The sequence below is a fragment of the Anopheles ziemanni genome, chromosome X (genome assembly GCF_943734765.1).
Source record: "Anopheles ziemanni chromosome X, idAnoZiCoDA_A2_x.2, whole genome shotgun sequence".
Taxonomy (NCBI): Eukaryota; Metazoa; Arthropoda; class Insecta; order Diptera; family Culicidae; genus Anopheles; species Anopheles ziemanni.
Window position 1 is genome coordinate 3,341,062 of NC_080707.1, and position 140,129 is coordinate 3,481,190.

A 140,129-nucleotide genomic window follows, 5' to 3' on the forward strand; every position below is an offset into this window, starting at 1 on the left:
CTTTTTTTACGGTTAATATTTACTGTCCCTGAGACAAATCAGCAATAAATCACAGCGTGAAACCAATATTTGAAAATTATAATACACCGGACCCGGGGGCCCTTTTTCGGGATCGTTTTCTCAATCTGCTTGTGCGTGCGTGTGTGTGTGTGTGTTCTTCTTCTTGTTCTTCTCATTGCTTTCGCTCCTCGACAGCCGGCAAATATTGACATTAAAGGAAAACACCTTTGTCGAGCTCGGTTTCGGCGTGCATTTTTTTGTTTCTCTCCACCTTTCTTCTTTCGCTTTTGCTGCGGCGCGTCTTGTCTTCGGCTGCTGTTATTGTTGCTCCTTGCTACTTGCCCTCCTTTTCTTACTTTGTTCTCGTACCGTTTGATTTGTTTTAGCCCGCCTTATCTTATCCCTCGTTCTGCCCAGCACCGCCCGCCAGGACCTCCATCGGCCGGTGTGTCACAATTTCGGGTACCCTTTTGTTTCGCCCTTTGCCATCCCGCTGTGAGGTTCGCAAAGGTGTGCGTCTATGTGTGACTGTGTGTGTTCGGAGTGGTCCTTTGGCGATTGATTGATCGCTTCATTCGCTTCAGTGACCAGTTGGAAAGAGAGGGCGAGGGACAGAGAGCGGGGTTCTAGTAGTCCAAGATGGCCCCTATGGTAACAGTTTCACGCCTGCTACCAGACATCTTAGCCCGCGTGGACGATGATGACCAGCAGCTTCCAGCTGGAGCGGTCGCTTCACGCCAAGGAAAAGCCGCCCGAACGAACGGGGTTTTCCTCAGTAGAAACAACACTGTATCTCGGAGGAGAGCTTGCTGAAACCCACTCACAACTGTTTCCGGACGCTTAAGGCGTACTCTTTTCTAGGATACACAAGCTGAGCCAACTGCTGAACTTCGCCTCATGCGATATTAACACTTTCATGTTGCTTATAAACAAACAAACAAATTTTGTGGATTGACTTTTGAAAACGCGATTCCAGGATATGTCTGCCAAATGAATGACAAAGGAAGACTGTCCCGTTCATATAAGACCAGAAGTGAGGTCTCCGGTAGACTCTATAAGTTTCTGAAGCTCCAGAGTCGCTTGTACTAACCTGTACAAGTTTTGTTCCAATGCAGACTGTTTTAGATACCTTAAGATATCGAAGTTTTCAATCCGGGAACGATGCTCAAACAGTACCTGGAGTGGGTTTAGCTGCGTACTGCCTCTAGCCGTAAGATTCATCTCAGAGGTTACGAAACATGGTGGACTTTGAAACCATTGGCTGATTTATCCTTCAGTACTCAGTACTCGGGTCATTAAAGAGCTGCAACTCCTAAATCTCCGGAAAGCACTGCAACGGTGTCGAAATGGTAGGAGAACATAGGAATATTGATACAGGAAACAGCAGACTATTATTGTGATGCCAGCTTGTTGACGGTTGTCACTCCAAACTACCAACGCAGTTAAACGGGTTAAAGCTCGTCAAAGGATATGGCGGCGGCTTAGCTCAAGCTGATCTTAAATCCCTTCCAATTCTCTTGACGCCCGCTCATCCGTCCCCGGGGCAACTTGCTTCTGGTTGCTTGCTCTGGGTTCCCTGAGCCGAGTGGTGCTAAGCCGCCTTTATGGGCAGGGCTTTTCGCAGCTTCACGGGAGCTTAAACTGGCTTAAGAGCCTGTTGCCATAGTTGCCACTGCAGAATATGAGCTGCGCAAAGCGGGTCCCGGTCCCGCTGCGGTTCTCGTATGCGAATCGGGCCTCCTTCATCCATCGGCCTAAGTGCTTGTTATCTGCTGAACTAGGGGCTTTTTCTATTGCCTCTCGTTCGGGGTTTTGTGGTTAAGGTTCCGGTCACACTGAACACACTGGAACTACAACGCAAGCACAGATGCCCGAAACGTACGTACGCCCCAACCTTGGGATGTGTCGACGGGAACACGGATCTCGCCAAACATCGACTCGGGCCCTTAGTTCATTTTCGGGGTTTTGACGTGCGATTCCGGCTAAAGAGCCACACCGTCCTAGGGATTGGACCGGGAAGCCCACCACAGCGCTCCAGTAGCAGCAGCTGGGACACCCCGTTTTTCGCGCGGGGACTTTCACAGCACACAGGGCCGACACGGAAGCGGACGTCATGCCCGCTCTACCGCACGTCAAATTTGCTGATCCCGCGTCAAACATTGGTGCGATCTCCTCCGAAGGTACCTCCGAACGCAGCCACGGAGGCGCGGTTAGCGGACCGTGTTGATACAGCTGTATGGCCGCAAATCAACAAATCTTGGACCTAACCAACTCCAGTGTGTCTATCTGGCGGGGATCGAGTTGAAAATCCCTGGAGCGATAGCTGGAGGCCTCCAAACATAGGCCCAATGTTTGCCAAGCGCGCGCTCGTCCCGCGCCCGTGAATCCCAATAAGCTTTGCCGGCTACAATGTAGCGAATTGAGACATGTTCCCATTTGGGGACGTCAACTTTTGGCATAAAAAGAATGAAGAAGATGAGGAAGAAGAAGAAACAGCGAAGAAGGTCATCCTTGAACTTTTGACAAGACGTTCGATTGAATGAACGCCTTCAGTTCCCCCCACCCCCCCTACCAGTCGAGCACGGTTCAAAGACCGTTAGCCGCTATGGGAGTATGCATATATATATTACATAAATACGCTCGCCCCCCCAACGCCAACACCGCCCCCCACCCACCCCACCGTTCGCTCATTACGCTCATTCATTCCCGAGCGTGCGCGTTCGCACACACGCCTCGACATTCATTCATTCATCTAAACAGCGTTACTACGATTCCCGCACGAGACGTCACCCGGAGGGAGAGGGAGAGAGAGAGAGAATGGATGGTGAAGTCGCCGGTGGAAGGCGGGGGGTCACGGAATCCCCACGTCAAGCGCGCGCTTCATCTCTGTTGTGGTGTGTGGGATATCAACTCTCGCCGCGTCCGCGTCCGTGACTCTCGCGAGAAACCTACCCCCGTTTCTACCCCGCATTGCCCCTCGCTCACACCCCCCTCCCACCCCCCGCACCATCGCGAGCGGTCGAACAACGGCAAAACGAGAACCGTGACGCTGCGGCAGCCGGATGGAACAGTTCCTGGAACGACACCGACCGCGAGCGTTATGTCACCCGTCCAACCCGCCCCGCGGAGGAGGGACGTACGGCAGCAGCTCTGTAGTCACGAGGCTTTTCGCCGAACTGATGTCGGGCAACGGAGGAGGAGGAGGAGGATGTGGAGGAGGAATTGGTTTCCCGTTGCGTAACCCGCTCGATGGGAAGCTTACGTTGATATGTTTTTGTTGGTTTGTTTGTTTACTTGTTTGTTTATCATCGCCATTCGTCACATCCCTTCCGCCCTCAGCGATCTCAGCGATGATTTTCGAGGAAAGCGCACTTTCCGCGCAGCCGACACTTATCAATCCATCACCTTTCGCCGAATGCGCAAAGGGGCCGGACAGTATGACGTCACATCGTACTGGGGGAATTGCGGCACACTCGCTACAGTACGTCACGCGTGTGACGTACCAGCGGTTCCGGGTGACGTATCGCTCGAGTGTTCCGTTGTGTGTGGAGGTCACCTGCCGGAGCCGATCGCGCTGGAATCCCCCACACGACGCCGGCTCGCTTACTCTCACGCAGCCCCTAATCAGATCCCAGACTCGACAGACTCGCGATCCGGACTCTCAACCTTCTCCACTCCTGCATCCGCCATTGGACCCATCGTCTGCGGCGCGGGGCTTTACATGAACCGGCCGGAATTAAGTAACCCACCGTCCGGGTAGAGCGGGAAGCTAAAGTTAGAAGCAAAAATCATCCCCCCCTCCGCCGAGCTCACGCCCTTCCCACATTCGCGCTTGTGTACATACAAGGGGTTGTGCGGTCTGCACGTCAGGCACCCGGCTTGTTTGCATATTTGCTCGCGCTCCGGTTCGCTTGTGCAGTTCGCTTCCCATTTTTTTTTTTTTTTTGTATGATATCTCACCTCACCTTTGACGCACTGAGAGGTTTGCCCCTTCGGTTAATGTTAGCAACCTACGGTGAAGAAGAAGAAGAAGAAATAAACCGTATCAAACAAACTGGGCTATTCGCGCATAACCGTGAGGCTATTTTTTAGCTGTTCGATTACGTCGATCGATTACAGAAATAATTCCCGCTTTTCGCCAGCCGCACCCGTGCGGCGTTCGATAATCGATAAACCCGGGGTTCTATTTTCGTACAATTTGCACACCCTCGGGATTCCCGACAGACGTCAGTGCGAGTGCGTACTTGTAGAAACTGTTTGACAATTGGCACCCCCGGGCGGGTTAAAGGAAATGGTCGTAAAGTGCCCTTTGACGTGCGGCAGCTCAATAACGGATCATGACTCACGGTGGTATTTCGGATCCAGTTTAGCCCTATTTCCGGCAGTCGTAATGAAAAGTCCCACCTACCGAAATAGTTCAATCGAACGATAAAAAAAAATAAAAACGCCAGCAATTTGCGGTAGAAAAGCCCCTTTTGAAGCGCACGTTAGCACATTCCAAGTATTTCACGCGTCAAAGCGACCGCAAGCCATTCGGAACTGCTGACTCACACACGGGACCAGGAGTGGGTTCCCGTTTCGTTTAGTGTCATTTGTTTACACGCGATCAATTTGACAGTTTGCGTTCGCGTATTGTTTTTAGGAAATAAAAATCGCTACCAGTGCCACAAACCGGTTACGCACTGTCGATCGTATCTTCGATTGTATCGCAATTTGCACTCGCCAACGCACGCACCCACACGCTGACAAATCTCTACGTGACCTATATTTTTTCGTTTGGAATTCTGATCGCACCGGGGTCGTTGCATAATCACAACTGCTCGCTTCGCGCAAGCCCACCTCTACGGCTGATAAGAAACTGAGCCAGCAGTTTGTTTTGTTTTTGTTTTTTTACGAGGGGGAAACTCTCGAGTGGCAGGGGTGCAAGATTTATCGCTCGTGGGAGTGCTCCTCCGTAGAAGAGATGCAGTTAATCGCTGTGTAGCTGCGCTTTCGCGGAATCGCGCAAAGAACGAACGCCGGGTTTTACCGGGCTTTCCAGTATTCCACCTTTCCGGGCATGAGTCCGAGCCCGAGGATCGCACGGGCTTCCGGGCTCCACTCCGGGTTCCGGGCTGGAGCGCATTGAGTAATGCCAATTCACCTACGCCTACGCCTTTCTAACCGCGCTGGTGTTTATTTTGGGCGCCGCTGGATTTCGCTCCAAAAGCTCCCTAGCCCGGCTCGTCGCCATCACCGGGCACCGATCACCGATTTAAAAATAGTCGTGCCCGCAACCACTGTCGCTCGCACACAGCTCGCTTTCATTCGGCGCAGACGTCATCGTTGACAAAACCCCAAACGTCACCATCGATCGCTGCCGCTTTTGTTTGATCTGGATACCGATTGAAAAAAAGAAGAAGCTAAAAGTGCGGCCCGAATGCCGGTACACGTTTGGTATTTCATCATCTTCGACCGCTCGCATCGGCATCTTCGTCCCGCGCAGTGGAGAACAGCTTTTCGATAATTGATGAATCAACCGGTCATGAATCAACAAGACGATACTTTCGCCATTCGCACGGCAAGTGGTGGTCGGCGCGGGGGAGGGCAGCAGCGGGCAATGCTGTTGCTAATTGACCACATTCGATGCTCGTAAGCATGGCGTGAATAGGTTAATAGGTTATTAATTGGTATTTCCGGTGCCGCCTGACGAGCGGATGTGCGTGCGTGCGTGCGAGCTTCACTCCTCGCGAATTCGCAAATGATTCAACGACGAACCGCAAAGCTAGAGGTATTGAAATGGAAAGGAAACTAACACCGTGCGGCACCGCGGAACCCTTCGGGGTATCGATCCATCGATCATTCGGCCGATCCAATGATCGGTGTGAAGAAGTGTTGAGGTTATGAAGGCCGACGAGTTTACGACACCATCAAGTCGTTCCGTCCGATCGATTGCGCTTGCAAGGGAAGCTGGAGGAAGCAGCAGGAAGCGGAGGGAAAAATCGTGAATTTCCGTGGGGCTTCTTCGGTCCAAAGGTGTGTGTGTGTGTGTACCTGATTCTGCATGGGAGAGTAAGATTTGGCAGGCGACCAGAAGCGGCTCCAAACAAAGCGTGGAAGGAAAATCAGTTTTCGCCCGGGCGTGCAAATCATTTTCGTGACGACAGCTTCCCAATTCCCCTCTCCCTTCCTTGCTACACGTCAGCTTCGTTAGACACACCATGCACACATACGAAAGGCACGCGCGTGTGTTATTATCCTGCGGCAGGATGCGAAGAGCGAACCCTTCGATGCGCAAAAGCTTTTTGAACCAATTAGCAAACCGATGAACGTACACATATATCCCCGTTTCCCGGGGATGTTTCCCCACCGCACGATGCCACCTACTTACCCCGCGTCCCCCATCGAATGTAAAGGTTAAGCGGCGCAACTACTCAATAATACAGTAAAGAAAAAAAACAGGCCCATCTAAACCTCGACACCAGTAAGTTTTCGCCCTCGAAAAGCTTGCGAAGAGAATGAAGAATCGTATCGCCCGCAGCTAAATTCCCACCAGACACCAAACACACACACGCACACACATAGGTTGTGCATCAACTTTGGCAAAACGCCGAAAAGGGTAAAGGGTTTGAGCTGGTGTGCGCACTTGGCTTTTCTACTGAGGATGACTCCGACGCACGGAGGGCAAGCGTCCCGGGCCAGGGTTTGGCAAACCCTGCTGCGAAGCAACAGAAGACGCTCGCTGACAGCTCCCGGAGGCTGGTGCAGACATTTTCGATCGCGTATGGCTTAGAGGATCAAAGGGACCATCCCAAAATGACACCCAAATGACACTAGATCGTTTTGTGCTTTTTTTGACGTGAACCAGTGTAAAACTTGTCTGTCAAAAACGTATCAAATTGTTGCACATTACACCAAAGATGTGTAGTGTATCCAGGACGCTCTGAACGTTCCATATGGTTGATATCTGTTGCCATTTCCTAGCCTAAGGAACGACTTATAAAAACACGACTTAAGAACAACGGATTTAGGTATAATTCTTAAATTATAAGCTGTCGTTTTGTCGGTTTCCATAGCGAACCAATTGACAAAGGCAAACAGGATGTTAGGTTTATTACGTTCTCATTCTCTCTGTCTCTCTCTCTCTCTCCTTGCGTGGTCTGCGAGCGATCCTTTAAACAACGAAGGCCGGCAGCCCGGGCTGAGTTTGAGGCTAACGCTAATTCGAGGTTGATGCTGCGTACTAGCCGGAGTGGTTAGAATTTAATGCGTTTACTAGACAGTTACGTTCAGCTGACTTTCTAAAGATTAGATTCGTTCGCCCGTATAGCTGCCATGAAGGGAGCACTCAGCAAAGCTCATCCGGCATTTGTTATTTTATTATATCTACCGACACGCGTAAAGGCCTTGCAGATCTGCATTTTAACGCAAGACTGATTCTCGTATCTTTATGATCTTAAGCTGGTACTTAAAACACCTAGTTGCCCGTTGAGTGGAGCCGTTTTATAAATGAATAAATAAGGAAACAAAATAGCCTTCGCTATGAGCCTGTGCAAAAATCAATTGTAGGTTATAGACCAACTGACCAACTATGATGACCAACTGCACGATGGAACGTTGTAATGGCCTTAAATTGCTGCAATTGTTACGCTGCCTTACATGATGTTTCAGACACATCAGAGCCGCATCAGGGAAACTAACAATAGCACACGACACAAGCGCTTGACAAACGGAAGCTTGCTGAACTTCGCCAGTGAACGACCAATGATAGTGTTTCAGTTTCATCCCGGTGAGTGTAGAAATCATCCGACCTACCTACTGCCAGAGAGCACAGAACGGTCATCGCTACCGCTTACAAATAAATCCCCACGAAAGAACCATTGGAACCGGGCCGTTTTTGCTAGCTATAGACAAAAATGCTTGCCGACTCCTGATTCCGAACCCGAACGGCAGCCAGGATCACATGTTTTGATTCGCTCGTGTTTTGCATCGTGCTAGTGTGGTGGCCTCGGTCGCAGTCCGTGCCGCCGCATTGATCGATCGGCCTGAGAAACAAAACCAAAGCGAGCGGAGGGAAGACAACAAAAAAAAACCGATGGGGGACCATAATTTTCACATCAGCTCGTAAATCAGACGCAAATCAGGCGGTATGAGTGGCAGCAAAGAGTGATGCAAATGTTTCGCATTCCGCGCAACCTGCGGTATGCGGCGGGAGGAGAGTGTGATGGACGTCCCGGCTTCCATACTCCTACCCCATTCCTCCACCGCGCCTTCTGTAGTAGGCTCGATCGGGAAGACGGAAGAGATAACTCTGGTTGTCTTTCTACAGATTTGTGGGTGCCATTCGCCGAGCATTTGATGGTCGGGTTTTTGGGTTCGCAACTTTCCCAGTTCCTCGGCCGGCACCCGGAACGCGTGAAATGGTGGAAAATAACCTCCCCTCCATTTTCCGGTGCTTGCTGTTGTGCTTGGGCGGTCGCGTGAATTTCGTCACCGTCACGTCGCTCTCCCGCGGGCCGTAGCATCCGGCCGAATCATTGGGTTTACCTAGCATCACTCCCTCCACTGCCATCCCCCGCCTAGGCCGCCCGCGCTTCCGCGGGCCTTTCGGTGATTCATGTGCAGCGTACTGCCGGTTCCAGCAAAACGGTGGCCGAACAATTGTATGCGTATCATCGACATCACCACAACAATCAGCGGCGGAGGTGCAGATAGTTTTCGCCGACTCGAATGCAGGCCTGTTGTAAAAACATCCGCCCTCACTATAACTCACCCCGTTCCCCTCTCCCCTCCGCCCCCACTCGCTGCTTCCCTCTGCTCGTCTGAATCACTGAATTTGAGCGACCGGCCAGTACCGGCGAAATGAGTAATCGGTTTAAAGGGCGACCCCGGCCGGCAGCAACACGCGGGTGTTTCCGGTAACCGAAACCCAAGGCCACACACGGGCCATGCTGAGGGGAAGGGTGGCTGAAGGGGGCTTTGGAGAAAGCCGGTAGATCTCAGGCTTGAAAGTCACTCGGAAAGCAAAGGTCGCTCGATGGCGGATTGCGCTAGTCATCCGAATAGTTTTGCCGAGCCGGCGAATGACGTTGATTCATCTCTCTCTCTCCCTCTCTCTCTCTTTTGGCGGATTGGCGGCTTGCGAACTCTGTCCGTATAAGGGCTTCTGCAGCTCGGTCGAATCCACCGACAGCAAGGTCGTTCCACCCGCGACTAGAAAAAAAACTAGAGCACGATATCTCCCGCGCGATTCTGTGCGATTCTGTGCTCGGCGGAGTATGTGTGTGTTGTGGGAATTTTCCGCACCGGTCGTCGACTCGAGGGAATATGGACCGTAGGTCGGCATACCGGTATGATAGTCTAAACACGGCACGGTGTTCGGTAGCGAGCTCAGATTGCTGGCGACGACTCATCCCCAAATGCACGCCCAGTTGACACAGTTTGTCCACTGGCTGTCGAGCCGTGCGGAGTGCTGAAGGCTCAAACTGTTTTGGAACATCTCTGCACAGCGTCATCTCCTGTCATCTAGTCGCCATTCCTGCTTTCTTTCATTGTCCCGTCTCTCCCTTCTTCGCACTTTCGCTCCCACGCCATCGCACGTCAGCGGGTCTTCACACACACGCACCACAGAGATGGGCTTTCGTACATGATGCCCCGTTTTTGCCTGCTCTAACTACCTTCTCGTTTGTCTCGTCTTCCGCTTTTGCCGGCTTTTCGCTCGACGCCTTTGCTTTACTCGGTTTTCGATCGATCTTCTCCGTGCCGTCCATTCCGGGACCGCCGGGCCCTACCATCGTGCATTTTTGTGCCCTTTTTTTATTCGCATCCCCCACCAGCGCTGCCTGGTGCTGGACAGTTGCCGGCATCCTGGCTAGTTTGGCACGTAAAATGGAATCGCTCCGCTTCAGCGTGAGGAACGAACGTAAAGAGAGATAGCGAGCGGGAGAGGAACATCGGGTGGGTGTGCAAAAGAGAGAGAGAGAGAGAGCGTCAGGAAATGGTGATGAAAATGGCGTTCCTGATGAGCTGCCAATGCTGGGGGGGGGGAGGTTGGAGATTGCGAATTTTCCAACTAATGACATTGCGCAACGGGTTGCGGAAGGAGGGAAAGCGAGAGAGTGAGGGAGTATAAAGGACCTGTTGCGCGTAAAATCCAAATGCCGCTGGGGTCAAAGTTCACGGCATATGCACGTGCGACGTCGGTGTCAATCGGCGAAGCCGAGCCAATTAATTGGCGCTGTCATTACGCATAATCCTGTCCGTCGCCACTCGCCAGGTTCGTCCCAGGCGACAATTAGCTTCCTCATTCGCCGATTGGCGAGAAATGGATGATTAAGCCCGAAGAATCCACAGCCAAACAGGGAAGTGCGCGCCGCTTCTACATCGTCGATATATGAATAATACACCGCGTCGTTACGCGAAGCTAGCGGTGCTTCCGGTGAAAAAACCGATCATGGATAAAACCACCACCCGACACCGGTTCCGCGAGTACGTGCACAGCAACTTGTCCTGGTGCTCGGATGCTGTTTCTATCTGCAGCATAGGCCTAAGTTCGGAAGACCACCCCTGGGGAGCACGAGAGGGAGAGAGAGAGAGAGTGGGATGCGATGACACTTCGAATCGCCAAAACCAAAGAACAAACGGAAACGGCACATAGGGCGGCTGACGGACGTAATGATGTCCTGGCCCGTGTGGGACTATCCACGACGGGTTCACATTCCAGCAGGGATACGAGCGAAAGTCCGAGTCCGGAGTCCAAAGTCCGAGTGGAGTCCAAAGTCCGAACCTAACCTCAAATGCTAACGCTTTGACCCCACGCGCAATGGCGGCCAGGAGTGAGACTTGGATGCGTTGGAACCCACACTGCAGTGTTAAAGGCCAACCGAAAAGCCTCTCTTGGGTGATGGGGGGAGGAGGGGGAGGGGGGGGGGTGTCTAAAGGGCTCAGCAGAAGGGACAATCACGTAAATCTCTTCGGAACCGGACAGGACAGTCGCCGTCGACGGAAGGCGACGATAATGGCGCGATGATGGGATGAAAGGGTCGCCTTTGGTTGGAGGAGGAAGGGGCGTGAGCGAGAGAGAAAGTGCGAGCCCTACGTCCCAGGGCACAACTGTTGCATCGGGGGTTGGTGCCTGCCCTGCACGATGACGAAGCGCCGAAGGAAACGTCGTCGACGCATCGTCTAAAGTCTAAAACGACGAGCGAAAGTGAGCGAGACGGGGCGATAACAACTGACCGGTGGAGAAGGCAAACACAAGGCAACGGCGACGGCACGCCGACTGAGAGGGCGCGATGTTTGCGTGCGAGCGGGACGAGCGAACATCGCGGCTAGCGCGGCTCACACGGGCGCGAGCGAGATGGCCGGGCGTTCGCACACACCGGCAGACGAGCGTACGCGAACGAGGACGAGCGGTTCCCGAGCCGTTCTGTTTTCAAAATATAAACTTTTCGAGTCAGTCGAATTCTGATCACTGTCCGGAGACGATCGCGCCGAGACCGACGTAGCCTGTGCGCAGCTCGCATAGCCTGCAATATATCCTCCTGGAACCACACCGGTGGAAACTCAGTCAGTACGAAGCCCACGGGGCGAACGGGTGTGTGATTTGTCCGCGTTCAGCAGTTGTGTCATAGGAAGCTTTCCGCATACCTTTGCTCGCTGACGCAAGAACTGCTCCTAATCATTCAGCTGTCGATCGTCGCCCGAGCCACACACGCGCGTTTGGTTGGCGTTGGAAGGACCGTACGCTGCACAGGTCCTGCACCTTAAGCCAATCGCTCGAGTAGTCAAAGTTCTGTGCACCATCCTGCCTTTTGCTGTGAATTGATATCGAAAGTTTGCGAACGAGAAGTGAACCAAGTGGTGCTAACAGTAGTGCGTCCCGCAACCGGTGTGACGGTGTTGTATCCCTGTTCAAAAGGCAGTGCCCGCGGGAGTGTTCCCTCAGTGGAGGTAGTGCGTGCGTGCGTGTGCGTGTATGTGTTTGTGCTCCCACAAGTGATTCGCAAGCAGAATAACCGATCCCCCCCCGAAGAACGAACCAAACGCAATCAGCATCAGCATCCTTCCAACATCAAAAGAAATGAAACTCACAGACTCGCCACTCAACCGGCGCTCGTGCGCCACGATGATCCTGCTGGGCGCCGGGCTGGTCCTGGTCGTCGCCGCCGGCCTCGCCCGCAGCGCCCCGACCGTCAGCAACGACACCGACGTCATATTCGAGCACCTCAAGAAGGTGCACAGCTGCTGGAAGGATCCGTGCAGCGCCAACGCCGTGGCCAGCAAGGCCGAGAACCAAACGACCGGCAAGCCCAATCTCAGGCGGCAAGCCAGGCAGACGGTAAGTTTGCGGAACGATCTCGCGGCCTCTCGGGTATCTGGAGTGGCAGAGTGTCACCTCTGGAGGCTCACCCGGCTCAGCGTGGCGTCGTCACTAATGGAACTTTTGTCTCTCCTGATGCATTTCAGCTCAAGGGTCAGATCAACCAGACGCTGCTCGAGCTCGACATGTGGCGGAATACGACGAACGCGTATACAACGAACTGGAACACCGAGGACCAAATGGAGAAGTTCAGCTTCCTCAAGCCGTTCAAGGTAAGCGAAACGGAGGGCTAAGGACAGCCGCAGCAAAAAAAACAATAAACCGTCCAGCACCGACCCCGGTCGGGTTGGAGCCGGTCCGGGGAGTTGGGTTAGGTTCTTAGTCATCTCTGCCAGCGGCGCCGCCGACCAGCTCATGTGTGAACATGAACAGGTCAGCGCACCGCACATACGCGCGGATGTGTGCAGATGATGCCCCGAAATATAGCGGCGGTGTCGACGTGCAGAGTCACACCACACGATCGTTCGCAGAGCGGGGTCGCTGCTCGGGAGGAGTGGCAGGGACGACTCACGAGTGATTCACGTCGATCATTACCAGCGGCAGTCCCGCGCTATATAAAGATGGGAAGAAAATTTCCAACCACCCTTTCAAAAACCGTGAGAATCGGGCGCGCGAACGTGTGTGTGTGTGTGTCGCTACTCGTTGCGCTCCACCAAATCCCGTCTTTCCCTCGCTGTTCCCCCCCCCCCCCCCCCCCCCCCCTCCTACCATCGGGCGTGAGTGTAGTTTTCTTTTCGCGACGATGCTACCGATGCTTCCAGCCTCCGAAAAGCTACCGCATCGTGTTGTGCGTGTGTGTGTGTGTGTGTGTGTGGTGATCGCCGAAATTCGACCTTCCGCCGTCGTGGCGAAGTGGGTTTGCAAACCCCCTCCTCACCCCCGGCCGCACGGAAGCTTTTCCCGCCTCCCGGGGTGAGTTCCCCAGTTGCACACTTCCATCCTCCTCGGACGGATTTGAACCAGCCATGGGCCAGGGCCCGATGGGAAGGGTGGTCCTAAGACCACACACCCCATCCCGCCACATCCTACCCCGCCGCACGAGTGTGTGGCGCACTCCACGCCCGAGACGCGGATTCGATCGGTTTCGGCTTTCCGGATTATTGCTTGATCAGCGCCGGAAGATGGCACACGGGATCATCACCACCGTTCGCGTACGCATCCGATTTCTCTCCCCCTCCCCCCCCTCCCACACACACCACCGAAGCACACGGGTGTCGCGTCCGAAGTCGCGCACAGTGACGAAATACGAGCAGATATTTTGCAAACCACCGCGGGGTAGCTAGAGGCCGATCGGTTTTTATTTGTTCCTTCCCATGGGTCCAACATAGTCCCTCCCCCCCACCCCCATCAGAGGGGGGACGTGAGGGAGATCAATTTTGTTTGCTGCGCTTTTCGCAGCCACTCAACGGTGAGTTTCCTTTTTCCCGGGCGGGAAACCCGCGCGAATCGTGATCGTTTCAAGTGGACGTGGAGGGATGCGGGGAGGGGGGGGGGGGGGAGGGGAGAGATTGCGAGTCTTAGGTTTGATTCATGACGAACCCCGCACTCCTCCGAAACGCGCGGGAACTGGGGGGAGGAGAGAGCGATTATGATTTACTATTATAACATTTTATGCTGTTCGCGGCCGATCGGTCGTCAGTGTCCAGTACAACTGCCTGTTGCTGTGGTGCCACCCACCATCATCAGCAAATCCTCCCCCTCCCCCCTTTCCGTGCAACAGTGCAATAGTGCATTGCACCCTTGTGAGTGTGTGATATAAACAGAAGGCTCCGCCGTCCGGAGCTCGAGAATGTGTTATTAGAATTAGAGAAATTGCAACGCAGCAGTTACGGTTTTCGGTGCGATGTTTCCACTGGCTGGATGCGAGTTGGGGTCGGTAGTTCGCCCCGCTTTGACGACGGCTTGTTGTATGTGTGGTGAAAAATGCTGCCGATGGTAAACGTTGTCCGGCGGCACCGTGCCCTCCACCGACATCTGGCCTTGCGAGGAGTTTCTAATCAAACGCTTCATTGTTTTGCCGATAATGAAGTGATGCTGTGTGGTTTGGGAGTACTGCTTCCCAAATTCTCCAAATTTGTTTGATGAGATATTGAATATGCTCGATATGCACAGACATCTCGGTAGATGCAGCGTCAACTTCTTAAGGACTCTGATAACAAGCCTGAGGAAATCATGTGGATGTGATGCTGTGTGCTTTGGGAGTACTGCTTCCTAAATCCGCCAAATTTTTTGATAAGATATTGGATTCGAACCATGTGGATGCGATACTGTGTGCTTTGGGAGTACTGCTTCCTAAATCCCCCAGAATATGTTGTGGATGTGGATGTGATGCTGTGTAGTTTTGAGTATTGAGTCCTGAACTGTTGGAATGTTATTGAATTCCCCAAAATTGTTGGATGAGATACTGAACATGCTCGATATGCATAGTAGCTGCAGTGTGAACCACTGCGGGTCTCTGATGACGGCCAGTTTATTCTTTCCCAATCACACACATACACACACACGCAAGGGATGCAGACAGCTCACGATTGTCGGCACACATAAATCAATCTGGTGCGGATGTCGGAGGCGCGCTCGGACTTCCTTTCACGCAGCGGATTTCGCCGGACTGTAGGACTCTCCAGAACCTCCTGGATTCCTTCGGCCCCGCGCAGGAATTGGGACGCGCTGCTCCATAGCGCCAGCTCCGTCGTCAGCTCTTGTGCGTCCCAAAATCCCGAGAGAACGCCCGCAAATAAGCGGGTTCGTGTGTGCAGTGTGTGTGTGTGCAAATTGGTTGCCGCTTTGGATTTAGGTGGATGCGCCTCTTCCCCCTCCCTTCCCTGGTGTCCCCCTCCCCGTACCTTTGCTTTCCGGATTCGCATCTCCACCACAAAGTTTGCAAATTCTTGCACCGCAACAATTTTTTTTCCTCCTCTCGCAAAAGTTCAGGAAGAGAAACACACGGCAAAGCGCCCCGAACAAAAAAAAAATGCCAATAAAAACCGGGCACCGGAATTGGATGCGCCCCGGTTTCCCCCCCGGAGCCAGCCAGCCAACGAGGGGAGCCCCCACCTCCCCTTCCCTCCTAGCGGAACCATTAAAACCGAAAAACTCCTTGGGTAGCGCAAAAACAAAAAACACGCCTGCCAAACGGTTGGTCCGCAAAAAAAAAAGACCAAACCAAACCAAAACAAAAAATTATTCCCCCCAACCCCTTTCCCCCCTTCGAAAAGGGATCAATCACTGGCGGAAATTAGCACTAATCCAAAATTTACGCAGATATAATCATAATACTGGACTTGCGTGTGTGTGTGTGCGTGTGTGTGTGTGTGTGTGGACGAGAGGAGAGAGATTTTATTTTGCTTGATGAGTTATGATTTTAATTACAGATCCAACCGTGCCGCCAGAAACCGTTTGAGCAAACTGTCCGTTTTTCGGCTTTCGGTTTTGGCTTTGTTTCAACTCGTTTGCAGCGTGTGTGCATGTGTGTGCGTGCGGAAGGAAAAAGGATGGGGATGGTTTACTGTTCGCTAAATGTAGTCCTCGAGCACATATCCTCGGGAAGCCCCGTAAATTGGCTTCTAACTTCTGGGTCGAGATTTTGAGTCTCTTGGTTTGTGTGCGCGTTTTTATGAGTTCCCAGTGAAATTTGGCATAATGATAGCGCATTCCTGAAAAAGTGCATTCCTTTAGGAAATGGGACGAGTGGGTTTTCGTTATGCCTCGAAGGCCTTTCGGGAGGGGGTTCTGTTTTTTTTTATTTTGCTATGGAGGCGCCGCCGCCGATCCCCTGGTTCGCTGTTACTAATGGGCACCTCCCGGTTTTGTTCTTTTATTTCGTTTCCCCCCCGCAGCGGGACAAGCGGAAGGCGTACAACAAGCTGTCGGTGTACTGGGCGTCGCTGGAGCTGATCTCGGACTTGGCGAAAAAGAGCAACGTCATTAACAGTACGGAGCTTTCTGCGATCGACGAGGTGAAGAGGAACATGCATCAGCTCCTCTGCCAGCTGGCCGTGTACAACAGCGTGATGCACCCGAAGCTCAAGTCGGTCGAGAAGAACAAGCTCAAGCCGAAGTACATGGCCAAGGAGCTGGCGTCGTTCAACCTCCAGGACCCGAGCGAGCTGCGGATCCACATCTGGTACGTGATGTGCCGGCTCGACTGCTTCCTCACCAGCATGCAGAAGCACGAGTCGAAGGCGGGCGGCCGCACCCGCAAGCCGGCCAAGGGCAAGGGCGGCCGGAAGCCGCCGTGCGGCAAGTGTCCGCACAAGGCGGGCGGACCCAAGTCCACGCAGCACCCGAAGAAGCCACGACAGAAATCGACGACGCCCGCGCGCCAGCACACCGGCCAGCCCTAGGCGAGGGTGTCGCTCGACGTCCCTCCACGCACTTCGACCATGTTGGTCGCGAGTAGACCGCACCGCACCGTTAAGAGGAACCAACAAGCTCTCTACACCTTCCATCCTTCCTGCCTTCCTTCCTTCCTGCCGACGCAACCCGCGCCGTCGCCATCAGCCTACGTATCCAGTGCATCCTGTCCCAGTACCCCATCCGGAAGGACCTGCAGGGCGTCTCCACCATCCGGACGAGGCGCAAGCTCACAACCAACAAACACCGACACACAAAGTTCAAAAAACAGCCCCCGAGAACACCGCGTGCCAAAACAGAGAGAGTGAGAGATAGAGAGAGAGAGAGGAGAGAGGGGGGCATCGCTTGCCAGTATATGTGTTAATCGACAATCGCTGTACTTATTTGGTAGATAATTTATATACCTTTATTTATTGAACGCAGGACACATCGTTCGTCGGGCGGATCGATGCGTTTGCATATTTATTACAACTTCCTAGATAGCACGCGCCAGTGTTAGTGCTGAAGTAGTACTCTTAGTGATAGCAGTAGCTAGTAGTAGCAGTAGTGGCAGGCCGGTTCCCGAACCGGTCCGATATAGATATAGGTTTTAATCTCCATGCCGAACATTGATCATGACACAGGCGGAATTCAGACTGACGCTTCCGCCGGAGCAAAGTTTAGAGGTTAGGGTTCGGCATATCAGCAGCAGCAGTGAACACGTGAAAGCATTCCACCGTGTTGAGCCGGTGCGAAAAACAAGATGGCGGTGGCGGTTTCGCCAGGGAAACCCTTTTATCTCGCTTTTGACGTTTCGTCTCAACTTTTCCTAATTATTTGACAGACAGCTAGGCAGCTATATAACGTCAACGTTTCTTGTTTCATCCTGGCCGGCAAAACGGTTACTTCCTACACCGCACTCCCTTTTCCACCTGCACCCTGCGTTCTTTCTCCAGCTAGCCTCTTCTAGCGGTTCTTTCTCCTTAACGGCAGAACGTTTTCTTTTCTCCTGTGTGTTTTCCTGCTAGTTTGTGTGTCTGTGTGTGTGTGTGTAGGTGTGCATACAGAAGCCCAGTGACAAATGGCCCCCACGCCCCCCCCACACACACATACACAAGCACACACACACATGCACACACCAAGAAGTGCAACATTTATCGGCAGCGATAAAGAAAGGTGGTAGGACTTTCTAAGCGAAGATCGCGACATCTAGACACAGGCAAAAGCAAACATAGCGTACATAGCAACCTGCAACACACACGACTTGCGCAGGGGAAGCAAAAGAAGTGACGAAGAAGAGAGGAGGAAAAAAATCGAGGAAGAAATGAGCAGAGCTGTGATAGAAACCAATTAGAAATCGTTCGGAAAACGTGCGCGCGAATGTTACGCATGGAACGCGACGCTCGCGCACGCACACACACACATACAGACACTCTCACACACGCACACGCAAAAAGGAAAGGGTGAACCGGGCTATTTGGGGGGGTTGCACGGTATCTGTAGGGTAGGCTAGCTAACATGAAGTCCGTGGGAGACTCGATAGCGACAAGTCAAAAACACGATAAGGAGTGCCTCAAGACAAAAAAAAAGGAAACAAAACAAAAAAAAACTAGGAAGAAGGAACGAACAACCGGAGAGGTTGTCGCGAGGAGGAGAAACCATGGCGTTTGATTAGACTGGTAGTAGAAGACAGACACTTGTATGATTAAGACAATTCAACATCGTGTTTTTGGCCGAACCAAATAGGAACGAGAGGGGTTGGAGAGCTGAGATCAGGAATCGGAAGCGCGCCTGGAAGTCTCTGAGGAATGTCGCGGTGTGTACTAGTGTTGTGATTCGTAGTGCCTTTTAACAGACTAAAGCGTGTACAGCTGCGGTGGTGAGTGATTGGTGATCGCGAATCGAATCTGGATCAACTGCTCCATGCGTGGACTTGACGGAATTCATGGCTTCATCCAAGGACACACCCCTTGGGAGTAGCATGAATCTCCGACATTCGGAAAGTTTGGGGAATCAGGTATCAGTCAGGGATTAGTGGATTCGGATTCGGTTTCCAAAAGCAGGTGTGTGTGTGTATGTGTATGTGTGTGTGTGCCGCTTTCCCTCCCCCCGTCAGGGAAAACACACAGCAAGCGACGGAATGTGCGAGGTTAGGTTGTTGAAGGAGACGGAACAGGAAACCAAAATACGCACAGTATTATGCGCGCGCGATTAATTAGTAAGACGAAGCGTACGAATTTGGTAGGATTTAGCGTAGGAAAGCTCTCAGTCCGTGGCAGCCAACAGCGTGGACCTCGGTTTGGTTCCGCTTATCGTATAGTATGTATATGTAACACTCCTGCAGGCGTACGGCGTACTCTATCTCGGATACCTAGGCGTAGTGGCGATGCGTACCGTAACCGCGGTACCGTTTATCTCTATTTATTGTAATTACATCTACCGAACTGCATCTGTACTATCGTAGTAAGTTATTGTGTCGTTCCTATGTACAAATTACTTCATCCCGGCGCTGCTTAGACATTGAACAAATTGTTGAGGACAGACTAGAATATAGCAAATAAATCGAAATAATGAAACATACCTCCGATGTGTTTTTTTTTTCTTTTCTTCCGTTGATGGTTCTCATGGTCGTGGTCGTGGAAAAGCGTCTGCCAGGCAACTCTCCACCAACAGCTCCAACACAGTTATTCGGTCCCCCGTCCCAGACTCCGGAATTTCTCTCGGTGACACTTCCGGTGGTGGAATGGTGCCAGAGAAAGGCTCCCAAGGATGAGGGAGAGGGAGAGAGAATGTGGACAGAGGTGGACAGGAACCGAAGGGTTTTCAATCGGCCGGTTTTGACCTGCACTTGGGCCGAAGGGATAAGAGCTTCGGACAATATTTGCCTTCGCACCAAATTATTGTTTGCCACAGTTTAAACACCAACGCCATAAACGAACTGTACACGAAATCACACACGATGGGTGTTTTGGTTTCGGTTTTGTTTTGTTTTTCACTAATCACTGGTGCGCTGGAAAATATCGAAACCTTCGTCGTACCCCGCACTCCCGTTCAAACCGGCCCCGTTTGCCCGCGTGTGTGTGTTTGTGGACGGTTTTAAGATGTATGAAGTTATTAATTTTCTTCCTCGGTTCTTCTGATGCGCCAACAACTGCGGGCCCGGGGTTTACTTTTCGCTCGACCCATGCCCACCCTGCATAACACATGAAACAAAAGCACCTCACCACCCGGGAGTTCCAGCTCCAGACCATCCCGCCGGTCCAGGGGTGGTCCGTGGTTGAAACCGATCTATATACATGTATAAATACCGCAAGCTTGTGATTTTTATCTAAGTTGATTTATTTAGGAAACTGGAAATCGACACATTCGGCGTTCCGCGTCGTCGTCGTCGTCGTCGTTTTGGACCTTCACAGTTTGTTCTCGGTGGATTACGTTGTAATCGATGATTTGTCGCTTTCTGCTTCCCTTCCTCTCTCTTTCTACTTTTTCTCACCCCCTTCTTGATCTCATTCTCTTTCCTCGGGTTTTTGTCTTGACGTTGTATTCCTGCCGTAACGCTCAGAGTTTGTGGACCTCTGAAAAATTCCGCCTCCGAAACTGCATGGGTAGCTGAAACGGAGACGGCCCCAACTGCGGAGGGTTCTTGTGGAGGGAAGCGACGGAGCTGTTTAACCGGAGCCCCTGGCGCTTTGTGTAAACACGAATCTGACGCTTCAAACAACGCCCCGAACGCCGTCCGATTAAGGCGTATGATCGCCACACACTTTGTCCCACGCGTTGGTGGTCAACGCGGGTTTGCCGAATTTTCGATGCTTCATTATCGATACTCTTGGTTTTGCTGCGATTGCTTCCGACAGCTCCAATTGCACCCAGGCCGATCCGATGACAATGTCGCTATTTGTTTACCGGTCCAAGTGCTGGCACAAGGTTGGAATGACTGAATCATAGCTGTTGCCTGTTGCGCATATCCACTCGCCTCTTTTCCCCGCTTCTGGGTTACGGTCCGATGAATCCGAGCTGTCGTTAGAAATCAATACCCTGATAGGGGAAGTTAGGGCAATACGCACCGCTTGATCGATATAAAACCCTTCGCAGTCCAAAATAAGTTTATGTCAAAAATGCAACACTTTCTCAGTTCTAATCTTTTTCAAATGTTTCCTTAGGAAACTTTTGGAACTAAATTAACACAAGCAAGTTTTGCCAGCATAGTGAATAGTTGTCATTGGACATTATTTTATAAATTAGTTCGTGGAAAGACGGTTCACTTTGCGACGGCATAATTCGGTTAAAAATATGTTTATTAACATTTCGCCCCTCCGATGCATATTGCCACACGTCACCCTACAACAAATGCAGCTAACGAACACCTGCCGATGTAGTTCGAGACGGTCCTGGCGTATTGATGATTTATGGTGGTCACTTGCGTCGTTCAAAACATCACTTTCACACACACACTCGCGTTACCCGGAATCAAACGCACTGCCGAAGTGTCACTCGAAACGTCCTTCGGCGCCCGGAACGCAATTGTCGAACGTTAATATGTTTGTTTTTTCCCAATTGCTACCGTAGATTTAGCCATATGGAGCGATGCTTTGTGACGATCTCTTTCTTGATGATGACGACATCAACAACATACATAATAACGCAGGTGCCACTGTTGGAATGCGCTTCAAATCTTTTTGCGCATCGATAGTTCCCGCACGAGTGTTCCACGAACGCAATGGTCATAAGACAATGTGATTTTCCACTTGAAGTGACGAGACGAAATTCCAAGTAGATCTGCCACTGCATAGCACTGAGATAATTTTATATTTTGCTCTAAATAGATAGTTGCTTCACCTGCGCATGTTTGTTCACGTTACCTTAACCAGGGAGTGGTATAAAACCTGGGCTGGGAACCACTGCAGGAAAGTGATGCTAATGATCTAGAGCACTCAGCACAATATGTGTCTCGCTTGGCTCCTCCGTCCTTCGGGTTGGAGCAGCGATCAGGCATCCAGTTTAGAAAGCACCGGCTGCGGTGTGGTGTCCAGTAGTGTCCGGTGAGGTGCTGTGAGATGATGGTCGAAACGCACGAGCTCACGGTGGTGTGTGGTGTGCGGAGGAAAGGTAGTTGGTTAAGCCGATGGAAGAATGGATGTGCACCCGTGGCGGCCGTGGTGCTACTGGGTGCCCTGTTGCTCAACGATCCGGTCACGGCGATCACCGTGCGAGGTAAGTGCACGCACGGGCTGAACGATGGAATGGCAAAGTGTTGACGGCGCTCGTGCTCCCTTTCCGCCATAGATGACGCGGTGTCGACGACGACGACGCCCGGGGTGAACGCCCGGAGCGCTCCAGCGGACGAGCCGGTGACGGGCGGTGGCGGGTTGGCGTGTCAGCTCGAGCGGCCATTCTTGTTCGAACGATCAGCGCGAAGCTCGGAGCTGTTCCTGCTCGATGCTGCCGGTCTGCACCGTATCGACACCGACGGGCTCGGAACGAAACGGATGCCCGTTTGCACGCTGCCGAAGCGCTACGAGGAGGCTCGAATGCTGCAGGTAAGCCATAGGGATGGGTGCTATTGTGAGGTTAGGTGCAACGATCGCACTCGTTGGCATTGTTTTTCTTTTCGGCCGGTCACCAGCGTTACTACAATCTCTGGAGTTAATTCGAAATTGTTTTTATCGAAATTGGTTTGGCTCGCCATCCAGGTGCTCGAGGTGCAGCTCGGTGAGAAGGAGTACGTGCTGTTCGTCGTTACCACCGACCAGTGGCACAACGTATACCTGGCGAACGGTGGCGGATCGTCGTCGTCGTCGTCGTCGGAGGTGCCCTCCAAAATGGTTCACTCCGCGCAACCCGTACAGCGTATCAAATACTCGGGCACGGTATCGAAGGCTCGGCTGCTCGAGTGCAACGGAAACATTTACCTGGTGACGATCGTGACGTACGGCAATTTGGGTAAAATTCGGTAGGTTTTTTGGTGATGGTTTTGCCATGTGTCCGTGCGGCTCGCTTTAACGGTTCCGGGGTTTTGGTGTTCTCGCCAGCGTTTACCGGTGGATGCAGTCATACTTTTCGCTCGAGAGCACCAAGGAGATCGTATCGATCGATGACGTGCAGTGTCATTGCCCGAGCACGCTGCTGCTGCTGGTGGTGGACTATGCGCCGCTGCCGGAGCGCTCGCTGGTCCACGTGCTGCTGCTCGATGCGGCCGAGCGCCCCGTCAAGGTGCAGGAGATGTTCTTCCTGTCCAGCCCGCTGCATTCGTTCGCGCTCGGTGCCGAGCTGTACCTCATTCGTCACGTCAGCAATGGTCGGTTCACGCAACCTGTGCTCGTTATCCACTCCTAGCTTACACTTTTCCAACTTTGTTTCCCTCCGCGCGTAGACAAATCGTACCTGTACCAGTGGGACGCGGAGGGTAAGTTCGTGCGGCTACGCAAGGTGCCGTACCGGCCGGGTCAGATAACGGCCGTCGCATACTGGGACAGTACGCTGGCGGTCGCCCTCGATGGTACGGTGCGCCTGTTTCAGAGTGGCAAGCAGCAGCTGTTGCGCGTGGAGTCGCCCTTTACCGTGCGCAGTAGCGCTCGTCAATCGGAGGCCACCACGCAGCTCGTGCCGGCACAGGACGCGGGTGGCCCGCTGACACGGCTGTACGGTATGCGCACCGACACCGAGAACGAGGTGGCGCTGGCGACGGAATTTTCCTGCTCCGTAGCGAACGGGACGGCACTCAAGATTTACCACCTGACCGTGAAGAGTGTGGCCCGGGCGGCAGAAGGTATGCAACCGGTGTGCTGCTGAAGAGCGCTTTCTTATTCCCCCTCCCCGTTCCCGTTTCTACCTCCCTCACACACAGCTCAGGAGCAAGGCTTCCGGGCACTCGCCAGCTGCCTGGACCGGCTGAAGCACGACACGAACGAACGGAAAAAGTGGATCGACCTGATACGCGCCCAGCTGTCCCGCAAGAACCTGGTGTTCGATAAGCTCGCCCAAACCGGTGCCGGGTTGTCCGCGCGCCTCCACCCAACCGCCCTGCTGGGCAGCGTGGCCGTGACGCACGACAAGCCCGCCCTGCTGCTTCCACCGACGCGCACCGTCCTCAACGGGCACACGCTGCTACTGCGCCACTTCCGGATGGCCGCCGACCTGAACCAGGTGCTGCTGCTGAACCGCGAGCGCACCGAAATCCAGGGCGATCTGCACGTGGCCGGCGACGTGCGTACGCGCAGCTCCAAGATTCGGGCCGTCAACTCGCTCGACGAAAGCGCCCGGAGGCACGGGCTGGGGCGGGTTGCCAAGCGCGCCACGGCTTCCTCCGCTCCGCGCGTGCTGAGGGCCAGGGAAATCATCTCCGACTCGACGCTGAGTCAGCGTAAGTGCACACTCACCCCAACAGCTCAAACGAACTGGCATTATCAACGTAAAGTCCGTTAAACTGTCGACTTTTGAAAACGAATTGGAGGAAAGATTTTTTTGTGACCTTGTCTTAATTTTAGAAACTTACAACTATTCGCTTGATTGATTTTTCTCTTATTTCTTACAATCATTTCCTTCTTCCCATTTGTATTCGGTTGTACTACATCTACACATTCGTATTTTTTTAGAATACTATCTTATTGCCAACGTTGTACATTCATTTGTTGACTTTTATTTATCTTTTTGCGATGAATTTCAACATCAAGGGATCTCTTTATTTTATCACAGAGATTTTATGTTCCTTTACGAAAGTTTTTAACACGTAATCTTTTTTAGTAAAGGCTATAAAAGATGTGTATGTTTTCAATTGGTTCGTTCAATCAAATCGTTCAAAAATGATTTTTTTTAAATACATAGCATTTGAACACAGCAGTGAAACATGTTACGAGCTAAACAGGTTCGTTTAACAAAAACTTTTCGCCGAGTTAAATTGTATTGTTTTTAATTTTCTTTATAATTTATCATTAACCGATGTAATTATTAACCCCCTGATGAGTTTTCTATTCTGTCTACATTTTAAAAGAGAGTTTAAGAAAAGGATGGAAGAAGTGCTTTAAAGTACAAATATCTTTGTAGGGTTTGTGCGGCGGTCCAAAATGAACGTTCTGCCGGGGAGTGTGCAGCTGAACACGCTCAGTGCGGGCTCAGTTCGGGTGGAGCTAGGTCAGATCAATCATATGCCGCTGCCGAACCGGCAGGCGCTGCTGGACGGGGTAACCCACGGCTACCACGGGCATAAGGTGTTCCGCAGCGTTAAATCCTACCGGCTGAACGCGCACCGCTTCAACGGCGAACCGCTGGCGGCGGAAATCATCGAGTCTGGGCTGCGGTCCGCGAGCGACGGCATCGCCATCAAGACCGACGTGTGCCGCAGCCGGAACGTGCTCGTCCGGCACACGCTGAACGGGTTCCCCCTGCAACGGCTCGTGTCGGCATACCAACCGATTCAGCATGTGCGAGGTAGGGGATTGTTCCGGTTTCCGTTCCCTTATCGAGAGGGCGACCATTCTAACTTCTCTCGGTGTTGCAGGAAATTTGCTACTGACCGGACCGGTGTGCGTGAAAAACCTACAGTACGCAGGGACGCTCAACGAGGTCCCGAGGGCGGAGCTGCTGGACCGTGTCACCAATCAAACGATTACCGGGCCGATGTTCGTGAGCAAAGGATTCACCCACAGCCTGCAGGTGCAGCAGGTGAACGGGGAACCGCTGGCGAACTACGCGTCAACGACCTCACACCAGACGGCAAGCTTGCTTACCAAGGGTAAGACCCATTTCTTCTTTTCATCAAAGACATCTGACCAGTGGTGTTGTGTCAGAGTGACTTCTTAAATGGAGCACACCATAAGTGATACAGAGTGAAATACTCCTGTATTGTACCAACAAACCAAAACGTTAGTTAAAGACAATGCTATATGTACCGCATCCACCCCCTGCAGCTCCCGTTCGGGCCGAGAAAATGGTCATCCTCGGCGATCTGATCGCGAACCACGCGGAACAACAGTTTGCGCCCCACATCGGCACCCGACCCGGTGACTTCCGCCAGCTCTACCGCGGCAAGGTGCTGCTCAACGGATCCCTCCGGCTGCATACGGCCACGATTAATGCGCCGAACGTAACCATCCTGGAGCGCACGGTTTCGAGCAAACCGTACCAGCAGTTCCTCCTGCGCACCGAGCGGCAGGTTGGTTGGTTTGTGACTTGACCACGACTTTGCTGAAAACTGGCCTCTCTCCCCGTAGGTTCTCGAGCAGGCCCCGGTGGCGCCGTACCGTACCGCGCTGTTTCAGTACCTGTTCGCCAACACGCTGAACGGAGCGGCCCTGTGGCAGTTCAGCCTGACCCATCGCAGCTGGCAGAACGCGCTGTACCTGCAGGACGCCACCGTCCAGGGCCACGTTCGCCCGGCGCGCATCTCCAAGCGGCTGCACTCGATTAAGCGTAGTCGCGTCGATCTGAACGCACGGTAAGGCACCCGAACCTTTGCAGAACATACATGTTTCACACCTCCGTAAATAGCATCCATATCTACATCCGAACATCGGAGCCCTGGCATACCTATCACGAGCACTAAATACTTTGACGAAAAGCCACGCAACATTCCGGAGTGTTTCGTGGCAAGCTGTACCTATCGAAGTACAATTTCAAGTCACAATCTTCACCAAGGATGTTTATGGTATTGACGTCTGTGTGATAGCCATCTTTAAAGTCTCTTTTCGCGATGAGGAAAGTTTAATTCCGCACATAAACCCAACGTTGCTCCGGAGCAATGAATCCACGAACTCTCCGAACCACGATAGGTTCTGTCGGACTTCTTGTAGACGGGAAAAACCATGTTGTTTTTGTTTCCAGAGCACAGGATCTATTGAAGATGACAGTTAGGGACGTTTGGAATAAGTACACCAAGAAATAGGGCATTGAATACGGGAACATCCGCAGATTGTTGTGTACTGTTTGTTGAGGTTACGCGTGATTGTTAATGGTTTTCCCTCGCTCTTTTCCTCGGACCCTCCAGCGTGAAGGTGTGCAACGTACGAAACTTTGTCGGGACGCTCCGAGTCGGGCACCTGCACACCCGCTTCGTTGGCGAGGCATTCAATCCGGATGTGCTGTTGCGCAAGCAGCATCGCTCCGGTGCGTCGATGCCACTTCCGCCGGCCGCTCCGAAGGCCCTGCTAGGCCGGACGGTGCTGCTCGACACGGCCGTTCACGTGCGAGGCCCGCTGCGAGTGAGTCGAATCAACGGACGCACCGCCTACGAGCTGTCCGAGCTGGCCAAACCCGCTGTCCTGAGCCGGCGGCACTTCCGCGCGCTGCAGCTGGACTCGCTGGAGGTGGCCAATGCGCACGTCCTCCGGCAGGCGACCGCCGGCGAGCATCCTCTGGGCGATTTCATACACCGCTTTGCCTCGGCCGAGGGCGCTCCGACGAGTAGCTCCGGAGCGATGGCTCGCTCGGCCCGCATCGTGGTGCCCGGTCAGGTGCAGCACATCGCGGCCGCACACGTCGGCAGCATCAACCTGTGTCCGGTGGAGCGACTGCTGCGCGAAACGGTGCCCAAGCGCGAGGGAGCCCGCTCCATTGGGGGCGTGAAGCGCCTGGAGCGTTCGCTCACCGTGAGCGGAGCGCTGCGAGTCGCCGGAACGATCGGTGGGCGCGAGGCAGCTCTGCTCGGGCGACTCGTGACTCGCGGATCCGTCGCCCCGCAGAGCATCGACGCTCGCTGGACCTTCGGCTCGGTCGGCGCCGGCTACCTCACGGCGAAGGTGCTCAACCGGGTCGCCCTCGCCCGCCTGGCGTTGCACTCCGACGCGGCGCTCCTGCTCCAGAGCGAGCTGTTCGTCGAGCGGCTGCTGGTGTCGGATCTGGTGTGGCCGGAGCGTGCCGGATGGGCCTTCGAGGCGTACGTGAATAGCGCGCACCACCGAGGCCAGTCCGCGATCGCACTCCTGCGCTGCCACGGAACTGTGTACGGGCGCGTCCGGGACGCCGGCCACATCCTGCACGAGCTCCTGCTCGCTCCCGGCCCCAACACGGAGCGCCTCATCACGGGCCTGCTCGTCTTCGACACGCCGCACGTCCACTTCGCCAACAGCTCCACCCCGCTCGGACCGGCGCGGATCGAACGGATCGCCAAACGGTGCCTCCGCCGTCGCACCGGAAGCTCGCCGGAAACGCCGCCCGTTGTGTTCGAGCACGCTCAGGTTCTGCTGGCGCCGGATACGACCGTCGTACGTGGCGATCTGCACTTCCCGCAGCACTCCCCACTCACCGCCCGCACCGTCGCCGGTGTGAACCTGGCCGACCGGCTCGGCCCAAGCGCCAACCTGTTCCGGAAGTCCCGGCCGCGTCCGATCGCGGCCGAAAAACGCTTCCCACCGGCCGGAATCGCCGCCCACAACGTTACGCTCGACGGTGGCGGTGGGTGGCGTGCGCTCGCCTTCTGCTCCCACCCGGCGGCCTGCCCCGACCTGGCCCTACACTTCACCGTCGCGCCCCTCACCATCGAGCGGCTGCTGACGGCGGTGCACCTCAACCGCGTGCCGCTGGACGGCTTTTTCCACGCGTTTGCCCGGCGCCACTCGGCCCCCGCCACGCCGCACCCCATCCAGGACCTGCTGGGCACGCTTACGGTGTCCGACCTGCAGCTGGCCGGCCGCGGTACGATCTTGCACCACATCAACGGGCTGGCGCTCGGGGAGCTCGTGCTGCGTGCCACCGCCAACGCCACCCACCAGACGGTGACCGGCCCGAAGCACTTCCGCGCGCTCCACCTCGGCGGGCCACTCTCGCTGCAGCACCTCAACGGAGCCAAGCTGGCGTTGTTGAAGCGCACGCTGCTGGGACCACTCCCAGCTGCCGACCCGTCGGCCGACGAACCGCTCGAGGCGACGGTCTTCAACGCCCCCGTGCACCTACCCGGTGGCCTGCACACCCGCACGCTCTACCACAGCCGCACGGGCTCGTCCAACATTCACCACCTCCAGCACCAACACCGCCAAAGAACGCACACTCCGCTGGCGGCGATGGAGCTGCTGACACCGCCCCTCTCCTATCTGCCCGCTGCGGCCTGGAACCGGCAAACCCGTCCACGGGTGGCCAGCGGAAGCGGTGCCACCGTGCCTGGGGAAGTACTACTTCCTGGCGAACGCAATCCGCTGCTGCTTCGGGTGACCTGCTCCGATGACGAGCACGCGCTGGTGGTCGCCCTCACCTCCCCCACATCGAATCGGACCGCCGTCGAACAGCGCTTGCACGCTCTGGAGGGAAGCACTAGCTGCGTGGAGGTGGTCGGCGCCGCGCCCCTCAACCAGACGGTCGTACTTATCGTCATCCAAGTGCGGGACCACCAACATGCGGCCTGGCGGTAAGTCCTTTAGTTTCTTTCACTTTCGCTTTTGACCTGATCCTATGTGTAACTCCACCCTCTTCCTCAGGTACGACGTTCCGCGGGGACTCCTGCTTCCGCTTGCGCTCCCTTCGACAATGGCCGGTGGTTCCGGCTGCCACCACGTGCGACTTCTCCAGCCCGCTGGGCTCGGAAGCGCCGAACTGATGCTCGCCAGTTCCACCTGTACCAACGTCCCCACTTCTACCTCTCCGGATGCGACCGTCACCGTCGGGCGGGTGGTGCGCATCTTCCGGCTCGACGTGGAAACCCCTAGCGACGGCTTCCACCACTTCCAGACCATCAGCACTGGCGCACCGGTGACCGCCATGGACGTCGCAGCCGACGGAACAACGCTGCTGCTGAAGAGCGCCGGCACCAACCGAGTACACCGCTACGCGTACAACTCCGTCGAGGTGAGCATTCCTTTCCACTTTCATCGGCCGGGTAAAATCAATCCTTAACCACTTGCCCGCTTCTGTTTTAGGGTTGGACGCGGAAGGATATCCTGCCTTAGCACACGGGTGACATTTTTAACCGAAGGCGTTGCCCCACCCAGCCGGATGCTTCAAACTGTTGTTTGTTACGTTTGCTACCCAGCTGCCGATACTACTTTCTCGTCGTACGGCACGGAAGCGTTGCGTGTTTGTTTGTTAGATATGTTTGTTGGTTTGATGGATCAATCAAATCCATAATTTATTATGCCTGTAAATTTGAATGGCATGAAATATTGTGATTATGAATAAACCGGCCCTATACAAAATATCTTTATAGGTAATGTGCAGTGCACAGGTATATTAAAATAAATATTTAAAACTATGCTTCACAAAAAAACATATAAATGTCTTCTATTTGAACTCTGCTGAGCTGTCCAGTTTGGAATTCGTTGCTGTAAATATACTTTTAACTTTATGCCATTATTTTAGGTTGTTATCTTGTGCATTCCCATATTTACAAGTAGAGTTTACCACCTACTGGGCGCCTCCATTAAAAAGCATACATTGGAGACGAGTACGCGAGCAGTGTAAATCGACTTCGAGATCAGAGAAAGCGAAGTTTGTGGAAGCATCTTGCCTTCTCAAGCTTTATTTGTGATAGGAACTATCAAGCTGTCAAATTACTATATTAGATAATAATTATATTTCAACTAGCATTATTATTTCCAACGAAAGCGTATAAAGCAATTCGTTGGGTTTTGATTTTGATTCAAAACGATTGAGTTATTGGTAAATCGCAACTTTTAATGGCCTGAAATAATGTGATTATAATTAACATCGTCGATGCTGTTTAATCCCGGCAATTGGCCCGATCTCATCCACTGTGCAGCGCGTCACAGCAACCATGTCGGGCCGGTTGCCTACCTGCAGGCGCAAGCGAACAAAAAACGACGAGGGAAGAAGGAAAATTCGGAAGGGAAACGGCAGGAAGGATAGTTGTCGAAATCGTTGTTACCTATATATTTTTACTAGATTCCACTTAACATACATACCTGCGAACAAATCGTACTGACCGCGTATCGGGTGCGATACCGCGTGAAAGTAGCGTGGAACATGATTGATTGACATTGGTATATTGGTATAGCGGTAAGGGTTAACGCAACGGTGCCTGCACACGGGGGCGAGTTGGGAGGATCGGGTGTTGGTGGTGGTGTTTGTGGGTAAGATGACGGTAAGATGCCGGTGCTGTTGGGTGCCCGGTGCACTTGGTACTCTACAGATGCGTCACAACGATGTCCTCCTCCAGCTCGTCCTTCTCGTCGTCGTCTTCGATGGCCTTGCGGTCGGCTTCCGTCTGTTGCTGCTTGGGGATCTCCTCGAGCTCCTTCAATCGTTTCTCCTGGTGAAGCAGACGAGTGCAAATGGCGCGGTTATATAGCTGAAAGACCGGCACCACCCGAACATTGCCTTACCTTCTTCAGCTGGCGGATCTCGACGATGGTGTAGCCGATCATGCCGCACACTAGAACGCCGAACAGCAGGTACAGCTTCATGCGTGCGCAGAGCTGCGTCGAGTAGGCGTAGGCGATGACGAAACCAACCGACTCCCACAGCCTGTAGTTCGAGAAGGCAGCTTCCTTGTTCCGGCGGAAGAGTGCTCCGTACAAACCTGAGGGAGGACGTAGGTTTTGTAGACCGTAGCTGAGGTCTATGTTTACTATGTGCTTACCATTAATCTGCGTCTGCCAGACGGCATCCCCGATCCCCCACAGGCCGGAGAGGATAAAGAAGACGATCTGATGATCTGGATGCGGTCGCCAGTAGAGCAGGTAGATGATACAGCCTCCATGTACGATCGCACCTGCAACGACAACACAACAGCGATTGACAGTTCAGTTCAGGAGCTCGCACAAACTTGTGAGAGTAGAGCGAAAACTGACCTAAGATGATGATGACCACCCGGCCGATGTACTTCATCGCTGAGCCGAAAATGATGGAGCAGATCGCGTTCACCACGCCGAAGCAGATCATCACGTAGCCAATCTGGTGGATGCCGAGCGCACACGACACGTACGCCTGCGTGAAGTCGGCACCGATGAACGCCTGCTCCATACCGATGAACACGGTGATGAGGATCAGCAGCTGCTGGTTCACCTTCTTGAGCTGCTTGAAGGTGGCCGACAGGAGCTGCATGCCGGAGATTTCGGTAGCCGAGATCGAACCGCGTCGACGCTCACCATATCTGAAACGTTTGGAGTTGAGTGCAAGGGGTCTGAGAAGGCTCCACACACACCGACACGTACCTTGATAGGGGATCCAGGAACACCGCAATGATAACAACAGCGGCGACGATGCAGGACAGGTAGATGGCGGAGATTTCGAAGATCTCCGAATCGGGAGGCCGCTGCAGGTTGGCATTGTCCGACGTTTCGACGACGCAGAAGTTGGCACCGCACGCCGACAGGCTGTCGATGTCCTCGTGCGGTTCGGACCCGTTGGACGAGACGGAAGATACGGCTCCGTGCGCACCACTCGAGAGCACTGAAAGAGCAAGAGATGGAGGTTAGTGGAGGGGGAGACCATCGCCAACCAGCAACACCTTACCGAGGCTGGAGATCAGGTTGCCCCACAGTTCCGCCGTCTGCCAGGCGAGGAAGAAGAACCCGAAGAAGCGCACAATGATCGCCTCTACCGACTGGTCGGTGAGCTTGGCGTAGACCTGGCCTAGCTGGGTTAGGTAGGTCGCCTTACTGGCCCACATCGGGGCGGCACCAAGGCCGAGCAGGATGCCGGCCGGCACCAGCGTGTAGAACCGCGGGTAGAACTGCGACGCTATATACGGGGCGTAGCACAGCATGCTCACGCAGAGCGTCCACTTGACCGTCAGCTTGCGAATCACCAGCGTCGGCAGGAAGATGCAGGACACGACCAGCGCCGCGTAGATGGCACTGAGCGACACCGTGCCGAGCCCATCCTTGGCGTTGATCGACGACTGCAGATTGGCGGTACCCTGAAACAATCGAACAAGCAGCACGTCGTTATGTCTGGTGGCTCTACCTCAACATCTCTCGAGCATATCTCGAGTGCGACAACTACCTGAAACGCTGTAAACTGCACCATGAAGGCGAACGACACGGTGATGATGTTCTTGAGGATGCGCCACTTTTCGCCGCGCCGCAGCTTCACCTTCTCACGCAGGGACGCCGAGTCTGCCCCATTGTGCTGTTCGGAGGAGTGCAACGAGGGAGGAGCAACATGAGATTTGTATTTGGACGGGTCTTTTGCGTGCGCCCTTGCCTACCTTGTCGGTGTCGACTCCGCCACCGTGCATTGTGGTATGCTCTTATTTGCACCAGATTTCCAGCGGCCTAAGGAAAGGGGGAAAAAAACATTCAGTACTCTGACCAAATGGAATACTTTTGCTTATTGCATGCGCTCGCTTGATTCATCCTGACTTTATCCATCCTGTGGCAGCGCCTCTACTGGTAGGTTATGTCAATTTTTGATCAAAATATATGTTCATACAACAACCTTCTCTTTTGGGATAGTTGCAATTGTTCAAGTCCCAACTGAAAACCGATACTCCGGCCTGAGTTGTAAGAAGCAGCGTATAGCATTCCAAACGTCATATTCCGCCTTAGGTTCTAAAGAAGTTGAAAACCCAAACATTGTTCGCAAAACTTGGATTGCCAGGCTGTTTAGGTCGATAAAGTCAAGCGTGAGAACTCAATCATAGCCAAAAACTAGCTAACACCAAGCTATAACCAAACGTTGTGGTTATCAAACGCGATGAAGTCTTGCTTCAAGCTCGTAGAGGTTCAAGTAAGGTCTGAAGGTAATGAAATCAGCGAACTTAACCTGTTTTCAATGTGTTTGACCATTATTTGGATTACAGATATTCCAAAAACGTGGTGGCTATGGCTCAGAACAATGTATTTGTAGACAGAAAACCCCGCTCAGGGTCACCACCTGCAGTAGTTGATAGATTTAATACTGAGTGTGTATAGGAATACCTTTAATTGGATTGTCTAACATGTTGCGGCTCTCGCCAAAGTAATTCGTGATAGGTCCGGATTCTAAGCGGACTGGTTCTATTACAGATGAAAGACTAATCGCAGATAATTGGAGTAATAACGCAACCACCCATTGAGCAAACATATCATAAAATGGCGCATGCCAGGAATGAGTGACTTTGACAGGCACCTGCCCGCCTTCCGAGGCAGTCCACTTCCGGGCCGCGGTAGGAACTTCCAAAGAACCTCTCGGGAGGACACACATCGAAGGTATCGGGAGCTGACACGGCGTCAGAGGAGAACTCTGTTCAGTGTCTGGTGGTTCTGAGGGATGCTGCCGGAAACCGAGGTGTGTTCGGCCATTTGTTTTTTGCTTTGCTTTTCAATGACTCCAATGACAACCCCAGCCGCTCGGTATGCATTAGTGTGAGTGTGTCGGTTTGTGGACTAATGTAATTTTCTTTCACTTCCCTGAGCTGACAGAGCGCGAAACAAAAGCCGATGGGACCCTGGGAACCATTAGAATCGGAACGAGTGTACGATAGCGGGGGTGTGGCGGGGGCGGAGAGATGGTCGATGGTCACCGGTGCTGGCCCTGGGGAATGGAATCGGACTCGCAGCAGCAGCATCAGCATTGACAATGCAACCGAGTTGACAAAAGACATTATAATTTTCCTACAATTTGCGGGCGGTCGGAGCGGCGTATTATTGGCGTGTCGCGAGCGCTCACTTCGCAACAGGGGTAGGAGGAGGGGGGAAGGGGAAATAGGCAGGGGAGGGAGCGATATGGGTCGCTACTGGGAAGATGATGCCGCGTTGTCAGCTGGGGTAAGATTAATCAGACATCTGATTCATTCTACGACCAAGGCAGGAAGGGAAGAGGTGAGGGGGGAGGGAGGGACAGGTGTGTGCGCCTGGTGTATGTGTAATTAGTGTTTCCGGGAGCCCAAACCCGCCGACACGAGACGGCGTCACACACACACACACACAAAAACCGACCCGAAGTCAAGGGAACCTCGTAAACGGCGCGTTGTGAGAAATTAATGTCAAGTGATAAAACGTTGATTCCAAACAGCACCCGCGACAGTAGTCGTCTTAACCTCACCAACCAGCCAACACCAGAACACACAGGCATGAAATGGCATAATTTTCCCCCCAGAGCGTCGCAGATAAGCCAGCAAGAAGTAGCTATATGCAGATAAGATACAGCATCGAGAACGCAAGCGTTGATGGCGTGTACTGGGGTTTTCTGGGCCGGATCTGAGTAGATCACATCGATCGTTTCGGTCACATTTCGTTCCCTTTGGTGACTCTTTGAACTCGAATGATCCCCAAGATCGGATCGATGGCGAGAAAGTAGGGTAACATGGGGCATTATTAACAAAAAGAGGATGGGAACGAAATGCTGGAAAGTTGTATTTTGTGTTTATGAGTGGTAAAAGACTCATAAGAGCTAGGCTTGGATAAGTAAACACAAGCACAAAGCAAAGAACGAAAGAACGGACTAATTTTGCAAAGTTCTTCGCTCGTTTTCCGCTCCGAAACATCGATAAAGCCGATCGGTGCACTGTTAATCAGCTTTATCAGCGATTCATCCGGATGAATTTCTGCACACGAGAACCTCGAGATCGATGATTAATCTAACGTCAACAAACGAACGGACGGAAAAGAAATACCACCATTCGAATAGACTTAAAGCGTAAGCTAGTCTAAAAGTTGACTTTGTCGGACGAAACTGTGTACATTGCTAAGGTTTGTATCGAATATTAGTAATCTTTTGCTTCATTCCAATGGTTTCGTTAATCTATTCCTTCTCTTCTGTTTTTGTTTGGAAGTTTCAAGAATTTTGAAACAAGAAGCTCTTTACTAAAACCAGATTAAGACATGCTGAACGGGAATGTTGTAGCATTTGGAACCACATCTGATTCAATGCTTCATGTCCGCGGTCAGGAATGCTGTAATGTCCCATGCTCCCCTACACACAAACGATCAGATTCTAGCCTTCCTTTCGCAAAACGCTTCGTGTGATAAAGATTGCTTTTCCCACAGGGGTACGGTGGGCTTCCCGGGTTCCAGCTGGACTGCTACACACTTGTCGTGGAAAGGTGGTGGTCTGCGCAACACCCCGTTAGCGGTCGGCGACGCGATCGTGAAGGAGATCTGTCGCGGAACGGCCAACGTGCAGAATTGGGTGAAGGTTGCCGGCTCGTGCGAGCGACCGCGATGGGGAAGGTGCCGGCGCTGTTTGCGGAAGGTCAGTGATGGGTACGGGATGGTGGTTGAGCTCGCAGCATAAGGCAAATAAAATAAATACACCATATTAACATGCACGGCAGGCGTGAGCAGGCGGCAACTGCCATGACTTATTATTCTTTCGCGCGTCGCGCGTTTTGATTCGTCTTTTGAGGTTCAATTTTTTCGCTCACACTGAGACAGTTTGCTTTCGCACACCCTTGCAGACCTCCTCCTCCTTCTCCTCCTACTCCTCGTTGGTCCACACGCTCGCTTGACGTTGCGTCCATGCCAAATAAATTGATATTCTAGCCAACGTTCGGCGACATGCGCGAGACATGTGAGGTCTCTTCAGCACCGGTAAGAGTGTGTGTATGTGTGTGTGGGTGGCTTAAGGTGGACCTAGTTGGCCCCGACCTGGTCAATGGCACGCTGCCATGGTTGAACAGCGTTACCGATCCTTCGCTCCCTAATCGTCTACTCGTGAACTCCCGATTCCGCAGAACATCTGGAATGAGTTCCTACTCCGGATATTTGGAGACAGTCCAAATAGTCGCCCAAAGTCTGTAAAGTACGTCTATAGGCCAAGGATTTGGTGGTTGATAAACGGAGCTGATTTGATTGTGTGTCTTCAGGACGCGCCGCTCAGAAGGACCTCTTATGCAGCGTCGGTCACTCACCACCCGGGGATTTGGGAAGCGGTGCTTACGGTACCGGTTGAAGATGGTTGGTGTTATTCTCCACCAGCTTTCGAAAGGATCCTCTGAGGGTCACACACGCGTACACTCTCACACACACGCACACAGGTACACGTGCACAAAGTCTCTCAAATGTAGCAAGCGTTAACGCGCAACGCGGACATCATCGGCACTCAGTGCTACTTACACCGTACAAGGCGGGGCGAGCGTAATTGGAGGTTTGGTTCGGAGTAGCGACAACACCACCGATCATTCACAACCACCTGGGGGAAAAAAACGACCGGAAAAGCGGGCACCGGACACGGAAGGGGTTGGAAAAGCGGGACGTGACGGCGTCCGGAGCTGGTTGAGCGTTCGGCTCCTGGCAAGACTAACTGCGACGACTTCACGCGAGCGACTAAACCGTAATCGCCACCCGTCTATCGCAGCTCATGAAGATGATAGGCCGCGAGGTACTGAACCCTCCAGCGCTGGGCCTCATCAGTGTGATCATTTTTTGTTCCCCACCTCCCGCGCGCGTGTAGGTGTAGAGCGCGGCGTAACGTGCCACTCCCGACGCCACTACCTTCAGCAGCTCCGCCGCGGAGACGACTCCGTCCGGTAGCAAGAGAGATGTCCGGAGACGTCCGGGTTTGAGTTGTTTATTGGTGGGGCTACCGTTTTTCTGTTGTTCGGAGCCCATCCGGCCGGGCTCGGGTGTGCTCTCCTACGCGAGCTGGCGTGCCATAAATATTGGCCCATTTAGGATCAGCGACTCTGGCCCCGTCTTGGCTAAGCCATCGGCAAACACGACGGCCATGTGATTTGCTGCTGATGATGCGATGGCTTTCGTCACACGGACCTGCTGATCTGTTTTGCGAGTGTGCAGCGCCTTCCCGGTCACAAGTCCTCGCCTACTCCAAGGACGTTAACGCTGGGAGATGGAGGAGACGAGGTCATAGAACACTTCTGCACACTTCCCTTACTGACATATTTCAGTCCATGGGCAAGGCTAGGATTTGTATCACAAGCTTATTACGTCATACAGTAGTTCGGCCGAACTCTTACAAGGTCGGAGCTACCTCAGGTTCTTGGGCCAGAACTTTCCAATCATCTTCTACAGACTAATTGCGTCTGATTAATGCAAAACAGATACTCTCCGAGGTAAATAGTTAAAAAACGGAAATGGTATTACGTCTAAGGTTACGGTTCTATAGTGGCCGCATACTGAAGATACTGGCTACTATCCAAAGCTAAAAGTCCGTATTACCGCAGCCAAACACAAACTTTAACCCGCTGAATCATCATGAAACAAAAGATTCGTCAACATCAGTGGAGTGTAAAGGTTTTCTCTGGTGTGGACGACCTTAAACCGCAACACATCAGAACCCATAGTACCTTTAGAGTTATACACTAAAACTGCATCCAGAAGTTTTGCTACACAGCACTTGACACGGACTTGCGATAAACACTGTAACGAGCTGAGTAAGAGCTTCTCAGGGACATCTGCACGAGAATCTGCTGTATCGCGATGGCTTAAAGCTGTTTATGTTAGTTCGTAATACCACAGATTGCATCGATGTACCCCGCCGAGACAGCGGTACCACTCCAGAAGCGGGGAGCTACAAGTTCTAAATTAGGACTCAACAAAGCCAACCTTTCAGGTGGGCTTTACAGCTCATATTGCGATCTGCTAGAACCTGGTTTGTTTTGATGTGCAACGGAATAGGGATTTGCTGTGTTTTCGAATAGTAGTCCCTTGTGGATGTAAACAAGTGTGTCCCGTGCACGATATACTGCTTCCGGACATTGGAAGAAGCCCTTATGACAGCAGAACGCTCCGGTTCCTTCAAGCGATCAATGTAGATATCATCGAGATCTTCATTACGGTGTAATAGAAATTTCTGATGCAAACAAAATGTAATCCGTAAATAGCTCATGACATTTGTAGGACAAGGAAGCAAATAAATAAATTTATCCTCTTTAAAGATGGAGATTCAATGCATGATATCCAAAGTAAGCGAAGTAGAACCAACGAAGTACCATAGAGGTTAAGAACGGTGGTAGCTATCTCCGCTAGGTACTAGCTTTTGATGGACAACCTTATCTCCCCGGCTATACGGAGGTGTCGGCAGGGCAAGGTTAGCCCGACGGGTAAATCCTCGTTCCAGCTAGCCTGTCCTGGCCCCCGTTACACTGTGGAAGCTTAGCATTTGCGTCGGTGCTGAAGTCACATGCCACACCCGCAAGCGCCAGCTGGGAGCCTGTCGTGACGCAGAAGCCTTGGAACGTGACAGCTGCCAAGTGCGGTGGGCTGCCTGGCTGTTTGTATATTTCGGTGAAGGTTGGCCTACACACCTTTACCTCCCCCCCCTCCCCCATCCCTTCTCGTCCTGCCAGCTCGCTTGCGTAACGGAGCAACACCGGCCGTCAAACCGGTCCGGTGTTGTTTCTACAAACCGGGAGCGGATTTCGCCGGTGCATTCGAGATTCCCCTCACGGACGATCGGACGGAGGCTCCACCCTCCCCCAAGGCGGGGATTTCGGTAGCGATGAGGGTGATCGCCTCTTATCTCTCCGCCGGGCAAATCCTCTCAAGCGCTAGATAACGCCCTCGAGAGGTCGAAAGCTGTGGCATCCCACCAGAGCACGCGAATTTCCGGAGTGGCGAGGTGCGGATGAGTACGCCCAACATTCTGCGACTGCTTCAGGACGCTCGCTATCAGAGAGCCGCACCGTAAGGAGCTGGTAGAAGTTCTAGAGGAGCGATGTCAAACTATTCTGACCTCATAGACCTCATTTCTTCTTAACATAGGTTAGCTGGTTGATTTTTAACAACATAGTTGTATAAGCCAGAGCATTTGTATCATCTGGTTCTTTCAAGGAAACGTTTGCCGACCCCTGGTATAAGCAATTGGCTCTTTTAAAAGGTATCAAAAACCTAAATCATTTGGTAGAAGTTGTTTATAAAATGCACTTAAGCCAGCTAATGGAATCGAAATTCGTTTTTCAATTTCTTACGAAAGTATAACAAGTTTGTTTTTATTTGTCTGCAATGCAACACTGTTGTGCTTTCTACTGTTTGTATGATATATACTCATGATTATCGCGTCTTACTGATTGCTCCATAATTGTAGTTTCAATTTAGAACATCTTTTCAAGTAGCACAATTGTGTGAGCACTTTACAACGACCTGGTAATAAAATGTGAGGCACTTCAAAAAGCTACCAAAAAATGTAACGTCATTTTGAAGTTCGTGAAGGGAATTTGGTTTGTTTTTCATTGACACTTTTAAACGAATTAAGGAATAAAACATTTTGCATGTAAATGGGGGTGGCAGACGGCATCCAGCATCCCCCCACGTGGACCGCATGTTGGCCATCTCATGCTCTCTAGAGAGGGTTACAACAGTGGAACAACAAACACGCACGGGGCAGGTTCGGGTCGACTTCTCCACATGGAACTTTCTCTCCGTGTGTGCCTGCACACGTGCCCGGCCGTGCGTAATTTACCGCCGTGTGGCACATTTCAAACATACTACCCCATACATCACCCCTTCCCCTTCCCTCCCCCACCTTTCCTCACCCTTCCGAAAGCACCTTCTACACACCATCATTCAATTGCGACGAATTCGCGGATCGCAGACGAATGTGGAGGGGAGAGGCGTATGCAAATCTCGAACCTCTTCTTCCCCTCCCCCTCTCTTCGTCCACGTTCCGAAGGTTGAACTTGATTTCCCGCCATTGTCGTTTTTCCCGGCATCGGCTAAATGACAATTACATGTCGTATTATCTAACATTAGCGCAATGCATCCATCGACGCGCCGTTGGAAAGGAAGCTGTGTGTGGAGGGGAGATGGTTCTGGTACGTTGAAGAAGTAGAGGTAGGAGGATGGGAAACGAGGGAGAGGGGGGAGTCAAAAGAAGTTACGAGATGAGCCAAAATTGCACGTCACGGAGAAAAGCGATCTTCTGCATTGGCGGAAGCTCGCCCGGAAAGCTTCGTGCTTTTCCACGTACGTCCGGTGCACCAGTGGCGCCATCTGGCGGGCGTGTGGTTTCCATCGCGGAAAATTTCGGGGTACTTCTGTTTTTTTTTACTCTCTGTCTCCACTGATAATTAAATGATGTTTGTTCAGGCAGGAAACAGTTTCTCAACAGTTCGTCAAACATTGACCTTTTTTAGTGTTTTTTTTTTCGAAAAGCCAACAAGTCGACAGATAGTTATCATAAACAAATGTATCGCCTTTTAATTTTGAATATTGTAAGCATTCCCATTCTTGTTTACGAAAAAATATACAATGTTAAGGAAAAATATAATGTTTTTGTAGTACAAGTAGAGGAGAATTACAATTTTCAAAACAACCTAATTTGATTTAACACAGCTCATCTAGCAAATGGAACCTTAACACTATGTTAGAAAAGGTTGTGAAAAATGTAACAAACATTATTTCTTTGATGGAAAAAACGTTTTAAGTGTACAAAAGCATGAGAAGTAAGAAAACCTATTCAAATTTCTACCAGAATAAATCCCACCTCGTTCGGTACATCACCCACAACATCCAGCTAATGAAGTGGGTTGCGGTTTGCGTTTCTCCTCGGATTCGGTAATTTTTGGGAAGGTCATCAAAAACGCATGCCTTTATCCAAACATGTCGTCGGGAGGTTGAGTTGGGAAAAAACAACAGCAAAAGCGCCCCAAGCAGACGGCAACAGATGATCCAGAGGGCGGGGAGGGAAGGGGCAAAACAAACCGGAGGGGTCACACGGCAGGTGATTGATGGTGCAGTCAGTCGCGAGTTGAGCGAAAGCTGGAATGATTTCGGTGGAAATTATTGCTTTCAAAGATTGTCTTCCCTTTGCCAGAGGGGAGGGGGGGGGGATGTAGGGGAGCGAAATTGTCAACAGAACAGCAAATTGATGCCCACCCCCCATGCCCCATCCGTTTCCGTTCGTTCCCTGTTTTGGGGCAAAAGTTTAAACATAACGGAGCAGTTGTAACGGATCGCACGACCTGTTGCATAAGCACAGGCGCACGCTCGGGGCGGGGGTGGGTTCCGTTACGTTACCAACGTGGAAGGGAAAAAAAACGAACGGCAGACGTGAGCATAGAAACAGGGAAAATAAATTGCCCCTCGTTGTGCGTGATTGAGATCGCAGCAGCAGCACTTCACTGCGGAACGTCCATTCGTCGTTGACATTCCTCGGCTGCGAGTGCTGGACTTGGATTTCCTTCCTCATTACGACCCAGCTGGACATTTGACTTTTTTCCTCCCCCTCCCTCTCTCCCACCCACTCCGGTTCACCTGCCCGCCAAACGAATGCTCCCGGAGTGCGCAAACCTCTTGTGGAAGAAAGAGACAAATTACGCACCGGAACCTTAACACGACGCTTTAAGATTAATCTAACCTTATCAAACCCCACTTGTTGCCGGCGGAATCTTTAAGGAAACATTCGAACACACTCCCGGCAACCGACGACGCAGCTCACCGTCGTACAATACGTCACTCATTGCGCAAAGCGTACATTATTGTAACGAGCTGTCGGGCAAAAACAAACGAAACGTTTCTAACCTCACTCTGAGCCAATCAAATGGAGTCGTAACGAGACCATTATCTATACGGCGAAGCGAAATGAATAAAGTATGAGTGTGAAGCCAGCAATAGAACGCACATTTGGTAGTCCAGTAGCCATTTCTTTTTTGTTTTTAACTTGAAACCAATTTTGCATGGTGCGCCTCCATCTGTTCTACAAACCACCATGCGCCTCCATCGCACCACGTGCCCTGGTACGACTGGTAGGGAGAGAGTACTTAGAGTGCACAAACTGTACAAACAAACTGTTTGCGTCGGCGTTAAATGCGATGATACCGGCAACTTCTTCTTAAACAAGCGGTTTTGTGTGTTTTCGACATTCCCAAGCTTTTTTCCCCAACAGTTTTTTCCGAGCTGGAAGGTATATCACGTTTTCCCGGGATAAAATTTTCCTCTCCTCAAACAAAAAGCCAAAAAAAAAAAAAAACAAAAATGGTACAAAGTGTATCAAAAACATTCAAAATACTAAAATACCAATTTTACTTGCGGTAAAATACAAACGTCGTCAAATTATACCACGGTTTCAAAAGAAAAACTATTTATAATGGATGTCAATTATTACTACTGATTAGAAAATTTGAAAAATTTGCCACATCGGAAAGTTTTGTAAAATTATAATATTTTCACTTGGTTGTTGCCGTAATTGTGCAAGAATTTACTTCTTACATTATAATTAAATAATGTTTTATTTAATGGGTCTATGATTCCTCAATCTGTAGCGCACAAGTTACCTTTTTCATTTTGTTTATTCGACTTTATTCATATTCTGCAATTTCAAACGGAGGCCAAACAGTTGAAGCAGCTTTGACAAGTTAGTGTAAAGTGTTAGAAAATATGGATGTTAGACTTGTTTAGCATTAAACCCAAAGAAAGAAAGTAACAATCGAGCAGAAAATTAATTTAAAATTAGCCATATGTTATGCAGGACCACAACAACAATCGAGATGGCAACATTTGATAGTTCTTTTTCGTGGAAGATGGCTTCTAGAAACGGTTCAGAAAGTCTTCAAAAGTGAACGTTTTGCTTACTTTCGAGTGTCAAAGATGAAACGGATAAACCTGGAGCTTTGAGCAAAATCAACGCAACATCCTCTGCTTGGAAAGGAAAGACACTTGGGGCGGGTGTTAGGGTAGTTGTGATAAAATGTGCAACTTTTCCCACCCACCCCCGGTGTTTTCCTTTTTAAACTTCCAGCGTACACGGAGCACGTTGTTCGCGACACGTTTCGGGCATCTCGGTGCTGATTGATTTGTTAAATTGCGTTTTTGAGTACGAATGGCGGCGGAGAGTTAATGATATACCACTGCCGCCTTCCGCCACGCGCCGTGTGTCCCGATTTAATCGTCCCAGCGTTGGCGATGGTCTCGGGAGGGGGGGGAAAAAGAAGAACGAAGGCAACGGTCACCATTAGCGCAGCGAGCGAACGAACGCTGTCCTGCTGCCCGAGGACTTTCGTGCGCAGGCACGCTCCAGCACTTATCTCCACAGGCACAGGAGGAAAGGGAAGGGAGCGGGTACTGGCGGGAGTGCGAGCCCTATGCGAGCGAGTATATAAATGCCGGGCTCAACACCGGACGGACGCCATACAGTTCTGCAGAGCGTGGGCAGTGCTTCGAGGCAGAGTGCACTGAGTGAGTTGTAGTGGATCGAGCTTTCGAACGAGGAATCTCCGGATCAACGAGTGACGGCAAGTAGGTGGCAAGTGTTGGTGCATTCCCTGTTGTGTGCCTTCGAGTTTACAGCCGTTTGGTGTAAGATCAATCGCCATACCGGCTCATCCTCAACCAATCTCGATCGATTCCCGTCTCAAACGGCTTCTCCAAATTCAAACGGCTCAAACCTGTCGACGTACGGAGAACCTAACGCCTCAAGAGATAGATGAACCCAGCACTGGGAATATAGGCTTGGCAGATCGAGAAACCAACGAACGGGACGAGCTTTTCTTGTGTCCACCGATTAAAACCAGCAAGCACATCCGGTTTCTCTCCCTCCCCCCTATTTCTGCCAGTTCACCTTAGGGCAACTTAGTTCCCCCAAAAAGTGTGAAATGAAACTACCGGATGGGATTACGGAGGGAGATTTGAGCATAATTGACGGTAATCGCTTTCCTACGTCCCTCCCGGTAGGGAAATCCTACGTTTCGAAGCGTGGAGCATGGTGCGTGTGTGCGCGTGTGAGTGTGCCTTCCTATGTGCATGGGATAATGAGGGAAGATTTATGATGTGCCTCATTCGAAGGACCCTTTTTTCCGGCACATTCCGATTTCTGTCCGTCACCGTGCATATTTTTAAACCCCATATCTGGGAACGTTTCGAAACGGACCACGACGAGCAACAGGGACGAGTCCCTCCTCCTCCTACCTCCAGGAGGATCTCATAAATTAAGATTACACGCTAATTCTTGACCATTACGGATTGAAGGTACAGGCTGGAATTAAGTTAGGAGTTTTGCAAAACAAAAAATGTAAAAGAAGTTGGCGCTAGTCCTGGTAAGCGAAGCTTTGGAACAAGCAAACGGTTATTTCAAGGAATTCCACACACCAAACGTTACCATATCGCCTTCAAAAGCCTCCGGGTGATGCTAAATTCTATGCAGAGCAGCTCGTCGACGTTTCACAGAAAACGTGATGCCTACGACACGGTTAATGAAGTACGTCCAACCACACGAGCGCCTGCGGCAATGACATGCCGCTATAAGGCTCGATATTGCCAATTTCGAACGCCCATCATTGCGTGTGTCAGCAAACAAATCCTACAAAGCGTACGACCCACTGCATTACGCCGACGGCGTCGTTCACCGAACGATGTTTACTCGGCACTAAAACGCATCGTCTCCGTAACTGGGGCTGCAATTTCGTCCGCAAAAGCGTGTACGGTGCGTTGTTAGACAGAGTCGTTTGCTGGTACTCGAACGTCTTGCACAAACAACCAGAGATGAATCAAACCCAGGCGTAGGATTACACAAAATAAGGTGTTCGGAAGACTATCATAAACGTAAGGGCACTTATTCGCTTCCGATCTCCAACTCTGTGAGGAATTCTGAGCTAGTACCGGGTTGTTCTGAGAATGAGCTACCAAATTTGGATATATTAACCGTAGTTCCAAGTCGTTCTCGACGATTGGAAAGATACGCAAAATAATCCTCGAAGACCAAAGGCGCTCTCTTTAGTTGTTCAGGTTAAAACGTGGAGTAGGAATTCCTTTAATTGCATGGCCAGTTTGTCCAACCGTGCCATTTGATTTTAAGCGGTGTGTTAGTTTCCCTTGATATTTTCATTCTGAGCTGTGGTTTTCATAAAGGTGTGGAAAAAGATGGCACGTGGAAGAAGGTTTCCCTTTCAACGACGCCATCTTCAAGAGCATATGCTGCTTGTGGTGACTGCTGTCACCGACACCACCTTAAGGATGTGCGCTTCTTGCCGACGGCAAACACTCAGGTGTGAAGCCGCACGTGTGTGACATTGCAAGTGGATGCCCGTTGCGGGAAACATTTTTGAAAAGGAGTTTTGAGTACCGCGACGTTTTCCAACAGCGTTGGTGTGTGTAATTAACACCGCAGCCTGCTAGAGTCGGCGAACTATTACCATTAGGGATAAGATACGGGCGGCTAGGGGCCGGAAATTCGAAAAAGGAAAGCAATCGGGCTCCCATTAGTGCAAGCATCTAGCGTCGAATCGGCGTGCATCGTGCACATTAAAATTAACCCTCTTTCTAAACTTCTCCCCGCACTTGACAGGAAACAAATTCTCAAGACGTTGCTCTACAAGAGCTAAAGGCATGGTCAAGGTTACCTGCAAACGTCTAAGACTGTGCTAAATACGATTGTTAAAGAACAAAATGACATGACGCTAATTGCTACCCAGCACGCCGTGCTTGATTCGCGAACCCTTGAGTATCTAAACTCTGTTTAGTTGCTGTTTTATAGTTACTAACCGCTACTGTTGCGTCAGCTCTTTAACAATGTTCTAACAAATGACCATTAAATATTACATTGTTCCGCAGTTAACTAGCAGCGCAGTACTCAAATTACTACTAGAACTAATACTATATTTCGAACAATCCTCCGGTGCATTGCAAGCGATCCTTAAATGCTTTTCTGTTTCGCAATCCTCGATAGGTAATGAAGGCACTTCGTTGCATACTCTCAGGGCTGGTGATTATGCTGATGTCCGTTTTGCACTGCAGCGGCCAAAGCTCGGAAGAGCACGCGCTGGCCAACGGCGAGATGGGCTACGCGGAACTGGACCGGGGCAAACCGCCGCTAGGAGACCTGAACGGACTGCTCGAATCACTGGCGCGGTCCGGCAATGGCGAAAGTATGGACGCACTTGCCGACACTGACGATCCGCACGGATCCCTGGCGGTCCCGGTCGACTACGACACGGCCGACGGTATCGCGGCCCGGCTCGGCTACGCTCGTCACACCGGCGATAACAAACGCAGCTGGAACAAGATGAATGCGGCCTGGCGAAAGCGTGTCACCAACGGCGCCCGGAATGCCGGCTGGACCAGGTTTGGTGGTTAGTTATCCCTTTCTTCCATCAAGCGATCTCTAGAAATGTAACCTCGAGAAAGACTACTACGGCTAAAGCCCACCTTTATTTGCAGGTGCCTGGGGGAAGCGAGAACCGGGCTGGAACAACCTGAAGGGCCTCTGGGGCAAGCGTGCAGGCAACAAATGGGACAAGCTTTCGTCCGCCTGGGGCAAGCGGCAGCAGCCGAGTGGAGGCTACCAGTAGGTCGCCAGTAGCGTATATTGCAACTACACATCCATTTATCCGTAAATAGTTGATGGCTAGCCGTAGATCCAAAGCTAGCACAACGGCAACAGTTGCACCATGATGTTGCAATAAGCACACCCAGCTAGAGGAAGCGGTGATCATGCGAATACCGACAAGACATACACCAGTTCTGAGGGCAAAAGGAAGAAAGGGAGGACTGTGAGCAGTGCGGAGCTAAGCGTTCAATTTTTGATCTCGTTACCGTTTTTATTACTATCCTGTGTTTCTGCAGGTGCCACAACATTATAAGATAGAGCGACCCACAGTACAGCGGAAAGGGCTGAAAAGGATGAAGTTGAAAGTATAACAATAATTGAAAAATAAAATAATCCCTAAAGCTCAGTACGATTGAAAGTCAGTGTAAACGGTGTCCCGCGTGTTTGTAAATGTATACATTTGAAGCTAAGATACGACATCAATAAACAAAAGAGATAAAACAAAGCAATATGTACTCTCTATCGCTTGGAAATCCAGTACTCAAACACGGACAGGAACGTGAGGTGTGTGCTGTTTTTATCGAATTAATTTAGTACTTTTTCTTTATTTTTAAATTAAGTTTACAAAGCCTATCTACTAATGTATATCCCACAGAAGAAACAAAAAAACAGAACGCAGACATACATGTGGCAAATAGTTGTTGCACATTATTTCACGCAATAGTTGGTATTAGGTAGTCCAAGTCTTATAATCAGACGTTCGGGCACATCCCGTTGTTGCTTTCAGACGTACGTGAAGGAAAAACGAAGATAACCCCAAATGGGCAGGCTCGACCGAAGACGGTTGCTGCCCAAGGAAAAAAAAAACAAAACCTATCTTTATGCACTCTACACCATCTGATACCCGGAAAACAAAAGTGTGTGTTTGGTTTGTTCAATTGTTTCGCCTCCAGTTGAAACCACCCGGCTGGTCTTCTGGTAGTGCCACGTAGTTGGGATCATCGGTTGCTTCGTCGAACAAAAGCTTCCTGCAATGGAGGAACATTCCGTTAGGGTGATGCGCCGCATGATATGGAAGCGAATAGTCGTGGTACATACAAAATTCTCGGCGTTTTGAGTAGCTTCATGCCTCCCGGCTGATTTGGTAGCACATCCTCGAGGAAATAGTACATATGACCCACCACGATCCCGATAAGATCGACCCATATTGTGTTTCCTATTAGCACCGAGAATCCAAGCAGTACCCAAGGTAAGTATGGCGCCTGAAAAAAAATATAGTAGAATACAATTGGAAAATGCATTTTAATTCCTTTTGTAATGAAGTAAAAAAGATTTTTCGGGCTAACGCAAGTAAAATGTTATAAGCAATGCAACACAGGCTTACACCAAATACATACACTAAACGTATGTGAAGAGACAAACATACTGAATGCGAGAAATTTCTCTTCCCCAGTACAACACAAGTCATATTCGAACCACCCTAACGTTAATTAATGGTAATCATGCTGTGAGTCGCATGTGGACCGCTACTACGGTTCGTACTTTCTGGTAGGACAGATATATCCATTCCACATGGGCTCCATTCTTGATTTGATTGAATATTACCATCACTTTTCTTGATTTCCCCGCGCCACGGTATGCAAGGTTGAGTGACGAATATCTACCTGAAAGTTTAATACGCCGAAGAAATTCATCCGTACAAACGGATTGCGTCTGGACCACACATAGACCAACATTATGGTGAAGGCCTGTCCTAGAAAGAGTAAATTAACGAATAAAGCAAGAATCTGTTCAGTGTGAGTTAAGGAAAAGAATTGTTATATCAGCAATGCTGCCTGTAGGAAAAAAACATATTCATAGATTATATTTCAAAAAGGATACCACCAGCACCGTCCCTCCAAACATGAACATGGTAACAAAATCGGAGCTTCTTCCACGAAAAGAGTTTTCCTCTAGCATACGACAATACCTAGCAGAACGAGAGTATAAAATTAGATGCCTTGAGCATTGGATGCGCGAAACATCTCCATGAGCGACTTACCTAAACGTAAATATCATGTTGAATAAAAAGTTGAAGCCGAAGGTACCGAAGAAAAGAAACGTCGTACAGATACGCCATAGCTGATAGTGCTCAAAAATGAGCTTTGGATTGAAGTACAGCTGGAAGGGTGTTACTATGTCGAGATGCTGTGACGGGAAAATGTTCGATTAGCTGGCATCCGTAGACGACGGGCCGTACCCGGCACTTACCACGGAGAGTGTTGTGATGATGCAAGCTGTTGAGTACACACGGGTCACTATGGGTATTTGCAGATACTCTTGACGAATCGTTTGGTATGCCATTGTACATCCTGAAAGCGAGTAAAACGAATTAATTCACCGAACATGCGAGTAAACAAGTGGGACCGAGTAGCGGACATCGCCTCCGACATTTCCTCATCACTGATACCGAAATCTAATGGCAAACAAAATGGATCAATGAACCGGAGCTATGGGTCAACGTTACCTCAGTGCACTGCTGCTATTTGGATTGAGAACGGTTGAGAAAAGCACAAACCAGGAGTTAAATGCATATATTTGTTTTAAAAACGATACTTTGGGTTTATTAGAAACATTTCTGTCGTGTACCAATCAGAACAATCCGTAGGTATGTCGAGAGCGATGACGTTTTGATTTTGGGCACCGACTACACAGAGCTGTCAACGCAAGCTATCTGTCAAGCTATACATAATAGCCAAGGTGCTTAGAGCATGATAATACAAACGATAATTACTTTTGTTTCAATTCGGGTCTTTGGTAGGAGTAAAAACCAAACTAAGTTAAAATTCATGTTATTTGTGATACAACACACGAGATACAAACTTGAGAAAACATCAAAAACGGGCCTATCTATTTTTCTTTCAGTACCCATAATTAACGTTACACCCAGCCCTGCTGTTCGATTGTCAAACAGAGGAAAATGTCAAACAAACGTATCGGAGCTCCCAGCTGTTTTGGAAGTTCCTTAGGAAGTTAAATTATTTCTATTTATGTGATACTTGTTTAAATGCGATCTGTGCTCAAAACTGCACAGATAATGTAGTTGTTCTGTTCCAGCGCCGGATAGTTCGAGTTCTTTAACCAAACTGACTAGTAGAGTAGAACAAAAATGGTTTTGCTGGACTGCCTACTTCAATTACGATCTCTACGCTCGTTACTTGCGTCCAATGGCAACAGTTTGCGGGAGGCAGTGAATACCATTTTTTGGCTTAGCTGTATTTTAGGAGTGCTGTTTTTACAATTCAAGCGACTGCTCAGGGTAGATATATTACGTCTAGTAAGATACGTTGTCTTATTTATATAAACATTTCTACTTTCCATGTAAACTTCTTTTAGGTGTTGTTGCGGCTGGGCCGGCTGCAGGGACGAAAGTTTGCACAGATAGCTCACCATTTGTGGAACATATGCTTTTACACCGCATCGACTATATTTCTGCTTCTGTACCAGATGCTGCTGATTCGGCCAGAAGTGGTCAGAGAGAGTGGAAAATATTTTCCCCAGTACAACAATGCCATTTTCGCTACCGCATGCGATCCGGCGAAGCTTGAAATCATCACCCTCGTGCTGGTATCGTTTAAGGTCTTTGGGACGGTTGCGAAACTATCCAATGGGGATTACTCGGAGGCATTTTCAAACGTGCTGTACGGTACCCTGCTGATGTGTTGCCTCCTGATGCGCTTGGAAAATTACTGCATTCTACTGAATCTCTACACCGCGGTCTACTCGGCGTTCGAGGAATTCTTTCTTCTTTTCGCCTGCCACGTGAGTAAAAAACGCAGCATCGAGCTTACGTGTTTCGTGATACTGAAATTTTGCACCTGGTAAGTGTAACATGCTATCCACACTGCCAAATTTTTTAAACGATTAATGACATGCTGCTTATGGTTTGCATTCCAGGTCATATCTGTTTCTAAATGTACTGCCGTTTGAATTTCTGATACCGACTCTCTACGCAAGAAGTGATCTTTTTACGCTTAAGTTATGTTTCTGGCTATGGTACTGCTCATGTATCTGGAACTCGCCGCTACTGAAACTATTGTACCATCAGATATATCATACGCATCCGAAGGATTGTGCCGGCGGCGACTCAGCCATTCAGTGCATCCTTTCGAGTGATTGGCGAAGCTATCGCCACTTTCGTAATCTCGAGCATGCGTACTACGAGCTTAAGTTGCACCAAAGGTTAGTGAAGTAGAATCAAATTCGAATTGGACGGTGATAACGCAGTCGTTCGTCTCCCTCTTTTCAGCCGTGAGAAAATGCACAGCACCCGCTCTGGGGAAAACGTTTCGATGACGGCATTTCAAACGATAAAATGTAAGTCATTTATACATTATACTACAGCTGTCGCGGTAGTTTAATGTTGTTTTCCGTACTCTTCTAGGTGTGGTGTCTTTGAAGAGAAAATTGAAGCGGCTCAGGGAAAATCGCGATCAAATGGCAAAGCACCAGTAGACAACCAAAGCAAATCAAGACAACCTTCGTTCAATGCTGCATATAATTGATCTCGGTGAAAGGAAACCACTTCAACCCCTTTACTATAGTACGGCATTCATTCCTGTAGCGCAAGCCATCGGATGGGGTAAGAAATGATTTAGTAATAGAGCACCAAGCAGTTAAAATCAACGCGAAACCTAATTTATTGATTGCAAATAAATGGCGAATTCGCTGGAGAATGCCTCTTCTCCGGCCAACTGTATGATAGAATGCTGAAAACGTTGTTGTTGTTGTTCGTGTGATAGGGTTTCAACGTAATTGTCTCTTACGGATTATTCGTTCATGATGGTGTCTGATATTTTATTTCGAATACTTTTTAAATATATTATGCTAGCTTTGTTTTCGGGTTTTGTTTGTGTTTTTGTTCGCAAGTTAACTTTGGGTTTCTTCCTTTTTGAATCTTAATTCTCCTGAAACAAAATCACACACCGTTCCCATTTGTTCCGCGTCGGCTTCTCCATTCCGTGCCTCCACCGTGGTGAGGTACCAATTCGCTTCCCGGTTGCCAGCTCGATTAGTAAACGTCACGAACCCGAAATTCGCCCTCCTTCCCATAGTATACGGCTGTTAGTTAGTGTGATCTTTCCTGAAAAGGCCATAACCGATCCGCGAAGGGGCCATAAGAGATACACGAACAACTTCGCGTTTCCCGTCATTCACGTTGCCTGTTCACTACGTTGAGCATCTTGTTATTTTACTTCGATTACCTACTTCATTGGACTACTTATAGAATTGTTTTGAGATTAGAGTTTGCTGGTTTTGTCTGCTAAATTTGTCATTATTATAAAAATTAATCTTCCGCAGGTTCGTGCAACTATATTTCCTCTCTCTGTATATCTTTCTCTGTTTCTCGCTCTCATGCACCATTGCTCCCGTTCGCACTCTCGCGTCGTACTTGTTCGCGTCTTAACGCTGTTACTTATATCTATATTTTTCGTTGAAAGTTAATATTTCCGTTAGTGTTTTTTTTTATTTTGTTTTGTTTTTTTTTGTGTGTTTGATTGCTCAAAGCGAGCAGCAAATCTATGAAAATGAGAAAGAGTAGATCTCTAGAGGATACTGATTGTGAGATATTTTTGTGGTGTATGGTATGCAGGGTTTCTTCTCGTGCAGCCGGGAAGATATCTCCTAGCGGACCTCGTAGGACTACAAGCCACGCAATCTTTTACCTTGCCCGTGCTACGCTGAATAGTCAAACCATTACGCTCGATATGAGGGATTACGCTGCAAAGAACACGTTCGCCCAAGACCCTCACCTTCGTCGTTCTCGCAAGAACGGGTTGTATTACCTATAGTTGACGCACAGAGATAAGTCGAGATTGTGGGAATTTAAAAAACGTTAACATGTGTGCAGAGTTTAGGGAAACGATAAAACTTGAAACGGTGAACGCTGATAGCACCTCGCGGCGCCTGACCGAAACACAGGCGCTTCCAGTAACAGAATACGTACAGTATCTCCATGGCTTCCCACGCAATTACGGTACGGTCGCTAAGCCGGTCGTTGTATTTTATTTTTGTCTTTTTGTCTTTTCTGCCATCTGCCTTTAAAATACTGCTTGCTTATTTTTGTTTCTTTTTTAAATTGAAAACATATTTGTTTTGCACTTTGTTTTGCTTATCTGTTACTATGTGGCCCAGTCCCGGGTTAGCCCGTCTGTTCGACGCTTGCTAATCGAACGGTGATTTGAATTCATCTAACGAATTATGTATCCCGCCCCAACAAGGACAAAGCCACTAAGATGCTATACAACCTAGTTGAATTAGAAAAAACGTTTATTACCCTACCGTTCGTTAATACGCAGTTGAGGGTTACTATCGTCCTCGCTATTTCAAAATGTCACATTTATGTACGCCTTTTAATTTCAGATTGAGCATCCCTAAGTGTGATCCACTGACTTCCGTACGCATAACAAAACCGCTAGTCAAAGATCCCCTCCTTCTGTCCGTATAGTAATATTCTGTTTGTTTTTTGTCATATCGGTAATGATCGGAGAAAGAAACTACGGTTTATAGTTTGTTAACACAACGCGGTGCCCGTCACATGCGCGCTTACGGCAGACCGAATGTTCCCCCCCCCCCCCGGGTACGGTTGGATTGGATTTTTTACCGATTGCTAATAAAACATTTTCCTACATTGTTAACGAGCGAGTACGGCCAACCAGGTTGGCTGCTGCAAGCAGATGCATTGAAACATGGCAACGAAATGCAATATGCTTGACCAAACGTGTTTTTGAAACGTGTAAAATGTGTGTTAAAATATGTAGCTAACAGTCGAAACGGAGCAATGGCGGGTGGCGTGTATTACATTTACGTGAACAAAATATTCCCGACCGATCGATTCGCTGCCTTCCGTTTGTCTTGTGGTAAACGTAATAATTCGTAATAGGTTATATCTTTCTATGGTAATGATTTTTTTTAATGTGCGTGAGTTATCGAAAAGGAAGTTCCTTTCAGTATTTTCATTCACCCGAAATAAAAAAAAAACACACTCACTCCCTCTCACACACTCGCATGCACACACACACATAGCCACACATACACGAGGTGACGAATCCTCCGTCGTGGGCAGGAAAGGAAAATGCTTTCTGCCCTTTAATTCCACTACGCAGCATATTATAGTACCGGTTTTGCGATATAAGGCTTCGCCGTCGTGGTAGCAATTTCCGACATTTTGATATCGATCGGTACGCGCGTATCGTACAGCGTTGGTGCCTGCAGGATGATGCCGGCCGTCCCGAACACGACCGCGATGGTGAAAATCCAAAGGAACAGCCGGTCTAGCACCATGGCGACATACTTCCAATCTTCCTTGACCTGCGGAAAGCGGGCAGAAGGGAGAGTGACGTTCCGAGGTTCCGAGGAAGAGAGCCGTACAGCTGTACTTACCCTTGAGCTTTCCTCTTCCTTGCGCGTGTGGTCGGCAATGTAGGTGACGCCGTCCATCGCCTTGGTAAGCTCGGGGCACTCGAGCCAGCGGTTGCGGTTGTTCGAGCCCGACTTGTCCCCGGGCTTCCCGCCAGCCGCACCCGTCGCACCCGTCAACCCGCCGTCGCCGGGCCCGGTGGTGTTGATAATCATCCCGCTGGTCAGCACGCTGGTCGGCAGATTGTTGTTGAGCGGCACGGCGACGCCATTGTCGCCGAGGAGCAGATCGTTCGTGGTGGTGCCGGTGGCGACGGCGGCCGCCGCAGCCGCCTGCCGCAGATCGTTCAGGAACAGACTGTTGCAGCAGCTCAGGTTGGCCGCGGCGGACGCGTTGGTGCCGCTGTTCAGCAGCAGATTGACGCCGTCCTTGGTGCCGCCGTCGGTGGCGCTCGCCGCCAGGCTCTTGTGGAAGGTGCTGTTCGGATCGAGCAGTCCGGCGCCGGTGACGGTGCCGGTGTTGCCGAGCTGCTGCGGATTCGGCACGGCCGTGCTGGCCGCGTTCAGCAGGTTGAAGTTGATCGGCGACATCGGCGAGTTGTGGTGGTTGTGGTCGTGGTAAGGCAGCGGCATGTCGTCCATCAGATCCATACTTCGCACCAGCGCGTTGTGGTGATGGTGATGGTGATGCCGGCCCGCCCCGGACCGGTGGTTGTGCAGGTGCGTCGGGCTACCGTGCAACCGGCAGGTGTTGAGACTGTGGCGAGGGGTTTTCGAAAACAGCATCCATTAGTAGCCCGCAGCCCACTTAGCGGCGCACCGGCCGAGATCCAACGAATCGGGTTCACAACGATGCCAACTATGGCCAACGGGCACCCTTTGAACCGCAACACGCCGAATAACGATGCAGCTAGCATTTACGTCACCAACAACATAAATCACAAACCAATGGGCATAACAAACCAACAACACAAACACACAAGGAAAAGCCGAACAGCAGAAACACCGCTCCCCAAATGCCAGCGTGCCATTTGCCCATTCTCTGGATGCATCTGGATTTCTGAAAAGTAAGCAGCACGCTCTCTACCCCTAGCGTCGCGAAAGACCGCCATACTTGTTTTCTCTACGGGAAACCAACGCAGCCCAAAAAAGCATAGCATACGAACGAAAAACAAAACAAACGTTCCCTCCCGCTGGAAGAAGGGCATCGGGGAAACTAAAGGGTTTTGGAGGTTCCCCTTTCCCCCGGGCGCATATCCGTGCATGGAAACAATACCCACGGTGCACAACGAAACGGCCTGTTTTGCAATGTTTTTTTTTTTTTTATTTTAATGAGGAGCTGAAACAATCATTAGATGCTTAGGAACGGGTTGTATCGAAATAACTGAAATGCCAGAACGTGAGCTACATGTTTCGCAACGAGTGTCGAATGCAATAAGGCAACGATAAACGGGATGTTACCACGGTTTCTTAAATTGAACAAAAGAATGTACAACACACGACACAAAACACGTAAAACAGATAAACAGATTGCGCATCAAAATCATAATCATTTTGCGTCACACATCATGCAAACAAACCCGCCAACTCTAGGTGGACCACGTGGCACCGTTCGGCGGCCATCTTTTTTTTTTAAATGGCGCAAACCTACACGGATTTAAGGATCGGGACGAACGAATAACGACAGTAATGGGGGGGGGAAGAGTGCTGGTGAGTGCGAGGGGGACCGGTAGAAGGACGGGTTCATCGGTAACCGGAAACCGGAAACGCATCCAACCATATGATACATACATGAGAAGGCTATGGAATGTTTTTTCTTTACTATTTTACAAATGATTTATCGTGATCGGAATGACACTTTTTGGCTTTGGTTTTGTGTATTGCGCTTCGAAACACGGACGACGGAGGGGGGTGGTGGTGGTACATGCCGGGCTCGCGCAGACGATTGATGGCAGCCATAGTAACAAACACACACACACGCACACATATAAATATATACAAAAGGACACATCAAAATGGAAGAACGCACGGGCATAAGCTCAGTCGCGCAGTCCCAAACGAAGAACGATAACGAATTGGAAAGCCAGAAAACCCAAACCTACCTTTCACTGGAATCAAGCAAATGGTGATCCAGCAGGACCGATGGATCGAACGCAATCGTCGGCGGAAGTGGCGGAATATGATCACCGAGACTGTTGCACGAGCGCAACATAAAACGCTGGGAAGCGGCACTGTGTGTGTGTGTGTGTCAGTGTTTGTGGGTGTGAGGGGGTGCATATTTGCATCGTCAATGAGAGATAGCATATTGATATGTTTTCGTGTTTGGAAGTAGAAGTAGTAGTAAGGTTATGTTAAACGCGATTGTTGCACATGGCAGGAAGCGCATACGCTGTAAGGTTATGGACGAACTCCACGAAAAAGTAGCGTGGAGCTAGACAGAAGTTACAACTCTGGGAAAGCTGGCACCGTGCCGGAAACACGTGAAGGTTTCCTGCGCCAACCCCACGACGCTGGGACGAGCGGGTGGAAGGAGCGTCTACCATTTCCTGTTTGAAAACCTGAACACCATTTGCGGTATCTAGGAGACACCGGTCTTACCTGAAGTGATGCAACGGTTGATAGATTGGCCGGCGCATTACGAGCAGCTTCGGAAGGTGGTTGATGAAGATGGTTCGCACCCATGGGGCCATCGTGTGTGTTTGTGGCGACCGGAAATGAATGTTCAGCACGATCACCGTCACACATATGCTAAAACAGACAAACAGCAAGGGGGAAGGAACGGAAAACCCGCATATATCCCGTTTTAACCGCGAGCTTTCGAGTTCGGTTGTATGGGCGAGTACGAGAAATAGGCACCGGATGCATTTCGGTGGCTATTTCGTACCGACCGGAAACCGGTGATATCCGCCATTTAACTAACCTGAACGTGTCCAGTATCATGGTGAACAGCACGAACTTTCCTAGCAACGGCACAACGAGTGAAGTGGGAGGAATAATTTCCGCCAGCAGCAGGAAGAACACAGTCAACGATAGGAGAATGGATATGCTCAGCGATACCTGTTGATGGAGAATAGCAACACATGATGGGCGATTCTATTGAGGCGCAGTCTTGCTGATACCGTGCCACACAAGCACACCTACCTTTTCACCACTGTCGGAAGGCAAGTAGAACACCAGTATCGTGAGGAAGCTGATGCCCATGCATGGGATGATCAGGTTGACTGTGTAGAACAGCGTCTTGCGGCGCATGGTAATGTTGAAGGTGATATCTAGGTACGGTTCGTCGCAACATGTGTAGAATTTTTCGTTCCTGTCACACCGACAACAAAAGATGAGTCTTTAACGATGTTTATCAACGGAATCTCGAGAAGTTCTCCTTACCTTACAGCCGGAACCTCTAGAATGTCCCACTCAACCGAAGTATAGAATTCGGAAAGATCAACACCAACCTCGACCACGTTCGTTTCGTTCATCTCGTCAATGTGACGAAGGTCCACCTGGTGAGGAAAAGATTTGAAATAATTGGTAAAATCGGTCCACTCCGCATCAAAATGTCAACATCAAAACATCTTGCGAATAGCTAGGCCGCGCTCTCAGACATTCTGAGCCTCTAGGGCGCCGATATACCGACCTGAAATCCATCGTACGTCCAGCTACCGAACTTCATAACACACGTCTGCTCGTCGAACGGAAAGTACTCCACGTCAATCTCGCAGGAGCTCTTATAGATGGCTGGCGGGCGCCACTCGACACGCCCGGTATAATTCAGCGTCGCTTTCGTGGCTAGCGTCACCTCGAAGTTACCATCGGCGTTGTTGTACAGCACGATGTCCGGGCGCCAGATGTGGTCGGACGGTACGTGCAGCATCTCCACGCCACCGTACTCCTTCGGCTCCCACTTCAGCTTGTAGTCGTACCACGTCTGCTCCACCCACAGGTTCGTCGTCATGATCTGGTTTTTGAGGTTCTGATAACAAAACGCAACAAATGTTTAGCAGTCGATCGAGCTTGGTCCTTTTGTCGATCCCATCTTACCACGTCGATCAGCTGTGAAAGCTTCAGCTTAATTTTCACCGTCAATGCATCTGTGACGTTAACCACCGGCCGTACGAGCTTGTTGTAGTTGCTAAGCAGGTCGTCATAAAGTCGCTTGGCGTCCGGATTACCACCACAAACTGCGTGGAAAGTAGAATGTCAACGATCGGTTGCTGACTATCCAGTTGCCAGGGTTGTGGCCCACAATACCTACCAGAAACGACGGCAAATATTATAAAATATACACCGTGTAGCAGCCTCATCGCATTCCCTTGTTATGCCGTTGTCCCCGGGTATGCTCTAGCCAAGCAGCGCGATTGGGATTAATGAGTTGGTGCCAACTCTTTGTTGGGCGCAAACCGAAGAACTCCGAACAGAGTTCTGGTTAGCAACTGCAGCCTTTGGGTTGGGGAATTGGGTCGCTTCTGTGCATTCGATTTAAAACATTTTATTACAAAATGCTAGATTGTCTGAGTTTGATGGATGATGGGTGTGTGCGCGTTTGTGTTGATCTTGACAAAGTAGAGTATTACGTATCCTTGCCCGCGGTTTCGGTTAAGCGGCTTAAATATCGGTTAGTTCTATCGTTTCGCCGCCATCTTCCGGATGAGGTGTGAGTGATGGTCTGCTGTTTAGGTAAAATATATCAACAGTAATACTATATCCTGCTGACGTCGTAAGTTTGAGCGGCAAATTGAGCAATTGTTATCCTCTGACTTTGTGACGTCCTTTAGTGTTCACTCCTCGTTGCTACTGCTCCCTTCTGCGGCTCCTTTGTTCGTAGCTTATCCATGCGAGTTCACACACCAATTGTTGTTGCTGTGTTGTGCGCTGCTAGTGGAAGTGTGTTATGGATACGCGACCAGCGCCTGTTGCTAAACAAGGAAACGTTTGGTTGGGCTCATCAGCAACGTCGAGAACACAAGGACACTGGATGATGTCGTGGGTTGAGGGAAATGAGCGTATGCAATCCTCTGGTCAAGAAGTAATCATCGTTCCTGGAGAAGAAAACGGAAGCACCGCACTTAATTGGATATTACCAGCTGAACTAGGCGATAGAAGGCAATACTTCCGCATCACCAATATCAGTATTCACGGCTGAGAAATATCACGTTTAAAAAATATGTTTGTTTATTTTGGTTTTCCAACATTTTTTCTTCACCTTTATAATTATCTAAGGACCAGATAAGAGATCTACCTTAATTCGATTGTCGCTCTAGTTTATGATAATATTTGCATTTGGATGTCTGGTATCTAGATAGTCAGATCAACAAGCCACTTTAACACTTTTCATTGCACATTATCAAAGAAGACCTCTCTGTACTAACCTAACAATGACACCAAAAGAGAAACGACTCGCGTCTAAGTTGCTTCAAATCTTCGATTTATCCATTTTTCAATGCTTTTTTTTCCTTTTTGCTACGTGAAACACGCCTTCTTATCACCTTGTCACTTAGTAGCACCTAACACACAGCATCGCCTCGATAGCATAGCAGATGGGGGACCAACAAAAAAAGGGCTAGAACCTTTCTGCAACTGAAATAACAACACAAAGGACGATGGAGCCTGTTGAGATCAAAACTGAATTGCCCATTGCCTAAACGGCCTGGACTGTCGGGATTACGTATCATTTAGTCCATTAACGAATGCTGCGCTACCTTCCAAACTTAGTCGTGATACCGAAGGACCGACAGATCAGGATAACAGAATAACGTTTCCTCACAAAGAATCCACGAACAAACACTTTCCCGTGGTCGCAGTCGCCTTGCAACGTCCTCCTATCACTTGTTACACGATGAAATGCGAAACAAACGATAACGCAAACGTTACAGCACCAATTCGTTTCCGGAACAAGGGGATCAAAAAGTCCGGAAAATAGTTGGTCAAGCTAGAAAAGCACTACGTTTAGAAAATTCAAAATAACTCACTCTGGAAAAAGCTTCGCGTGTTCGGAATGGCAGGATAACGATAGGGGTAGATCCCTCTTTTTTTGCCTTTTTGATATCGCTCTCGCGTGCGGGTGCGCATGCCCTGGCCTCGTCCTTGCTCAATACTTTGCTGGCCTAAATGCACAGCCGAATAATTGACAAGTGGGAAATCTTATAAAACTCGACCGTGTGGTGATAACAAATTGAAATGTTATCGAATGCCGTCAGAATAAAGCGATATCGGGCATAAGGTTCCATCGAATCTGGACCTACAATATATTTAGGGATATGCTAGCAGTTTTTGTTCTGCGACACATCATCCAGTTATGATGTGTACCAGTTCGTTAAATGCACGAATAAATGCAGATGGCAATTTTTTCCATTTGAAATGCTGGAAACGTTCCCAAAGTGCAACGGTAAGAATTTTTCAAATATTCAAATTTTTTATGAGGGTTGGGGTTGAAATGATCCGATGCTAGTATGAATTCAAATCCCCTCGCTTTAATCTAATCTCCAAACGTTTGTATTTCCGGTCCATTTAGAAGTGTACTCAATTTTCGTAGATGGTTTTTTTTGCCACCAAGAGTTTTCTTTAAACTTCATGCCTTTTGGGAGCAAATCATTTTAAGAACGAATAGTGGATACTCATAGTGCAGTCAATACTCAATATTCTTTGTAAAAGAGAATGATAAAAATCAATTTAAATATGTAATACTTTTTTATGTATCGCATGGTTAGAAAAGTTGTTATTAATTTTTATTTGTAGCAAGCTGTCATCAACGAGTGCACCACCAAGGTTTTGTAAGGACAAGGTTAGGGTAACGTTTTTTATCGTTCGGGTTATTGTCAAAATCCCCCTTTCGTGAGGACAGGGGGTTGTCTCGAAGGGATTATTCGTTTCGTAACGATAGGTCTAACGTCGATTATATATTTAATTTCGAAACAAATGTGTACCGAATGATCGTACCTGGCGCTCTTGCACTGATCTTGACGGCTTAGGAAAAGCCTCTAGGGCTCGAATGACGGACCGAAGAGAAAGAGAAAGCAATGCGTATGTTTATGTATCGCTCAGATGGAAGTCAGTACCGTGGTATTCGTATACAGTGGCGGACGTAGCGAAGTGTCGCAGAGAAACAGCATCAGCAGTGCTCGCAACCAAGGGGTAAGCAGAAGCTGTGCAGCCAAGGGGTAAACATAGAGGAGAAACGGAAAACAAAAACCCCTGGCCATCACCCGATCTCCCATCCAAACGCTGGCAATATTGTAGCTGGTCGATACACTTCCCGTGGCCCTTATCGTTTCCTGGCACCTGGTGGGCTCGTGAGGAAATTGGCAATATCTTCTTAAAACAAAGAAAAGACTACCCCCTTCCACCCTGCGAGTAGCGTTTGTTCAATTGCGGACGACGGTAGGCAGAGGCGAACAGCATCAAAATCAGTGCCAGCGGAACCATGTGTCAGCGTTTTCATCCAGTGTGTGCTATGCAATAGATCGAAAAGTGCATTTAGGGAAAATTATCTTCAGTCAGCTACATTACGTTGAAGACGTTGAGGAAGCAGCTGTGACGTCATGTTCGCAGGTTCCGTTCACGCATAGGTTTTTTCTTATAGGTAGGAGCTGCCTGACGAAGTGAAGGAAACCATATCGGAATAGGAGCAAAAGCATACTGCTGCTGCTACCCTAAGTAGATGAAAGAGGAAGGAAGAGCGATGCATTAGAACCATGTTAGAAGAAGGGAAAAGGAAATAGAGACAGCTGTGGGAAATGCCATCACGCGAAGGGAAGGGAGTTTTGGTTTTGATATTGTTTGTTCATGTTCATGCATGTTCGTTACACTAGAGTGTAAGTATAATGTATTACCAGAGCACAGCATTTAAAACAGGTGTTTTTTTAAACATACCTTTCCGTCAGTCTCATCAAACTGGTGTCAAAAGAGATTGTTAAGTAAGTGCAATTGCATGTCGTAACTGCGAACGTGGGTGCGACCGACCCCCCCACACGAACGCACGAAAACCAATAGAAAATACCCCCTAAACGATTCTGTGTTGACGTTGTGTTGCCCCATGGACATTTTCCGACGTGGAAATGCTCACAGCCCAAACACAAAGCAGGTTGTGTATTTGTTCCGCTGCGATGCGATGCCACTCGGTTTTGATTTACTCAAACTAACATCGTTGCCTCGAACGGAGTGCATTGTTTATTTTGTTTTCCATTGCACTTGCACAGCAAAAAACCTAGTGGGGAATTAACCAACGAGTCGCCAAAACGGTAGCCAACCTATGTACCGAACAAATTTGACTGCGTTAGCACCTCATTTAAGAACCGAGAAAGTACTTCGTGTACCGTCTTCCAAATGTGGCTGCCTAACAAATTTATAGCAGTTTAAAGTTGAAGAAAAACATGTTCCAAGTAATTTGATTATAATTCGTAATCCGTTTTATTTTTTCTACTTGTAGTGCACTGGCAGGCTCTCGGTAATCGCGCAAGGACGTCCAATCCAACGCATCCAATCCAACTTAACAATGTGCACAGCTAGCACCTAGCACAACGCTGCCGTCCCGACTCTCGAGGAACCATCCTAGGCTTCTGGTTTCAGTATAGTGGAAACGCAAACTATACACCGTATCCACCGCCGCGCACTGTGTTCATCAGTCGTCATCAGCCGTTGTGGTGCACCGAATGCAGAAGGTCAATTGGATTGGTTGAATTGTTCGAAAGTAAGTTCACCTTAAAGCAGTAGGTAAATGCCTTGTTGAGGAATCGAGCCACATATGTCAAAAACAACGGTAATCCTCGTTGATAAGTTCACATTTCCCAAGTGCCATTGATTGTATGTTGTATGTGTTGTATATATGAACTATAACGTCCGTTTTACTATCGCAGGTCGTAGCGTTTCGTTTCCTACACTTTCAAGCGCCCATATCATTGTCTGTCCGACGGTTCTTGCAAAAGGGAAGATACGCGCACCGTTTTGTTAACAAATTCAACACTGCACCAATCAAACGATCGTTCAGCTGTGCTTCATCCACTGTCTGCTATCAACGGAAAACGAGCGTGAAAATGGCATCAAGCTGCTGCGGAACGAAGAAGCAAAAGCTGAACGGTACGTACGCCGCCACCAACGGCTACAGCAGCACGTCATCGTCGTCTTCTTCGTCCGGTCGCGGAAGCAACGGTGACGACGGTGGCACCAATAATCACCATTGCAATGGGCGCGTCGGGGGAAACCAGTACGTCGGGACCCAGCCCTCGAACGACCACTCCGTAACGTCCGCCGGCGGATACGTGCCGAATGGACACGGTGGCCTGCTGAACGAACAGAAGTCGATGGTGAACTCGATGCCGGATATGTGCTTCTACTGCTTCGAGGTTCTCTACCGAGAGCTGCACAACATGGAGGAGCCGCGCACGCCATGCTTCACCAATGATCCTTAGTAAGTCCATCGACAGAACAATCAATAGGAAAGCAGCCTAGTGTTGTAACATTTTTCTGTTCCTCTGGCCCACAGCCCACTGTTTGTGACCTGGAAGATTGGCAGAGAGAAGCGCCTGCGTGGTTGCATCGGTACATTCAGTGCGATGCGTTTACATTCAGGTAAATAGCTTGCTAGCGTTCAAGGTGGTTTGTTTGTTTCGTTAACCCTACCGACGTTTTCCCTCCGGCGCAGGACTTCGAGAGTATGCAATAACAAGTGCTTTAAGAGATTCCCGTTTCTCGCCAATCACCCGTGATGAGATCCAAAGACTGACCGTCTCGGTGTCGATCCTCCAGGGCTTCGAGGAGGCCCGTGGCTACCTGGATTGGACGCTCGGCATTCACGGCATCCGCATCGAGTTCTACAACGAGCGCGGCTCCAAACGCACCGCTACCTACCTGCCACAGGTGGCCTCAGAGCAAGGTATGTTAGTACGGTAGGGTCGTTTTATAAAGAAAAACAGTTCAGCCAACATTCCGTTTCATTCCGTCAGGCTGGGACCAAACACAAACGATCGACTCGTTGCTGCGCAAGGGCGGCTACCGGGCGCAGATCACTCCAGAGACGCGCCGCTCGATCAAGCTCACCCGCTACACCTCCCAGGAATGGCACATGTCGTACAACGAATACCGTGAGCTACTGGACAAGCAATCTCACAACCACAGCAATATGCTAGGTAAAGTACAGTGCTAACATTATGGCAGTACAATACGGACCGATCCATCCGTCGGCATCGTTTGCCGCCCCGATAGACCACCAGCACCAGCAATAGTAGCATTAATCACTGCTATACCACTGAACCGAAACGCGCTTGGGGCGATTACGGTCAATTACGATTTTTTGGGAATACCTTTTGGAAATCGTAGGGACCAAATTTGAACAGGTCAACCGCGTATTCCTTACAGAACTATTCTCCGTGGACACGGGAAGCACTTGCACGAACTGGCCTTCGTTTCGCCAAAAGCGTATGACGGCCAAGTTTCCAAGCCTATCCCAATAGTGCCGTACGTCAGACAAAAACCCTTGCTAAAGTGTAAATAGTCTTCGGCAAAGCGCGCCCTTTGCTATTCAAAAAGTTCAATTTTCTCAACCACAGTCATCACGAAGAATCCCATGCAGCTATGCGTGCAATTTAATACGACATTTTGCAATATCGCGCTTACCCACCCATTTTCGAAAAGTTTTTAAAATAATGTTTGATTTTTTACCTATTTTTTTTAAGCATCACGTGTAGGGTTAAACTTTTCTTTTGCTAAATTTTTTTGCTCTAAATTATACACGTATATATTTTAATATTGATAAGATTTGGTAGAACGAAATAATGAGCACGATTTTATTTTTTTAAAGTTATACATGGTGTCCAATATATTGTCAGATGTTTATCTTCATTGGGTAGTAGTGAAACACGCTACAGTTCATATACTTTCTACACATTATTATAGATGTTACAGTAGAATGTTTGATTGGGTTTGATGAACAAAAAAGATTCAAATTAGGCTGTCACACATCGGATTTAATGAAGTTTTACATTCTTTCATTTAAAAAAGCATATCTGCCGCTTTCGGCACTCGTTGGAGAAGCGTTTGCCTTATCCGGTGAAATCTCGTTGTCCTGCGCGCCGGCTGTTCGCAATGGCAGTCTTATTTGCAGCATGTCGTTACGACAAATATAGCTACACATCTTCTTCTTCTTGGCGTAACGACCTCTTGGTCATGCCTGCCCGTTAAGGGCTTACGAGACTTGTTTCCCTGTTGTACGTGGATAGTCAGCCCTCTCGTACAGGGGAGGTTCCGGTCTTGGTTGGGATTCGAACCCACGCCGTCGAGGATAGCTACACATAAAACCAATATAGCTTTCCATTTTCAAAAATTGATCAAGAAAATTTGATTTATTGTTGTGAAATGATTGATTTTCTTTTAATTAGTTTATTAATATATTGGACACCGTGTATTTTTCTATAACAAAACTTAATGTTTCATTTTAGCATAACTTAAGGTTCAACTCTCTTACGTAAGTTGCAATACATTCGAAGCACACTCTAAAACATATATTCGCGCAAACCATTTGTTTAACCATCGCAGCATAGTGATTCTCTATCCGACGTTTCGTTAACATTAATTATTAGTAGCACCGCTTCGTTACAGGCCGTTATATCTACCGATAACGTCCGCAACCATTCTCATAGCTATATTTGGGAGTGAAAAGGGCCGGTAAATAGCGAGCAAAATGTGCAGAAACCTTGCGCGGAGCATAATTACAAACCAAATATCTCTTATTCCAAAACGGCGCGTGATCTGGCCCTTAAGGCAACTGTCTGAAACAGGATTTGAACGTGTACAGAACCCGCTTTCAAAGATAGTTCTCGTGGATGCACGTACGATTGCGTTATGAACAATTTCAATGGTTGATGCAAATCGGTAAACTATTAAACTGCAAGCCGCAAACATAGGACGTAGATGACTTCAACAGAAACTAGATACAAAATAAGTTTTATTTTCAGTACGTACAGTTTTTGTCCTAAAGGCATTTAGAGCAGGCCTAGGTGAAAACACGGAAGCGATTTGATTTAAGTCTAACCTATGATGATTTTAACACCTTCCCGGCCGGCTATGACACAACTAAAGCTTACCTCATCTCATGTCGCCGACGGTTTCCTTTCATTTGGATCATTTCAATGGCAATAAGTTTGCGAATCGGTCAAGTTCTCTGACTCTGTGGGAGTCGTACCCATTATTGTATGTATGTGGGTCGTGATCCTATCTGTCGGCTGAGCGAATAGCTATCGTGGAAATCTGCTCCATCAAAGCATCCATAACGCTCTAATAAGTACTCAAAGCAACACCATTTTAACTTTTTTTTATCATTAGATTCCCAGGAACAAATTCAAGTTTTGCGGGATATTCGGCCAAGAATGAAGAGGAAAAATGTTGTGGCCGGCCATAACGAGTCAAATCTAATCGAAATACAACCCGCAGACGATACACAAACAGCAACCCCGAAGAAATGTAAGGTTAGGCGTGTGTAGTAATTAGAAACCGAATCGACAGGTGATTATAAAAACAGTTTAAATGTTACATATGCTACCAATACACAACAAGAATGCTAACTGCTGCGACTTCACAGTGTGTAATTACTGAGCTACTTAATAATAAGAGATCGTTTGCATGTTTGTGACCAGCGTAACTTAGTTTAGCGAAGGCGATTGATTGGTTTACTCATTGTTTGCGTTTCCATTGGCGAAAAACGAAGAAAAAAAATGGAAATAAATAAGAAAACAATACAGCACTTCCCGAACGCTATCTCTGCCGGTGAGCTCAAAATCAATTCAACACGTGAACAAGCAGTAAATGTTTTGAAGACAAAAAACAAAGAAGAAATTATACAATTTCCAAACAATCTTAATTAATATCAAAGTGAAGCAGCAAAGTGTGAGCGAAATGTTAAACTATTAGAAATGTTTCATTTTTATTTTTTTTTACTAGAATTTGATACCTTTCAAAGCAGGTGATAATATAATTGCACTTCACTGCCACATTAATTTAAACAAAATAGGGGGGAATATATAAAATTGACGAAAAATCCAAATATATGAAAATGTATATGTATGCAAATGCATTGGAGCGATATGTGGCGGCGCACATAGTTGACGATCAAAAAGCATGTATGCAGAGATGGTTGTACATACATATATTTATATATCTGTTCAAATGCCAATTCGGTTTTATTCCATAGAGTGAAGAATGTGTTGTTTTGAAGAAAAAAAAAAAAGGAAATAAATCTATAATAAAGGAGTTTTTCGAACCCAACACTTAGGCGAACAAATGCAAATGATTTTCGCGCTCGCTCGTGGATCGCTATTTTCCTAGACACGATTCTGACAACGGCGATCGGGTAGTCAACCTATTCCCATTAAGCCTGCAGTTTCGAATAAAATTATACTAACTATCGATACCGGAAACCTGATTGCCGACCGAAAAATTATCCTTACAAAACTATCCTGCGCAAAACAAATGTCGCGTTGCCAAGGGGATGCGTGGCATGCGAATACTATGCAAACATGTTGGCCCATTTGCGTGGAAAAGGGATTAATTTTCCTCTAGCTTTGGTGGATATTGGATAGTTTTGTCGAGTGCGCCTTAATTTCACCATTGATCGCCATGTTTGCACCGTGTGGTGGACTACAGAAATCGCTGAAATGTGCAGCATCATTCAACAATTCAAGTTATTATTCGCAGTTCGCAAAACTCGTTTCCTGCTTAGTCGTCGGAGTGGCGTTGTTTTCTTCTTCTTCTTGTCTGCTTCTTCTACTTTTGCTTCTTTCTCCGATCGCCGATGTCTTCGAGAGGTCGGGGGGGAGGGAGGGTAGGCCTTAGTGTAAGCGTACACTCGGGTGTTTTTCGCGATCCGTGTTGCCAATCTCCATTCATCTCCACACGCGGAGCCAGCCTGCCCCCTATATAATCCCAGGAGATCGAGGAGAGCTTCCTTCCGTTTCCAAGCAGGCTCACCCTGCCAGCCCACCCTTCGGGAGCCCGCAGGCCACCAGAGCAACAACCGACGGTCACTCTATGGTCGTCGGATCAAAACGAAAACAAACTTCGTTACCATTGTCGTCGTCGTGGTGTGGTTGTCGTCGTGGTTGTCGTCGTCGTTATCGAGGCTGTGGAATCCAACTGGTTCGAGATGCTGCGAAGGTTTATAAACGCCCGCGACACCGTCGAAGTTCGGCTAGTATCGAACTGGTATCCCAACGAGACCAACCAACCAACCAACCAAGCAAGCAACCAATCAAGCGATAACTGCGGAATTCGTAGGAACTTTCCAAGAGCTTCTCCCAAATCGTGTGTCGTATCTCTGGCGCCCCCGTGCGGTAATCCTGTTGTCGGTATCCTCTGTGTAAACTGCGCGCGCGCGCGTGTGTGTGTGTCGCTCGTACGAGGAGCGGAGCTGCTGGAAGCCTTGATGTAATATCCAAATGTCCTGTGTCGTGCCATTCGTCCGAAGCAAGGGTTGTGGTGCCTGTTTTGTCCTGTACATCCAGACCTTATGTGGACCCAGCGTGCCTGTTGCGTGAAGGCTTTTGTAGAGCAGCTTATATTGTGCGCGCAATAAATGAAAGTGTGAGGTGTGTGACTCGTGAGGTGTGTGCGGAAAAGGTGAGCAGCCATTCCCTAAACATCTAAGGGGATCTCCGAATGAACGGTTTTCGACGGTGCTGCAATTCTGCAGAGCTCTCGTAACGGTCGTCGCCAGTATCGCCGACTGCCGACAGGTAGCCCCGTTTTCCAGTAGAACACCACGGGAGTAAAACAGGTCCCCCGAAGACACAGGACCCCGAAGAATTGTAGACAAAACAGCCAGCCAGCAACTGGTAGCTGCCGCCCAGCGAGCCGTAGCGCCATACGTTAATCCTCCCACAAGCTATAAATATATATTTATAGATAGTCGATTCCAATCTCTCGGTTCCAAATCCCCCCCCCCCCCCGCGAAGAAAGCCGGTTTCTGTTTGGTGACTATGAAAGATTTGGTAGACATACCAACGCTGAACCAACTCAACACCCAGCGCCCAATCAAGAGCAAGCGTAACCGATGGAACGTGGAGATCTCGGACTTCGCCAGGCTCACGCATAATCCAATCCGCGCCATCGTCGAGGGGCTGAACATCCAACCGCATCCGGACAAACCGCTGATCGCCCTCTCGATAGGTAAGTGCGACCCTAGCATAGGTATGGTCTTCAGCCACCTTTTTCCCACCACGATCCACGAACATGTTTCGGGGGTTCAGGTCAGAACGAATGCCATTTGCCGTAAGCGACACGCCAGATTGTCTAGCTCCAACGAAACGTTTCCAAACTTGTCTTCAATCCCCCGAAGTCCGCAATAGCCAGTGCCGGGTAAGGGCTCAGCTGTGTGCAGTTGGATGTGGATGGCCCAGTTCCAAAAACAGCCGCTCTCGGCACGTGGCGTGCACCGACGAGAGCTGGAGGACGACATCCATCCAGTGTCGACGCTTCGGTTTTTAGCGACGCATTACGTGTGGCAACACAATGCGCGGCCGGTCGTCCAGGTCCTCACCGGTTTCCCCCCGGGGTGGCGATTAGTTGTTTTCTAGTCCATTTGCATAGTAGCCAAACTGCTTCGTCAATCGCCAAGTCGGTGACGGTGGTGGCGGCGTTGGCGCGCACGGATACAGCGGAGTCGGTTTTTTTAGTGGCTAAGACGACACACCGACGCCATTGGTTTACTGCGCCGATCGAACCACCCGGACGGAGTCGTCCGTGCGCGACCAATCACAGTCCGGTTGGCTTCCAGGAGGCAAACAAACAGGTTTTGGAGGCTTCACCGAACTTCAAGAACCTACCAGAGGGCAACGGCGGATCAAGTTTTTCAAACCACTCGCGCGCGCGCGTATCAAACGCATTCAAAGTAGAAATCCTGAATTCCTAAGGTTTGAGGTATTTGAGAGGAGGCTTTCTTCGCGGTGTTGTTTCGCCGCTCGCTACTCCACAGAGTTTGTTGTTGTCGACGGTTCAGAATGTTCCATGCTCTGCCATATGCTCCGCATTCCTCACTCCAGAGCACCTGGGGTTCGTCGGTGCGTGGAGTCCGAGTCCTAGTTCCAGATTTTGCCACCTGATGCAACCCTTCCAAATGGTTGGTACTTTTTGTTTGAATTTGACCAACCTCTCACCCCTTTGGCGCACGAAGGCGCGTTGCTTTCACTTGGGATCAAAAATTCTGACGAAAGCAATGCGAGTGTGTCGTCGTACTCGTGTGTCGCGACGAGGCTTAAATCCAGTTTCGGGGTTTTGTCATTTGCCTTTAAATTTCTTGCTTTACTTTTCCGCTCGAGTCGATTCGTGCTCTCCTACCATCTTTTGGTCCCGTTTGCCTACCTTCCCCTTTCCACTTCGCAAAGCGCGTGTGGAGTTTGGTTTTGTTTTTTGTTTTATCTATACGTATGTTTATATAAACAGGCGCTTGTGTGTGTATGTGATTGTGCTGTGTTTTTGAAAATATTTTTTTAAATAAAATTATGGAATCCACAACTTTTCCGTTTGCAGGAGATCCTACCACGTTTGGCAATCTAAAACCGTCGCAGGAAACAATCGACGCCATCCGGCAGGCAGTCGAAGACGGCAACGGCAACGGCTATGCACCAGCGAACGGTCACCAGGAGGCCCGTGAAGCGGTCGCCCGCTACGTCCAGCACCAGGGGCCGGTGTCGGCGAGCGACGTGATCCTGTGCAGCGGCTGTAGCAGCGCGCTGGACCTGTGCATCTCCGTGCTCGGTGTGCCGGGTAAGAACATTCTCATCCCGAAGCCGGGCTTCTCCATCTACCGCACGCTGGCCGAGGGTTTCGGGATCGAGTGCCGCACGTACGATCTGCTGCCCGAGCGCGACTGGGAGGCCGACCTGACGCAGCTGGAGCGGCTGATCGATGAGGACACGTGCGCGCTGATCGTGACCAACCCGGGCAACCCGTGCGGCAGCGTGTTTTCGCGCGCCCATCTCGAGGCGATCGTCGACATCGCCGAGCGCCACTTTGTGCCGATCATCGCGGACGAGATCTACGAGCATTTCGTCTTTCCGGGGCACGAGTTCTGTGCCGTCAGCTCGCTGTCGCGCCGGGTGCCGGTGCTGTCGTGTGGCGGGCTGACGAAGCGCTTCCTCGTGCCCGGCTGGCGCATGGGCTGGATCATCATCCACGACCGGGAGAACGTGTTCCGGGACGTGCGCAAGGGTCTGGTCAACCTGTCCGTGCGCATCCTCGGTAGCAATACGATTGTCCAGCGCGCCCTGCCGGCAATACTGGAAAACACCCCCAATGACTTTTTCGACGACCTCGTGGCAACGTTGCACGTAAGTTTGACCAACTCAATTCCCTCAAGATGAGCTAGCTGTAATATAAAAAAAAACCCTCCCTCTATTTGGCAGCGCCACGCCGAGATCGCTTACAAATCGATCAAGAAAATTCGCGGCCTTCATCCGGTGATGCCGGGCGGCGCGATGTACATGATGGTGGGCATCGACATCGACCACTTTCCCGAGTTCGAGCACGACCTGAGCTTCGTCGAGGCGCTCGTACATGAGCAGAGCGTGTTCTGCCTGCCGGGACAATGCTTCGAGTATCCGAACTTCTTCCGCCTGGTGCTGACCGTGCCGGAAGAGATGATCGTGGAGGCGGTGAAACGGCTGGAGGAGTTCTGCGAGCTGCACTACAAGATCGACAACGAGGAGCTGCTGGTGCAGCGCAACGGCTTGCTGTCGCAGATGACCCAGTACTGAGAAAGTGACGAAGTGTGCGCACTATTGCGTACCCCGGCTGAGGGCGAACAGAATATTCACTTAAAACGTAAACATATCTATGGCCTACCCTATATTACATACGCTCGGGAAATAAAGGTGAACTTCTTCTTTCTTTTATTTTACTCTTTTGCAACTACACACACACGCACACTCGCGGAAAAGTACGGTTTTCTTCTTCTTCTTTTCAATATTTTCCCCAAAACGTTCGCCAATACAACACCAACGGTAGCAGCGAATCCGTCCGCATCACGTTCGGATCCGTTAGGTGAAAATTCCGTAGCCTTAACCGGTGCAGAAATCGCTCTATCACTATGCTGGGTAGGAAAATTGGTTTCACGGCGCGTGGTACAGTTTTCAGCAGGCCCTGGGCCGTCTCCAGGTGCCGATGGGCAACGCTGGCCAGGGCAAAGGTCACCTCCTCCACGCCCTTATCATCCGCCCGGTTGCGCACCATGCGCTCCTGATTGACGCCGTGCGCAATCAGCACCTCCTGCGGTATGGGGACGGCGTTCCGGCGCGTCTGGTGCGGAATCGACCGCAGCAGATTGACGATGCCCTGCGCCTTGCCAAGGTGGGACGCGGCATGGTCGCAGTGCACGTTCCGCACGCCGTGCACCTCCAGCAGCAGGTACAGCACGCTCGACACCGACTGTTCGGCGTAGTCCTCCAGCTGCTTCACCGTGAGGAAGTTGAGGTTTGCGTTCGCCCTAGCGCTTATCAGCCGCTGAAAGTGCATTTTGGAAAGCTTGTGATCGTTAATTGCCCTCTGTAGCTCGCGGATGACGGGATGCTCTGGAACGTTGCTACCATTGGCGCCGCCCCGGTACAGCGTGTTGACGGTGTTCTCCCAGAACTTGAGCGGCAGCACGCCGACATTGCCGGCCGCAACCTTCTCGCTAACCTTCGCCACCTCAACGTTGAACGCCCGCACCGCCAGCGCACTGCGCCGCTGGGGGTTTCGCAACAGCAGTGTGCATAGGAAGTTTTCCTTATCGTTACTCCTGGGGAAGCGAAAGAGTAAGTGTAAGGTGTGTCACGGCTTGAAACAGCATTCCCGGTGCCCCTACCGAACCAGGTTCAGGCAAACGTTCTGTGATGCAACGTTGTCCGATTTTGTGCGGACGCTGTACAAAAGTCGTATCCGAGCAACACTTCTAGAAGTCCACATGGTACTTTTCTAAATTTCTTTAAAACAAGCACAGTAAAGTATACAACACCACTAAAAAAACGCACTGCCTTATTCAAACATGTTACATTACTCGCGTTTCTATTTACGTCGGCTTTACGAAACGAAAAGCATTATGGAATTGATTGCCAAAACAGAGAGGACGATAACAAACGAGTGTCAAACTTGAATGACAACAAACAACTGGTTTGCTGTAATCTGTTATAACGAGTTTGCACAGTTTGTTCTTGATGGTGTTGTTCAATTCCTAAAACATGGCAGTAAAAGTAGTTAAAGATATTTTTTTAATTTAATTTATTTTACCATGCACAGCCATCATTGGCCTTGCATTGCCGTCGCGGGTCCAATGCAAAGTGGCGACAACATTCCGATCAATAATAACTGTCAAAATACATTTTCTGTTTGTTTAGGTATTTGAGGGTGCGATTTGCTAGTTGCAGAAAGTCGGAAAGGTTAAAGATCGGAGAAGAAAATTGTATTCCCAGCGAAGTACGTCCACATATTTGCTGCCGTCGCACCATTGTTTGCCGCCGAAGGATATCATAAGGTTCGCGCAACCCTCTCGCAGCGAGATTGCTAAGAATGCGTGTTGGATTTTGTGTTTAATCTGGTGTAGAACTTTTCTTCTCAATCGATTCTGGCTGGCAAAAACGTCAGAACGAAACAGGAACCAAAAAAAATCGATGGATTTTCCAGACACACTGAAGATTCCGCTCGGCAAAGGGCTTGCACCTCAAGCGGGCGCCATCGTAAACGGGGCCCCCGTCGTGGGCAGCCACTCGATGTCGGGTGAGCAAGGCGCAGGGTACGTCACAGAAAAGCTGTACATGCTGCTGCAGCTCTACCTTCAAAACAAGGGATGGAATCCTTCGGTGGAGCTGCTGCAATGCTTCGCCGAGCTCAAGGATACCCCGATTCTGCCGAGCGCCTCGTATCTACAAACGCTAGCGAGCCGCGTAGCGCTCGACAACCAAGGGCGGCTGGTGCTGCGCGAGTCGGGGAAAATTGTGCTGCCCTACGAACACTTTGCCAATGCCGTTATGCTGAAGCATATGTCCGGGCCGCATGGGTTGCACCTTAGCATCGAGGCCACCGTGCGCGCCGTAATGGACTCATACACCATTGGGCGCGAATGCTTCGGCATGGAGAAAGAATTCATTGTCGAAGTCGTACAGTCCTGCCCTAGCCCCGCCTGCCGTTACTACAAGGGTCAGATCGGTGTTGGGCCCTACATCGATCAGGCCACATTCGGCAACCCTGGCGCACATCTGAACACCGAATATCTGTCCCATCTGCAGCATCAGAATGCGAGCGCAATTGAACTCGGCAATGCCAACGAAAGTGCACCGAAGGCACTGATGAGTCAAGTTAAAATATCCAAACCGACCGTCTCCCCGCAACACCAATCACACATCAGTGCCGCTCTCTTTCAGCAGCAGCAGCAGCAACAGCAGCAACAACAGCAACAGCAACAGCAGCAGCAGCAGCAGCAACAACTTGGTCGTTCCGTTATACCCCAAAAAGCGTCACCATTCGAACAGTTCAGCAACCTTTCCACATTCGACAAGCAGCGAATGTTGCAGCAGTTGCAGGATAAGCAGAAGCACTTTGATGTTAGTCTCGGACCACAGCTTGCACAGCAATCGCTGGTCGTTGGTGCCGCTGGTGCGGGCTCTGGCACGTTGAGCAGTGCGGTCTTGGGGAAACAGCAGCATGCCACAGCAGCCGCAACACTACTGCAACAGCATCAACTGGGACAAGCTACCGGTCCTCAACCCGGTGCCATTTCGCAGCCTTCCGTGCAGCACCATCATCTTCAAACACAACAGTCGGTTCCATCATTGGCCCCGCCACCTCTTCAACAGCAACAACAACAGCAGCAGCAGCAACAGCAACAACAGCAGCAGCAACAGCAACAGCAGCAAGTACAGCAGCTAGCGCATCCGTCGACCTTGCATAGTCAGCCTCCTAGCATCGGTGGACCGCTGGTGCCGATGATCAGCCAAGCAGTCGGCGTGTCGACCCCCAGCGTTCTCAACCAGGTACAGCAACACCAGCAGCAGCATCAGCAGCTAGCAATGCAAGCGCACCTCAGCCAGCCACCGCTGCAAACGGTCAACATGGACACGGGCCACAAACTGTCCGATTACATGCGCGGCGCCGTCGATCCGCACGAAAACGTCTCCTCGGCCAGCAGTGAGCTGTTGGCGCTGCACAACGGCGCCTGGAACCAGGAGCGCGACGGACTCGTCGTCAGCCAAGAGAAAATTATCCGCGCGTTCAGCGAGCTGATGCGCAACATTTCCAAGATGAAAACGTTCATCCGGCCGAGCATGTGCAAGCCGTACGGCAAGCAGTCGGAAAGTCTGCAGAAAAGTAAGCGTCCCCAACACGTATAGCATTGTTTATGATTTGTTGATGCACCGCATGCATAAATGTAAATTCTTTTCTCTCTCTCTCTCTTCAACAGCGCTATTCGACACGATTCAACTATTGCAGATGTTGCGAAACTGTTTGCCTGCACCTCATATTCCTGTGGTGTCGTGGAAGAGCGATCCGATCATCTCCGGAAGCAACTCCGAGACGGCGATAAATTGAAAGTTCCATAAACCCAATCGCCAGTAAACGGCAAGGGTTTAATGCGCAGCCAAATCTTTTTCAAAAGAATCCTACTGTTCGGTAGTAATTGTAATAGTGAAAGCATAGGTTTTTTTTTCAAATGCTCAACTTCCGTTCCCATACTTTGCGCCATTGTTTTTTGTTTGTTTGTTTTGTTTTTGTTATTTGAAATATTGTAATATTTATTCCAGCACAAAATCGCTTTTTGTGATTGAAAAAGTTAGCTAGTACTACGTTTATGCCATAATTGCGATAGCTTTAAGATTCTCTTCCTCAAGATTCCGTTGCAAGCAACACGGTTGAAGCGATTGCCAAAGATTAGCGACGAACGAACTAACATTTAACATTATGTCTATTTCGCTTAAAGTACTACTAGTGTAAGCATTTGAGAGAATATGGTAGTAGAAACGGTATCGGCGATAATATATCGAACATACATATAAAACGAAACTAGAGGAGGGCCGACCCTCCGCCGATTTGAGTTGCATTGATGAGATAATAATGCTGAATCTAGAGAAGAATACTCAGTGTGTATCATTAACTAATGGAATTGCCAAGTTACCGTACAGCATTTACATGATAATACCAATGATTATATGTGATTTCGCATCGTTTTCATATATTTATTAACAACGCTTAATCTACGCGGGGCGACCAACACCGGTCCATGTGTGATCTTAAAGAGAAAGAGGAGGAAAAACACTATGTAACTCCCTACAGCAAGTGCTGCTATTCAATATTCAATAAAGTGTATGTCTTCTCCTTCTTCTTGGCGTAACGACCGGCTTGATTTTGCCTGCCCATTAAGGGCTTACTAGACTTTTTTCCCTATGCGTACGTGGACCCGCCAGTCCTCTCGTACAGGGGAGGGTCCGGTCTCGGCTGGGATCCGAACCCACGCGACGTGGTGAAATGGTGACCTCCCGGCGCTCCCGCTCGGCTATCGCCGACCCCCCAGTGCATGTACGTCTTTATCGTTTAATTGTGTATTTTTATTTAACATTATGTATTTACAATCGTTTATCATTTAACATTACGAGTTCGCTGCTACGCAACTAACTATTTTGCTGTCGTCAGGACCATGTACCATTAGAGGTCAATCCATCGATTCGATCTTAACGTCGTTCTGCGGTAGATCACAGATTTCCGTTTTCTTTTCTTTTGCTGTAGCTCCTTTACGTGCCGGCATCACATCCAACAAAGTCTGTTGCCAATCTTTGCCGGTATTTATATTCAGAAGTATCTCAAATACTTGATTGATTGTCAGCACGGTCCGTGTTTTGAGTACAAGATGCTCGCCAAGCGGCAGACGAGCGTGCCGTATGCCGAACTCTTCCGCCAAACGGAGGCAATATCCTTTATGCTGGTTGTGGTCAACCAATCCTCCGATGACGTAGACGTGATTACGTTCGAGCGTTTCGATCACATTGTCCGATTCGCTCGTAAGGTAGATCAACTGTTTCGGGTCGAACAGTTTCATGAAATGCTCGGAGCTGAACCGCACAGGCCACTGCATACAACCATCGTTCCGCAAAAGATGTTTCTCAACAGCACCATCCGGGCGGATGCCGGTGAAATGCAGCGGTAGGGGTTTCTCGGAGCGTCTGTTGGCCGTGTAGACGCGTAACAACTGCTTGACGCACTTAGCCACATCCTTGTCGATCATGATCGTATCGAAGCTTAGATCGACGACCACTTCCGGCGATCCCGCCTCGTAAATGATTTCTCTCCGCTTCAACTCCTTCCGGCTAGGTCCTGTACGTACGGGTAGACCGAGTTTGACGGCTTCGATTCGTTTCGCTTTGCGCTTTGCCTTTTCCACACGCCTTTTCTCCTTCTTCCTCGCTTCCCATTTTTCCATTTTGAGCAGCTGTTTTCGTTTGCGTTTCGAGAGTGGTTCATCTGAATGTTCTTGTTCCACATCTTTTTCGATTTTCACTTCCTCATGGGTCGCATTCTCACTTCGGACCGTATCTTGGACCGATGCTTCAGCAGAAACTGCGGTAACATTCTCCATCATATAAACGATATTAAAGATTAATTGTATAGGATGTGCCTGGTGTATTGGGAAGTAAATTAATGCACGCTTATTTAAAAAGGGCTGCTGTTTGACCAGATTAACACTGCGACCTCCGCACGTTTCACGAAATTTGCTTCGCACGACAACAGGCTCGTTTCCTCAGATCAAGTTGCGTATTGCCAGTTTATTTGTGATGCGGTTGTCATCATACCATATGATGTTATCGAAAGGCATAATGTTGAATACTTGGTCGTGTTCTACCCAGTATTTCACATAAAATTGGTATTGTAAGAAACATACAATTTTCCCTTCTCCCAGACATAATTTTTTGAAATTTAATCGATTGCGATGGAGTGTTCATAATATGAACTACACTTTTTGCGCAGATGATATGTAAGTACCTTGTTCTGCGGCCCTCCATTAGCCATAATCTTTCGATGGTTCACCACTTTCTATGGTTCAAAGTTAGATAATAGCATAATTACATAGCTCTAAGATTTTCATCCTAAACATTCCATTGAAAGCAATAGGATGAAATACAAATCATTTAGCGCTATATTTATGTTACTACTAGGAAAGAACTCTATTACCAGCATATATTAGCAGAAACTGCATCGGTGGTAATATATCAAACATACATATAAAACCAAACTAGAGGAGGACCAACGCAACGTCTATTTGAGTTTTGAGATGAGATAGCGTAGGGAAAAGTCAAGAAACCTTTAAAAGGGCAGGCATTACCGAAGACGGCCATTCCGCCAAAAATGAAGATGAGCTAATAAAGAGGAATGTAGAAAATGCGTTACTGAGGGAGCTGCCAAGTTTCCGTGTGGCATGTACAACAAATACCAGCTGCAATACTATTTGTGAATTCGCATAATTGTAATATAACCATTTCCGAATTTTCAAACAAATCGCTTTATCTTCAAACAATAGTTCATGTAAAGTTCAGTTCAGGGTTCTATTTGTAAAATTAGGTACAAGTTTAAAGTACTCCGCACAGCTGTGCTGTAGTTCATTGCTCGACAAAGTGTATGTATCAAAAACTGTAAAATATCAAAAGCCATCAATCAATCTAACTTACCACATATTCTACCGTCCGGGCGATTTAAAATTCTGCCATCGTGATGTTTCTGATGCTGATGTCGACGGCAGCATGGCCAATAGTCTGCTTTCAATCTGTTTTCTGTTACGGTTAGTGTGAGATTACTGATTTTTCCTGTAGTTGATCCCGTAGATGTGATTACAATCTTTGCCGGTATTTATATTCAGAAGTATCTCAAATACTTGATTGATTGTCAGCACGGTCCGTGTTTTGAGTACAAGATGCTCGCCAAGCGGCAGACGAGCGTGCCGTATGCCGAACTCTTCCGCCAAACGAAGGCATTATCCTTTATGCTGGTTGTGGTCAACCAATCCCCCGATTACGTAGATGTGATTACGTTCGAGCGTTTCGATCACATTGTCCGATTCGTTCGTAAGGAAGATCAACCGTTCCGGGTCGAACACTTCCATGAAATGCTCGTTACTGGTCCGCACAGGTCACTTTTGATAACCATTCCGCCACTTTTGATAACTTTTGATAACCATTCCGCATCAAATGCGTCTGAACAGCCCCGTATTATTTCTCGGTTGTCCAAAGAGCTCGTGTTCTGGTTGCGAGAACTTCAATTTCAAATTTCCTGGAAATGTCACGGAAACTTCTTGACACGATCGTTCACGATTTAGTTCTGGATGTCAGTTTGGTTGGACTGAAATTTCATCCATCAAGCCTTCGCCCAATGAGCCATAACCCAAGAAACAGCGCTACACTGAAAATCGAGCAGTTTTTTGCATATTTTTATTGCATAAGTTTATTGGACGAGGGCTTTTACTGTCATCTTTGCCCAGAATTTTACCGTGAGTTCACACGGGCTTGCAACATTTCTGTGGCCGGGTTTTCTACGACCGATTTGTGCTCGCCGGAAGTGTCAAAGTAATCAAAAGTAGCCCAAGTCGGCCATCTTGCATGTCAAAAGTGTCGCAGCAACTCCCACCGGCACCGGGTCGCGGCGTTGGACGATCTGGCCAACGTTTTCGTCGCTTATGCGCTTCCAAAATTAAGCTTTTAACGTTTACTACATACATATTACATTACATACATACTTTAAACATTTGTCCGGGTTGTTCGGAACTGGGCTGACACCGGATAATCGAATTCGGTATGTGAAACCAGACGTACAAAAAAGCGCACGATTTTTTAAATATTGACTGCGGTAAACCCCAATGAAAAAAGTACAACAAAATGGAACGTCAGAAGCGTGATGATTTTCTGCCGTGTCTAGAACGCTCATTTCATTGACAAGTTCCTTATTGACACTGATCGGTTACGCCCTCCGTGTCAAGTTACAGCGTGATGCTGATCGATAACCCAGTTGACGTTAGAACTTCAATTTTGTTGTTGTTTTGAAAGAAGGTGCGATTTAGAAGGAACGTTGCCGCAGTTGTATGTTGGCCTGTCAAACCCTGTAACGCAAGGTCTTGCGTCATCGGTTCCAGCCCCTATCTCTCCCATGAGAAAAAAACGCAAACGCAAGACCTTGCATAAAGCTGTGACCACAAGTTAACCAATATGAAAAGTCGAGCACCTCTTCGAGCTCTTTCGAGCGCACCATCGTCAGCCAACCCAAAAGTGCTGGGATGCATTTGGCTTGACTGTACAGGTTTTTAGTATGGTACGCTTGATGTAGTCACGCGGTTCAGCGGACATCAGAGGGTCCGAAAGAAAAATGCAAAAAACTGCTCGATTTTCAGTGTAGCGCTGATTCTAGGGTTATGGCTCATTGGGCGAAGGCTTGAAGGATGAAATGTCAGTCCAACCAAACTGACATCCAGAACTAAATCGTGAACGATCGTGTCAAGAAGTTTCCGTGACGTTTCCAAGAAATTTGAAATTGAAGTTCTAGCAACCAGAACACGAGCTCTTTGGACAACCGAGAAATACTTGTTTCATTAAATGTACGTAATTCGTCTCGAAATTACCAGGTCTTCCTGGCCAAATTACCTTCCACTAGGTTCAACTTATCAATAACCTCTTCCAGCATGGCGTCCCGTCCCATACGTCCCGTACGAAAGTGCGCGATGAGGCAAAGTAGCGCGGAAAGATCGCCGGTAGTTGTGGTGGATGCATCACTCGAAGATATGATGAAAGACGACGCAGGCGAGTTCGTCAAACTGTGTTCGCGCATCAATCGAGTGAATAAATTTTCAAAAAAAAGATTTCCACTCCATTTCACCGGGATCCGGCCGGACGGGGCTGTTCAGACGCATTTGATGCGGAATGGTTATCAAAAGTGGCCTGTGCAGACCAGTAACGAGCATTTCATGGAACTGTTCGACCGGGAACGGTTGATCTTCCTTACGACCGAATCGGACAATGTGATCGAAACGCTCGAACCTAATCACATCTACGTATTAGGAGGATTAATTGACCACAACATGCATGGCGAATATTTTCATCATTTGGCGGAATTATTCAACATTCGGCACGCTCGTCTGTCCCTTTTGGAGCATGTCATTGTCAACGACAGTACAGTGCTTAGAATCGATCACGTTTTTGACATGCTACTAGGTATTCATGCCGGGAAAACATTGAAGCAGACGTTAATGAACATCCAGCCATCGTAAGTTATAAAACTCCTCAATGCACCAGGCACATTTTTTTAATCAGTTTTTTTATGTCTTTTAGCGTACAGTACGCTTCTGCAGCGCTGAAAGTAGAAGCGAACAGCGATGCTCCAATTGTGAATCTTCCGATGGAGTCGCGGCAGAAGTGGCTGAATCAGCGGGAGATGTTTTACGAAGAAGGATCGCCGCAAGTGATCGTGGATCTGAGCATAGATATAATGTTGAGCGACGACGAGGCGGCCATATGCGTCAAGCAGTTGGCACTCATGAATAAGATCAATAGAGGCGCAAAGAAATCCATTCCGCTTAGTTTAACCGGCATCGGCCTCTGCGAGTTCGGCTCCGTGAAAAATCATATTTTACAAAACCCAAGTAATCTGGAATGGGCTGTTAAGTACACCAAAGATCATTTTTTTAATGTGTTCGACCCGAAAAAAATGATCTACCTAACGAACGCGTCGGACAATGTGGTCGGTACGCTCGAACGTGAACACTTCTACGTTATAGGAGGATTGATTAACCATATCCAGCAGGCCAAATTTTTTCTATTTTTGGCGGAATGCATGGGTATACGGCACGCTCGTCTGCCGCTTGATGACTATCTCAAAGTTAACAGTAGAACAGTGATTGCACTCAATCATGTGTTTGAGATGCTTCTAAACGTCAATGCCGGTAAAGATTGGCACCAGACTATACTGTCCGTGCTGCCGGCAACAGTAAAACAGGAACGGAACAACTAAAGGAAAAAAAACAGCAATCTCACAGTAATCGTAACAGACAACAGGTTGGAAGAATATTATTAGCTATGCTGCCGGCGACATTGATAAGAGAAACATCATCTTTTCATAGAAAATCAACAGTAATAGTAGCAGTGAAAAATAGCAGAAAGTTGTCTGATGGCGCAAAAACATCCGGCAGCCGTAAATTGACAGAAGCTGCAGCAGGAGCACGATGGAAGAATTTTAAATCGGGATCCGGACTTAAGAATATGTGGTAAGCTAGATTGATTGACTGACTGGCTTTTGATATTTTGTTTTTTTTTTTATACATAAACTTTATCGAACAATGAATTACAGTACTGCTGTATGTAGTTCCTTAACTTGTTTCTACCTTTACACATACATCTCTGAACTGATCTGGCTTGCTATATGTAGCAGTTTTTGATACATACACTTTATCGAGTAATGAATTACAACTTAGCTGTGCAGAGTTCCTAAACGTGTTCCTAATGTTACACCTAGATCTCTAAATGGAACTTTACATGAGATGTTGAAGATTAAGCGTTAGATTTGACTAGAACGATGTAAGAATGTTTAATCGTCCGGACGAAAGAAAGAATAGGTGTTTAGATAGATTGATTGACTGATGGCTTTGGATATTTTGAAGTTTTTGGTACATAAACTTTATCGAGTGATGAACTACAGCACAGCTATGCAGAGTTCCTTAACGTGTTCCTAATGTTACACCTAGATCTCTAAATGGAACTTTACATGAGATGTTGAAGATTAAGCGTTAGATTTGACTAGAACGATGTAAGAATGTTTAATCGTCCGGACAAAAGAAAGAATAGGTGGTTAGATAGATTGATTGACTAATGGCTTTGGATATTTTGAAGTTTTTGATACATAAAGTTTATCGTATGATGAATTACAGCACAGCTGTGCAGAGTTCCTTAACGTGTTCCTAATGTTACACCTAGATCTCTAAATGGAACTTTACATGAGATGTTGAAGAATAAGCGTTAGATTTGACTAGAACGATGTAAGAATGTTTAATCGTCCGGACAAAAGAAAGAATAGGTGGTTAGATAGATTGATTGACTAATGGCTTTGGATATTTTGAAGTTTTTGATACATAAAATTTATCGTATGATGAATTACAGCACAGCTGTGCAGAGTTCCTTAACGTGTTCCTAATGTTACACCTAGATCTCTAAATGGAACTTTACATGAGATGTTGAAGAATAAGCGTTAGATTTGACTAGAACGATGTAAGAATGTTAAATCGTCCGGACAACAGAACAGGTAGTAAGATAGCTGGCTTATTATATTTTCCAGTTTTTGATACATACACTTTGTCGAATAAAGAATTACAGCACAGCTATGCGGAGTACCTTAAACTTGTACCTAATTTTACAAATAGAACCCTGAACTGAACTTTACATGAACTATTGTTTGAAGATAAAGCGTTTTATTTGTATATACAAAAATGGTTATATTACAATTATGCGAATTCACAAATAGTATGGCAGCTGGTATTTGTTGTACAGCTCGGTCGTACGCTTCAAGAGCTTCGTCTCGTCCTCAGGGCAAGAGCGGCTCCGCAGCCAATACGGTCAGCTCCTGCTATGATTGTCTTGTCTTGAACAAGGTGACTAAGCCAAGCTCAACAAGGGACGGCATGGATGAAAGTTCCTGTTATCTATCTGCCTCAGCATAAGCGAGAAAAGTATCACAGGTTACCAGATAGAACTTCAAAATTAAGCTGCCAACAATTATGTCGCTATTAATAAGGCTTGCAAAGCATACCCTTGCCCTAAGTCTGCTACAAAGCGGCAAAGTAACGTAAGTGCGGCGTACACATAATGTACTTAATAGATTGATTAATGGTAATCAGTGTTTTCTTTACAAACGAGGCAAACGTTGCTACTCCGGTGGGGGTGCGTCCAGTTTTGCCTGGTATGAGAAAACTCGGTACGCATATCTTCGCCTCGTCTGCTCCGGTCAGTTGCTTGAGTTAATTGGACTGGAGATTCTTTCCCAGATCCGTGCCCACCGTAGCACGAACCGAAATGTATGTACTATAAATGCTTCCATTACCTCGACAATATAATTAAAAGACGCACACGCGCTCAGCACATGGAAGATTAATTTCACAATCTGCCGGTGCCGTTTTCCTCCCTTCGCTGGCAGCATCGATTACTTTGGGGGTGGTTTTTAGAAGTTCCGGGGGGGGCGAGATCAAACTCTCCTGCAGACACGAGCGCCTTCGAACGAACTTCTTAGTGCGTTAAATGGACCTTAGTTTGAGCGCGGATGTGTTCCCGGAGGTCGTCAATTGCAAATCGCACGGCGCAGATGGTGCGTGCACACCGATGAGTGTGTAAGACTGGCACATTCGAGCGTCAATGTAGTGTGTTCGATGGAGCTGTTCCCTTTTCGGTTTGGGATGTTATTCTTAGCTTACTATTTGAATTATTATTTTTGTTAGCTTGTAGCGCAAATAATGATCGGTCGGTGGTTCAATTAATGGTATGGCACGGGGGGGGGGGGGAACGGTTGCTGGTCGGCACTCCGGGTGGACACGTGTGTAGGCCCCATTTGTAGTAGTTGCAGATTGCGTCCACGCTGCATGAAAGTGTGCGCTTTCCCCGAGAAGTTCCCCGAGAAGTGATTTATGTTGAAACGGTGGACGATCTACGGTCAGCTGAAACGGGGGAGGGAAAGGAGGGGGAGAGTAATTAGGTGCGTGCAAGATTCTGTTTTGTGTCTTGTTAGCACGCATACCGAAACCCTCAAGCCTTTCTGTCCCGGTGGAAACGGTCCGCAAGGTTTTCCAATTGATAATGGCAACTGAACACGATAAACGAGTTACACTGCAACTCGCTATAGTTGTCATACTGATTGAACATATTGGAGTAGAGTTGTTGTGCAAAGATTCGTAAATCGATGAATCTAAAGTTCTACAAAATACATTAGTTCCATTGGCTACTATTTTCTACGCGAGTCGAGTGTGTGTTGTTTACTTCTTTCCATTCACGATTCGTTTGTCATTGGATGGATTGTTGGTCCATCACTGTGTCCGCTGGGGCAGGTGCGGGTGGAGTAGTAGGGCCACTGGTGGTGCGAGGACAGACAAAGGCGCAGTGAGGGAGGGACGCTGACGCTGTCGACTCGAACAAACACATGTGAGCAGGATGCCAGGCTGGGTTGGACGTATGGCTGTCTATTTGTGTTGTGATTAGTTGTGTTCGAAGGTTTTAAATTATTCAATAGATTTTAGTTTGGCTACGTATTCCGGTAAAGCTGTTGAATCTGGAGTGTTGCTATCAAAAAACTGTCCGGGCAGTCGTAGTATCGTTCCATATGATCTAATGCCAAGCAGGACGATGGGAAGAGCTTCTGTCCATGCTTTTTGGTTGGCGCAAGTGGTTTATCCCGAGGAGTGCCGATAACGTTTTGAAAAGACTCCGACTCGAACTGCCTGCCTTGATCGATGGTGATCTTTTCGGGCATGCCAAATCTCGCGATCCAGTTCGCGACCAACGCTTTGGCAATAAAGGTTGCCTTCCGCTGGTGGCAAGGGACCGACAAGATCGATGTGTATGTGCGCGAAACGCTGGTTTGGTGTTGGCATCCGGTCAATCGGGTGTTTTGTTATGCCGGCTGATTGTTGCTTTTTGGCATGCGATGCAGGATTCGACGGCATTACGAAACGCTGTGATACGGAGTGTATTGTTGCTCGTACGCCAGGATGAGATGTGTAGTGTACTTGTGGCCTGTGTTTCGGTGTCTGTTGGTTGTGCTTGCGCCATTTGTTCATAATCGATCGTATCCGTTGTGAATAGATTCGATTCGGCTCAGCATGTCGGCCACTTCATTTTCGTCGCCAGGGTACGTGGCGGATATCCGTAGTGTTTGCGCTTCGACGTGTGTGGCGTTAAGTGTAGTGATGTCTTGGTACGCGTTTACTATTGCAGTGAATCGGCGGATCGGCATAGAATGTTTTTATGCTTTGGTCACTTGTTGTGTTAATGGCGTGAATTTCCTGGCGAGTTGTGTTTTCGATTAGTTTTTCTCTTTTAACGTCGACCAGTAGGTCGAAGTTGTGCAAAAAATCGGTGCCTATTATGGGTGTGCTCACGTCAGCTATCACGTAATCCCATGTAAAATTTCGCCGTAAGCCAAGGTCGATCGTGAGGCGTTTGGTACCGTACGGTTGCATGATTTGTTATCCAGGATGTGGATGCGGCTTATGGTGGTAGTTTGCAACGTGTTGCTGTGAGCAACACTTTACTTGCTGAAGTGTTAGTGGATGGTTCGCTAGCTTGAGTACTCGTGGTGAGTATGCTGCGAGGCTTAGATGGTGGTGTGTTACTATTTCGTGGTGAAAGCTGGTTTTGGCGTCTGGGCTATGGTGAGAAGGTGAGTTTGAGAGTGAGAATCTTACTATTTTTTTTTAGAGTGGTCTCAGGATCGGTCGGATGCTCTATCTCGCATTTTTCAGCCTTGTTGCCATGGCGATGGTGGTACCAGCATATCCATCGGCTCCAGTGCTTGGGCGTTGACCCCAGGAAGGTCCACAAGGCTTTTCTTAAAATAAAAAGTTGCAACTAAAACCAAAAATTCTGATGTTTCTGTTCGACCAGTTCTCAGAACCAACTTAACTATCCCTAGAATGCCTTTTAGGGGTCATTTAGACGTTTTTGGTTTTTCGTGGCATTTCCTCATCATTCCACTTGGTCGAAATTGAGTTTGATCAGCTTTTAATTTTTTCAAAATTTATTATGCACATCCAGAAAAAAACGAACAGGAATAAGAATTTCAAAAATATTATAATACTTTTGCAATTAAAAGTATAATAAATAAACGCCCATAGTAACGCAATTATTGCTTCGAAAAGCTCGCGTGCGGAATAACGGAACAAAGCACAGGACGAAAGCAACCTATGGAAAATTTTAAAATCCATTTTTTTCTGAATTTACATGGCACATTTTGAAAAAATAACAGTTGAACAGGATTAAAATTCGATTCACATCGATCTTTTTTGCTTTAAACCGAGCGAGCGGAATGATGATATGGTACATCCAAAAATGAAAACGTCAAAAGATAGTCAACAAATATACTAAAAAGTACCAGTTTACTGATTTGAAATCTTCAAAAATAGTGAAGAGTTAGTTAGTTGTTTAAAATAGTTTTAAAAATAAGGATCTAAATGACCCAACAAAGGAATCAGGCAAGTTTCCAAAGCAGTGTTTTCTAGTCTTTATCTATTATTGAGTCTTTCTTTTATCTATTATTGAGTCTTTTCTAGGGTATTTTCAAATAAAGCAAACAGTAAAATTGCAAATAGTTTAGTCAAATTTCGTTCACTGAGTACTAAGTGCCGCTTTACGTCGCCAGCTCGGCAATAAATGCACACGTAAACGACCACTGAAACAGTGTCCAACCGCAACCATACTCGCGTCGTCGTCTCGTTGACCTTCGGCGCCCGTAAACTCCGGAACTCCGGCATGTTCTTCCACTTTTTCCAATGCATCGTCCGCCGACCCAAATTATCTGCAGCACCACTTTCACGTCAATGCACAGCCCGTGAACATTTTTCCCACTTCATGCATTTGTGATTCTTTTGATGATGACGATGAGAGAAGCCCACCGCGGCGAGTCCTCCAAGCGGGGGGTTTTTAAATAGCCAAAGTGTGTTGGAAAGGCGAATGGTGAATTTATATTTTTTGTTGCTTCCGCTAAACACTTTGTATTTTTTCGTTTCATCTTGTCGGTGAACCGGCAAAACGATCCTCACCTCCATCCCCCGCGGGACGGCTGTTCGGGTGTTAAAACAATCCAATCGGTTAGCTGGACCGGTGTGTGTGTGTAGGATGTGATGGCGTTCAGCGGATCATTATAATGCATCCCGCGCTCGCGTCTAATTATCCGTGAAATATGCCCCGAAGTATAGCCGCTACCGAAGTGGACGTTGTCTGGTGGAAAAATTAACAACACAAGCCCCCTCCAACATTGTCCGCCATAGTTCGTAGGTGTAAAAGCTGAAAGAGAAAATTGCACGAAAAGCTTGTGTGAGGGGTGGAAAAAGGGTGCTTGCAACAAAATCTATTTTGCTCAATAAAATCAATCTACCTGCCATGCGAAAGGTCGGTAGCAGGAAGGAAAATAGCTGGTTAAAACCGCGCTTGGAAAAGGAGAAAATTTTCAAAGTAAATTTCAACGTTTCATGTTTTACCCTTTTTTTCGTAAGTAATGCAGCCACTCTGTAATTTTATTAATTGTTTGTTTTGTCTGTCTTGTTTTTCCCTTGTTTTCCGACAGTAAATACTGGTTGTGGTCGATCCATTAATACGCACACGATACTTGTTCGAAGGGCTTTTCCAGGCTTGTGTTTTCTTGACCTACATTAAGCATCCCTCGGTTGTGCAAGCGCTTGTGGTAGAGTGAGTTCACGAGCGCTCAAAGAAGTCGTCTCGACCGCTCTGAGAGCAATAAGGGTAGCACGGTTGATGTGTTTGTTTTATTTTTTATCTTTAAATCCATGTATTTAGTTTTACAGTATGAAAAGACATAATCATGGACGCACTTTTAATTGTATATAAAAATATTGAAGTAGAATTCCAACATCTTATAAGGGTTAGTAAGGGAGGAATGGGGAATCAATCAAACGTCAGACGTGCTGTGGAGTGTAAGAATGTCTATGCTCTTTTACCATAGGATGTGATACACAAGTTCCATTGTGGGAAAAGTCAGTGACCTACGCTCTACGCTATCGTTCTGATATACCATCGCTTGTAATGGCTTCCGCAGTTTGTTTACCATAAACAGAGTGGCGGAAACTCTACACTATATATTGTCAGACCGCAGTATCTCTTTCTTGGGTCATTTACATGACCTGGCACGTGTCCTATCTGTTTGTTGTACTGTGATTGTTTGCTAACTTTTTTAAATGTTTACACAGATAGGAAGCGAATTGTTGTAGCGGGGTATAAAGGGCACACACCGTTGCGTTGGATGCATCAAAACAGTCTCCAAATCGGTGTTGAAGACACAACCGAGTGCCGGTCGAGGTGTGTTGTCTCAATATCATGCGTATAATTCTGCTGCTGTTGCTGCAATTTGCTTCCTGGTCGCTTGGGGACCCGCGTACCGGACATGGCTACGACACGAAGAGCTTCACCCAGGCGTACCTGGAGTGTCTGCAGTATCTGAACATTTGGAGCCAGCCGATGCTGGAGTGCGACACGAACGTTTTGTCGAATGGCAGCGGCAACTGTTTGTTACGCTGCATCGGCCTGAACCTTCGCTGGTGGGACGACCAGACTGGTCTGCTAGAGCGTCCTCTGCTACCATTCTTCCGCCAGCAGCCGAATACAGAGATGCTCACACAGGCTCGGGCCTGCGTTGCGAAGCTGGACAATACGACCGCTGAACCTTGTGCGGGGGCGTACAACTCATTTCGCTGCTACAGCGACGTACTCGGTGAGGTAGTCGCATATCCGGAGTACGTGGTACCTAGCAGAGAGGAAGCGGTCCAAATCGTACGCCATTGTGTTCTGGTGCTGCAGGTGCCGCCGGAGCAGATCGCCAACTACATGGCTGCCGGTTCGTTTCTGCTCGACGACAAAGGCACCAGCGTGCTGCGGTGTATTGTCACCCGACTCGGCCTATACAGCGACGGTGATGGGGTGCTGGTTCATCGGTTACGGCTCCTACAAAGCCCTGCAAGCCCGATGTCTGACGCGGAAGTACGACTGGCTAAGCAGTGCGAAGCGAACGTGCGACAAACGCATGCAGATGCGTGTCACATAGCAGCGCACTCAGTGGAGACCTGCTACGGTCGGGAGGCGTTCGCTGAGCTTTGGGCAACGATAGCTGATGAGTATGGTCCTGTTGGAATGCCTTTCCCATTGGAAGAAATCCTGCAGAACACCAACCATTCGAGCGAGCAGGTCTATGTGCAAGGAAAAGAAGATGAAAATGCAACGATGAACGAAACACAACTCGAGGTACCCAACAACACTCACCAAACGACGTTGGACGAACCACGCGAAGAAGAAAGTGATTCGGAGCAAGTATTCTTCTATCCAGCTAGAAAAGGCGTCTACAATTCGGCAATATACCTCGACTCACCTCTTAAACCAGGAATATATGTAGTTCCTGACCGCAACGGGGACGATAGTGCCGATCACACCAGCACCTCGGCCCTGGACGATGGGTCCGATGAGCACATCGTGCCAGCAGTAAGTTCTCCAAATGAGAATACTTCACACCTGCCGACATCAACTCATGTTGAGGAAGACTCTCCGGATCAAGCACCTTAAAGTCTTCGTGTGTCCTACAATGGACGATCATGTGTTAGCCTTAGCTGTTAGCTTGTTCATTATTTAGTATCACCAAACCAAGAATCGCAGAGTGGTTGTAGGCGCCATATTAGTGAAGTGAACCAAATTCATCCAATGCAAAAGCAGGACGTTCGCCTAATACAGTAAGACATTTCTCCAAGCGATTTTGTTAATTTTCCTGTAGTATTCTCCCTGTTTTGAGTCGGTGTCGTTATGCTTTTGACTTGTCTTTGTTAACTACATCAAGCTATACATCTTTCTTAATTTTTTGTTTTCTATTTCTCATAAACTAGAGTGATTGTAAGTTCCTTCGAAGATTCTGATACTGATAGTGGAGGGGTTTTATATTCCTCTACTTAAAGATCTGTAGCTGATACTTTGTTCTTTTCTACAATTTATTGTAGAACCTAAGAACCAGACTATCATTTAAGTTAAACGTCTTTTATGTTCATTCACAACATTTAATATAGGGCGTGTGCAGGGAGTTGCCTAAGTAATAAATTGTGGCAAACCTGAATCTCTTATGTCAGTTTGACTTTCGTCTTTACAAACCGATGAAGCGTCTAATCTCTTAAGCACTTTTTTGCAATATCAAAAGTGGTTTGTGTGTAAATACTTTTATTAATTGGGGATTGTAAAACATCCCTTAGATGAGTTGTGGCTAGGGAATCAACGAAAAGGAGCCATCAAGATGGCGGCTGGTGAACGCCGCCATGCGGGAAATCTGCAAGCGAAGTGCACGTGGATAAGGCGCAAACCAATCACGAGTGCAGCCCTATTCTAGACCGATGGGGGGTGAATGAAAAGCCTACCCTCTTTCGAGTGCAGCCTAGAGTCACCCTCTCTGAGTGCAGCCTTAAGTCACCCTTCTGGACATCCGCGGTGCGTCGATGTCCGTGCTTCCGTCCTATCCACAAGACATAATGCCCACGTACAGCCCAGGATTTTCCCGGTGCCATTTTGCAGTGTAGCGCTGCAGTCGGTGTAGTGCATTGTTTATTTTATGCTTACACTCTCGGGAGGGAGGACAGAGTGAGACAAAGGCAAAGCCGTTGTGTTTTTTCGCACCGACCCTCCATCGGGAAGAAAGAAAATGGCTGAAGTGGACCCGAATCGGACAAAGGTGGCCGGATCGGTTGAGCTGCACTGGTTTTGTCGTCCAAACAGCTCACGGATAGGGTGAAACATATGTGTACTGGACCGATCTCTCCTCCGGTGACACACAGTTTCCCGGTTCAGCTTTCAGCTGCGTGTTCTTTTTCTCCATTCCCTTCCCCCGAACCAGCATTCTGCAATCGAGCAGTGATGAAAATCTTCCCCGCTTTCCCTGCCGCCATTAGCTCCGGATGCATTAGCTCCGCCATCCCCAAAAAGCTGGTCTTCCGAAAAAGAAAACCCTACGTCGGGTAAAGTCGTTGTAAAAAAAAACGCATTGCCAACTTCGTAACCACATCCCCCCCCCCCCCCCCCCGTCCGTCCTTTCGGGTAATCCTGTACATCCGAAGGAGCTTCTATCGAACAGATTTTCCCTACAATCCCTTCTCCATCCTGTTCCATCCGGCCCGATTTGTTGCGACCGTTTTTGGTCCGCACTGCACAGTGGTTCCGAGACCGGCCGTTTCGTTGGACATTTCGTGAAATTAATTTTTAAAATCATGTAAAAGAACGATAATTTGATAAAATATATTCGGAATCAGGCTTATTTTAATGTACAGATGTTATAGATACTTTACTAAAAAGTAAAGTAAAGGGAAAAATCAACAAAACCATTTCAGATACTTTGGTTTTGGCTTTGATTGTCTTTTTGTGACATTTCATAAATATTTTCTTAGGAAGAATTTCCGTTTGCTATTAGACAATCTTGGGAAAGCATATTATAAATAGAAACACACAAAACATTAAAATACAACATCTAAATAAAATGTTTACTCTGCAAAAGTTTCCCAGCGCAGTACGTTTTTTAAATTAAACGGATTTCGTGCAAGCCATGTCAAGGCGAGCGTATAACATTTGTAGAAAGGTCTGTTAACCAACTTTCCAGATCTTCAATGTAGATGTCCAACTCCTCTTTGGAGTTGCGTCAGAACTAAGATCACGGATAACTAACGACCGTAGCTTGCCGCATGTTTGACATCCCTGTTTTAGGTTCTTTCCCATTATCTGGCCCGTGTGCTGGAGACGTGTGCCGACCCCTGCTTTAGACATATAAAGCTCTTTTTAAGGGTTATTGATTAGATTTCTTCTGAAAAAATAATAAATTTTCAATCGTGAACTAAAACCCACCGATTCGAAAATACAAGCGAACACTGTGCGTAAAACTTACACGTGTGGACAGCCCTTCCGAATTGAACCACTGTGCAAACCGGCAGCGCGCGGGGTGGGGAGGCGATCTAAAATTGGATAGATGCCCACTTTCCATCCAGCACACACACACGGCTGTCTTTAGCCTCTACACTTTTTTGTCTCGTTCTAGTGCGTTTTTTGGAATTGATAAATATATTTAAAAAAAAAATGCCGGAAGTAAAAAAAGAGGGAAGCTAAACAACCAAAACGCATTCCCGCAGCGGAAATTGGCCTGGAAGAGACTGTAATTAGGGAGCAGTAAAAAGGCCAACACCGTGGCCCCACACACACACACACACACACACACACACACACACACGCACCAGATGCACATAGGACGTTTTGTCCTCGCCCTGCAAGCCCTCGTGCCCTGCGTGTTTTGGGCGCATTTGCTTTGACCGCTCGCTCCCCTCCTGCGTCTCCTCCTTCTCCTCCTCCTCCTCCTCCCGTCGTCCGCTTGCATGATGCATCCTGTTCCCGGAAAAACGCGCGTGGGTGCGCTCGCTTGATGTGTGTTGTGTGTGCCCCCCTTCCCCCCTCCCCCCGTCGACATTCTTTTGCGTTACCTTATGGGTCAGGGTACGCTGATGCGTATGCGCTTTTGCGCCTGTCCGAAACTTCTGTGCAGTTTCTGCAGGACAGCAACGCCGACTGTGTGTGTGTGTGTGAGAGAGAGAGAGAGGGCGAGTAAAAGCAAGCGAAGATGGGGGAGAATGAGGAGGCAAGGCGGGAAAGGAGTGAGCGAGCGAACGAGTACGTGTTGACCGGAAAACGGCCGACCGAAAAACACACAAAGGCGGGCACCTGCATCCCTGTACAAGCATCAACATCATGCAGCAGCGTTGCAGTTGCCCGTGCGCTGGCGTCAAGGACCCCCCTCCCTTCCTCCTGTATGTGTGTGTGTGCATGTAGCGAACGGTCGATGACGCAGCGGGCAGGAATAAATAGGATAGCCCAATCGATGTGACGCACCAACTTTTGGTGGGGGCCTCCGAAAAACACCCACACAAACAAAGAAACACGATCACCGGACACTTACCCTGTCCATTGGTCCTGCAGGATACGCAAGTGTGTATGTGTTTGTGTGTGTGTGTGTGTTTCGATGCTCTCTTGCACGATCTAAACGGTGACGGCCCAAAAGTTCGACGACGGGGCCTGGAGGCCCTTTTGGAAGTGTGGAATGGAGAAGGGGAAAGTGGACGAAGGAAGCGGAGAGCGGAAAAGTAAGGCGCAGGAAGTGAATGAGACGGAGGAAAACTAGGAAGAGACGGCACGTTCGAGGGAGCACCGAATACGGAAGCCTTTGGGTTTTAAACAAAAAGAGCAACTGAGAGATCACCCTTTTAATCCTTCGTACAGCGACAACGCACGCATGTTCCCGATGGGAATCAAACCGCGAGCACCTCACCCCCCCCCCCCCCACCCCTTCCTTCCCTTCCAATCGATCGGAAAAACTGGCCACCGGGATTGGAGGAGAACTGCACGGGCGTGCATGTATTGCAACTGCCCGAACGTAAAACGGCCACTAAAAAGTAGGACAAAATAAAAGGCAAAACTTCAGAAAGTTAGGTAGAACTAACGCAAACGGAAGCGTTACATAGTAGGAACGAAAAGGAAAATAGTAAAAACAAAACACATGTAAAACATAAAGGCAGTGAGTGGAAAAATGAAAAACTTCGCACCGTTAGTTCTAAAAAGTGTTTGCTTCATACATAAAAAAATGCAACTTAAAGCTATACTAATCTTAAAAACTAATTCTTTGGTAAGCTTTGGCCATGACGTTGACTGCCATGGCTATCATTTTTGATACTCAGCTGTCATTAGTTCTAAAAAGTTTTTGTCTCATAAGTAACTGAAAATGTAACATAAAATTTATTTTTTTTATTTAATATCAATTCTTTGGGAAGCTTAGTTTTTGCTTAGCCTTCAAACATCGTGGTTTTAATAAATGTTATTTAAAAAATTATTAAGAAAAATTGTACTAAACAAGTGAGCTAAAAACACTTGGCAGTCAACGTGTTAATATCAATTGTTTGGGAAGCTAAAATCGTCGGTCTGAGGTATTTTATAGACAAATTTTATTAAACAAGATTGTACTAAAAAAGTGTGCTAAAATGCTTGGCAGTCAACGTGTTAAATAAGATTGTACTAAAAAGTGTGCCAAAACACTTTGCAGTCAACGTGTTAACCATCGTGATGATCAATTAGTATAAAAAAATATTGTACTAAAACTGCTTATACACGATGGTTGCCTCACTGTTTTAGTACAATAACTTTTTTATAAAATTTGGTTATAAAGTTGAACAAATCATCAGTTTTCGTACACCAAGCAAAGACTTTACTTTCCTGAGGATACATTTTTGTAGTTCCTATAGGCTTATACTATATAAGTGAACTACTATATTAGCGTATTAGAGCTGATGGTGATTGCTGCTGTCATCCGCTTTTGGGTGACAAGTGTTCAACGGGGAAACGGAGGAGCTAACCCACTGCGATCACGTTTAGCGCACGGACGCGGAAGTGACACAGGAGTAGTCGAACAGTCGTTGATCCGGTCAACGTTGTACATGCGGCTTTCCTCCTCCAAAGGGTAACCCGCAGCTCCGAACAGCCGATGGGTCGAGGGTTTGCAGAACTTTTATGCTTGTTTGCTATCTTTTGTCCTCCCGAGAGCATCTTTTTTCTCCTCCTTCAGATGGATGTGACATCTTCCACCGCAAACTCCGCGCGGGTGTGTGAGGAGAGAGGGTGGGGGAGGGGAGGGGGGGGGGGGGGGGGTGGATGCAGTGCGATAGCTCTCCATCAATCCATTAAACGGTCGAACGGTGGAGAGTCTTTTTTGGGGCTCGCATCAACAACACTCAACACACTCCTTGCCCTTACTTACTCTCCTTATCATCCTGCTAATATATTTCCCTCCGCATCCTTTTTTGTTCCTATCTCTCTCTCTCTCTCGCTTTCTTTCTCACTTCCACCGTCCACTTTCTTACTCGCGTTAGTTTTTCCTAGTCTTTTGTGGCCGTTTTTCTACCTTTTCGTTCGCCTTCCCCTTTCCGTGGTCTCCTTCACACTTTCGTGTTGTTTTTCGGGTTTGATTTCGGTTTCGAACCTGCACGTTCGATTTGTGTCTGTGTGTGTGTGTTTTTGATAGTGTGGCCGGGAAAACCATCAATTTTCTAAATGCCACCCTGTTTTTTTTCTTCTTTCTTCCTTTTCTCTTCCTTTTTACGCGATTGTTTGCTTCTTCTTTCACGTTCTCGCGTTGTCCTGTTTGTACTAAGCCTTTGTTTTCCTTTTCCCCGCAACAAATAACGAAAGCAAAAGGGAGACCTCCCACCCCGCGTGGGGGGGGTGGAAAAATGGTTAAAAATAGAAATGCAAGGGAAAGGGAGGGGGTGGGAAAACAAAAAGAAAATAGAATGGAAAATTGTCGATGAAATCTCCCGAAAAAACAGCACACGACACGAGCGATCGATGCAGTTTGCGAAACCCTGCCCCCTCGCCCAACCACCCCACCCCCTCTCGTAGTGCAATCACCACCACCGTCATTCTCCTGTCACTCCCCCCTCTTTCCCCTCTCATTCTAGCCGCTCGATTTGTACTCCAGCTTAGGTTCTGGACGCGTTCTCTCTTACTCTGGCTCTCTCTCTCTCTCTCTCTCTCCGCTCCTCTCGCCCCCGCGTGGAAAAGGGCCGATCTATTCCAACCTCTCCCCCCCCCCCCCCCACATCCCTTCCACTTGCACCGCGTTGCATCGTTCGTAAACGGATGGCGTCCCCTCCGTTTCACCGGGAGGGATCCGTTCGACCAATCAGCGCCGCCCGGAGGTGTGGCGTAGCCCGAAGCCTTCTGATGCGGCCCCCTTTTTCGTGCTCCACACCGCCCCCCCCCTCCCCCCCATTCCTACCCTTTCCCGGTCCGACCCGGCCCTATCGCACAAACCCCATTGCAGTTGCACGCGCCCGAATGCACCGGAATGTTGCATCCATACGGTGCACTCTCTCTCGCATCCGTTGAGTGCCTCGGTTTCGCCACGCGGGAGGGTGTTTTTTGTTGTTGTTTTGTTTTGCCTTGGTTTGCCTGTTTGCTCGGGCGAAAATGCACTCACGCATTCCCGCCCGCGCGAAAGTACGACGGAGGTTTTCCCCTCGGCTGGCGTGCTGGACTCTCTTGCGTGACAGCCCAACTATTTTTCTCCTTCACTTTCTATTGCCTCCGTTGCCTGCCTTCCTGCTGTACACCCCGCGGTGGTTCTCTTTTCCGTGCACGCGGGGTTTTTCCGCGCCACTAAAACACATTTCGGCAAACAAAACAAACTAAAAAACAAAGAAAAAACACCCGGTGGAAACTGGCCTGCACGGTGTTTTGCTATATTTTCCTTCCCTCCGTTGCAAAATGTTGCAACCATGTTGATTTTCCTTTTCGCCCCTGTTCGGAAAGTGCAGTGGTGGTGGTGGTGGTGTTTCTGTTCTCGTCCTCGATGTTATCCTTTTTTTATTCCCTCGGTCCGTTGTTGTTTTGCGTGGCGCAGTAAATTTTGGAAGAAACACATCTCCACGGTGAAGGTTCTCAGCAATTTAAGGGACAGCACACCCACACACACGCCGCACAAAAACCGTTCCAATGTAGCTCAGGTTGCACCGCGTTGATGGTGTCGGTTTTCCCTGCCGCGCTGTCCGTTTTTCCCGCCCTGCATGCCTGCTTATTTATTTTGTCAATTTTACTGCAACAACACTCGAGCCGCGATTGGTCGTGTTGAAGTTTATTCGATACGGGAAAACTAGGGAAAAACTTTTCGCACCGTTTGATTACAACGTCCACATGTCCTTTTTGGGTTGCACTTTTTCTCTCCACCCCCCACCTTTCTGGTTCCTTCTTTTTTCTCCCACCCTCGAACCCCTTTTTCGCTCTTTTTCTTTTTCCTACCCACTACGTTTGCCTCTTTCTCGCTCCCTCGCCCAACCCTCCGATGGGGTTTGCGATAAGCGGCCCACACCGGAGGGAAAACGCATTCGCTACGCACGTGTAAAGGGGAGAGGGAGGGTTGGAAAAGCGCCCGTAGGCTGGCACGCATGAAAATGGGCGGAAAAATCGCGCGCTGGTTCGCAAACGGAGGGGGTTGGTTTTTTGTTTTTCCGGTGGGCTGCGCGACGGGAGAAAAATGCAACCTGCAACCGTGCACGGGGGTGGGCTTTCCCATTCCACCCCCTCTCCCTCCCTCCCTACCCGTGTTTGGCAGAATGGGCGCCATTTTGTTTCGGGCAGGCGTATAAATTTCATTCCACAATCAATGTGGTCAGGCGTTCGTATACGTGATTGGTAGAGATTTTTCATCATAGATCGAAAATGGGCTTATATTTCTTCGCCTCCAGCAACGTCCAGCGTGGGAACAGCTAGAACATGGTTTTCAAGAGCAATAGGACGCAAAAGGAGAGAGCAAGTAGAGCCTGATGAGGAATTCTCGCTAGGAAAAACATGAATGGAAGATGCTTAGTACAACTTTGCACTAATGCAACGCCATCAATCAAAACTGCGACGCTTAAAGGCTTCAGTCGACTGTATCTCAGCCCGTGTTGTATGATAAAATAACCACAATAAGGTAGCTACGTATTGAAAATAAGGATACTCTGTTTACTGTGAATGTCTTCAATTGCTTACCGCTTTTACTAGATTGTTTGAACAAATTCTTTTGGAGGAACCAATAGAGAACATAAATGAACTCATTTATTTTGTTATATTGTAACACTAAAAACCATTTTGGTAACCCCTACAATAATGACTAACTAAACTGTAAAAGGTGTAGGGGAACACTAGACAACTTTGGTTTACAAAGTAATATATACAATCAAGAGACAACACAAAGGACTTAGCTGTGTATAAAACGGGATTTAACTCAAGCGCATGTTGTGTTGAGATGGTAAATAACCTTTTTTGAGTTTCTACTACAGATGAAAGTGCAAAATTATGTACGCAGAGTTCAAAAATATTGAAAAGTAAAGGATAAATTCGTAGACTTTTAACGACGTACAAATATTTGATGTAACATTTGTAATAGTTTATTGTTTTGCTAAAAACTGTAGTCAAAGTATGAAGCTGGTTGATTTCTTGTCTGACCTATTGTTTACTATTGTACTTTTGAGTTTTTTAATGTGGTTTGTTACTGTAAGTGCAGAAAGGAGATTAACTTGCATGTTAGAGATTATGTTGTTTCTAGTTGTTTTTCTTGTTTCAATAAGTATTTTAAATGTGTTACCAAACAAACTAAGCAAGTGCTTTTGCTTTTTGAAACTAAAAATGTGTTTTATAAACATTGGTTTGAAGTTATATTTGTGATATTGTGTTCTTTTGAGGTGCTATTTTGTGCTGCTTCGAAGACATTTTTCATTGTTTTGCATTTTTGTCGTTGTTATGATAAGTTTTTTATTGTTTACGTTGGAAGAATTGAATTTTTTTTTGCTGACTATTTTTAATTGTTTTATCAATAAGTTGATCCATTCCGCTATTCACTGGTTCAAGGATTCGTGGCCATGATGTGTTGCTCTACTCTTATAGTTTGAGCTCTATGTTGTGTTTAATTATCAAAACTTTTTCCAAATTTGTTTATGGATGTACAATTCCAATTCCATGTGCTACAATATTATGATTGTAAAACAAAAGAAAATCATTGGCTTCAGGGTGGTAGGACGTTTTGATAGGTCCTTCTTTGGCTTTGATTCATGCGCCTTCAATATTTTTCTTCGCCACCACCTTCACTTAACTAACCTAACATTCATTACCCACTGTCCATCTTTATTTCTCCTACTCCTCGGAAGCGAAAGAAACCACTCGTTGTCAACACGGTCTGCGACATTCTGCCCCCTCCTCCCTTTTTACATCGCCCCAGTCGCATGCAGCGTCGTCATCAGCGGGCAGGGATCGTTTTCGCAGAACTATATCAACTCCCGGCCGATGTACGCCTAATGACCAACATAAAGGAGACGGAAATTAAGTGGTACCGACGTACAATCTGGCTGTGTGTAGCCGTGACTGCCGAAGGAAGCTCTCCGAAGCTTATCGGAGTGTGCAAATGGGCCACGTGGGAAGGAACAGGTATAGGGCGTCGGTGGCTTCACCTCCGTGAGTCCTGTGCGTCGATTATCTTGACGGGTTTGCAGAAAGAACATTCTGTTGGCTTCTCTCATTAGTCGCGAGCAAAACTAACGAATATAAACTAGTGTTAAAAACCATCCCAAAATCATATTCGCCACTATTGGCGGGAACTATTACTCGATCCGTAATAATCCGTCCCTGTTGGCAGGACGCTGCTGCCCTCACCTCGCCTCACCCTGAAGGAATCGAGATCGAGAAATCGATCGTCAGGTCGCCTTCAAGTGCACGCGCTGCTCGGAACCCTTTTCGTGATTGTGACGCGCATGCGGAGATGCTGGCGTGGTGATTTCCGATGCGTCACATCCGGTTGCCTTCGGGACGCGATTCCTGGAGAAGACCACCGAGATTGCCGAAACGGTTCGGGTGTAGGGAGAGCAGTGGGGAATGGGGAAGAGGTCGGTTGTTCGGTTTCCCCGTGACTGGCCGGCCAATTTCGTGTAGCGATGATGGTGAGATATGCAAAGCAACCACACAACCGCGCACTGCTGAACACTAAATGGACCAGCGCGGTCAACATAACCTATTGCAAAATTGACAAAACAAGAATGCATTTGGTTTTACAACCTTAAAACGTTAACTATTATTATTGTTGACGACATATCTTAAGGTGATTAAGGACGATGAAAACCCCAGACTGAAAAAGTTACCACCGATTTTATTAACTCTCGCTGTGTTATACATAATTTGATCAAAGTAATACAATCTTTTTTGAATTTACTTACCCCTTGGTTAATTTTCACCTTTTAAAACCTTGGCATAATACGTTTTCGTCTGTCTTTTTTCCGTTTGACTTAAAATGCTCTTCATTTACTCTGCATAAGTCTGCATTGTTACCTTTATAAATTATTTTTCGCATTGCTGTTTGATAAAAAGATGTAATAATTCAATCCGTTTGGTTGGTTTAGGATTTGGAGGCCATAATTAACAGAACGAAAGGAATTATATTCAGAAAATTTAGTTTTAATGTCCGATTTACTGAAACATGCAAGTTGTGCGAAAGGAAATGTAAGTTACCTGTCACATTATATAGTTGATAAATTTATTTATTTATTTTAGATACTTTGCCTGGATTAACATTTACTATGAGATATGTGGCGAAGTTATAGATAGTAACGGAAAGTTTGTATAAAATTTGTATAAAAAGGATTGCAAGCTCCAAAAGGATAAAAAATAAGTCCAATTTTGGCCATAGGTGTAGACATATTAGGAGCCATGAAAATTTCCATTGGGTGCAGTGTTTTGTGCTTCGTATAAACTTGTCAAATTGCAGGCAGGAATGAATAATACAGTTCGGGTATCGGATTGCATGAATAGTTTGGAAAAATTAATTGGTGTATTTAGTTCATACAGTCCACAATACCTTCGGCCTAGGGTGAACCCTAGCTCACGCTGGGTCAAAGTGACCCCGTCCGAAATGTGACCCGGGGACATTTGTAGCATTGTGTGCTTCTGTTCGTACGCTCGTTGTGCATTTTCTCTTTATCGTCGCATCGTCCCCTGGCCGTGTGCGAGTGTTGTGTGCCTGTGTGCCTGCCTCGGGAAGACCCCCGGAACGGCATACGCGTGCACTTTCGAACGCTCGACTGTCATCGGCGATCAAACCGAGCAGCAGCCACCGAAAGCGAATCTTTCCCGAGCGCTGCCCATTAGGCGCTGAACAGGCGGCAGCTGATCTCGTCACCGTTCGCTCTCGCCGTTCGACCGAATTGTGTGTCCCACGATGGCTGGGCAGCGGGTTCGATTCGGTTGCGGTGCATGTCCGTGTGCACGGTGGACGTCTTCCCGGAATTCCGCTGCGAAAGGCTGGCCCTTTGGGGCTGCACACACATGCGCGCCCGCGGTCTATCGGCCAGTCTTCATCTAAATTATTTCCGCATCATTATGTCCGACACGGGGTGGTTGGGCATTCACCTTCCCCCCTTTTCCTTCCCCTCGAAACGCTGGGTTCCTTGTTTTGTTCTTTCCTCTTATGAGGGCTCCTTTACCTACTCCTTTTACACCTTCACGCGTAAATCATTCCGCGATGGTGGCCTTTATATTGAAGCCTTCATCTGAACACTCCCTAAATGACTTAAAACGTCCAAATGTTTAGTTGTGCTAAATCTCAATCTTAAATAATATTAATATGCTATAAACAATGACAAAAAAAGTCTCAAACGTGGTTTTGAATGGAATTGACAATTCTCAAGCAACTTGTCTAATAAAACGTAGTAAAGTTTGAATGTTCCACATTAAAATTTAATTGAGAAAATTATTAAATAAATTAAGTCTGAAACAAGGCAAGATTTATATACCATAATTATTAAGCTATAATAAGAGCTGTAATGAGATAATGCAATCAATCAAACATTCATCCTTATATTGTAAAACGAATCAACCTGCTACATCCTTATCATTATGTTAGTGTTAGAAGCACTATTGCTTCTAACACCAGCTGTCAATACGGCTAACAAAAGACAGCCCGATGAAAGTGATAAACCAAAAGTCATCGATCAGCTGATCGAGCGGATCGATGACCCTTGGTGTCCGCTTCGCCGCTGGAAGGCTTTAAATAGGGCTAGTTTGGATTGTGGGATTCTCTTCCACCATTTGGATTATTTTATATCTCAATTTAAAATGGCGCGTTGGTTGTCACATTAATGTTACATCAATTTTACAGTACACAAGGTTTCTTTTGGCATTTTTTTTTTTGCATTTGCACCAATGGTAATCGAAGTAAAGATCTGTTGTGGGCGAATGCCACACGACTGACATTAGCTTCTAAAAGCATACACTGGCCGGAAGCTGGCGAAAAATAAAACTGTTATTTTCATTCCGCTGCGCAAGAAGACGGCACCCCCAGGGGGAGGGCGGGATGTGTGTTTCTAAGAATTTCAAATAGCCATTAGTTCTCTCAGTTTTACGATGCTTTATCCCATATGGGTCCGGAATCTTTGGCGATGGCCTGCCCCTCCTGCAGAAAGGCACTCGGTTTAATGTAGTGTTGCTGATCTTGGCTTTCTGTTCTTTATGGTTTAGTTTTTATTTTCGAGCCAAGCCAACCCGAACGCAGTAGACACACCGGCATGAGGACGGAACAGGGAACGGCGGAGACATGGGAGCTCGCGACAGCAAAACATCAGGCAGCTACGATGACCATAATCACGTTCCGTCGAGCCACATCGCCGTTTGTGTCCATCTTATCTTCCTGAATTTATGAATGAAAACAACTTCGCCCGATGCAACGGACCCGGCTGGACCCACTGTTCGACCTGCTTCGGTGGACAAACACTGCAAGGTTCTGTACGGGAACCCTTCACCCAGCAGCGCTAGATGCTGCTTTATTGCTTGTGGGAGTGCTCCAAAGCTCCAAAGTGATCAAACCGTTCCCGCGGTGCACGTTCAAACATCTTTATACTTTCGCTGTTACTTCCTGCACACTATGGGGACAGGGTGTGTCGGCAGGTGGAGTAATTGTAAATAATTCAATCAAGAATTCCGGAAAATGGTTTCTTTTAAGGCAAAACATTTTTCAAGAAATTCATGCACATTTTTTAATTTTCGAAATGGTTTTTCAGAGAATAGAACTTATTGATAAACCTTTTTGTTGATTAGTGTTTGTTTACTTTTGGCGTTATTTACAATATGAACAATAAAAATGAATAAAGAATAAAATAAAGACGGAAGGAAAAACAACGTTGTGGAGTGAGCATCAATTGCTATTTAACATGAAAACCATTTCACATAAAATGTTCAAACGAATAGCGCGAAAAGTGCGATTCATAACTCTTTGAAGTTTCTTTATCATTTGTAAATCGTCAAAACTTTACAAATCTACCCAATAACAATACAAATTAGACACTCAGCCTCAACACGGACAATCTTCAGCGGGATTTGTATGACAATTGACAGCTCAATTCGATCGGGTTGATTTAATCCGAAGTCCGTGCTGAGTTTGAATATTGTATTCCTCTAAAAAGTTTACAAATCTACAAAACTTCGTTGGAAGGTTAATCGATACGTTGTTCCATAGACGTCCATTTTTGATTATGTTTTCGTTTGTTAGAAGGTTCAGAAATCCCAAATTTATTCATGTTATCGTTAGATTCGCTCAGGTTTATAGATCTAAAACTGATTCACTCTCCACTTGACGCCATTGCGAGAAAACAATGACTTTCGCGACGTGACCTGTCAATCTATTATGGAGATATGCAAAAAGTAAACACATCTTTGAAAATCTGTGGGTAAGAATGTATTTTGTAGATGTAATTTATCCTTACCTTGTGATAGAATGTGATTTCACTTCGCCCAATGCATGCGCATTCTTTTCGCCAGCATCCTGTACGACGCACGCCCAAAGTGAAGCTGCCATGCATTGAGTTCAACTGCCGTGTGCATGTTCCTGCGCTGCGTTGTAAGCGAGCGTAGTATGTTGAATTTTTTATGCCTCGCCAGTACTCCACCGTCTTGGCTGATAATGGGCCACGGGCGCAGTATGAAATGTTGCTTCCCAGGGAAGATTGCATTTTCGTTAGTGGTTTTTCGACAAAAATATCGATCGTGTGGATATTTGCGACGGCCAGCGCTATCCCTGCACTATGGGCGGCCCGATGCCCTTCCTGGCTTAGTTCGCTGTGTGGATGGAGTAAGCAAGCGTCCAGCGAAGTCTACGAACCTACCCTCCCATTCTCCCTGTGTCGGTAAAAACAACATGCAAGTGGACACGTTTTGAGTGGACCATAAACCCTCGCTACCTCCCGATCGATGGATTTTCACCGGTTTCGGTTCCTTCCAGACTCCGGACATCCCGAAAAGTGTCGAAGAGAAAAAGAAATATAGTTTACCCGGCATCGGGAGAGGTTTTGGACAAGATATCATGTACAAGTTCCTCCTAGAGTTCCGGTAATCCTAGGCTTCGAACCGAAGGTTTCGAGCCAACACTAAATTATACGCTGAGTTTTCTTTTTCAGAAAACAATCCTTGAGTGTCTCTTTACGAAATCCATAGTAGTTTGTATGAATGCTTTTCAAAATTAGTTTTGAATCTGATCGAAACCTTGAAAAAACTTCGGTTAGTCGGTTTTACAGTTTACTTACATTACATTTTCCGTTTAGTATACCACCGTTTGTGACAGTCAATAAGTTTTCCAGCAAGCAAAACTTGTTAGCTATCCTAACAGTAAGAGTAAGCTATGGCGAAAGCCGCAAAGAGATGATTTCAATCGTACATGTAAACAAGTTTATTTGTTTTCTTTGAATTTAGTAGAAACCTGTAACGGGCCAACTTTTTTGGACAATCAAAATCATTTTTCTCTCTTAGATATTTGCTGTATGATGCCAATTTTATGTGGTTTGTGGTTTATTCTACGTAATTAAAACTTAACTTCAAACTAATGTATTACTATCATAAAATTTTTTACCGACTTAAGAGCTAATAGTTTTGTATGCGTGTTTTCATAGCATCCAAACGCCAGTTTTAGTTTATGGTGAACTTGTTGTGTTTGTTTATTACTTTGTTTTATGCCCTGGCTTCTTTTTGTGTGAATCTTGATACTAATACAACTCTTCTTGTTTCAACTCATACTGAATACCCGGACATTCAGTTATTAGAAATAAAATACAACTTCTTTGAAATAAAATACACCGTCAACTCTGACTCTTTATATTAAGTACTGGTTGACTTTTGTGTCAAGTCAATTTCAATCAGATTAAATCCAACATTTTTCAATGCTTTAATTATGTTTTTTATGTCGAACTTTGTACTGATTATATTAGTGTTAGTGTTAAGACATAGTAAAAGTTACTTGTATATATTAAGATGTTCTTAGCAATGTTTTGAAATTCCCATTTTACATTTCTGCTGAGTTGATTCGGTTGGCCCTGTTTCGTTGGACGCTTCTTATTGGTCTTCCGTTTGCATCGGTCGATATCGAGCACAAACAAAACCCCGGGAACGGAAACTGCACGATAAAAAGACGCTTGTAAGCGTGTACAAGCGCCTTGAGAGAAACCCGAAACGGGCGGTCGAACGTGCCCTTGCGGACGTGGAAAGCAATTCGATGATTGTTACATGCGCGGCACGGAGCGGGGGAGAATTTGGGGGAATTACGGCGTGGTGGTGGACGCACGAAATCACTCCACCCCACCCGGGGGAAGGAAAACCGTCACGAGCAAGATCTCCGAACTCCGCGGGTCCTTCGGTTTTCCGCCAGCCGATTCCGAAAAGCAAGCAGGAAGGCGGCTGCTGCATGTATAATGCAATGAATTTTATATTGGGGTAGGTTATGGTTTTGGCCCCATTTTCGTTTTCTTAGCCCGCCCGGTAGGTGGGGGCGCCGAATCGCCGAGGGGCCGAGGGACGGGCGGGGGAAAAAGCGAGCAAATAGGAGAAAATGAAGATAAAGAACTCGGCAGTAATAAAGGATATTAGGGAGGATACTTGCTAGCCGTTCTCGGCCGCTTCTTTCTCTCGACCCGTCTTGGTGGTAGTTAAAGGAACGTGTCTGTGGGTGTGTGTGTGTGTGCCCTTTGCCGAAGGAAGTAAGTTTCTTTGTTTTGTTACGCGGCCAGTAAGTTGGCGGCAAGCAAACACCGAGCAGTGGAGAGGGGAAAGCAGCGAGAAAAGTCGGAAAACGCGCTTCTCTCGACGCTTTCCCGAGCATCTTCCGACGCTCGGTTGGTTTTCATTTTTCCGAACCAGCCTGTAAAACTGCGCCATACCGAGCTAGGACGAATTTCTTGATTGCTTCCGGGACCCTCGGGGCTGCCTTAACCCTTGCATGACCCCGTGAAACATTTCTAAAACAACAAAAACAAAACCTTGCGAAATCGAAAGGTGAAGCAAACATGGTTTTAACATTTATGGTTTCAAAAGTAACTCTTCCAAAAATATTTACAAAGTGACGATTTGCACAAAATTCCGAAACCATTACACGAGCTGTCAAATTATATCAACAAACAAACGAGAAACACTGGTGATCGATCGGAACCTTTCCATTGGAAGGTAAACATAACAACTGGAATGTTGTTTTGCATACGCTTTTTCAATATCAACCAATACGTACTGTTTTCATACGGTCGATTCGTTCATATTAACATGTTCTACGTTTGTCGGTTTTATTTTGTAGTTCTTTGCGAGCAAACGCTTCTTATCTACTTTATTAGTAAATTTCGCTGACATATGAAAGCAATCGAAAAGGAATTGCGAAATAAATTGGAGCATTTACTTTTCTGTTTTACGAGCTTTTTCAGACGCTTTTCTTTTTTATAAGTGTTGACATCGCACGCAATGTATTTACATGTTTTACCGACCCAAATGTTTAAACTATCAAACCTGTGGCACCTTTTTAGGGATAGGTCTTTTCATTTCTCTGTGTTTAGGTAGGTTTAGGTGTGTAGTAATAGTGTGGTAATTGTATATAATAGTGCTTTTGTTTCTTTGTAAGAACACTGCTTATAAACTGCACAAACAACCACAGTATGCGATACTAAAGAACGAAATTGCCCAATTTGAACCAAGGTTTTCAAATCATTAAACTATATATTTAAGTCTTTTTTATTCATTTTACTTGATCTATATCTATATATATATATTTACTTATCTTGAAATGAAATGAAATGAAATACTGCAGAACGAAATTGCTCAATTTGATCCAAGGTTTTCAAATCATCATACTATATATTTAAGTCTTTTTTATTCATTTTACTTGACATTTGACATGAATGACACAAAATGACATTTCTTAACTTAACAAACTTAACGTTTTGACAGAACGAGGAAACAAGTTCGTTCGCGCTGGATATTTTACTAAAACTGAGCTACTTTTATTTGTTTCGCGCTGTGTTTCGGAACGAGTGTATGGTTTTTTAAACCAGTGTACCTTGAAGGGTTAAAAGATGTTTTACTGTGTTTGTTCCGTTGTTTCAATTTGCGACGGCGCCAGTGGAAGGGTTTCCGTCAAATGTGTTTATACCCCGGTCTGGTGTTGGTAGTTACTCAGTAAGCTGCCGATGGCTCTCGAAGGGTTCACCGGGTTTGATCGAGTTCGAATGTTTGGCGCAAACTTGTCAATGGGTAGACATTTAACCCCGCACCGTTTCAAACGACCGATCACAAAAAAAATGCTCGTCCGTCGCTGGTGATTTGAGGAGTCACTGATAAAGCCGTCAAACGCCCCGCAACACGGCGCCGTTCGGGCCAAAAGCCGAGGCTTCGCTCGCGAGCCTTTTTGCCTCCGCTCGTCCCCCCCCCCCCCCGCCCTTTCTCGCGCTTTTGCGCTCGTTTGCCTTTCGTTTGCCAACCCCCTACTGGCCGCACGGAATCCTCCCGCACCTGCAGGTCACGGCCACCGTTGCTCGGGAGTCGTGACGACCATCCGTCGCCGTCCGCCCGCTTCCACCACCACCACCACCACCGTCGTGGTGTTCCTTTCCTGGATGCTTTTTTTTTTTTATTTCCCGGTTGCGCGAACCGCGTATCGCCGGCTTCGTTTCGTCATATTTACCCGCTGGCCGCAGCGCGGGCGCGTTTCTCACGGTTTTCGCCCAAGTCCCCCCCCCCCCCCCCACACACACTCTCCTCCAACGCCAATTTCCCACCCACCTTGCAGCTCAGCACGGGAAACGGGCGCGTTATCAACGAGCGCCATCGCCATCGAGCGGTGGTGGGCTTCCTTGCGCGTCCCGTTCCGCGGAAAAGCGTGATTCGCCGCGCAGCGATCCCCCAGCGCAGTTTTCCACGCATGCACCCCCCCCCCCCCGCCCCCCGCGCGAACGTTTGTTTTCTGCGCTTCGCCTTTTCGCTTGCATCAAGCCGAGCCCGGGCGGGGAGGCTTCTTGCTCAAAGCTTGTGCAACCGATTGCATACCCCCCCCCCCCCCCCCCCACCCCCCCCCTGAAAGTGAGCGTCTCCCTTTGTCACACGTTGCGCTAACGATTACCGTTGGGTTTGTTTTTCAAACCGCTTTTGCTGCCCCCGTTTTGCGGGAGTTAATTTCTTTTCCTAAGCTTTGGTGTGTTACAAATAAACAAGCAAATGTAAAAATTCCTCTTCACGAAAGGGAAAACAATCTAAAATGGGCCCTTAGTGAGGAAGTGATCGGTTCATCCGAAAACGGGAGGGAGTAGAAGAAACGTTCGATTTAATTTAACATAGCATTGAATTAAGACGCCAGACTTGGTTTCTAATATTTATAAACTTAGATTTTATACTAATTTTAAGTTCAATCAGACAGAATAGTCTCTTGAACAGATCGAAATAACTAAATAAATAAATAAATACATAAACAAATCAAAAGCAAACTGCCACTTTTGAGTAAACCATGATAATTTAAGAGCCAACAATTGTTTACACACAAAAATCAAACATGTTCACCTCACTAGATAAAAAAGTAAATGAATAAACTACCTCCCACTCATTCATTTACTTCATTTCACAACCATTTACTATCACTTTCGAACAGTGAGAGGATCAATGCTTCGAAAGATTTGCGAACTTTGCTAAAAAATAGGGTAATGATAGTTTTTCTTCAGTTTGATTCGCCTTTTGTCGTCTTGTTCTCAGTTTTTTGTATTTATTTATTCAAGCTTGTGTTTTCTATTTTAATGCTTAATATTCGAGAGTATTTTACAGGCGAGTAAAGGTGTTTTAAAATAGAAATAAAATGTGCATTGTTAAGAGTAAAGCATTTTTTTATTAGTTTTGATTTGCTCAAGGGACTTTAGTATTTAAGTATATCACAAACTAAATACATTTTCCTTTACTTAGTATTAGACGTCCTCCTTAAAAGTATGGTATTTCTAAAGGATGGTAATTCTAAGGGTATAATTTAATATAGTCGCGTATATCAGCTTTGTTGCAAAATAGACTTTATTACTTCTTTGTTTGCCTTAGTCATGAGTAGTTATCATGTAAATCCTCTTGGATTAGAACCCAAATGCAGTTATGATACTTTTACATTATTTTGCATTACATAAGATCCCTCAAACCTGGAATGCATACCCCTCTCGTATTGTGTACACATTTTTGTTCGCTTTTGTTATTAATCACTGTCTTGGCTCCGTTGGGTTTTCCATCGACTTCACGATCGTTCCGGGTAAGTTCATACCGCGGTATGTCACGCATATCCCACCGGTAGTTGAATGTTTTCGTTTTTTCGTTCGTCCACGAAACCTATCCTCCCCGGCAAACTAGAAGGTAACGCTTTTGCAAACTTTAGCGAGGGAAGCAGCAGCAGCGAGAATCGATAGGAAAACGTGGATGGAAAATCCCGGCGGCGACCTCCCGATTCGCATTCTCATAAAAACGGCCCCGTTTTGTTTTGTTTTTGTTGTTGTTTTTTTTTTTGCCTATAGAGAAATATCTTGTCCTGTTGATCACGTCTCACGCAGAATAATCGTGCGCAAACGAGTATATTCCGGGTCGGGGCATCATGCATGTGCACTGCTATTAAATATATAAATGGGAGAATAAAGCAAATAAATACAAAAAGGTTAAAGTACCAACAAGGGGAGAGCGCGATTGCAGCAGGATTGCCAAGCCTTAAGTTTTAAAGAGAAGTGAAACATTGAAGCACACCAGTTTTGAAATAGATTAACTCACATCGAGGCAAGGGATCTTGTTCAGTCAATTAACTTGTAAAGACAAAATGATAGCTATTACTATGTTGTTTTAATTTCTATTTTAAAACACAGTTGTTAGAAGATTAACTTTCATTTTCGAAAGACAATTTATTTCGTTTTCTGCGATCACTTCTTCTATACGCATTAAAAGAGTTGCAAGAACAGCATTCGCAAGCAGGTAGCAACTTTGACGGCGGAGTTCTCGTTCCACACAACTCCCACCAGGCGCATTAAACTCTGGCAGCTAATAAGTTTATTGGTTGTTTAAAACGAATTGCTGCCCTCGTCCGCCGTTTACAGCTCTCGGTTTTCCACAACCTCCGAGCTCATTTTACTTCTCCCATCGGCAAAAGGGAAGAGGGCAAGCGGTTTCGTAGTGATGTCGTTGGATTGATGTATCTGTTACAGTGATATAATTTACGGCTCGACTCCCACCACGGTCCGGAGTCGATGAGCTTTTCGGATCAACGTCTTCGTTAACCCTTAATGGTCGATGATGTAGTATTTGCTTTTAAAGTATTTTAATTGTTGTTTTTTGCGCTTGTTTGCCAGTTTATTTATTTGCTTATTTGATTCGTTTTTTGTCTGTTTATTTTTTTTGTGTTGTTGTTTGTTTCTTCTGACCTTTTTATTCTGAACTTTTTATTGAGTTAGTTATTTCCCAAACCGTGTTAAAGAAAACATAATGCATACACAACATCTCGACGTATAAAGTTAGTCATGAAAAGTACTGTGAGCTTTCCACTTAGTTGGCAGTGGTTTCCTGGAGTGATTTCCATTTGTTGTTTGTTGTTGCTGTTATTTTCTCTGTTTTGTTATTTTAACGAATGTTAAACATGTTCGAAATGGTTTATTATTTTTTTGGTTTTAAAAAAACCTGATAATCGCATGCATTGTATTGAGATAGAATTATACATCACCAAACTAATGTTCGGAGTTTTGGCCGATACAAGTGGTTGTTGAATGCGATCCGATTTAGACGAACGAAATGGAAGACTGCATTGGCTGCCGAGGGGGTGGAGAAGCACGGGTTTCGTGGGGAAACATAATTCGCGCACAGCACAAATTGCCAACAGGGCGAGCGCAATGCTTGGACTGTCGCGAACCCCGCTGTCCCCGCCAAACCTCCCCCGCAAAATGGGAAGCGTCTTGCATCTCTTTAGGAGTTTGAAGGAGTTAAGTGCAGTCCGGCCAGGGGGGTTAACTGCCACCTCCACCTCCCACCCACGCACAGCACCGTGGTTCTCCTTCTTCACCTCCCCTCTTTGGCGCGTTGAACCGGGAAGCTGGAAAGTTTAGCCATTCCGCCCACCGACCCTTTTGTCTTCATGCGAAGCGCGCTGATTGAGCAAAACGCGCTTGATGGAAGTTTTCCCGATGCATCCCGCCATCGTGAATTAAAAAAAAAAAGAAGAAAAAAAAAAGATGTAACTCGGGGCCACACGGCTTCAAACCCGCAGCGAAAATCGGGTGGAAACGAGCAACGGGCATGACTGGAAAATTAGATCTCCTTGATTCGATAATTCGACTGTTTTTTTTTATTTTTTTACTTTTCGCCTTATAGAGCAAACCGCCACCCTCAAGTCTAGCCGGGCTCGGAACGGGGCCGTTTATCCGTCACTTCCCCCCTCGCTATTCTCCACCCCTCCCCGGGGGTGAAGGGGGATCATCTATTGGGCAGGGGTCGGCACAAGTTTCCTGGAAAGGGGCAAGATGATGAACTATCAAGTTTTTAATCCAATTATTGCAATTATTAATTCACTTTAATACTTTTTGTTTTATTTGAATGTTTTTCTTTCGATCTTATGTTTTTTATGTTGGAAAACTCAATGAACTGCTTGTTCGTTGTACTTAAACACGTCGACTGTCATGGCTACCATTTTTGATAGCTAGCTGTCATTAGTTCTAAAAAGTGTTTGTCCCATAAAAAAATGAAAATGCAACGTAAAAATTACAGTAATATCAAAAACTAATTGTTTGGGAAGCAAAGTCTTTGCTTCGCATTAGAAAAGCGTCGGTTTTATGCATTATATAAATAAATTTAATGAAAAAAGTTTGTACTAAAAAAGTGTGTTAAAAACGCTTGGTATTCAACGTGTAAAATTTTAGAACAATCAAATGTAAAAACGTGATCAGAAAAGTCTAATATAAGTATATGAGAAAATCGTCTGCTGTTGAATGCTTTTAACGAAAAACCAGTTCATCGTGAACGAATCAGATAAAGTTAGATTGCCGACCCCTGATCTGTAGGATCAAGCTCCCTCCACCCCCTTTCCTTTTCCACGATGGCGGATCGCGTCGACTGCCAGGCAACCGGGCGAGGAAGATCGAAGTTCATCGATTTCATCAACGCCACCCTCTGGCAAGGGGTGGGTGCGGGAAGGGGTGGGGGGGAGAAGGTAAGGGGGTGACAGTGGAATGATCTCTCACGGGAACGCGCACGGGCAGATGCTCGATCGCTCGCACGATTTCCCTGGCGCTTTTCTCCGGCCGCTGCTGCACTTTTGCTCACACACACACACACACACACACACACGCATGCATACAAAAATACACATCTTGGTTGGTTTTTAGCCAATGCAATGAAAAGATTGCACCAAGCGCGAACCGATGCGCTCACTCGCTGTCTTATTCTTGAATATGTTTTGGGAAAGGGCTCCCGACGGGTTTTTTTAGGAAAGTGCGAGAAAAAGTCGAGCTCTAAATTACCAGCCTTCGTCGCTAAGCTTCACCCCTAGCTTACCTATGTTATTTGCTCACCTATTCGATTTGAAAAGCAACATATTTGTTTTTGTTTTTAAAGAAGTTATATTTATCTCTCACGGATCTCTATTTTTGACATAATGCATCAATTTTTGACTCAGAGGCAACCATTTTATCGGTGAGACACCCGCTTTTAGTGCATACTCATCTTTTTTTGTCTCTAATTCTACTTCTGTAACGTCTCTAAAACTCGTTTGTCAACTAAAACTTTCTTAAAGCTTGGCTATTTGGAATGAATTTAAGCATGAAGTTTGGCTGAAGATTTATACAGCACAAAGTAGCCTTTGAAAAAAAAATATATAAGCAAGTTAAAAGTACCGGATTTCTAAATGAGCAAACAAAACAGCCCAATTGATCTTCCAATTATAAATTAAAAATGTTTTATTATTATTATTAGAGCTTGATGGTCTATAAAAACTACAATTACTTTTTCATTTCCTTGAATTCTCTTAGAGTCAAAACAGGATGACTTTCGGACAAAATCAGATGCATCATAGACAAACTTTGACACGTTGTGTTAAAAATTGGTACATTAAAAGTTTGCAAATATCCTGTAAAGGCTGGGGAATCTTCTTCACTGAATTTTGAAGTGGTAAAAATAAACAAATGGAACATTTTAATCATCACTTAATTCATCCGAGCAAACGAACACACTCACGAAAACGTAGAAAACTAGCGCGCGTTTTGCGTACTTAGTCGGTGTTGCTTTTGTTTGCCACTGGTTTCATCGATTTAAGAAAATGGAAAGTAAGCAATGTGTTAGCGATTCGTTGTGCACTTTCCACTTGCCAGTCCCTGTCCCATTCGTTTGACAATTCGTTGTCGACCTTTGAAGCGGAACTCCTGGCACACGGGCGCCACTGCCGGAAGACGCCGACACCCGTCTCTCAGTCGTAGCAGTTTCGCGTAAGGAAAACATCAAATCGTCGAAGCAATGCGGCGCATAAAATAGCGCAATCGTGTGCAGCACTATTGCTTTAATGCTCCGTGTGTTTGCACAGCGTGTGCGTAAAGGGTGTGTGTGTGTGTGCGTGATGGGGGTGGACGGAGTTTGCACAAGCGAGGAAATAGACCACATCCCCATCTCATGACCTAGAGTGTTGCATTTCGGCTAACGAAGGAAGAGGAGCGGTGAGAGGAAACAAAAGATACGTAAAAGTTTGTTCCTTGCCACTAAACCCTAACCTAATCAACCGCGAACGTTCCACAATCCTCCCTTCCTTCAACATCCTATCTTCAACCTTCTCTGTTCGATGATTTTCAGCGCGAAGAATCTTCAAATCGCTGCTCCACTCGTTTCCTTTCTTGTGCGTTCGGGATACATACTTTCCCATGCAGCGACAATACTTTCCCCTTTCGTTTTTCTTCTTGTTTTTCACAACCCTTTGCCCGTTGTTTGCAAGTGATGTTGTATGCGTACGCTTGGCGGGAAACAATTATCAAAATAAAACGTGCACGATACATAGTCTCGGCTCCACAATCGTCTCCTCAGACAGATCAGGTTAAGGGTTGATAGAAAGGAGTCGGTGACCCCCTCTCTTCTTTGAACAACAACAATTTATTTATGATTAATCTGCGATTTTTAATATTAAAATACACTATGTAAAATGCATTGCTGCAGAATTTGTCTTTTAATTTAAATTTCTTAAAGCTTGTGTGAATTGTTTTTCGCTTAAGGGAAAGTTACTTTACTTTGTCTCTACACACCTTTCTCATACGCATTCGTCCTAACGTTTACACTAGTGATGTGCGTACTGAGTAAGTATGAATGAGTGAGTCGAATCTTACTTGAGAATTGATAGATTTCCTTTTTTTTTTTTTGAATTATTAAGAGTTCTAATAATTCTGATTCCAAAAGTGTGAGTAAGTAAAAGAGTTGCTAGTCGACACAACGATTTGAATCCGACGCTTTTGGGATTCGATTCTATGTTAGGGGCACTAGTTACTCTTTTACTCGCTCTTTGGAATCGAATCTTGGAACATTAGGATTCTTATCCTTGAGAAGGAGTCACATTTTTTGAGCCTAATGAATCATTTTGCTCGTTTCAAGTAGCTAAAACGTAACTAAATGGCTCGAACCGTTCGGGCTGAACTAGTGATGTGCAAACTGCTCCAGAGTGGAAGAGCGAGTTGATTGTTTTTAATGAGTAAATTGATTCAATTCATCAACGTGATTTGAAAGTTAAAATAAATAATTTACTCCAGCTCACTCACCCTGAATTGACTCACTTTACTGAGTCATTATTCTCATCACTAGTCTGCACATCAAAACCTGTCTTGATTGAAACTGAACATAATTCATATTTAAATTATAAGTAGGGGAGTAATTTTTTATTCATTTTTTCGTATGTTAGGTTCAAGTTAGTAGAGCCTAACTGTTTATGTTATTGTTTTTTATCTCTTACATGTTGTCTGAAGCTTAGCTGAAGCTGAACCGTTGGCCATTCGGGAAGACAAATAAACCCCTTTTAGTGGGAGTACGTAAGCCTGCGTGTCGGAGAGACTGGTAGCCCTCCAGCCAGGTAAAAACTGGTAAGTTTCCAGCCAGTAAAGCAAACCCAGGGGGGGGGGGAAGAAGAAGCAAACCGATGCAGGTGTGTGGGCTCGCGGGATGCTCGTCGAGCGCGGTTGCGGCTATTTAACTCCGCTGTTTGAAGTCGCGCGCGCGCGCGATCAGGTATCCTCTCCAGCATAATCCGCCAATCTTTACGCTTCCCCCCCCCCCCCCCCTTTCCTCTTCGCACACACACACACATCCCGGTAAACGTTGCGCGCCAGTGTTGAGGCCACGGTCGTGTAAGTATTTATAGCCTATTGAAATCCAATTTTAATTTATAGCTTCACTAGAAGAATAGCGCGACTAGTCACCTTCCAGGCCCTTCCCTCTCCTCTTGCTGCTCCTCTCGTGCGCGTTCCGCTTCCCTTGGCGAGGGCCGTTTTTACCACCCACCCCGCGAATTGCATGCGAATCTTCTCGCGCACAAACCCACCAAAGTGCTAACGTCACCAACACACCTTGCAAACGGACTTGGTTGCCGGAGTGTTCATTTGGCGGTGTTTGGTGTTTGCAGCTCGGATCATTGGGGTTTTGGGACACTTATTCGACAAATAATTGTTTTTCTCTCCTACTGTTTTACGCTCGTTGTTTATACATGTTTAGTATAAAGTAAGTCGCACAATAAATGATAATAATGTTTATAGATTGCTATCTTTCAACCATCTTAGTTTAAGTATTAGACCACCTTAGTTGGAATTCAAAGTCGGACACCTAAACATCCGCCTATCTTTAAGTTTTGTTACCTTCTTCTCTAAAGCAGACAACGACACGAACCATTACACTTCCTACTTGACCTACTTACTCTTTTTTAACTACACATCTGACAGGTGCAGATTATATAATATCTGCAAGTAATAGGAAAATTGGCGATGAAAGAATGGTCAAGCATATTGTTTTGATTTGTTTTAAACTTTTGTTTGAACTTGTCTCAGAACATGCTGAAAATCGGTAAATATGAATTTATAAAACTTTTTATGCCTTAGAATTTATGTTTCTAAAGCCTAGATTCATTCGTTTACCATTAGATTTTACGAAGGAAATGTTTTCGACCATCTAAAAGATAAAGATAGAAGAAATCCCCAGTAAAGAGGAAAGATAGAAGGAATCCCTAGGAAAGTTTCTTGTAACTTCAAGAAAGAAGATGACTTAACTGTAAGGTCAAAAGATTGTTATAAAATGCACCATGAAATAATCAAATTCTATCAGAACGTCACAAAACTATTAGTGAGACTACAGCAACAGGAAAACAAATAGTTTCTACCAGAACTACAAATGAATAACAACGTGTCAAAACTAAAAATTCCAGAGCAACCAAATGTTAGGCAAATGGCGTTCCCAAGTGTTGTTCAGAAAGCGTTTGTTTAGATAGGCTTTTAGAAATGTATAATTTTCTGTCGAAGCAACGAGGTACATTCACTCTCCAGGGAAGAATCACGCTAGGGTTTTTAAAATGGCAGTTTTGCGTTGGGAAACCGCACGGAACCGTAAGTGAGCGGCAACGTTGGATGCATATACGCATATGAATAATTAATTAAAGCACGATTCCTCTCCCGAAGCTTGCCTCCACGTTCCGCTTCAGGTGTCCAAGTTGCATGACTTCTCTATTTTTAGTCTTTCCTTTTAATTTTTCATGATCTGTCTATTTTTGTTGTTCATCTGACTTCCTTCCCTTTAACTTCCTTCAGAAGATGTAATGGCCAACTCGAAATGTACAAGGAAATTTTACGATTTAGTTTAGTTTATTAATTTATTAATTTTGATTTAATTTGAACTTTCCTTTCGTTTCAGAGTTTAGTTGTAGGTGACAATAATTTTAAGGGTGCATATTTAATATTGTTTGTGTAATATTTTAAAAGGAATGCTACTCTTTATTTTGCTTTACACGGAAAGTTGCTAGCGTTTTCCATTTTTGTATGAAAAATAGTTAAAATTAGTCTATTTGTTTTAATGCAAACGTTAATTGAACCTGGCAATCTAAACTTATGGTTTAAAGAACTGGAACTGAAAGAAAAAAAGATGATTAAAAGAAAGTAGCGAGTAGAAAGTTTAGTTTAAAAATGTTTTGCATTAAAATTGGGGATGCAACGGTAAAAATGGGTACCAAACAAATGTAAACTGTAGTAGGTGAATGTTCGTTGAAATAACTTCGCCATTTATCTAAAAGATGTAATTTAATAAGTGGATAAACACGAATGTATTTGCATTTTTCTTGCATTGCAACGATCAGTGTTTCGGTATTTTTCGGCACATGTTTTTTTTTTCAGACACGGCGATTTTAATATGGAGAAAAATGGCCTTAAACGCGTCCATGTCGAACGATTAATCGATGGGTTGTAATAAAGGAATTAAGGAGCAGAGCGGTTTGCGGAGAGTAATAAAATAAAAATACGTCAACTTCGCCGTCGTCGGTGGTCGGAAAAACCGTTTCGACTGTCGAGTGCGCACGGTTTTCAAGATTCGGCTAGCCGTAGCTTTGTTTTGCTTCCCCCCCCCACCCCCTCCTCCTCCCGTCGCCATCCCCCATACCTGAAGGAGCACTGCGTATTTATCCCCCTCCGCCTTTCGCCTCGAGCATCATTTAACGATCGGCTTGCTCCGTTGATGTAACAACAATAAAACTTCAGCCCGATAGCGATCAGTTCCTGCGACTGTCCCCGGTGACACTTGAACGCACATACCTACACCCGTGCCCACGTAACCCCCCCCTCCCCCGGCCGGAACAGGTCGTCTTGCACGCCGCCCAACGTGGCGGCCTTCTTTCGCTTGGCTCCAGCGCCTTTGCCTTCGGATGCTGGGGCGATTCGTCGCGCCGATAATTAACTCCCCGATCGATTGCGATAAATTTTGCAAAACTGACAATTTGATTCTGATTGTGCCGGTGCTGCTGCTGCTGCTGCTGCTAGGCTTCCGCATTTTCCTCCCCGTGGAAACCCCAGCCTTCACCCACCTGCTGCCGGGGTGTTTGTTTCACTGTGGGGCGCAAAGTGGAAAAGCCACTTTCGGAAAAGGAGCGACCGGCAGCATTTGCCTGCTTTCTCAAGGCACTGAATGCAACTGCACCGGTTCGGCGCACGGTGGGTTAAGGTGGAGCAATCAAGCGGATGTTTCCATTGTTTTTCAAATTAATTTCTCGACGACTATAACTTACTGGTTTTAAATTAAACGTATTTATCAATAATTTTATAACAAAAATTAAAATGGTGTCACTGTAGTATTAAAAAGGCTTGAAAAAATCTATTTCTCTTACAGTATAGCATTGTTTTTAACGCCTTTTTTCTATTTCGTAGCTTTGGGTCATGCAATACTCCAATCTGCACGCGGCGGTAGTAACTTTTCTTAAATGTTTCCATCTCAAAAACAGACAAACTCGGGTGGCTAATTTTTTAGGGCTTTTTGTTTTGTTCCCAGAAACGTTTTGAGACTCTTTTTTTTATTTATTTAAATTTTGAAAACAAGTTGTTTCAGGGCTTTGTGGTGTTCGAAAGGGAAAATTGTATTTACATTCTTAAAACTTATATCATTTCAACATGTTGAAATTCAAAGAAAAATCATAAGTTTTCCACAAGTTCAAAAATATCCAAATATAACACTTTTTTCTCGCTTACGGCTTTGGCGTAGCACAGTTAAAACATTCAATGCAATGTTTCGAATGGATATTAAGACTTTTTCTTAGTTAACTATTTGATTACCACTTAAGCACTACAGACATATAAATTTTTTCGATTGTTTTTATTCCGAAATGTCCGCCTATTATCCCATCGTGCGTGCGGCGTTTGGGGTTTGGTCTTTGCTCGCCATTTGCCGCCCGCCATTGACCCTGCGGTTCATTTTTATCCTCTCGATTTTTTTCTTTTTTTTTTTTGAAAATGATTGTTATTCTGTCGTGAACCTTAAACCCTCCCTTGTAACCCTCCCCGCCCTCGGTTGCTGCAGTATGGATAAAACTGAACTGAATTAATATTCATATTTTTGATTTTTAGATTTAGTAAAATATTTAATTTTAATTTTAATTTTAATTTTAATCTTAACATACATTTGTTGGATTTGCGTCTCAAATTTAAAATGGTTCGTCTTTCAGGAACCTCACTATGAGGAGATGAGCTCATTGATTGCTACTATAGATTTATTTATTCCGTTTGTTTCAAGGCGAATTAAGCCTTATTTAAAATTTCACAAAACTAAACACACTTTCAACAAATTGTTTTATTTTTGCCGGTTTTTTCCGAATCAAACCTCCATATCGGTAAGCAGCTTCTGCAAACCGTCTTGTTTGTACATCTCGCGTCCGGGTTCTGGCCGGACACCCTTTTGTTTTCCTACCGTGGAACGGCGACCCAACGCTTCGACGAAAAAAAAAAAAAAACCTCCGGCTGGCACATTTATCTTCCGCGAAGCTGCGAAACGGCGGTTCGCGTCAAATTTCCTCACACTCGCCGTCGCCGGCGTCGCCGAAGTGCGATGCATTCGGTTTTCCCACGGCCTCCACGGCTACTCCCGGGGCAGTTGTCGGTACTGGTTTTGCTTTATTTTCCCGCGAAGCGACCGCGACCGGGCAGGATCCGATCTGGGAAGTAAAACATCGAAGCGAAAGAAAACACTTTATTATAAACAAAAGGAAGGTTTATTTGGCGGGAAATGGTGTAAGAATTTGGGTGAACTCCCGGGGCGGAAGAAACAAAAGCATGCAGGAAAAAAAAAACAAATACCACATAGACGCAACATCTGGATTTGTTATTGCGTATGAGAAGCCTCTCGGCGAAGATGCGATAGAAGCAAACTTATTAACTTCTTCCATGCCATATGTTTTGCAACAACTCTAGGTTCCTTTAACGAACGGAGTGTAAATCGGACCAATGAGTCAACATCTTTTAAATGTTTGTCAAACAAACCTTTATGTGTTGGACTCCGATGATATGATAAAACAAAGAGCTGATTCATATGAACAATGAAAAGCAGGAAATTTTCTCTAACGGCCTCGTCACCTATTTCACGGGTGACTAAACATTAGCCCTTTACATTAGCATAATAGTACACCAATTTAGTAGTAACCTACAGTAATTACAAACATATATCATAAGTCTAAGCTTGGATAACTTAAAACTTTGAATTTAAAAAATTATAACTAAACAAGTTTAATCATCTACAAGTCCAACGTACGTATGAAAATTAACCCAATAACGTACATATAACGTATAACTTACCCTATCATTTATTTAACAACAAATCAAATCCGTCAGTGTACAGTGGAGCTGTTCAAGAAGCTTAATTGAATCTACAAAATCACTCACGCCACTTGAATGAATGAAAAACATACAAATGTAAATACCAAAAGGTAAAACGATGATGGCTTTAGGTTCGAACGTATGCAAAATTGTATGTACACTTCCAAAATGGTTTAGTTTTCCACAAATGCAATTTGAGTAATTGGCATTGCAATGTGCAACTCGCGGTTTGTTTGTTTGTTTGTCTTTTTTCCGTATTGCCTTTCGTTCATCTATTTATTGCATCATTTGTCTCGAAACTTTGCACGAGCGTGCAGTTGAGAGGTGCATTTAGTTGTCGGTTTGTGGTCACAATTTCATCCGTTAGGACTGGCAACATGTGTATCATGATTATTATTATTGGCTCGTTGTCCGTTGTGATTTTGTGCTTTTTGGGCGAAAAAAAGGAAATGTAAAAATAAGGAAACTGAAGAAGAACATGTACACATGCCGTTTGGACAAGTGCACGCATTGCAGTAACGTTAGTGCATGCACAAGCCCGGTGACCTGTTGAAAGCTGATGGAAACCCGAAACGCACCCCCGCCCCAATTCCCTTCCCCCCGACGAACGCGTGTTGCAAGTTGTTTTCCATCACCATTTAACGTTACCGTTACCTGCTTCATAAATTTGTCGCATTCGGAGCATAAAACAAACTGTGGCCAAGGGTGAAGGGCGGTGGTGGTGGTGGTGATGACTGGAATGTGCGGTCAGTTAATTCCTAGGAAAATTACGTACAGACGGATCGAATTGCGTGCGTTTCGACGCTACCGATCTGTTTTCTAATTTTTGTTTTTGTCGTGTCGTTTCCCGTTTCAAACTCAGCTCGGTGTGTGTTTGTTTGTGCTCGTGATGTGTTTTTTTTTTGTATATTGTCAAACGTTACACTTTGATTTTGATGACGAGCCCTCTTAGAAAAGTGCAATTGCATTTATGTTTACGTTTCCTCTTCATTTTCGATGAAACGAACACTCCGCTTCCCCTGGAACACATACATCGAGGAAGTTACGTTCAAGGTAAGTAAGTGCGTTGCATCGAAACCCCTTTCAACCTTTCGTGCTCTTTCAAAGCATGTGAACAAGTGTTTTCTCGCATAAATGTGCGACTGTGCAAGAATTTAATTTCTTTTCAAGTAACCTTTATTGCTTCGCACGTTTGAAACCAGAACTTACCTTATTCGTTTGCTAACGTTTCGTAGGTTTCGATTTTTTCGATTAAGTGTTCTAGAGACCTCAAGCAGCTCAACTTTGTGTTTTAAAATTTACAAAATTTCCACTACAATACAAATCACACTTTTCCTCAACCAAATTAACGAATAATTTAATGTTTTTCATTTTAGCTTAGTTAGTTATTGAGTCTTTTAAAAATCTAAAAAGTTCTTTTTAGTGAAATGTTTGTAAAAGAAATGCTTTAAGCAACGAAAAGCGTTAGAACTATGTTTGGAAATGTGCATGGCATTATTTTTGTTAACCCATGTGCGTTATCCTCAAACTATTCTTAGAATTTCCCTCTTCTGGAAAATAATCTTTACACTGATCACTTTAATACATGTTAGTTCATCACTATTTTATATTTTAACCTAAAACAACACAAAAATGTGACGTTTGATCACGTAATAAAATAGAATAGATAAAATGTTTTCTTCCCCAAATTCGATTGTGAAAGCAGAATTGTAGGCTTTCCATTAAGTAGGGAAAATTAAAATGGAAATTTGCAGCGTATGCTCAGGCCAGCAGCAAAAGTTCACCCCCCCGATGCGCCCACCCAGATCGAGACCAGACGCTGTGACGAAATAACCCCCCCCCCCCTCCCCCACCCTACTCCCAACCAAGCAGTCCACGATAAATAAGAACAACACTAGCAACGCAGGACCGGAGTCGACGTCGTCGTCGTCGGAGTCGAACCCAGGACGAAGGAAAATTCATCTGCGAGCCCACGCCGGCGAAAGGTGAAGGACCGCCGAAAACATTATGCTCGATGACGGCCCCCCCAGACGGGGCCGAGTGCATGCGTGCGCCCCGAAAAAGGAGTATAGCACCAGACCTACGACTACGTTTTTGCCGAAAGCCTTCTCCCGCAGAGTAGAGGGGGGGTGTGTGGGTAGGGTGGTTGGAGCGCCGTCGTCGTCGTCTGTTGGTTCGGTTTTATTAATTTATTTTCCTATTTCCTTTTTTTCCGTCTATTTGTAGCGTGTTTTGGCAAAAAGGTCGTCGTCTGGGTCGTCGGCTCCCGCCTAAAAAAAAAAAAAAAACACCAACTCGATGATGCTCGAGTGATACGCGCGGTGGGGGGTAGTCCTCCCCCGGGGGCGGAAAACCCACACCCCGGTTCAATGGCCGCAGCGGCCCAGACGGCGATTTGGTCGGTTTTTGGGTGATTCGTCCTTTTTGGAGCCGGATCGGATCGGCGGTAGGTTCGGCGCGTCACCGCCAGAGGGCGCCGCGTCCGGAGGGCACCTTGCGTAGAGTGTCCATGCGGGCCAAAAATAGCGACGCGTAAATAGGGGTTGTCTCGGAACCAACAGCAGCAATACACAGAGCACTACTATGTCTGCTCTCAGTAAGAGCGATTGCTGAAGACTCTCGGTTCGATGTAGGAGAGTGTGGGGGCAGACGCACCGGCATGATGCAAGCTGTATTATACAGTCTTGAAAATACACGAAAGTGTCTCTAACACATCCTATTGAACACATCACGGCTCTATATGAACATTTTACAGAGAAAAAAGGGTATGGCAGATAACAGTTTAGTCGTTTAAAATACCTCGTTTTCATCCACCATTAATGCATTGAAATTAAGGAGTGACCCTCCGTTAGTTTCTGATGTTGAAGCTATCCTTAAATAAATAATAAATAATAAATAACAAATTACTAGACGAAAATAATAATGATACAAAACAATCCAATTCAGCTTTAAAGTAAAGTAAAGTAAAGTAGTGTCACGAGGCTAAATGACAAGCAACGATGAGGATAATGAACATCATTTTCCAAATCGAAGTGTGTCGGAAATATAATCTTTCGCACAGTATACGCAGTTATTATAACTGTGAAACGAAAACTTGACATAAAAATTTATTTGTAGTAAAATGAGTTGACAATACTAAGCAGTATGTAAGTATGGAATCATGTAAGATTATCAAAGCTCTGTTCAATCTATAAGTGATGAAATCATACACTGCTGTCAAGAGGTTCATTAAGTAAATATGACAAAAATTGGAATGATCCAATGAATTGTGTAATAATTCCATCAACACGATTTCGAAAAAGCCTGTGTTGGAAACCTTGTGTTGGAATTAAAAATTTCTTTTAAAAACTTTAAAATTGGCATAAAAAGCTCTTACTAGCGCAAACACTGTCGTGATGCGTTTTGCCCCAGTTTGCCCCACAATTTTGACAATAACTAGAGGTTTTAAAAACTGTTCGAATTTTCAAATGTCATTTTCGGTATTCGGAAGATCGGAGATCGATCAATGTTGTTTGCTTATGGGAGTGCCCATAAGGGCCCCACTTTCCCCTACCTCTGCCGAATTATAGCCGAGTGTTGTGAAAAGTTAAGCCCGCTTCTTCTGGCTCATCACCACCGTCGGGCGAACTCTGGCAGAGTTCAAATAAGTCACTTTCAGGATGTTCGAAAAACAAAAATGGCGGAGAACCTCATGCGTAGGAAGTTATGTACCGCGATTGAATTCGATTGACGTGTTGGAACAATTCTTTGACCTTTGGGGAACGCCGCTTGTATTTCTGAACCCAACAGCAATTCGCCAAATTAGCAAAAACCAGCACGCGTATAAAGCACACACACACTTAAACACAATGAAGTCGTAAGGATGGTTAAGCACGTACGCAACGGCATGCGAAAACCCCGAGAGTTGTGTTCGCCTCTGACGACCGGGGAGGATGGAGGAAGCCCTGAAGAGCACGGAGCACATTATTATCATCATCATTTTCGGTTGCGGTAGGTCAAGGAGGTATTTGAACGCTTCTACATAATGTTTACGTCTGTCTCTCTAACCCTCATCCCTTACGCCAGGCGAGATTTCCTTTTTCTTCACCCCTCCCTCTCCGCCAGACCAGACCAGACTTATTTCTCCACTCTTTTCTTTCTCGTACGTCCTTTTTCTCTCACTCTCCCTCTCTTATTGCTTATTTCTCAATCTTTTACATTCTCTCCATTATCCTTACGGCGGGGGTTTTCCCCTCATCTCGCTCGCTCGAGCCCGGTTTTGGGGGTTTTTTGGTTCTTACCACCCGAAAATACGCTGAACCGAAACCTAACGCTTTGTTTTTCCCTTTGTTTTCCCTTCTTGTCCTCGTTGAGTCGTCTCCAACCGTCCTTTATCCTATGTAATGCTAGCCATCGCCGCGCTACGTCTGAAGCGATTTCGATTTCAGCCAGTCGCATCCTCAGCCCCCCTCACTCCCTCGCGAAGTAAGCGCCATTTTTTTGTTGTTGTTTTGTTTGACCAAGCATTCCAACTTTTCGGGTGTGTGTGTGTGTATACGTGGGTGTGCGTCGGCAGATGTCTACGCGTCTATAATAGCATCCTTTGCGGGCTCCAGTCCGTGGGTTGTTGAGAAAGTGAGTCGGCTTGCTAGAAAGAGAAGGCCAGCTAGGCAGACGGTAATGAGACGCGGGTTTTCCTTTTTTTTCCCTTTTTGTACATCCGACGACAGGGCGGCGATCGATAAATTTTGTCGACGATCCTGTTTTGTTTAACATTTTGCTTCGTGTTTGCTTCCCGCCCTGTGTGCTTATCCTGTTTTGACGTTTCGAATCGACACAGAGTTTTGGTCGGCAGCACAGGAGTTGATGATATATGCTGGCATATTGAAAGTATCTCGTTAATGGCGTCGAAAACGACACTCATCACCCTCAGCCCGCGAAATGTCTCAGCTGATTCCAAAAGAAACAAGTTTGCGGAATCCACAAATCTAAACTTTCCTAAGAACTTGTGCGTCAACCAAGCGGCGGGACAGCTTTAGAAACCAACCGTCTGGGGAAAGCCTGTCGAAATGGTTCTTTCCCGTACCTCACCCCTTTCCGGTACCTCCCACGGCATAGTCCCGATAGCTTTGGTCTGGAACTTTGGAGAAGCCGGCAAGCACAACATAACCTCAGAAAGAATCGACGCAAATGGAACGAGCGAGCGAAGTCTCCAGCCGGTCTACGACCTCTAGACCGAAACTTCTGGACTGGTGACGATGTGCCATGTGCAGGTGCTGGTTGGTGGGCCTTCCGCCAGCGAAGAGGTTTGGTAATGAAGTACCGAAGAAAGGTTCGGGCGCTCGGTGGAGGAAATTCCGAGGAAATGGCAAAGGACTAAGGTGGTAGGAGTACGCGCTTTAGGCACACACACACACACGTACGGTGGCTTTGGTAGGCTTTGATTGTTGAACTTTTACGCCCCGGTAGTCCCCGGGGCTGAAGCTTTTCGCATCCCGTCTGGAAGCAGTCGGTTCGGCAGTGAACACGTCTGGCTTGGTCTGTCGGAGCTTCGGAGGCGTAGGTTAGGAATCGCGCGGTTGGTGCTTGACGCATCTTCAGACTTCAGACAGGCTGAAGAGGGATTCGGCGTTGAGATGAGGTTGAGGTATACGCGCGTGTGTGTGGACATCTCCCCACACTCCTCGCTGCCTCGCCCTCGTCCTTCTGAGGCGAGCCGCCTTATCAGTCCTCCTCAGCGCGACCGGCACAGAGACAGTTTATTGGTGTGTTCGGGCGGTTCGGTCGAATCGAATCAGATCCCGATGGGCCACAACGGTTTCATCGATAGCCGGCCGTCGGTCGCCGTGGCGAGCAAGAAATGCGCCTGCGTTACTTCGTCCTACCCTCCTCCCTACTCTCAAACCCGCTCGCTTCCTCTAAGCCTTCACAATTTGTCCCGGCTGGCCGGTAAGAGGTCCCATGTACATCTGGAACACCATCGGTCATATATTCGATCTGTCGGGCCACATTATGTCCGTCCATAGGATGTGTGTGCGTGTGTGTGTGCGTGTGATGGTGACGGTGAGGAAGATGATCCAACTTCCAACAGTCGAGCGAATTTTCGGGCCCGCCACATAGCGCCGGGACGTGGTGGACAATGCAGCATTTACATAAAGCCGTCACAGAAACATAGTCCCACACAGCGTAGTGTCTTATCTGGTCAGAACCCTTCGGTAGGAGAGGCGATTTCCGGCGGAATCAATTAGAATTTAGAGGTTCGTTGACTCGAGCCGTAAACCAGCAATCGGCGTCGTAATTTTAGCCATTTCCAAGTCTGGCCCATGTGGGATGCACTCTCATGTACTCCTCCTTCAAACCCCCTGTTTGTTTTCGCTGGCGTTACCTTTGTCTCCACGCCCCGGAGATCATTCCAGATTTATCCAGCAGTGGGTTGCCGTCTTAAAATCGGAAAACCTTAAATTTGCAATGCTTCATCGGAGAGCGTAGGTAAACTCTAGCTTTTGCTAGATTTCAATACGTCAATGAGAGAGAAATGAATAATTTGTTGGTGGTAATGGAACTGTCCGCCGGTAAGAGGTAAGTGCAGAATAGCTGCTGAAGGTATTTACGTTGCCCCAACCCTATCTGCGCGACCGTCTATGGCGAGGTACGCCGTGCGTCTCCTTGCGACCATATGTAGTACTTCCCTTTTGTCTACTGCTGTATCCAACACCAGCGGGAGAAGCCGTTCGAGGCGGTCATCCAGTTGAGTTCCCGTTCCTCCGGTCTCGCCTCCCGTTGCCCTGCGTCTTTGTGTCAGAGTCGTCACCCGAACCATCACGTCAGCTCTTCGGTTTTCGGGCTGGTGGTGGTGGCAAAGCTTTGCCGAAAAACACAGCAATGATTTACGAGCATTGAAAATTCGGCGCTCTCCACCAGCTCCCGAGCGAAGCGTCTCCGCTCCTGTTTGCGTATTTTTTACCCCTTCCCTCGCAACGCCAACCATTTTGCGACCGCTTCGTCGCTGATGGGAAACGTCTGGCTGGGACGCGAAACAGCTTTTCGGGTGGATTTATCCGGCCACCGCCGGAGACCCGCCTGTCGGATGCGGACGGACAGCACCATTCTGTCGGTGACATTTGAAGCCCCGTCAGAATGGATGGCGCTTCGGAGGCGAAACGTTGAATAAAAAATTGGACCCTTGCGACCGTAACGATTATAAGCCGTGAACGCCAGCGGCTTTCGTTAGTTCACCGTACGTTCCGACCTTAGGTACATTGTGTGCGTAGGTGGCACACATTAAGAATTAACGAAGCGGATCTTCCGTACACCGGAGATGTGTTATGGAATATAGGAAATCCGTTTGATTAGGACTAAAATTCGCGAGTAAATTTATTTACTATATGTAGAACTTAAGCAAATCTCAAACTAACAACGAAACCTACAAGCTTTTGGGTTATGATACTTAACGTGCATGAAGAATCAAACGTACTTGCCATTATCACATTGAACAGTAGGTGTTGATATTATTTTAAGCTACCTTCATGACTTCTTGATACGACAGGACTGTTTTTAAAAACTGGATCTCACATTTCCTCGTTAGTTTTCGGTTCTATTTTATTATTTGTAGTCTACTGTTGAGGTAGTATTTCTATTTTAAGTAAGTAAGTATGTAAAGAAAAGTGCTGCTTAAGGGTGAATCTAAACTTGTGACTTGTTTTACGATACCACTACACGTTTGTTGAGCTTGAAAAGTTAAATTTTACATTTGTTGTCCCTAGATTTTAGTTTTAGTTGATGTCAAATGAATGAACGCCTTAGTTCTTTGGAGAAGGTTCACTCCACATCCAATGTATTTTGAGGCTACTCTACTGGACCGTGGGTAAGGATGGGTTCCGACGATTCCCTGTTGTGTGTTGTTTTTCGTTCTTTTCTGAGCTCCGGCTGCCAGACACACGGGAACACACGGGCAGCACAATCGCTCGCCGGCCATTTACATACAAAGCGCCGGGTCAGGGAACCGAGGCCGGGACTTATCTTTCCATCGGACCAGAGCGATTGAAAGCCGAATTAAAAACCTCTCTCTAACAACCGTAACCGCCGCCTGGTGCGCCGCTCCTTACGGCCGGTGTGAAGGTGTGCAAGGTGGAAGCCTCGGGCAGGAAAGGATATTGAGCTGTCTCGCATTTTGGATGTGTTTTTTTGTTGGGTGTGTTTTGTGGGTGTCTGTGGGTATGCATTGCTTCATAGGTTCGGTTATCGATGTAGCTCCAGTTTTCGACAAAGAAAGCTCAATACTACTTAGTATTGGACTTCAAATTGTTTGTTTTCCAGGTAGTACCCGCTCTATTCTACATTCTGTGACATTTTGTATTCCATGAAGTGTAAATACACATCCTACTGAAGCGAAAGGGTGCTTGTCTCAACATCTCCAAAAACAGGGGAATAAAGTTCTCACTCATGCAGATTTTGCTTACGTCACCCCTAACATATCTTCCGTATTTCTAAGCTGGTTCTACTTTTCGTGGCGTTAAATGTTTTCATATTTGCTCCAGTGACTTGACATTTGGTATGCGTGCCATTTTTGTTTGGTTTCACTTAGAATGGGGTTCATTATTCGGAGTGAATGTCGGTATTTCACTTTCGTTCGCTAACTGAACGGTGACAGAAAAGTGGACACATTTTGGGAAACCAAATTCCTATGGGACGTCAACAAGGCTTCAGGTACATAGCAGTGCGGTTATTCCGAGATAACGAAAGCTTCCGAGCTCGCGTCTCGTTTGTGGATGTCGTACAAAAAACGTAAACAATTTTGACATTTGCACGGAGTTTGCGTTGCGGATTTTGACAGTAGGCGTCGAAAAAGCCGTCGTTACTTCGGTATTAGTTTAATTGTTTGCTCAATGCAGTCCTAATACTTTAATGTAATGGTTAAAAAGTAATAGAGCGTTGTAAAATGAACGCTAGAAACTTCTTTCGTTAGTTTGTTTTATTGTGGTGTTGTAGTATCTTTACTATCATAGGTATTTTGATATAATTACTGAGCAAACCTACCACTGTGCTGTCAATGTACAGTTTTCCCTCCGTCCCTTTGTCATGGCCACCCGCACTCACCCCCTCACCAGGGGGTGGAGAGAGTTTTCCGTGCCGTAAGCACCACTTGACGTACGTTTGTTTCGATCGGTCCATTCCTTCTGGAGGAAGGGGTGAATAGTGGGAGATTTGAAACAATCAAACTTTCCCCAGCCTCGGACTTTTCCCCCTCCTTGCCGTGGAGGAGGAGGCCATTTTTCCTATTTCGTGTTCTTCCTTACTTTACTTCCCGTCTCGTATCTCTCCCTCATTCATTAAAATAAATGATGAATTGCGATGGCAATAAAAGAAAATTGGTTTTGCGGTTCGACTACCGCGCGCTCATCTGCTGCCGATGCGAATGGATGTGGGTCCCCCCCCCCCTCCCCCCCCGCCTTCCCATTACCTCCACCACTCGTGCGGTGTGGGCGGCCGTAAATTTTCACCGGACGGGCCATCATCTTCGGCGAAAGGAGTTGGTGGAGGAGAGGGGCAGGGAAGCCGTGGTGGCGGTGTCTGACTGCTTATAAGCCCGCCCGGACGGATGATACGGATTAATATTATACCTTGTTGACGGCCGCCCTGTCCCCCTTTCCCGTGACGACGCTCCTTCCACGACGAGAGAGGCGGAGGAAGCTTCCTAATAATAAATACAGCGGCATAGGGGGTGGTCACTGCCAGTGCATCTTCCCGCGTACGAGCGTGGCAGGAAGAGAAGAGGGGGGGGGGGGGGGGGGGGAGGGAGAGTAAGGTTGCCGAAGAACCGATTAAGCGGTCGCGAAACTCGCAAATGTAGCTTCCCGCAAAAAGGAGTAAGAAAGTGGACCAACAACAAGAAAACAACAAGCGCAACAACACATGATGACCCTTTTTCTCGGATCATACCCGTTTCGGGCACCGACGTTCGTTTTTTTCCTTTTTTCTTCCAGAACCAGGCCCCACACCTGCAGCGCACGGCCTTGTTCCGTCTGGTTGTGCCGGATAATTGGAGCAGGCATGTCGGCAACTTCCGCCCGCATTAAATTTTTGCGCCCTATGTCATGATTAATCCGTCCGAGGATGTGGTGTGTGTGTGGGAGTGTGTTTGATATGTGTGTGTTTTTTTTTGTTGATCCTTGGAGGTGGATAGGGCGCCTCAAAGCAGAGCACGCAGCTATCGTAGGTTCACTTGAGATCGGAATCGATACAGAATGTCGGACAATTTTGCATATCTTTTGAGATGTTTCGTGCCACGTCTTTTGAACCTCTGTCAGATTCTGTTCCTCGTTGTCAGAAGGCGTAGCATTTTGAACTTCGATATATATCGTTCAATGTTTGTTGATACAAAATGGTTTTTTATTAGAATGGACCGAAATAGTATAAGTAGAATGATTCGTGCTTTCGGTATTTCAGCTATTGCAATAGTTTTTTGTGCTTTTTGGATGATATTTTGTGTTGTACATGTTTGCATTTTGTTGTTGTTTCTATGTTTCATATTTGTTTATGTTTTGTGTGTTTTTTTAAGTTTTCTTCAACGTACTGCGTTGAGGTCTTTTTAAATAAACCAGTGTCTAAAGATTTGTATCATTTGAAGGTGCTTTTGAGGTTCTCTGCATGTGTTGTATATGGTTTTATTTTTACTGCACGTTCGAAAGCACAAGTAGTAAACAAGAATAATATTTTTTAAAGGCTTTTAAGCTTTCAAATCAGATCTAAAAGTAAAAAACGCGTGATATAAAGAAGGAGTCGGGGAACCAAGGGAACAAAATGCTGAGTTAAAACAAATTGGAACTCCTAATATCTTGTGACGACCATAATCCATCGCGAATAATCTGCGAAGTAGATAAAGAAGTGTCAGAAGAAATTTAATACAAACTGGATATTACGTACTTGCGATAACTCTAGTCTATTTTGACCTTTATGTTTCTTTTCTTCAGAAGTACAAAAAACATGGAAACATTAATGGTTTCATCATTACGTGAAGCGTTCACTCACAAAATCTACATCAAGCAAGAAACTTTTTGCTTTAACAACGTTCTGCTTTATAAAGTAGAATTCGCCGAAAAGGCTGAAACAAAAATTCGCGTTAGCGTAGTTAAAACGAGTTGGAAAAGGGGGTGGAAAGTGTAACAATAAAATGCACAACTTGACAGAAAACTGAACAATACGCCGCCGAGATGGCTTCCGAGAGCAAGCAAACGGCTCACGTTGTCGGACCTTAGAATCGAACGTGCTCACACCGTCCCTGCCCCAAGTTCAAATGTCCCAGTTCAAATGTCTTGGGATGAACTTTGAAGTGTAACCTGCCACCATGAAAGTTATACAATGCCTGACGTTTTAAATTTGGTGCTAATTTTTTTGCGCACGATACAGCAGCATTTGTGAAAACTTTCATACCGTGAAGGATACCGTGTGGAATGGTGCAGAAATGTGGAATCGTTTGAAGTGTGTGGCACAGTTATTATTTTGTTTCAACTTGACGTCCTACTTGTCAAACGTCAAATACATAACTTGTTTAAGTAAATTTCAATGTCCTAATAAAATACCTAGAATAAGATACCTAAAACGCGAGCGAGGTATTTTGTCCAAGCGGTTATACTACAAGAGTTAGAAGTCATTAAAGGTTAGGATATATTTAGGATACTCCAACAATATCCTGTAGAGCCATAACCCAAACCATCTTCAATCGAAGTTCTTTCGCCCAACCATTTCATACAGGTTGGAATTTAAATATGAAGTTTTTATTCAGCCATCTTTCTCGAACAGGAATGCGAGGGAAGCAAAGGCTGCGTGACGAGATACCGGTCCTCAACGGTTCGCTAGCGCCAGTTAATTCACCAGCGTCGGCGGCGCTCCACAGGAGCTAAGTGACAGTCCAACAAAGAAGACTTCAGCTCGATCGGCGATGCCGACTAACCGCGGAAGATGCGGAGCGTCGTCAAAATGTGACGATCTCACAAGGCCCTTCCGGGAGGGTCCGGGATGTCGCTCGCTTCTCTGACAGCTCGTGGCGCCTTAATTGAGCAGATCTATCAGGAGCCCTGCGGAGCGTAGTACGTTTGAAGTCTGGAGCTTTTCCAGTCCGTGCGTTCTGCAGAGGCCGTACGGCAGGCTGTGCTGTCCGTGCCGCGCGATTAGCATCTGCTGATAACATTGATTACACGTACGACAGAATGCCGATGCCGGACTTCCAATCGTTTTCATAATTCTGCCTCGCTGTTGGTGCAGTTCCCTGCCTTTCGGAGCGAGGAACTCGGCGTTAATGGTGCTTATTTGCGGTCCCTACAAAAGCGGGACGTCGAGTCGTTTCCCCTGTTCGAGTTCAATTTGAATCGCTCCCCGGCACCCAATCCCTTGCGAGACTCACCTCGCCCCGTCACGACTCCAGCAGCGTAATAACAATCGCACCCAGGTCAGAGAACCAGACCGGAGGACTCGTTTACGCTCGATCTGTCGCTATTCTTTCTTCTCGTTTAATTTTCATTGTCCTATATCCTACCTTCAGCTGAATTCGAGTTTATCGAGCCCTCCACAACCAGTCGTAAATCCTGTGCCAATATCAAACTGCAACACATAAAGCTGACCGTGACAAATACACGATCGGGAAGCACTCTCTCTTTCTCTCTCTGGGTTTTTTGACATCTCTCGATCGTATCAAGCGATTATAACGACGATCAAAGGCAAGGATCGATCCTGCAGGGACTTCTCGAACGCAATTCTAAATTTGCATGCTGTGAGAGATGAGACGTGGTACCGGACCAACTAAATCTATTTATATCAACTCGCTACGAAGGTGAAAGGGAGTGCATATTACGACACTTTATCAATCTAGTCGCAGGTATACGATTATCTTCCGAACGTCGACTTTCGACGCCATTTTTGTTAGAAATCGCTTTTATTTTAGCTTCGATTATCTCGCCAAAACCAATCTGGAGGTGTTTTGATTGTAATCTAACGTTATTAACTGGTTTAGTTGATACTTTTAATTATATTTATACTTTAGGTATTTTTTAATTATATTTATACTTTACAAAACAAGATTTCGTATTGATATCATTCATTCATGATCTTCTAACTAGATTAAAGTTCATCTAAAAGAAGCCTTTTAAACAAAATTTAAACGTCGTTTGTTTTATTTGTTTACTGTTGAGGTGTTATTTTCATATTTTTTTTCTGTTCCTATGATTACTCCTAACTCTCACTTCTTAATATCTATCACCTAATATCTGTTCGGTTTACTATTAGTTTTGAAGCATTTTTATTCTTTTTGTTTTTCATCAAGTCTTCTTTGCTTACACTTGTTATTATATTCACAGTTTTTTGAAGTGATGGCTCTATGCAAAATGTCAAACGTCGTTTGACGTTTTCAATAGTCAGTAAGTCTATGTTTTGGAGTATATTAGACTCCCTGCAGACAAATGGTGATTTTCTTACGGCTAATGAGTGCTTGCATGGTTAGTTGAACCCTGGTTATCTCCTTTTTTCTCAAAGGGTATCCTCTGCCATCCCACTGGGCCTAGCCCTCTGAGGGTGGAACATCCTAGAGGGTGGTCACCTCCGACGGCACTTTGTCGATCGGCAGTGAGATGGCGGAATCATGCATTTTAATTTCACGCCACACCGCGCCGAAGTTCTGAGCAGGTGGAAAATGATGCAAATTACGACGTGAAGTTGCTGACGACGGCGATGATGACGGAATGAAGGAGGTTGCAGCGCTGTTGGAGGCGTAGATAGATAATCGATGCGGATCATCTTCCAATCCCGCAATCTATCCGACACGTCTCGCGTGCCTGCTCGTCAACACGCAATCAAACGAGAAGCTCGGAGCGCTTTGAAAACCCGGAGCTCAACCGGCCGGAGTTTGGATTCCCGGCCCTCCTCAGGGTACGGTCGCCATAGCCACCAACCAGCTCCGAGATTCGGCGCGAGGATAAGAACACACGGGGCCTTTGTTTCCGGGACCGCTTCCCATGCGGCTTCAGAGGGGTTTTCGTTTTTTTGCCTTCTGATTCCGGTGTCTCTCGCATGGTTTCGGCGAATAAATATATATGCTCCAAATGATCCCATATTAGTCCGAATGTGATATCATTTTCTATCTACTTCCTCATCCTTCGCTCTGCCTCCGCTTCGCCTTATCTCCGGCAATACATCTTTCCACCAGCACAACTACCTCGTTCCGGCCACGCAAAGGGGTTTGGATTGCGGGTTGCCATACCCCCTTCCACTCAGCTTCCCCCGCCGATGTCGAAAGGATCAATCGTAGCTATGCGTTCGTTACACGAACGAAGGAAGGGAGCTACAGTTGCACATGCAATTGCAAGAAAGATGCAAAATTCTGAGCGATTCAAGCAAAGGGAAGCAGACCCAGGTGGCAATGGGTGTATGCGTTGTTTGGGAAGCGAAGAAGTTGAAACAATTCACAACATCATACAAAAAAAAACTAAAGCAACCATTTACAGCCGTTGTCATCATATTTTGTCACGAAAATGGGAAATTATTGTCGCGAAGGCACCAAATTTTCAATATAAAATAACTCATACAATAATAGAAATATGTGAACTCATTCTTCAAAACTGCGTTGTGTTTATTAATTTAAATTGCCGGTTTGTTTGTAAATTTTAAGTTCTGTACAGGAATATACTTTCAAAGTTTCCAAACGTCACTCGTTCTTGTATATTTTTGGAGTTTTGAGATCGTACCGAATTGTTTACATTGTTACCACTTTAAAAGATTTCCTTATAGAAAGAAATAAATAAAACTTGATCAAAACAATGTCAATTTTAAAATAAAGACAAAATTTAAATTAAAAACAAAAATAAACTAGTACGACGCAGAAATATATATAAGAAAGAAGAAAATAGTTGAAACAATCATTCGTAATGCCAAACACAGATGCCGCATGGACAAAAGTGGATGCACTGTTTCAATCCCGAGTGATTTCGAGGCCAAAAATGAGCGGCAACGGCTGTAAGTTGGGGAAGGGAAAGAAAAAAAAGGGAAGAACCAACACAAGCGAGCGCTAAAAGGGATCAATTAATTTTGTGCCGAAGAGAGCACGGTTTTGGCCCCAAAACGCCCGGCCCGGGTTGGAAGCGTTGAATGCGGCGAAAGCTCAACTCGCTCCCGCAGCAATTGCGGTGTAGAGATCGAGATCAGCGCAGCACGATGCTGATAAGAGACTTCTGGAACGCCGCGGCTATCATGTTGGTGCGCTTTGAAAAGTTCCGCTGCTGACAGGGCCTTTTAATATGGGGAAGCGAGGTGGGGAGGGGAGATGGTTCCGTGCAACCCGATTCCGATTTCGCGGCGATGGCGACTTGATGCGCGCCAGCCCTCGGAGATGGTTATGCTTTTATTCTAAGGCTCCATTTTGTTGCTTTTTTTTTGCTTGGACTGAACCTCCAAAGGGAAGCGGGGAAGTTGTAGGTGGAAAAATAATTACCATCACCTCTCATCTGTACTCACCAGCTTCTCAGTCTACCAACAAGTTTGTTCATGATAAATAAAAACACATGCTGTTCCGAACTTTTCCGTCATTATTACTACATCGAAATCTGTAGGAATACTTGTTGTTATAGAGTAAAACACAAGTGGAGTAATACAAAAACAAATCAATTCATCAATTAACAAACAAATTAATTAAACACTTAGTTACTTCACTTTAACATGTTGCAATCTTAGATGACGCATTTAACGAAGGATCGATTAATTTATTGCACATTTTCTTCACCCAAGTTATCAAAGTTTGTTGGCTGATTGTTTATTCTAATCTTATTATATTCGTTTAGTGCTTTTCCTTCTGGTTTCGCTCGATTTATACACGGTCGGTCTCAATTTTGCTAATTTATTCGAACTGCTTTATTGATTTGATATAAAAGAGAAAAACAGGTTAGAGCAGAATAATCTTTTTCCACTCTTATAAGTATCATGAATATATGTTGAACTTTAATAAAACTAAATTGAATAGAACATCGTTCAACTTACAAAGCGTAAATCAAAATGGTGAAATAGGAACATGACAAATAATGTTGAAATTAACTAATTTTCTAGTAATGGCTAATGAGTTAAAAAGCAAACGTAGCTGCAAGACACATTTTGCATTGTGAAATTTACTCTACTCCATTTACACACTGTTTGTATTTCGTTTGAAATACTATCAAATACAATTACTTATCATACAAATTGCTTGCTTGTGTTTGGTTTTCGCCAAAGCGTTTTTCACTCAGCGTTAGGTAACGGTTCTATATTTTTCATATTTGTGCTTTTATTGCTTCATGTAAGTCTTTCGCTTGACTCATGTATATAATTTTTCTTATTTACCTAAGTGTTTCTTAAACTTTTCCCGTTAAAGTTCAGCTACGTACAAGTTGGTTAAAATTGATTTGTTTTGTTTAAAAATTGCTCACCCTCACCTAAATACCCTGCCTTTGCGTTGTAATCAATCTCTCAAAATCCTTTGAAAACGTTCGATAAAAAGTTTTGCTTATGAAAAACAATGCACTATACCTTCCAATTTAAAGAGAGAGAGAGAGAGAGAAAGAGATGTAATTGATTCGCTCCGGGGGAATCGAGAAAACCCCGGGAAGAAACGCAAGAAATAGCCCCGAAAGAAAGTAGAAAAAAGGGGTTCGGTGGAGGAAAATGGAGGAAAAGCTACCGTGCAGCACCCCGCCGCGCCCCCGCTCTCCCCTCTGCAAGCAGTTGCATCCGAGCAGTTGATGAGAACAGTTTTCCGATCGATGAAATTTGTTTTCGCCGTTTTTCGCCCCTCTCTCCCCCCTCCCCGGTTCCGATCAGTTACATCGGCGCCCCATCCACTCTCTCCCTATCTCTCTCTCTCAACAAAGACAAACTTGGGGGTCGACTTTGGCGGATCGATGGTGAGGCTTCCCGAAAATAAAAAACGCTTTTCCGGATCCTTCCCGGATCGAGGCCGGTTTCGCCATTTTCGTTCGGAAGGCAGATCCGTTTCTCCGGCCATAAAAGCGGGAAAACATGGAAGCAAGTAACCCGTTCCCCCTCCCCTTCCCCTTCACCCCGCACGCACATGCACAGAAACTTACATTTCGCAGGTTCGCTTCGGGGGGAGGGAAAAAAAAAACGGTGGACCAAAATATCGAGTAACAAAGCACAAAAAACGTAAATTTAAAAGTAACATCTCCCGAAAAAGAAAACCGAAAGCATGCCGGGATGAGTTTTCCATAATCTGGAAAGAAAAACAAAAACAAAACAAAAAAAGAAGGAAGAAGGAACAAGCGTGAGCTGCAAAACAACGACTGCACTTTCCTGCCAGGCGCTGCACATTTTCCGACCATCGCTACCAATTGGGCAGAGAGTTGTAAACCCCTCTTCCTCCCCCCCCCCCTCTCCCCCCCTCCCACCCTCTTCCCCTTCCCACGTTGAACGAGAAGCTGGAAACACTATCCACTGTTCGGCACGAAAAGAAAAGCGCACAGGGAAAAGCGCGAACGGTGTGTCCGGCGTTTTTCATTGCGCCGTTGTTTTTTGTTTTTTTTTTTTGGTTCTTTTCCACACTCCAGCAACCGGTTCCAATTTGCCAAACACTCACTCACGGGCCCGGCTTCGGTTTGCAGGCCGATGCGATGCTGCTGCACATATAGACACCGCCGGTTGCGGTGGGTTTCCCTCCCCCCCCCCCCCCCCCCCCACCGGTCCGTCGCCGGGGGAAAATTGAAAGTTGCACCCGATCGCCGGGCCAGCATATGTGTGCGCGTCGGTCGGTGTAGGAGTATATGAGGCCGAAAGGAGTACACATATAGGCGCTAGGTGTATGCACGTATTTACCCTATATAGAGCGCAGTGCCGGTTTTGTGCAGTGTGTGGTGGCCATCGTCCAGCTGCCCAAAAAATGTCCCTCCCCCCCTCGACCGCTTGGGGGCTGTTGTTTTACCTCCCCCCTTACCATCCCCTCATCAGAATGAACATGGTGCATGCGTGTTCCGAAGATCGAGAGCGATAGGACACGCCGCCAGGGGGGGGGGGGGAGGGGGAGGGAAGGATGTGTGGTGAGGCGATGGTTTGATGCAATTCTCGCTCGGCCTGTGTGCGCATTGTTTCTGGATGCAGCTTGGACTTGGGGCAGCATGTAGGTGTTGTTCTCTTCCCCGGTTTCTTTCGGGTGACAAACTCGTCATGAGCGTGAGGTTCCTTTCCCTTTGAGGGGAGTGAGGGGGGTTGGGGTGAGGTGTTAAATCCTGCGCCATGGTGTCCTCTACCACTCTGTGTGTGTGTGTGTGTGTATTTTTTTTGCTTGCCATCTGGGGACATCTGAGGACATTACGCGCAGGAGGACGAACGTTTTGCGATATTTGGGCGATGATTGGATTTTGGGATTCGAACCCGCAGCGGCAACCGAAATGCATATGCAACGCGCGCATCCATCGATTTTGGGGTGGGTGAGGGGGTTGGGGGGGAGGAGAGAGGGTGGTTATGTGTAGTGTTTTTCGCTTCGCCACCCAAAAGGGACAGCCGCTCGGTTGGGATGACCGATGATGAATTCGATGCACGCGCTGGACGCACACTTCACACACAAGCAGATTGCTGATCGGGAAAACATGCGCCGAGAGTGTGTAAGAGAGAGAGTTTGTATGTGCGCTGATAGGCAAAAGGTTCCAATTTTGTTATGCTTTGTTTTTCTCAAACCTTTTTCTCCGTTTATTTCTAACTCTTATCGGACGCGTTGCCTCACGGGATTTATATTTTCTACCTTAAAAACTTATAACAAATGCAGTTATTTTTTATGAATAGTAGGAGAGGCTAGTAGGAAAGGAGGAGGGGAGGATAAGAAAAAGTAATTGGGAAATTATTGGTATTATTCGATCAATTTGTTTGTTGTAAAGACGAATCGAAAGGTAAACACTAAATATGCAAAGCCTTACCGCAACAATAAGTTAATAATTAAATAAAAAAGTAGCCAAATTTTCACACTTCCTTTTGCTGATTGGGGTCATCGGAAGATATAACCCTACTAGTTTTATCAAATCGGTCATATACAGGTTTCTGTTCAAGCTTTCTTATTAAACAATTTGAAATAAAAAG

The 140,129-nt window shown here is 47.0% G+C and overlaps 12 protein-coding genes across 14 annotated transcripts; 7 read left to right on the plus strand and 5 right to left on the minus strand.

Annotated features, from left to right (window-relative positions):
- The first annotated feature begins 21,753 nt into the window (after nt 1-21,753).
- On the plus strand, nt 21,754-29,565 carry LOC131290556 (uncharacterized). Its single transcript, XM_058319713.1, has 13 exons — nt 21,754-21,907; nt 21,980-22,233; nt 22,387-22,646; nt 22,726-22,991; nt 23,067-23,464; nt 23,537-24,056; nt 24,737-25,120; nt 25,191-25,424; nt 25,600-25,844; nt 25,903-26,126; nt 26,676-29,027; nt 29,098-29,464; nt 29,536-29,565. Exons 1-13 carry the CDS (start codon nt 21,754-21,756, stop codon nt 29,563-29,565), a joined length of 5,688 nt encoding a protein of 1,895 aa, XP_058175696.1.
- Nucleotides 29,566-30,758: 1,193 nt separating this feature from the next.
- Nucleotides 30,759-32,816, minus strand: LOC131290837 (UNC93-like protein). 2 transcript variants are annotated; one of them, XM_058320020.1, is made up of 8 exons: nt 32,787-32,816; nt 32,582-32,707; nt 32,090-32,495; nt 31,789-32,026; nt 31,426-31,727; nt 31,215-31,346; nt 30,958-31,154; nt 30,759-30,884 (listed from the first exon to the last, which is right to left on the minus strand). In XM_058320020.1, the coding sequence occupies exons 1-8, from the start codon at nt 32,814-32,816 to the stop codon at nt 30,759-30,761; spliced, it is 1,557 nt and encodes a 518-aa protein (XP_058176003.1). The 2 variants fall into 2 exon arrangements, with proteins under 2 accessions (XP_058176003.1, XP_058176004.1); XM_058320021.1 differs by having other exon boundaries at nt 32,582-32,694; nt 32,783-32,816.
- A 13,304-nt stretch (nt 32,817-46,120) lies between these two features.
- Nucleotides 46,121-47,189, plus strand: LOC131290956 (uncharacterized). Its single transcript, XM_058320147.1, has 2 exons — nt 46,121-46,520; nt 46,609-47,189. The coding sequence occupies exons 1-2, from the start codon at nt 46,121-46,123 to the stop codon at nt 46,737-46,739; spliced, it is 531 nt and encodes a 176-aa protein (XP_058176130.1). The 3' UTR covers nt 46,740-47,189.
- A 97-nt stretch (nt 47,190-47,286) lies between these two features.
- LOC131290714 (derlin-2) lies at nt 47,287-49,360 on the minus strand. Its single transcript, XM_058319880.1, has 7 exons — nt 49,224-49,360; nt 48,968-49,068; nt 48,759-48,904; nt 48,599-48,686; nt 48,382-48,504; nt 47,816-47,979; nt 47,287-47,745 (listed from the first exon to the last, which is right to left on the minus strand). Exons 2-7 carry the CDS (start codon nt 49,058-49,060, stop codon nt 47,652-47,654), a joined length of 708 nt encoding a protein of 235 aa, XP_058175863.1. The 5' UTR covers nt 49,061-49,068; nt 49,224-49,360; the 3' UTR covers nt 47,287-47,651.
- A 332-nt stretch (nt 49,361-49,692) lies between these two features.
- LOC131290800 (uncharacterized) lies at nt 49,693-51,453 on the plus strand. Its single transcript, XM_058319977.1, has 5 exons — nt 49,693-50,015; nt 50,093-50,577; nt 50,654-50,938; nt 51,006-51,073; nt 51,141-51,453. Exons 1-5 carry the CDS (start codon nt 49,866-49,868, stop codon nt 51,209-51,211), a joined length of 1,059 nt encoding a protein of 352 aa, XP_058175960.1. The 5' UTR covers nt 49,693-49,865; the 3' UTR covers nt 51,212-51,453.
- A 2,413-nt stretch (nt 51,454-53,866) lies between these two features.
- Nucleotides 53,867-58,413, minus strand: LOC131291450 (acetylcholine receptor subunit alpha-like). Its single transcript, XM_058320663.1, has 10 exons — nt 58,365-58,413; nt 58,151-58,290; nt 57,747-58,082; nt 57,497-57,612; nt 57,257-57,425; nt 57,036-57,172; nt 56,714-56,863; nt 56,218-56,346; nt 54,140-54,872; nt 53,867-54,067 (listed from the first exon to the last, which is right to left on the minus strand). Exons 1-10 carry the CDS (start codon nt 58,411-58,413, stop codon nt 53,867-53,869), a joined length of 2,160 nt encoding a protein of 719 aa, XP_058176646.1.
- A 2,756-nt stretch (nt 58,414-61,169) lies between these two features.
- On the plus strand, nt 61,170-66,701 carry LOC131291451 (uncharacterized protein CG5902). 2 transcript variants are annotated; one of them, XM_058320664.1, is made up of 7 exons: nt 61,170-61,240; nt 62,535-62,795; nt 62,962-63,512; nt 63,588-63,673; nt 63,747-63,977; nt 64,048-64,230; nt 66,422-66,701. In XM_058320664.1, exons 3-7 carry the CDS (start codon nt 63,139-63,141, stop codon nt 66,577-66,579), a joined length of 1,032 nt encoding a protein of 343 aa, XP_058176647.1. In that variant the 5' UTR covers nt 61,170-61,240; nt 62,535-62,795; nt 62,962-63,138; the 3' UTR covers nt 66,580-66,701. The 2 variants fall into 2 exon arrangements, with proteins under 2 accessions (XP_058176647.1, XP_058176648.1); XM_058320665.1 differs by lacking the exon at nt 66,422-66,701 and having other exon boundaries at nt 64,048-64,400.
- Nucleotides 66,702-69,069: 2,368 nt separating this feature from the next.
- LOC131290933 (tyrosine aminotransferase) lies at nt 69,070-71,844 on the plus strand. The gene is made up of 3 exons (XM_058320121.1): nt 69,070-69,259; nt 70,619-71,418; nt 71,494-71,844. The coding sequence occupies exons 1-3, from the start codon at nt 69,070-69,072 to the stop codon at nt 71,842-71,844; spliced, it is 1,341 nt and encodes a 446-aa protein (XP_058176104.1).
- Nucleotides 71,845-72,049: 205 nt separating this feature from the next.
- Nucleotides 72,050-73,062, minus strand: LOC131290892 (NADH dehydrogenase (ubiquinone) complex I, assembly factor 6 homolog). Its single transcript, XM_058320077.1, has 2 exons — nt 72,933-73,062; nt 72,050-72,866 (listed from the first exon to the last, which is right to left on the minus strand). The coding sequence occupies exons 1-2, from the start codon at nt 73,031-73,033 to the stop codon at nt 72,050-72,052; spliced, it is 918 nt and encodes a 305-aa protein (XP_058176060.1). The 5' UTR covers nt 73,034-73,062.
- Nucleotides 73,063-73,583: 521 nt separating this feature from the next.
- LOC131290632 (vacuolar protein-sorting-associated protein 36) lies at nt 73,584-76,427 on the plus strand. Its single transcript, XM_058319795.1, has 3 exons — nt 73,584-74,883; nt 74,917-75,427; nt 75,522-76,427. The coding sequence occupies exons 1-3, from the start codon at nt 73,735-73,737 to the stop codon at nt 75,647-75,649; spliced, it is 1,788 nt and encodes a 595-aa protein (XP_058175778.1). The 5' UTR covers nt 73,584-73,734; the 3' UTR covers nt 75,650-76,427.
- A 335-nt stretch (nt 76,428-76,762) lies between these two features.
- LOC131290557 (tRNA methyltransferase 10 homolog A) lies at nt 76,763-77,687 on the minus strand. Its single transcript, XM_058319714.1, has one exon. It carries the CDS (start codon nt 77,685-77,687, stop codon nt 76,767-76,769), a length of 921 nt encoding a protein of 306 aa, XP_058175697.1. The 3' UTR covers nt 76,763-76,766.
- Nucleotides 77,688-89,169: 11,482 nt separating this feature from the next.
- On the plus strand, nt 89,170-90,405 carry LOC131290560 (general odorant-binding protein 45-like). Its single transcript, XM_058319717.1, has one exon. The coding sequence runs from the start codon at nt 89,170-89,172 to the stop codon at nt 90,403-90,405; it is 1,236 nt and encodes a 411-aa protein (XP_058175700.1).
- Nucleotides 90,406-140,129: the final 49,724 nt, after the last annotated feature.

Coding starts and splice junctions, on each gene's coding strand:
- LOC131291451 (XM_058320664.1), top strand. CDS start 63,139: ATGGCATCAAGCTGCTGCGGAACGAAGAAGCAAAAGCTGAACGGTACG. Junction 63,513..63,587: donor TGCTTCACCAATGATCCTTA/GTAAGTCCATCG, acceptor TCTGGCCCACAG/CCCACTGTTTGTGACCTGGA. Junction 63,978..64,047: donor ACAGGTGGCCTCAGAGCAAG/GTATGTTAGTAC, acceptor TCATTCCGTCAG/GCTGGGACCAAACACAAACG.
- LOC131290956 (XM_058320147.1), top strand. CDS start 46,121: ATGAAGGCACTTCGTTGCATACTCTCAGGGCTGGTGATTATGCTGATG. Junction 46,521..46,608: donor CGGCTGGACCAGGTTTGGTG/GTTAGTTATCCC, acceptor CTTTATTTGCAG/GTGCCTGGGGGAAGCGAGAA.
- LOC131290933 (XM_058320121.1), top strand. CDS start 69,070: ATGAAAGATTTGGTAGACATACCAACGCTGAACCAACTCAACACCCAG. Junction 69,260..70,618: donor GCTGATCGCCCTCTCGATAG/GTAAGTGCGACC, acceptor TTCCGTTTGCAG/GAGATCCTACCACGTTTGGC. Junction 71,419..71,493: donor ACCTCGTGGCAACGTTGCAC/GTAAGTTTGACC, acceptor TCTATTTGGCAG/CGCCACGCCGAGATCGCTTA.
- LOC131290560 (XM_058319717.1), top strand. CDS start 89,170: ATGCGTATAATTCTGCTGCTGTTGCTGCAATTTGCTTCCTGGTCGCTT.
- LOC131290892 (XM_058320077.1), bottom strand. CDS start 73,033: ATGTGGACTTCTAGAAGTGTTGCTCGGATACGACTTTTGTACAGCGTC. Junction 72,867..72,932: donor GTTTGCCTGAACCTGGTTCG/GTAGGGGCACCG, acceptor TCGCTTCCCCAG/GAGTAACGATAAGGAAAACT.
- LOC131290800 (XM_058319977.1), top strand. CDS start 49,866: ATGGTTTTGCTGGACTGCCTACTTCAATTACGATCTCTACGCTCGTTA. Junction 50,016..50,092: donor AATTCAAGCGACTGCTCAGG/GTAGATATATTA, acceptor AACTTCTTTTAG/GTGTTGTTGCGGCTGGGCCG. Junction 50,578..50,653: donor ATACTGAAATTTTGCACCTG/GTAAGTGTAACA, acceptor TTTGCATTCCAG/GTCATATCTGTTTCTAAATG.
- LOC131291450 (XM_058320663.1), bottom strand. CDS start 58,413: ATGAGGCTGCTACACGGTGTATATTTTATAATATTTGCCGTCGTTTCT. Junction 57,613..57,746: donor GGACGTACGATGGATTTCAG/GTCGGTATATCG, acceptor TTTCCTCACCAG/GTGGACCTTCGTCACATTGA. Junction 57,426..57,496: donor CTAGAGGTTCCGGCTGTAAG/GTAAGGAGAACT, acceptor TCGGTGTGACAG/GAACGAAAAATTCTACACAT.
- LOC131290556 (XM_058319713.1), top strand. CDS start 21,754: ATGGTCGAAACGCACGAGCTCACGGTGGTGTGTGGTGTGCGGAGGAAA. Junction 21,908..21,979: donor CACGGCGATCACCGTGCGAG/GTAAGTGCACGC, acceptor TTTCCGCCATAG/ATGACGCGGTGTCGACGACG. Junction 25,121..25,190: donor ACCGATTCAGCATGTGCGAG/GTAGGGGATTGT, acceptor TCGGTGTTGCAG/GAAATTTGCTACTGACCGGA.
- LOC131290714 (XM_058319880.1), bottom strand. CDS start 49,060: ATGGCATACCAAACGATTCGTCAAGAGTATCTGCAAATACCCATAGTG. Junction 47,980..48,381: donor TCGGCGTATTAAACTTTCAG/GTAGATATTCGT, acceptor ATTTTTTTTCAG/GCGCCATACTTACCTTGGGT. Junction 47,746..47,815: donor CTCAAAACGCCGAGAATTTT/GTATGTACCACG, acceptor CCTCCATTGCAG/GAAGCTTTTGTTCGACGAAG.
- LOC131290632 (XM_058319795.1), top strand. CDS start 73,735: ATGGATTTTCCAGACACACTGAAGATTCCGCTCGGCAAAGGGCTTGCA. Junction 74,884..74,916: donor ATCTTCAAACACAACAGTCG/GTTCCATCATTG, acceptor CCTCTTCAACAG/CAACAACAACAGCAGCAGCA. Junction 75,428..75,521: donor GTCGGAAAGTCTGCAGAAAA/GTAAGCGTCCCC, acceptor TCTCTTCAACAG/CGCTATTCGACACGATTCAA.
- LOC131290837 (XM_058320020.1), bottom strand. CDS start 32,816: ATGCACGGTGGCGGAGTCGACACCGACAAG. Junction 31,155..31,214: donor CTGGCAGACGCAGATTAATG/GTAAGCACATAG, acceptor GTCCTCCCTCAG/GTTTGTACGGAGCACTCTTC. Junction 30,885..30,957: donor AGATCCGCCAGCTGAAGAAG/GTAAGGCAATGT, acceptor CTGCTTCACCAG/GAGAAACGATTGAAGGAGCT.
- LOC131290557 (XM_058319714.1), bottom strand. CDS start 77,687: ATGGAGAATGTTACCGCAGTTTCTGCTGAAGCATCGGTCCAAGATACG.